Source organism: Furipterus horrens, unplaced genomic scaffold (genome assembly GCF_987537825.1).
Source record: "Furipterus horrens unplaced genomic scaffold, mFurHor1.1.pri manual_scaffold_6, whole genome shotgun sequence".
NCBI lineage: Eukaryota > Metazoa > Chordata > Mammalia > Chiroptera > Furipteridae > Furipterus > Furipterus horrens.
Genome location: NW_028327176.1, coordinates 193,702,341 through 193,818,109, shown reverse-complemented (window position 1 = coordinate 193,818,109; position 115,769 = coordinate 193,702,341). Strand labels below are relative to the sequence as shown.

General features: G+C 57.4%; 2 protein-coding genes and 1 long non-coding RNA gene across 6 annotated transcripts; 1 reads left to right on the top strand and 2 right to left on the bottom strand.

Annotated features, from left to right (window-relative positions):
• Nucleotides 1-24,647: 24,647 nt before the first annotated feature.
• FAM120B (family with sequence similarity 120 member B) lies at nucleotides 24,648-65,697 on the bottom strand. Of its 2 annotated transcripts, XM_090280108.1 has the most exons (11): nucleotides 65,514-65,697; nucleotides 56,912-58,128; nucleotides 51,772-51,952; nucleotides 45,913-46,014; nucleotides 44,613-44,785; nucleotides 39,545-39,637; nucleotides 36,224-36,430; nucleotides 35,058-35,166; nucleotides 33,175-33,267; nucleotides 31,897-31,948; nucleotides 24,648-24,720 (listed from the first exon to the last, which is right to left on the bottom strand). In XM_090280108.1, exons 2-11 carry the CDS (start codon nucleotides 58,106-58,108, stop codon nucleotides 24,708-24,710), a joined length of 2,220 nt encoding a protein of 739 aa, XP_090136234.1. In that variant the 5' UTR covers nucleotides 58,109-58,128; nucleotides 65,514-65,697; the 3' UTR covers nucleotides 24,648-24,707. The 2 variants fall into 2 exon arrangements, with proteins under 2 accessions (XP_090136234.1, XP_090136233.1); XM_090280107.1 differs by lacking the exon at nucleotides 39,545-39,637 and having other exon boundaries at nucleotides 65,514-65,573.
• LOC150008075 (uncharacterized) lies at nucleotides 62,675-64,810 on the bottom strand. The gene is made up of 2 exons (XR_016511878.1): nucleotides 64,693-64,810; nucleotides 62,675-63,099 (listed from the first exon to the last, which is right to left on the bottom strand). It is a non-coding gene; the product is annotated as an uncharacterized LOC150008075 (long non-coding RNA).
• Nucleotides 65,698-78,677: 12,980 nt separating the features above from the next.
• DLL1 (delta like canonical Notch ligand 1) lies at nucleotides 78,678-86,854 on the top strand. Of its 3 annotated transcripts, none has more exons than XM_090280105.1 (11): nucleotides 78,678-79,622; nucleotides 79,755-80,051; nucleotides 80,563-80,623; nucleotides 80,853-81,110; nucleotides 82,849-82,909; nucleotides 83,332-83,462; nucleotides 83,584-83,753; nucleotides 83,847-84,060; nucleotides 84,954-85,749; nucleotides 85,981-86,092; nucleotides 86,233-86,854. In XM_090280105.1, exons 1-11 carry the CDS (start codon nucleotides 79,569-79,571, stop codon nucleotides 86,266-86,268), a joined length of 2,190 nt encoding a protein of 729 aa, XP_090136231.1. In that variant the 5' UTR covers nucleotides 78,678-79,568; the 3' UTR covers nucleotides 86,269-86,854. The 3 variants fall into 3 exon arrangements, with proteins under 3 accessions (XP_090136231.1, XP_090136230.1, XP_090136232.1); XM_090280104.1 differs by having other exon boundaries at nucleotides 85,978-86,092; XM_090280106.1 differs by having other exon boundaries at nucleotides 85,978-86,092; nucleotides 86,181-86,854.
• The last annotated feature ends 28,915 nt before the right edge of the window (nucleotides 86,855-115,769 follow it).

Below are 115,769 nucleotides of genomic sequence, written 5' to 3'. Positions count from 1 at the left end.
GAAGAAAGTCTGGGTTCGCACACGGAACTGGGACGTTTGTCCTCAGCAGGCACCGTTTTCTCAGTCTGCTGGACAAAGGTACCACGGGGCTGCCCTGGCCCCGCCAGCCTAGGCACCTCCAGATCCCCCACTTCCGTGCAAGGACCCGAGTTGCCCAGCTGCTAGGGAGAAGCTGGTGGGTCTGCGGAGCCGGAGACACAGCCCTGCTGCCTCCCTGCCAGCCGCAGGCCACTTGGAAACGTGGGAAGGAGCTCAGAGGAGGTGGCAGCTGTGTCCTTGGACCGGTTTGGCTGTCGGGGGAGGGGGCACCTCATCCTTAGGTTGGGCTGGTTGTATGTCTTCCACCAGGAAGGTCTGATGGGTTTGTCTGTAGACACCTTGGGGTGAGTTTTCTGGGACAGATGGCTGCCGTGGTCTGTGTGCATTTCGGATGTTGTGACTGGATATATCCAGCAGACAGAGGTCCTGGCCTCCCCGGACACAATCCCCATCTGTCCTGAGGTGCTTCTCAGGCATCTGCTCATAACTTTCACCCTGGTCTTAGTGGCTCCTTGGAGCTTACCATCTTTGAAAAATGTTTTGTACGATGGGAAAACCTCCATCCAGAAAACCACGTGGCGTGTGAATTGCTGCGGCAGCACTGAGTGGAAATGCCTCCCCACGGCACCCTGCGGCAGCCCTACCTGCACCTTCTCTGCACCCAGGCGCTGCTGGGGAGCACCCTGTGGGAGTTGGTGCCTGTGGAGGGTTGGCAGCCCGGCGGGCCTGCGTGCCGCTCTCACGCAGGACACCAGGTGGCGGTGTCAGCCTGCCCAGGCCGCTGAGTGTTGGGGTGGCGGGGGAACCCCGGCCATAAGGAAGCCAGTCACTGGCCAAGTTCCCTGGTGCCTGTGTCGCCTCTGCTGAGCTAACCTGGAGGAGGGACCCCTTGCTGATGCTCCAGGTCTCGGCTGGTGCTGACGCCCAGGTGGAAAGGACAGGAGGCAAGCCCAGCAAAACCGGTCGCCACGTGTCTTGAGGGCGGAAAGCCGAGAGGGTGGTGGGTAGTAATTTATACGGAGGTCCCGGGCGTGTGAGGGGAGGGCGGGGAGGTGGAGAGAGAAGGGAGGCGGGGGGGGGGGGGCTGCTCGTGGTTTCAAAAATCAGAACAATTTGCTTGGAAACAGGGAAACAGAAGAGTTTGCCAGGGACCTGGCTGGCGGCAGACCTGAGACCGGACGCAGGCTTCTGCGGGCCTCTCGCCCCCGCCTGTCTCTGTTTCCTGCTGCCTGTGAGTCCGGGAGTGTCTTTTGTGCTTTGGTAAATTCCTTTCAAATAAACCTTGGTGTTCGGACAAGGGCCCTGGCTGAGGGTCTTGTGTGGGTACTTCTAGGAGGAGATACCCACAAGGTCATGAAGCTCAAGCCCCAAGTAGTGAGGCTCTAAGTCCTGGCAAGCAGACGGCTGGCCCAGCCCACTGTACCCCCAGAAAACGCAACCTGGAACGGAATGCCTTTGGTTTGAGAGGGCTGGGCTGGGGCCCCTGGCCACTGAGAGGCGCCCAGTGGGTTTTCCTTGTACATCAGAGGTTTTCTCTGTGCAGAAAAAAAAGTGAAGCAAGTTCAGGCAGCCCTGCGCTCTCTGGAGATCAAGGAGAATTCTGTGGTCACAGAGACCACATCTCTTAAACCAAGGGTCGAAATGTGCTATGATATGGAATTCAAGCCTGTCTGGAATCCCCATTTAATTTCTTTTTAAATATTTATTTTAAACTATTTCAAAAGCTGTTTTCTTCTGTGTCTTTGACTCTCCTATTGGATTCCTCGTTCACTTCCCGGACTGATTTTTGGGGACCAGACGCTGCTGTTTTTCTTCATTTAAGATGCTCAGAACCTCCATCTCCAGACTTCGGGGTGCTCGTTAGCATCCCTGGAAGTCACCGGGGCACTCGCTGGGCCCTCCTCCAGCTCAGGGGACACCTGCAGAAAGCTTCCGGGTCCCGGGCAGCCCCATGTGTGCTTTTACTGCCAGAGTTCTCCAAGAGAACTTGTCCTGGAAGCTGCTTGCTTCCAGTGGCTGCCAGCAGAGGAGTAGCCTGAGGGCCGGGGGCGGGCGGAGAGGAAGGCAGGAGCATGACAAGGAGGCCCAGGCGAAGAGCGCACGGGATTCTGTTTCCAAGAAAACAGAATGTGCTTATTCATGCTGTTCATTTAGAGGGGAGGGGAGGGTATTCACTCAGACGCTCACTGTGCTCCATTAACCGTCCCCTCAATGCCGGTCCCCAAGCCCCTGCTCAGAGCTGAGTCCGGGGCACAGCTGGGCAGGCGACACCCCTGCCGACCAGCCAGACAGCGTCGCGGGCGAGGTGGGAGCCCGGTGTGTGAGGGCACAGAGCGGGCAGGGGTCTGCTCGAGAGGGAGGGTTACAGAGAAGGTGACGCGTGACCCAAGACTTGATGACCAGGAACAGCCAGGTCGTGAGTCTTGGGGCGTTTCCCAGCTGGCCGGGCCATCTCTGCCAGCCTGGGGCTGCGGCGCGAGCTGAGCGCCGGCGCTTCTTTGGGAGAAGCCTGTGTGTTCGGGGGGGCGGGGAGAGGGCGCTCCCCACGCCATGCAGAGTGAGGCCGTGCCGCAGTCATTCTGGAAAGACGCCAATCAGTCGCTTCGCGATTCTTGTGCCCCAGAGTGAGGCGGAAACCCCAACACTACGATTTATTGAAGTTTTAACTTCCTGTCGCGCCGCATTCCGGGCTCCCTCTGAGAAGGGGGGGGAACAGACCAGCAGCTGCGCAGGAGCCATTGCAGGCGCGTCTGGCGGGGCCACATCCAGAGCGCAGCCTGTCACAAGAGGCAGTTTAGTTTAAAATCTGTAGGTAACCAACGGTTGGGAAGTGGTTAAACAATTGATGGACCACTACCCGGGAAGTCCTGTAGAACACGGCAGAACGCTGGGGCGCACGTGGAATGAAAATCGGCAGAAGGTGGCGCTGTGGGCGCGAGCCCAGGCAGGGTCCCCGCCGGTGGCAATGAGCCTCCTCGCACAGCTTCCTCAGATGACAGGCGCTGCAGACTGTCTGGTGCACAGACGGAGGCCTCTGCTTGCTCTTGTGAGTCCTTAAGGTTGGCCCCTGGATTCAACATTGCTTCTTATGCTCGGTTTTGATTAACACCCTTATTTACACAGAGTCTATGTATCGCATGTAATTTATGTATGTATATTTTGTATCCCTATTCCTAGGGATAACAGTAACAGTGTCACTGCTGCGTTCGCTCTTATTTCTGTGCTGAGACTATTTTGGGAAGTGCCTGGTGGCAGCTGCGGGCCACATTTAACCTGCCAGCTGGAGCGCCCCACAGGTGCCCTGCGCGTCCAGCTCTGCAGGCGGCTCCGCCTGGGCACCGATGGCCGCAGGGTGAGTGTGGCTTGTCCCTCTTCTGGAGGCTCAGGTAGCCCAGATTCCCTTTTAGAAACTCGGTGTCGAGCTACCCACAGGGATGACACCTCATGCCTGGGGCTCGGATGCCTGACAGCCTGGAAAGGAGCAGCCGCGGGGTCAGATGTGGGCTGCAGGCCGGGGTACAGCAGTGTCCTGCAGGGGCCCGGCCTCAAAAGCCTCGGGTCAGCGCTTCCTGCAACAGCCTGCCGTGAGCCCTCACCCGCAGACCATGGAGAGCACCTGCGTCTGTGCTGCGTGGGCAGCGTGGATCCTCCTCCTTCTTCCTAAGAAACACCGTTCTCTCTTATTTCCCTGCAACTGAAGCTATTTCCAAGTTTCAAGGTGTCCTCTTGCCTCTAGGACCTGGGATTGGTTGGAATGGGGCCAGTCACACCAATCTGTGACTGTACCGTGGGGAGGTGGGTTCTCTGTCACTGTCCCCTTCAGCTGGTGTATGTGGGGGACTACATGTCACCCAAGCCACATCTGTTTGTGGGCAAAACTAAGTGTCTTGCCTTTTGGAGTAGAGTTCATCTTCTCGGAGAATTGCCCAGCACAGGAAAGCAAGTGTATCCAGCTTCTCCATGACTGTCTTTCAAGCAGAGCTTCTGCCTGATGGGGTGCCAGGGCAGTGTGGCCACAGGCCTGGCTGGGCCCCCCGGTCTCCACCCTGCACACGGCCAGGAAGTGGAACCTGGAAGTCAGTAGACAAATGGAGGACCGGGTGTGACTGAACCCCTGGCTGTTCCCATGGGATCAGGCTGGAGCGGGGCCCAGGGACAGTATTTTGGAAATTCTAGTACAAATGGACATTAACATGAAATAAGACCCAAGGACGAAGGAGACTCATTTCTTCCCGTCCCGTGGGGACCCCTCACCAGGCTCCCTGTGGTTGTCCCTCGCGCTGCCAGAGCGGTGGTCATGGCGAGCCCTACTCGGGCGCCCCCGCCCCACACCCGCTTTCGGCTGCCCGCTGTTCTGAGTCATGGTTGTAGGTTTGGGGATCCAGCCCATCACTTACCAGCCCTGTGGCCTCCCCTGTGATGGGGGTGACATCAGGGTGTTCTCTCAATGAGTGGACATGGGGTGTGAGAGCATGACCCAGGCCTGGCACAGTGTGTCCTCGGTGTGGCTGAGCGGCTCCTGCTGTCCTGCTGTCCAGAGGGGCCCCAACCCACCTCACCCCCCTCTGCCTGGAAACTCTTATCCATCCTTCCAATTCTGACTCAGGCCTGCCCCTGCCTCCCGATCCCCCCTCCTGCCCCACCCCTGCCTCCTCCTCTTCCTCCGAACCCACGGTCCTCCCTGCTCTTGCACAGGTGGGTGCCCTGCAGGAAGCGATTCTTCACTGACAGTAGCCTCCGCCCGTCGCCCTCGCGGGCAGGGACCTCGCCTCCTCAGCGTTGCCTTGCTCTTTGCTTGGACTCATGTTAACAAGTTACTTCCAACAAAGTCAGCTCTTCCAGGTGCGCCTCTGCGTCTCGACAAACGCACACAGAGGTACCTGCCCTGGCAGAATCGAGATGCAGACTTGCTGCCTCACACCACAGAGGTGTGTCCCCGGCCTGGACCCCAGCCCTCAGCAGCCACGCATCTGCCTTCTGCTCCTTTAACTTCACTTCTTCCAGGACAGCGTATGAGCAGACTCATAGCGTATGTAGCCTTCTTAAAAGTTAAACCTTCTATTTTGTAGCCCTGGCTGGTGTGGTTCAGTGGATTGAGCACCTGCCTGCAAACCAAAGGGTTGCTGGTTCAATTCCCAGTCAGGACACAGGCCTGGATTGTGGGCCAGGTCTCCAGTTGGGAGAGCATGAGAAGCAACCACATATCAATGTCTCTCTCCCTCTTTCTCCCTCCCTTCCCCTCTTTCTAAAAATACATAAATAAAATCTTTAAAAAAGATAAAAAAATAGAAATAAAAATTCAACCATTCATTTTGAGATAACAGATGCCCACGTGCACTAGATGACAGAAACAACAGCACATTCCCTGGTGAGAACGTCTGGCAACCAAGATGTTGATACAGTCAAGGGACAGACCATCCTGTCACCTGGGGTCCTGCCCTCTGAAGGGCAAACACCCTAGAAACACATGCTTCTCCCCCTACAGACCACTGTTCTGTTGTGATTTCTGTAACGTGTCCCTTCCACAATGTTTTCTCCAACTTTTGTCCGGCTCACCTGCTTCTTCTGCCTTTTCCTGTCATAGCTTCTGTGGACAATTCTTTCATACGACTTTCTTTCTCTCTGTTCTCCTCTTCTTCTTCCTGTCTTCTCCATGATTAAGCTTTCTAGAAAAACAACACAAACAATGTTACAGTATTCCCTCACTTATCGTGGGTATCACGTTCTAGACCCCCCGTGATAAGTGAAAATCCACGAAGTAGGAACCTTACATTTGTTTCAGTATTTATATATATTTTAAGGCTTTATAAACCCTTCCTGCATGCTTATAAACTGTTCCCAGTCCCTTATTAACCTTTTTCCACACTTTTATAAACACTACTTATGTTCTTAAATATATTCTACACTCTTAAACCTACGTCACTTTAACAACATACGTGTATGTACTGCAAAACCCCACAGTACAGTGAAAAATCCACGATACATAATTAAATATAATATTCTTTAAAATCCCACAATACAGTGAACCGCGATATAGAGAGGGATGACTCTGTATGAATGGAATCATACAGTATGTAGACTTCTGCGGTTAGCTTTCTTTCCCTTGGCATAATTCTCTGGAGATTCATTCCAGGACAGTCCTCGGCATGGCGTTCGGGGCCAGTGTGTGCAGGAGGCCAGTCGACTCTCCTCTTCCTCCTTTTTCCGTTCCCATTTTCAGTGAGTGACTAAGGATCGATGCTGATTGATTGCCTCACCGCACGGCGGGTGGCTCCCCCAGCTGAGTGGGTGAGGGGGGCTCCAATGGGCCCCTTTGCTCAGCGACAGGCCTGCACACATCCACCTCTGTCCACAGCGAGGGATGAGGTCTCACCACGCTCTGGGGAGCGGAGGGGCCTCCTCGTCTTGAAGGGAAAGGCAGCGGGGAATCTGTGGGCAGGTGGGAGATCACTGCAGAGGGTGTGTCTAAACTCCATCTATAAAAATAATCGCGGTGTCTGGTGTCCGGTGTCCCATGTGGTTGGTAGGCTGGTCATGCAGGGTAGCTTGGCCACATGCCAGTGTGGGGCTTCGGGCTAATGACTGAGCTGCTTTGTGACTGGTCACACCAGGACACTCGGGCTGCCACCCTGCCAACCCCAGGGGACACCTGTGCCTCGTCTGGTGCCACCTCTGAGCTTGGTCCTCAGAGGCCCCCGCGGTGCCTCCCCGTCCATGTCCCCTGACGTCAGGCCTCAAGACACAAAGATGTGGGACTGGCGTCTCGTCTTCCAGACCTGCGAGTTCCGTGGGGATCGGCGGGCTCACATGCAAGCACAACGGTCCATGGAGACCCCCACGCTCAGACCTGCGTGCGTGGGGACCCCGGCCTCACAGCAGGGTGGGGCTGCCAGGTCTCCCACCGCGTTTGTTTGCTCTCCGTGAGGTCCCGCATCTGAGGGACGAAGGCCTGGGAACCGGAGTGACAACGACCCACCCTTTGTTCCTCTCTGCAGCTTTTGTCTGCCTGACAGATGTTCACCCTGGCGGGCAGCGCTCCTGGGTCCTGCCCGGCTCCCTGTCATTGTCATGGTGCCTGTGAGGCCCCAGCCCCCAGGCCTCCCCTCGACCCCCTCCCTTCCCCCTGGTGCACCCCAAAACGGGGACCCATTGGCTGGGAAGACAGTTGGGGTAGCCCTGCCCTTCTGTCAGCGCCTCTCTCGGTGACAAGCCACTGTCCGGTGCCCCGTGTTAACAAAGGTGTGGATTCCAGGCAGAGCACGTGCGTTCAGAGGCTCCCCTTGTTGGAGGATGTAGCCTAGTTTCAGAGTGGGGTGAATGTGAGGGACTCCGTGATGTGTCCTCTAGTTTGTTCCAGATGAAAATCGAGGAGGAAGTGCTGGACGGCAGGGCCGGTTTGCTCCACACTGGTCCCCGATCTTCCCAAGAGGTCCTCACGCCAGCGTCCTGTGCAGGGAAGGCCTGTGCCCCTAAGGCCGACTCGCCTGTCCGCTCGCTGGGAGGGAGACTCAGGCTGGAGCCCAGGGCTGGCGGCTACCTGGGGGCCCCGTCCTGGCCCCTCAGAGCGCACAAGCCTCGAGACGTGGTCAGCAGGGGTCAGATGTTCAGGGAGGGGTGCAGGCTGGGACAGGTCGCCCGGGAGGGTGCACGTGACCCCGCGGCCCCCAGGCGCAGCCCCATGGTGCCCGCGGCGGCTGCTCGTGCTGCTACCTGTCCCCTGTGGGCCTTTGGCTCTGTCTCTGCCGCCAGCTGCTCAGCTCTCTCTCTCTCTCTGTCTCGTGTGCCAGCTCCTGCCGGGAAGCTGGCTGTCCCCTTAGTCCCCATCAGCCCCCTGGGCCTCCCTGCCTATGGGCCAAGGGCTGCATCAAAGGCAGTCTGCCCTTGACCAGGAGCGGCTGCAGGGGCCGTGGGCACTGCAGAGTTCTGCCTGCGTCTTCTGGTCGCCCTGAGAGGGCGGCGAGCCTGTGCCTCTGCCTCCTGCTTGTAACAGAGAGAGACAGAGAGGGGGACGGTCAGACCCTGAGGCGGAGAGACAGGGGGACAGAGACAGGGAAACAAAGACAGTGAGTGACCCTCTCCAGGGCGTGGCCGCGGCAGGGACGCAGGAAGGAGAGACGCCAGGAGCACTTGCTGGAGTGAACTCAGTCCCACTGGGCTCACAGCCCTCACAGCCCCCGCAGAGGAACGCACCCCTGATTTGTGGACCAGGAAACTGGCTCAGGGAGATTCAGGAGCTTGTCTGGGTTTGCTCAGTTTGTCTGACTCAAACCTCAGAATCTCCTCCTTCCTGAAAAAGTTGTGGGGAAATTTAAAAGGCAGAGAGGGAGGCTGCACAATCCACCCCCGTCTGTGGTGAGGTCCGCGTGCCAAGGGCGGAGGGCAGGCCCTTGTCAGGCTGTGAAGGGGCTGCCGTCCTGAATCAATTAGAAGTCGACCGGCAAACGCGAATCGGCCTCGGCGGCCAAGGGAGCCTGTGGGAGGGCGGGGAGGCAGCTTGGCAGAGGGACCAGAACGCGGTGTCTGTGCTGATTAAATCTCACAGCGGGTCCTGGAGAGGGAGGCGGAGGGCGGCTCACCCACTGGCTCCTGCCCATGCGGAAGCCGGGCCCAGAGCGCGTCCACATCCACAGAGGCCTGGCTGGGAATCCAGCCCGCGTGGCCTCGGCAGCTGGGCCGTGACCGCTGAGCCAGTGGACAAGGACATGCATTCAGGGACCGATGGCTGGGAGGAGGCAGAGGTGGCAGCTCAGAGAGGGAGGTGTGGACTCAGCGTCTTCCACAGTCATCCCCCATCCAATGCCACACAGCAGGTTAGGGTCCCCTCCACGCTTGGTGTCTGCTACTCACCCACGTGTGTGGGCAGGAGAGGGGTGAGAACAGGGGCTGAGGGGGAGGTGCCAGCCAGGCACGACCTCTGTGACCAGGAGCCGCACGGGGTCCGAGCGCAGGACGGAGGAAGGCCGTCCTGGCGCACCGCCATTGGCAGAAGCCCACAGGCACAAGAGCCGCGGTCAGGGGCTGATGATGGGACGTGTGAAGCCCAGGGCCAAGGCCGCCGCACTGTCCTGGCTGTGCTCAGAGCTGGTCTGCGCAACCAGTCGCAGGGGCTGGAGGGGGTGGTGGGAAGGTGCGCACCAGGGCGAAGGCCGCGGGGTCACCACCTTCCTCGGGGTCAGCTGGAGGGTCCAGCTTCCCGCCACTGCCATTCCCCCAGGGAGGCACCAGGTCTCATTTGAAAGGGGCCCCGAGGGTCAGAGGGGTGGAGTTTGTCTGAGGTGGCACCTGCGTGCAGTCCCTCTGTGAAGGGTTGGTGTGGCTTGGGGGTGAGGGCCCAGAGGCAACCTGAGGTCTGAGTCCACAGTCGGAACCCAGGACCCTCACCTGGTCCTTTTTTCTGGCTTCCGAGCTGGGAAGTGTGGCCCTGGGCTCCTGCCCAAACCTGGGGCCTGACCCATCAAAGAGCAGCGGCGCTGGTCAGGCAGTGGAGCTGGGGCGGGGGGGACACATCTCTGCGGCTGGCTGCCCGCCTCCCCCGCCCATCAGCCCCCCAGTCTTTGTGGGAGGACCGGGGGGCAGGCGAGGTCAGCTCCTGCTGTGCGCGTCTCTGGGCCACCGGGGGAGGAGGCGCGGGAAGGAGGGAAGGACAGAGAAGCGGCTCCGCTCCAGTGTCTCCTCAGAGCACCATCCTCCCTGGAGGAGGGAAGAGGACCTGGAAACTGGATAGGGGACTTTTTAACCTGCATAGACCACCTGTTTGAATCTGGCTCACTGGGCACAGCGACCAAAGGCCCTGCCGCCTGACAGCTGCTGGGAGGCACATGGGGTGGGGGTGGGGGCTCATGTCGGCAGGAGGGACAGCTGTGTCTTGGTCACGGCCCACTCTCTCAGCAGCACCTCTGCTGACAGGGCGGCCGTCCTCACACCCGTTAACCCTTCCCTTCGCATGTCACATGAACAATTACCAAGCACCCACCGTGCGTGCCCTGATGTCGCTGCCTGGCTGGCTCGGTGGGTCCCGGGCACAGGCTGGGGCTGCAGGACGCATCTACATCCCTCCACGCGCCGGCCGGGAGGCAGTGAGGCGGCTGTCAATGGAAAACTCCTCCTAGAATAGACCGTTTTTGTTTACAGTTTGCCAACACGGGAAGTGCTGGCTTCTGCCCGTGGCTCTGACCCAGGGCTGCGGCCCCCACCTGCTGTCCCGGCTCCGCACGGGCCCTCTTGGTGGGGTTGAAGCTACACCCACAGCCACACGTGCGAGGGAATAGTTTAGCTGCTCCAGTTAAAACGGAGTCAGCTGAGCGGGAAACGCTCAGGGAACTCCGATGTGAACAGAAGTCCCGGAGCCTTCTTCCCTGCCCCACCTCCCCACTCTCTTTATTTTTCAAGTTCTGGCTCCTTCTGGCAAAGTAGTACCGTGGGCGCTCTGAACTCCCAGTCCAGCTTGCTCCGCTCTGGGCCTGGCTGGGGAGGCCACCTCAGAGGAGCAGGGGCCAGTCCTTTGGGGCAGGATCCAGGATGGAAGCCTCAACCAAAGCCCCGGAGGGAAAGGGAGGGAAGGACCCCCTGGAATGCAAATTCTGCAAAACCTCTGTAGTGCAGGGCGGGCGTGTCCCTGGGGGTGGCTGGGAGGCCACCTTCTGAAAGTTCAAACCCGGCCACCTTCACAGGTGGCGTCTCCCAACGCAGTCATCTGCACCTGGGCGCCCAGCAGCGTGTGAATTCCTGTCCTGGGATGACTGTGGGACTCCAGGGGTGGGGAGCCTGGGTCCTTTGATCTCAGGGTCATTTGTGGCTGACGGAGGAAGAAGGTGAGAAGCCCCATTTCTCAGCCAAGTGTTGATGGCTCAGCTCACAGCCCGCTCACAGGGGCAGATGGAGCGGCCGCAGGGCACCTGTGAGCCAGGACAGGACAGATGGCCTCTGGGGACCCGCTGCAGACCCTGTGGGTGAGACCGGCCGACTGGCCCAGGCAGCAGACTTGGGCCTGTAGGCAGAACTGTCAGAGGGGGTCTGCTCGCCTCGTGCAGGCTTAAAACATAAATGATTCACCGTTTAACAAGGGCCCCTCCCCCCCCAGCCCAGGAAAGGTGTCCCCAGAGCTGTCCTGGAGGGCTCCCCTGGGGCTTTGCCGAGGGCCCTCAGCAGCCCTGCCTGCTGTCACCTCCCCATTTGGCTTCCTTAACCCCTGGCGCTGGGCCTCTCCCAGCTAGGGCGGTGGATACGGGTGGAGGTGGGGGATGTCCCCACGGAGGCCATGCTAGTCGCTCGGGGCTGAGTTTATCCTTCAGCCGGAAAAACCCACGTGCAGAGTTGCTCAGTGTCCAGCCGCGAGGCAGGAAGTGCCGGCTTGTGACACTAAGCAGCCTCCTCAGGAGAAACCTGGCAGCCAGGTGCAGGTCCCACCAGCTGCCGTCCAGGCCCACTCCCTGCCCAGGCCCCACGGACAGGCCCCAGTCCTTCCTGGGTCCCAGCAGGGAGGGAGCCCGTCCACCAGCGCAGAGGCGGGCCGAGCAGGTCCCTGGCCCGCCGTGGCCCCCGTGGTGGTGAGGCCCCACCCAGCGGTCCTCTCAGACCTCATTGAGGACACCTGTCTTATCCCCGCCCCGGGCCGCGCACACCAGCAGGCCTGGCACTCAGCTGACGCTCGTAAATGCCTGCAGGGCGCCCAGCCCACTGGCTTCGTGCGTGTTGCTCCTCTGACATGTGAACACATGTCCAGAAGGTCAGACTCGCCTGCGTCACACAACTGGGGGTTGGGGAGGGCCTGTGAGGGGACAGCGGAGCGGCTGAGTGAGGTCTGCGGCCCTGGCACCGTCTGCCGGCTGCGTCCACCTGCCGCTCTGCTTCCCGCACCTGCACCAGCCTGTGCGTCACAGGCCTGCCCCCTGGGGGAAGCGGTGCATGTGTCTGTGTGTGCGTGTGCGTGCACCCGCTCACATGCCTGTCACGCCTGGGGGGTGGGGCCCTCAGGACCACAGGCCCCAGAGGTAGAGCCCTAACTGTTCCTGGTATCCACCTCCCCACCCGCCGTGGCTTCCCGTGGATTTCGCTAGTGACACTGCACACAGAGGTCATTTAAAAGTCCTCACGTTTTGGAGAGGTGGTTTCTCTGCTCATTTAGGTTCTTCTGTCTGTTTTGTAAAAAATGTGGCCAGCCCTCTGGGCTGCTGAGAATATTCCGTGTCTCAGTAACAGGGACATGGACCAACACAGATGTAAAAACACACAGAGCTACACGCTTTACTGTGTGGAAGTCACACCATAACAATGTTTTAAAAGATGCAATAAAGTATCCCAAAAAAAGCCAAAGCTCAGGCTTATTTTTAAAAGCGCTGCTCCTGTGTGACGACTGTCTTCCTGTGACTGATCCCAGATTCAGCCCAAGTCCTTTGATGACATTAAAATTCCAGGACTTGTTGCTGAATATTTTGAAAGGTGTCATCAAGATTCTCTGTGATGTCTAAAGGTGCCTTAATTTGGGTTTCTTTTCTTTGCAGGATTCCAGAACAAGCTCCTCTGGTCAGGTGCTCGCTGGCTCCACTTTCCTGTCTCAAGTGTATTTTTTAAAAAGATTTTTACTTATTTATTTTTAGAGAGAGGGAAAAGGGGAGAGAGAGAGAGAGAAACATCGATCGGTTGCCTTTCCTGCCCCCAACCAGGGACCTGGTCCGAAACCCAGGCACGTGCTCTCACTGGGAATCAAACCGGAGACCTTTTGGTTCACAGGTCGGCACACAGTCCCCTGAGCCGCACCAGCCAGGGCTCAGGTGTGTCTGCTACACGAGCAATCAGCCCCTCGGGTAGCCCCACAGTGGCAACTGTGGGCTGCTCTGTGCCTCTCAGAGCCGCTCCCACCCTCTGTTGAGGATCCCTGGCATGTCCCCCAAGAGTCCTCTCTCCTGTCAGCCCGTCCACCCCTCCCCTCCATCTGGGTGATCTCCCCATCCAGCACCGTCACCCTAGCTGCCGCAGGGGGGCCTCAGCCACACCCTCGTTGCCTTGTGGGAGCATCTCAGCGCTGCAGGGCCCGGGAGAAAGACCACTGAGCTCATTCAGGGGGCCGATGCCAGTTCAGAGGCTGGGAGGCCACGGATGTGCCTGCATCAGAGCTCCCGGCCCCACTGTGTCCCTGTGGCTGGTGCTTTGTGTCCACGTCACCGGAGCAGGCACTGCTGGCCGCAAACCGTGGCGGGAACATAGGACCAGGGAGGATCGGAGGCTCCTGCAGCTGGGCCGGTGTCACTGTGAATTCCAGATTTCTGTGATTAAGTAATGACAGAAGTTACACCAAAATGCAAATGTTCTATCACTCATCCAATGCTTCATCATATATTTATTAAGTACCTATTACATGCTGGGTAGTCAGGCCTGTTTCTCTTAGAAAATAATAGCATTTCTTAGGCTGTGTCTACAGGCAGATGCTCTCGGCCCGCCAGGCACTTCCAGACCTCTGCTCCGGTCCCAGCGCTCGGCCAGACCCTCAGCGCCGGGCCCTGCAGTCCGTGGGTCACGCAGTCGGGTGGCAGCCCCTCCCGTCTGATGACTCCGTGCACATGCACAGACTAAACTGTGCAGCGAGCTGTCAGCTCCCCATCACTGCCTGCCATTTGGTGTGAGGGCTTTGTATGTATTTAACAGCTTTATATGTTTAATAGCTATTTGGCTAAGAAGCTTAGCACAACAAACACTGCCAGCCGCGGGCCCTCGGTGCTCGGGCTGAGGAGCGGCATCACCCCTTGGATTTGCAGCCTATGGACACCCGCCTCCGCCTCTGGGTCTGGTGGTCGGGAGCCGGGGCCGTGTTTGGGATTCCTCAGTGTCTCTGTGCTAACTCGTTCACTTCTGCAGAAGCCTGAAATAAGGAAACTTCCACAGCAACTGTCACCAGTTTGCTTCGGGGCAGAGTGAGGGGTGGTCCGGGCCAGACCAGCCACAAGCAGCAGGCGCGGTGGCTCCCGGGCTCCCAGGCACATTGTGCCCGGCCGCTCAGCTCAGCCGGAGGCGGGGCAACAGGGCACGTGGGTCCCAGGGCTCCTCGGTCCCTCTTTTTCCTCGAGTCGTGTGTATGAATCAAGGGCGTTCTCCTCCCCACCTGCACCCAGAGGCTGACGTTTTTCAGAAAACCGGCCTCCAGCCCCGTCACCCCCAGGGGACACACGTCACTCAGGGCTGCTCCCCATTCCTGACCTCTCGCCTTTTCTGCCCTGGCCTCCTGCCTTGGACACAAGATATCAGGAGCCGGACGGTCCCCACTCGCAGCTCCAGCCCCGCAGCCAGGGTCCTGCTTCAGCACGAGGCCCAGAGGGACGTTCAGAAAGAGCTGCCCCCTCTCCTGGGGGAGAAGACCAACTCACGGGACGGGGGCAGGACGGGGGTTGCCCAGCTCCTTCTTTCAGTGGGTTCTGGCTGCATCCCAGCCGTAACCCTGTCCGGTGCCGAGGCTGACGCGGCTGCTTTGAGGGGCTGGTTTTGTGACCGCACAGCCACGCTCGGCACAGGTGTGTTGAGATGTGTTGCGATTGCGCTGGGCAGCACTGGCTCTGAGATTGAAGGGCAGAGACCATGGTGACTGGACTCTGGGGGCGCAGAGCCTCTGGGAATGGGAGGCCCCACACTGAGCTCCCACAATTTCCCACAGAAACAGTGTGAATGGGCCCCAAGGGCCTGGTAGCCCCAGCCTTTGTGTCACTGAAGAAACAAACTGGCCCTCTAAGCACGAAGGGGACACTGCAGCCCCCACTCCTGGTGGCCACAGCTGACCTTTCGCCCAGGACACCAGGTGCCGCCCCCTCTGCAAACATGCAGACCTGTGGCTCCTGAACGCAGACACCCTTGCCTGCTTCTCCTGCAACAACCCTGAAGGGGCGACCGCCCGCTCCCACTCCCGCTGTCCTGGGGGTGCTGCGGGTGCGGCCACTGCACAGCCCTGGGATGGCTGTCCCCAAGCCTCCCAGATCGCTCGGGGCCTCCTGGGAATCTCCCGAGGTGGCAAGTCCAGGTGTAGGCGACTCTGGCCACCAGGAAACACTGACGCCCTCGGGGGCGGCTGGCGCCTCAGCTTCCGTCGCTCTGTGCAGACGGAGGCCCGGGCACGGCCTCCCTGCTCCCACACGCCATCTGGCGAGGTTGTGACCCTGCAGAGGCGGACGGGGCAGTGTGGGGTCTCTGCAGCTGGAAACTGACTTGTGACAGTGAAGCGGTGCCAACTGCAGCTCCCAGAACCGGAACCGGAACCAGAGCTGCTGCGGGGGACGTGGCAGGGTCACAGCCTGCTGGAGATCGGGCCGGGGGGCTCCATCTCCTGCCAGTCAGTGGGAGGTCACCTCAACATGTCCCCAGACAAGAAGCAGCAGGTGGGCCCCCTTCTTTATCACCGGTGACGACCTGACCTGCCTTTGCGGGAGGCCTGGAAGCGGCCGCAGTTGCGGATGCTGAGATGTTGCCCTGGCCCTGGAAGCGGCGCCTGCTCGGGAGATGCCCCAGGCGGGGAGGGTTGGGGGGCTGGGGAGCCCTGTTGCCTGAGGCCTATGGCGCAGCATGGAAGAGAGCTGGGGGCCTCCTGTGTGGGGTGTCAGCTTATGGTGACTGTGAAGCTGGAGTGAGGCTCGGAGTCTGGAGTCCATGCAGGCGTTTGGGGTCCTGGTGCCCGAGACAGGAACTGTGTTTCATCTTGGACATGTCTGCAAAGTGCTGGCACATGAGAACATGAGGGTAGAGACACTGAGAAGCTTGTTTGCCCAGAGGCCACTGGGCCAGGAACAGGCTCCCAGGGAGGGGTGGAAACTTGGGTCAAGGGTGGGGACATGAGGACCACAGAGCAGATGCTGACGGTGGTGCCGCGTCCCCGATGGAGGAGGAAGGTGGCCTCTGAGATGTTCAGCAGTGCTGTCCGCACACGCATGCACTACATACCTGTGCACGCAGCCACACGTGTGCACGCACATGCACGTGCAGGTCGGAGCAGTTGGTCCACCCTGTGACTCGTGCCTCCTGCCCTCTGGGCAGTCACTGGGCTGAGGGGCCAGGGCCTTCCTTGAGCTCTCAGCATTGCTATGGAGCAACATCAGCAAAGTGTCCTCGGTTCTCAGAACCTGGTCCGCAGCCAGCAGCAGCAGCCACTCCTCAGAACTCGCTGGCCTGCAGGTTCTCAGGCCCACGGGCGAAGCTCTGGGTGGGGCCCGGGTCTGTGGTTCCGTGCCCAGTCTGAGACCTGCCGACATGCTGCTGGGGGTTCAAGCTCAACCCTACAAAAGGGCTCGGGGACGTGAGGCCTAAGGGCGTGAGTGAGGCCCCGACCCCAGCCTGCCCGTCCCAGACAGAAGGTGCAGACCCGACCCCACCAGGCGGCGGCCAGGCTGGTCCCCCCGGGGTGCAGGCCTGCATGGCAGCGAGTGCTGTGTGTCGGCATCGGTGCGTCTGCCGCGTCTCCCGCGGTGCCGGGCTCCAGGGCCAGAGAGACCACTTGTGATGTTCAAGTGAACATCTATTTTATTGGGAGCCTTTTGAAAACAGAACGGGTGTTCAATTGCATCCAGTGCTGTCAGACTCTACAGAGCTGATCGCGTGATTTTCTCTTTTGCTCTATTAAGTGGTAATTTATATCAATACACCTAATAGTGAGCCATTTTACCATTGCTGAAGAAAAATATTAGGCACAGTACATAATCCTGTTAACACACGGCTGGATTCTGTTTGCTAGTCATTTATTTAGGATTTGCACATTGCTGTTCTTACGTTGGACTAGTTGGTTTTCTTTTTACTGATTTCTTTGGAGTCAATGTTATTCTTACATCATGAAGAAACTGCTGTTTTGTCTGGAATGGCTCAGATACTGTTGGGACGAAACGAAACCAACATTTTCCACTCCTTCCCCCACTAACCTGGAAGTGCGCCCTTCGTGTGCCTGCCCTGGACAGTAGACGAGAAATGAGCTCCCAGGAAGGAAGTTCTGCTGAACCTCAGCTGAGATAACAAAGGCTAACGGAGTTCTGCTTTGGGTAAAAAGCCCACATTTGACTTGCTAACCCATTTGGTGCCTAGCACGTGTTTGATAGTTAGCGTGGAAGCTGTTTCAAGGCCAGACGTTACTTCCACTGAACGCTACTTATGCTCATCCGCTGCAGTAAGGAGCAACACAGCAGGATGGGACTTAGTGACAAAGTGCTCACATCACAGAGCTTAGTGTTTGCCAGACGAGGAGGTGGCCGGGGGAGGGGCTGAGGCCACAGAGTGACACCCCAGCCCCTGTGACCTGAGGAGGCCACTTTTTAATGCCACAAAAGAACCTTTCAAGTGGATGTGGTGACACTGGAGACTGCTGTCACCCACGAGCAGAGAGAGCGGGGGTGGCCCAGGCCTTCTTCCCTGGGCCCTGGAGTGAGACGGTGGGGGCATGATGAGCGCCGAGGGCTGGCGTGGGATGACTCAGGGACCCTGGCTTCCGGTGACTCTGGGATGCGTCAGATGCCCAGGCGTCCTGAGTTGCTCACTGTGCCAGGCCCAGGGGCCGGCCTCACGTAGGCCGAGTGCCCAGAGCAGACCCAGTCCCGGTGTTTCCACCACCTCGGACAGTGTGCAGTGTGGCTTGGTGCCCTTCTTCTTGGGAAGGGAACCGTCACGTCAAGTCCCTGTGCACACAGCTCACCGGCCTACGAGGACACCAGGCAGGCACAGACCCACGTGCCACCATGTGCAGGGATGAGCCTCCCCAGAGCCACAGGCAGAGCCCAGACACACACGCAACCCGTCCACAGCCGCTGCCCTCCTCCACCCTGGTTACCAGATGGACAATTAGTGGGATGAACAGAATCCAGACTTTAAGTCACTCAATTGAGGGCTCACCCCCCTCCCCAAATAACAAAGGCTCAGTTTTGCCCCAACGGCACTGAGGGTCGGCCTCTGCCACCTGTGCCCAATGGCGCAGCACACGGGAGTCACTCTGCCTCTTTTGGGACAGCTGGGGACGCCCCCTCCCCCTGCAGGTTTCTCAGTGTGAGCTGGGAACATGGGACCCTCCTGGGGGCTGCGCGGCCAGGGCGCCTCCTGGGGGGCCCTGGAATGTGGACCAAGGTCAGGGCCCAGGCAGCGCCCCAAATGGCATGGGGGTGGGGGGGTGCAGGGAGACCCAGGGCAGAGGCTCAGGCCTCAGACACCAGCCTGGAATTCTGGAAGGTTCCCCTGCAGTCATGGGCCAGGCGGACAGAAACAAGCGCCCACACAGTGCTCTGGCGTGTCTGAGGAAATCCCTACTGTGTGCACAGGACTGCAGGGCTGGGTGTGGGAAGAGGTGGAGGAACCCAGTCCCACACCAGCCCCCAGCCCCACTCCCCTCCCCCAGCCCCCCCCTCCCCCCCAGCCCCATGCCCCTCCCCCAGCCCCATTCCAGAGCACAGATAAAAGTGAAACCTGAGTAGGGAATGTTTGTGGTGCCACCGCCAATCAAGGGCTCTGTCACCACGGTAACGGGGACACTTCATCAGCTCCGAAGCAGATGGTCAGTGAGCAACAGGCAGCATATGCTCCGTGAGCCTAACGTGGGCACAGATGGAGGGTGGGCAGCACGCGGGCCTGCTCAGCGCCCGCCCGGGATGGACCCGGGGCCGCGCGGGGGTCTGCGGACAGAGGGCGCCTGTCAGGAGCACAAAGCCAGGCGGGGCTCTGGTGACGTTCCCCCAAGGACCCCAGCTACCCCAGGAGCAGTCAGACTTCCCTCAACAGGACACAGTCGGGTTCCTTAGCACCTGGGGTGGGGGTGGGGCTGGTCCTGGGCACGTGTCACCCAAGACCCACTGTCCTGGGGCCACAGCCTCCTAATCTGTGCCGCGGCCTCCGAACCTCGCCTGACCCCTTGAAATGAGGCTTAAACATCAGCACCGGCCACAGCCAACCTGGGCTTGGCCTGCGCCGGGAGAAGGGCCGGGGGTGCCAGCGGTCAGGACCAGCTGTGTCACAGCGGCCGCCCTTTGCGGAATGTTGGCTGTGCCCCAGGTCCCGCCGGCGGGTGTCGTCACAGCCTGCGGCGCCCGGGCCTCTGTCCTGAGGACAGTCCAGCACGTGGATGCGCGGCTGGCTGTGCTCTGCGGGCCACGGGCCGCCTGGTGAAAGCCGGCGGGGAGGGAGCACTCGCCCGCAGCTGCTGTGCCGACAAATCGTCCTGCCCAGGACTCATGGGCCCTGTTCTCACCCTGCGGCGACCCCACTCCTCTGAGGACCGTGACTTCGGCTGGGGCCCCTGCTGGGAGCCCAGAGGCGCCCTCCAAACTTGGCCTCCAGGTCAAACCCTCAGTGGTGACGGATCAGGCAGAGGCTCCATCACTCTTTCCCATAGAGAACGGGGCTGAGGCACTGAAGAGCAGCCTCCGGTGACCAGAGGGACAGCATGAGCCAGCTGAAGGGCCGGCAGCTCACTTGTGATCCAGCGTCCACCTCCTCGTCACTCCCGGCTGAGCCAGGAGCCAGAACCTGTCCCAGCTCCCCGACCCGCAGCAACACTAAAGGAGCAGCCACGTGTCCCCGTCCACCTTCTGGGGCCTCCTGGGAAATGGCGCGTGAACCTGAGGACACCCTACAAATGGAAACTGAAGAGAGTGGTGTTCCAGGGCCTCAGCCCCCCCCCCCCCGACTGTGTCCCCCCGTCAGTATCAGGGGCTGCCATTGGCCTGGGCCTGGGAGAGCAGGCTCCCAGGGGTGCAGGCTGAGGGATAGGGCCCGAGGGAGACCCCTCCTCTGCCTGAACCCTGGGGAGCGGTTTTTACCTGCCCGACTCCTCTGGCTCCAAGGTCATGTCAGTAATGAGCTGCGCATTGCACGGTGTCAGTGTGGACTGCACCTTGGGGACAAATGTCACTTTTCTCTGAGTGCACTTGGAAAACCACGCCCCCAGAACTGGACTGTCACGCCCAAGTGTTTAATCTGGAGTCAATGAAGCTTTCAGCCGATCGGTTTTCTAAGATGTTACAGGAGAGCTGGTGATGTCACAGCGTGTAGAGAACGCTTGATGGTCTCATTTCTCTTCACTGGACTCTGTCTCCCCGGCCAGGCAGGGTGCCTCCTGGCTCTGCACCTCCACTCTTCCAACGTGGGGCCCCCACGAAGGCCCTCAGTCATCTCACGGCTGAGCATTCCAAATGCCAAGCTACCGCTACCCTGCCAGCTGTGACACCACCACCTGGGAGACTTCTGGGAGGTGAGAGCCAGGGCTCAGTCACCCCAGGGGCTGCCTGGGGACGGAATGGCCACGTGTGCCTCTTCTTTACCCTGCCCAGCTTTGGGGTCCCGCTCATCCTGCTGGCTCTGTGGGGACACGAGACACTGGCGTCCGCTGCTCTGCGTTGGGGTGGAGAACATCTTGGGCTCGATCGTGCTTGTTAGGGGATGACCTAGTGACGGCGGGAAATGTCAGGTATTTGCCATCGATCTTCCTAAAGGGATGTATTTAAAGTCGTTTGCTGTACAGAACTCAACACCTTTGTCTGATGACCTTTTCTTCTTGGAATTTGGTCTTTTCAGTAACAATAAAACCAGACACTGTTACAGACCCAGACGTGAGATGGGCGCGCGCTAGCTGTTCAATAAACACAGACTGAACAGTGAGCCTTTGTCACGAGGGATGCCTTCACCCTGATGCTGGTGACTTGCACACGTCACTGCACAAGGCTCCGCTCCGGGGCACCGTCCTGACCTGCATGCAGGCCTCGGCCTGTGCTGGGGGCACCGGGCAGCCGTGAGCCAGGACCTCCTGCAGGCAACGCCGTCACTTCTGGTCACCTCAGCACCTGGCACACGCTAGTTGCGCAGGACATGTGAACGAGCCAGCGGAGGACTGAAGAGGTTCCAGGAATCATGTGATGGTTGAAAGCGTCTTTGTTCTAAAAACTAAGCTCCAGGCTGAGTTAAAAGACCGGGATAAGATCTGTGTGGGCACATTAATGAAGAACCATGACACTGGCATGAGGAGTCCTGACTTCGTAAGTTCAGGAGCGGCTGCTGCGGGGCTGCCCCCGGAGGCGCAGAGATGGGCCCTTCCTTCTCCTCGTAAAAGCCCTTCCTTCGCGTGTGCGGGTGGCTCCGAGGCGCCTCCAAGAGGAGGTCCCCGGGAAGGCAGACCCGCGCCCTGGCCCTGCTCTCCCGCCTGGCAGCTCAGTGGCTGGTGCCACCGAGGGGAGGCCGGGCCGGGTCCGGGCCCAGGGGCACAGCCACTCTAGAAAGGCCTGGTGACCTCGCGAAGCGGAGCCCCGGGCACCACAGACGCACTGACTGGGGCAGGGGAGGGGCTGTCCCTGCAGGACGGGGTGGGGACACGGGGAGCGGCCTTCCCACTGTCCTCCCGCCTGCCTTTGGAACGTGTTCCGTTACCTGGCACACGCTGGAGCCCCCAGTTGTGGCTTTTCTAGGCCAGCTGGCGTGAGAGGGTGTCGACCAGGAGGCTGCCACTGGGGGGCCGACCTGCAGGGGCCTGGGCGCAGGGGCCCAGCCGGAGCCTCCGGTCCGCAGCCCGACGGGCCCTGCCTGTTTCTGGCCACTGGGTGTGCCGCATGGAGGGGCCGCTGTGGCTGGGATGGTCTGTGCTGCGGTCAGACGGTCTGAGGTGGACCCTCACTGCCTTTGGTGGGCCTGGGGCCCGCACCCGAGAGGTGCACACAGACCACAGCCCTATCGCGGGTGGGAGAGGGTGCACCAGGCCCCTCTCCCACCAGGGGACGGGTCAGACAGGGAGGACACCCTGTCCCCACAGGGCCACCTCTGTGCACACACCACGGAGCGCTGGGCCGTCCTCCATCCGCTCTGCTCCAGGACGAGCTGTGGGCCGATGGGACCCAGTGGTGAACAGTCCCGAATGCCACCATCACGTCAGAGAACAGTGGACCTCATTCTCCAGCCTCCTCTGTGCGACTATGGGGTGCCGGGCGCCTCCATCCTGTCCCCCCTCTGCTCCCAGGGTGTTCCTGTGTCAGGCACTCCAGCTCCCAGGTGAACGTGGAGGGTGAGGGTGTCCTGTTTGTAGGACGGGTTTCGGGCTGCTGGCTCCCCAGATCTAGTCACTGTCGTCCAAGCTGCAGGTGAAGGAGCAGGAGGGCCATCGATACGAACACGTGCCTCATAGAGCACTAGACCGGAAGGAGTTTAGGTGATGTGTCTGATCACCTAGGAGCTGTGTGTGCACTTTGCTCAAATAGGGGGAGAAACGGAATGCCTGCTGGTTGCTGGCTGGCTGTCATCACTGAGTTCACGGTCCTGCCTTCGGCTCTGCTTCTGCCTCACAAAGAGCCCCCAGGGTATTTGGGAGACAGAAGCCAAGACAGAAAGGCACGTGTCAGGCAAGCAGCCGGCTTGTCGTTAGTCCCCAGCGTTCAACAGGCACCCAACAAGATCACACACAGCGGGGCCACCCCAACTTGCAGGGGCGAATGCAGCTGCTGAGCAGGCTGGGCCCCTTCCTATGGAGCTGCAGCTTCCCAAGGGCACGTCCTCTTTCTGCTGAGGGACAGCCACTCGGTGTCCTGACATCATCACAGTCACAAGGGCCCACATGACATGGCGGGGCAGGGGCACCCTGACTCACCACAAAGTGAGGACGAGGCCCAGCTCTTCCCAGGAAGGTGGGAGCAAGTGAGCGAACACAAGTGAGCGGCAGGTCTGACGTGTTTCACCACACACGGCATGTTCACACACACGCTCATACATGTTCACTAGGACACAGGCTCACTCCACACCTACAATGTACACATGCTCATGCACATGCTTACACTATACTCACACGCCCATACACTCGCTCTCACACATGCCCACACACAACACGATGCTCACACATGCTCACATACATATGCTCACACACATACGCTCCCATACACAGCAGGGCTCTCTTCTTTTTCTGTTTCTTCTTTTTGCAACAGTCAGGAAACATGACTGACGATTTATTTTCCCTTCTAAGTTGTGGCAGGTGCTGAAAGAACTTGATGTTTTAAACAAAGTAGCTAAAAGGATGACGAACATGAACATGTTCCATCTTGTGGGTGCTGAGACCTAAAGAAAACTGTGACTTCCTAAATCCTGGTGATCAGTGCTTTAAAAACGTGGACTTTATCTGAGATACGAAAGCCATCACCAGCTACCGGTGTTTCCTTTTTCTTTCTTTTCTGTGACAAAGACTCAAAGTCACTCCCGCTGCAAAGGTCCAGACAGCAGAGGCCTGCGAGTCCCTCCTGAGACCCAGGTCCCGCAGGAGATGATTGCGTGTGGCAGCCACGTGCGAGGAGCAGGCGCAACGGCAGGCACTCTGCTGGCTCCGGTGGGGTGCAGTGTGACCCCCAACCCCGGGGGTGACAGGGGCACGGAGGAGCCCAGGATGGGGCTACTGCCGGTGCCCCAGTGGGGACTTACCCCGCCTCATGCCTGGCGCCCCTTGAGGACACCCGGCGGGTGGCAGTGCTGTCCCATGCGGGAACCTCTCCCTGACCCCAGGACCCTGACAGACCCCGGGGCTGTGATGACAAGGGTCTGTTCTGTGATTCCCTTTCATGTCACTTATGTGATGCCTCGGGTTGAAAGCCGTGCTAAGGAAGTTCTGGGCATAAGGACTCTGATGCGTGTCTGCTCACATTTAGATTAAACATTCGAGCACCAGCAGCACCTGCACTGCAGCTGCAGCTGTTCTAAGGGGTGTGCATGGGACTGGCACTCGGGGATCCCGGCCCAAAGCAAACCCATCCACTCACGGTGACACCAAGGTAGCAGGTGGCTGGGGGGTGGGGCGGCCCGGGGCCCATGGGCAGCCTCGCCTGATCCCACCTGGTACCCAGGACCCTGGTTTTGTCCAGGTCTGGAACTTGAATTTTTAGGCCCAAATGAAAAACTGAAGCAAAAAGGTCACGTTTTCTCATTACTGATGGCAGACTGATTGGTTATATTTGGCAACACACCATGAGCGAGTACTCCAGGCCACTACCACCACACATGGGAGACGCCACACCTGGGCGGGCCGTCCGTGCAGAGCAGGGGCACCTGCCGCCTGTGCGCCACGCTGACAGCAGGGGGTTGGCTGTGTGCCCGCAAGCCCGTCCTCTCCATCACCAGCAGGAAGCCTGGGCCTCAAGACCCACCGGCATTTTTGGCAAATTTAAACGAGGAATCCAACCATCAGAAGCCGTGTCTGCTCCATAAACTTGACAAGAGACCCCATGTCACGCCTGGGCCACCACCAGGAGGAAACTGGTGCTGTGACACTGTTTTTGGCCCAGGTGTGACGGGGTCACAGGCAGCTATCAGGGGACGCGCCCATCAGTGGCTGCAGGTGTCTCTCCAAGTGCGCTGGGTAGAGCAGGAGTTATGCCGGCTGTGAGCCCCGGAGGTGCCCTCGCCTGGCACGGGAAGGTGTCTCCCTCTCCCTGAGACGCACCCCGTGGGGTCTCCACACTTACAACTTCCCTAATCAAAGACGGGCCCTCTGAGGGGGGGTCCGCTGGGACTCTGGTGCGACAGCCGTGGGGAGCAGCATACACACCACGCAGCTCCCATCATGTCTGTGCCACGCCGGTGATGGGGAAACACGGGACATCACCACGTGTCTCGACGGCACATTAGTGAGATGTGCTGACTGCACGTCCATGTCCAAGACGAAAGACTTCTCTCTCCAGAGTGAGAGGGTCTGGGAGGGCCCAGCAGTGGCGTCAGTTGGACCACCTGGAACACAAGCGACAGACTGAGCTGGCCTGACACCTCTGACCAGCCCAGCGCCGGGAGGGGCTCCTGCTTCCGCTGCCCAAGAGGACGGGAGGGACCTATCAGCCACAGCGTGTAAATGTGTATAGGGGTGTGCATGCAAGTGTGAGAGAACATGTAAAGGTCTACATGCGTGCAAATGCATGCAGGTGTGCTTGCAAGAATGCGTGTAGGCGTGTGTGCACGTGTGTAAGAACACACACGTGAACATACGTGTGAATGTGTGCAGGGGTGTATGCATGTGCGATAATGCATGTAGGGGTGTGTAGGGTGTGTGTGCTACAAATGTGTAGGGGTGCATGTGCACGTGTGAATGTGCATGCGCGTTTCAACGCATGTAGGGGTGCACGCGTGCATGCATGTGAACGTGTCAGTCACAGCCAGAGCTTCAGTCACAAAACAGCCACAGACGACAGCGTATCTGTTCTTCTTCCTTTGTCTCCCTCCAAAGTCAGCGGCACTGAAACCATACCCAACGTCAGGGGCCGTCCTGGGGCGCTTCCCTCCCCCCCACCGCCCCAGGGGGGCTGCGCCCGATTTCTCCCGGACCCTGACCCCGGGGTAAGAACAGAGCCCAGCGCCGGCCTCCCCAGGGGCTCGCGTCTCCACGCCCACCAGGCACAGGCGTGCAGCCACCTTTGCAAAGCCTGACCCTTCAACACGAGTGGACACCTGAGCATTACCAGGCATCTAAGGGAACAGAAACACGGACCAGAACACACACACACACACACAGAAGAAGGAACCTGGAAGGAAGAAACACACACAAGATGCTCCGGGCATCGCTGAGAAGGCGCTCCGGCACGCACGAGACCACCACACTGCAGAAACAAACCCTTCTGGGCGCTTGGAACTTTAAAGCAGTGAAACTAAAGAACTGATGAAAAAAATAGGAGGTAAGATTGAAGACATTTCTCACAAAGCAGAGCAACAAGACAAGAAGATGGAGTGTGCCCACCCTCTAGACAAACAGCAGAGCAGAGACAGGAGGGGACGAAAACCCCACAGAAACCACGGCAGACGCTCCCCAGGGTGGGAAGCCGTGGACGAGCTTCGAGCCGCCTTCATGGGCCAGACGGCACCCCGGAGGTGGGCATGCCATCGGCGAGCTGTGAACTGGGCTCCCAGGTCTCCCTGCAGGGCCTCTCCCAGAAGCTCTGGCTTGGGATGGCAACACCCGCCCACACAGGCTTTTCTCATTGCAGGCCAGAGACGCACTCAGTCTGCAGAGGTTGCTGAATCAACTAAAGATTTCTGAAGAGAAATCAGCGACAAGGTTGTTGAGCTCTGCGTCTGATAAGCCACCCCCTTGTGCCTCTCTGAAGACCCTCTCAGCCTTTGGGTCATGAGCATTTGGTTACAGGGGTTCAGTTATGAGTTCATCACAACTGGCATTGGCCGCGCTTCTTGGATCTGTAGTTGTCTTTCATGGAATTTGGGAAATTTTCAGCCATTATTTCTTAAAAATACTCTATTTACTTCTCTTCTTACTTTGGGACGTCTGTGTGACAGCAGCACACGGTCCCGGAAACCTGCTCGCTTTGCTTCATGCATCCTTTTTGTTTCTCTGGCTCAGTCACTTCAGCCGTCCCTTCTGCCTGGTGCGTTCTCTGCCGGCTGAAACCTGCCTTTGAACCCCTGTGGTAAACTTTCATTTCAATGACCACGTTAGTACCGCAGCCTTTCTGGTTCCTCTTTTTCATAATCCTTAACTCCTTCTATCTCTCACTTTGTTCACTATTTTCCAGGTCTCCTTTTATCTCTGAGCACCTTTAAGACAGCTACTTTAGACTTGTCCAGTAAGTGTGACACTGGGTTTCCCTGGAGACAGCTTCAGCCCATTTGTTTTGTTCCTGTGAGTGGGCTGTGCGTTCACACTTCCTTATACGTCTTGTGATTTTGTTGCTGTTGACAACGAAACACCTGAAACGTGTTCTAACTCTGGAAATCGGACCCTCCTGTCCCCTGCATCTGCCGTCTGTTGCTGCCGTGTCTCTGGGCTGGGAGCTGGCACGAGGGAAAAAATCCAGGTCTTCTCAGCCTCTTCTGAGGCTGCTTCTTTCCCTGGTAATGTGTGGTGGCTTTCTGAAGTCCCCTTGTTTCTGAATGTCCTAATCCTTAAATGTCTGGCTCCCAAAGGAGCAAAAACAGGAAAAAGTAAAAGAACTCCCAGGAGCTGTGCCTTTAAACGCGGTGGAAGCCACTTCGCCCAGTGGGCTGGAAGCCATGGTCGCTGCACGTCTGGTCATGACACACACATCTGACCTGCAGACGCCAGGGTCCCCACGCCCCTTGGGCTCTAGCTAACGGCACTAGCAGCGTGGGCACAGCTGTCCGCCGTGGGCCTGGAGGACGGGCAGCCCAAAGCGACGGGAAGGAACCACAGCGGACCCACCAAGCTACCCTCGGAAGCTTCAGGCTTCAGACAGACTCACTTCCACAACGGCTCTCCCTCCACATTCTCCCAGACTCCACGCCCCTCCCATCAAGTTCTGACTGTAGTGCCTTTATCATCATTTCTAAGAGTAATGTGGATTTTTATCTCCTCCGTAAATATTTAGAATGTTGGATAAATTTCCAAATGGAAACATTTTTGTTTTTTATCTTGTCTCTGATTTCTAAAGTTCTTTTCTTCTGAACAGAAAATGTGGCTTGTGTGATTTCTGCTTTTCACTAAAATGTTGAGATTCACTTGGACACCTAATACGCGACTACATTTTCAAACTGTCAATATATAAGTTTGAAAAAAAATACAAACAAAAGGGCATATATTGTTCTGTATGTTTCTATGAGAACAAACTTATTAACTGACTTACTCAAATGTATGTCATTATTTTCGGTCTACTTCATCTGCTCATGTCTGGGACAGATATGTGTTAAATATACTGCATGGGCAGATGCCCCCGCAAAAAAAAAAAAAAAAAATATATATATATATATATATATATATATATACTGCATTAATGGCATCTATTTCTCCTTGTATCTTGTTATTATATCTTTTAAATTATAATTTTGATTTATGACACAAAGTGCATGAAGGGCATGACAGACTTACATCCGTCTATACAATCTTCCTTCCTTCCTTCCTTCTGGTGTATACCTCTATTTTACACATATGCATTTTTCCAAAAACAACTAATTAAAAACCTATCCCCTCTCTAACAAGGTAACAAAGCCTGCCTTTACTTTTGTTTTTACTACTATTCCCCAGAAACACTCACTGCTTTCTTTGTAATAATCTGGTTTCAATCTTCAGGTTTTTTGCTTACTTGTTTTTCACAGTTAATAAGTGTCTAACGTAACTATGTATTTCACTAGTTTCCTTGTTCAACAGCGTTTCTCAGTGCTCGCGTCCCTCGGAGGTGACACCTCGCTCTGCTGGAGCACATGTGTTTCCTTTCGGAAGGCACCCACAGGTCAGAATTTGAGTCCTGGAAATGCGTTAGGTCTTCCTCTTGCACTAGAATGCTAATTTGGCTGGCTGTAGGATTCTGGCCTCAAAATTAATTTTCTTTAGTGGAAAGCAAAGAAATGTGTTTAAGAAAGACATAGGTCACTGGGGGTTTTCTAAGATAAGACAGTTGACCATCCAGAGGACGCAGCTGTTGTCTCAGAAGGGGGCTGTGCTGGAGCCATGTCACCAAGCGGGTGCCAAGGGACCTGAGGGCTGGCTGAAGAAGCTGGCCTGAGCTAGGCGCACGGTCAGTTCATCCCCATGAGCAGGCGAAAAAGGAGGAGTTTCCTCTGTTGCTGTGGACTCGGATCTTTTTCTGGTCTTTGGCTGTGCTTTTAGCTTTGCTGATGCACAGATGGGCGGAGGGTGTGGCTACAGGAGGGTCCAGGAAGCAGAGCTGTCGTAGCCGCCGTGATGGGAGCCCACGCAGGAGGACCAAGTGGTGGTGGGTGGGGAACAGCGGGTAGGGGCAGAGAACGGAGTGGCCCCAGGAAGCCCGCGGGCTCACTGAGGTCAGCGCGCACCCACCTGAGGCGCGGATGGTGAGGGCGGCTGTTTTCCTGCAGCCGCGTTCCCGATAGAGGCCGGCACTTAAGCCACACTTACGGTTTGACCACATGAATGTGGCAACACGAGAGGCAGAGCCATCCAGAGGCGTGAAAGGAAGTCACTGGTAACTGACCCTGGAGAGAAACTGGCGAGTGGGGGTGTGAGGACCACAGAAGGGTCCCCCAGATCCGTGGCTGGGGTGTCTGGGACTGAACTTGTGAAGGTGCTGAGCTATTGGTCACGAGGAGGCTGAAGGGGGAAGACATGGTCACTGAAGGGCAGGCCAAGGAATGGACACTAAGGTGTTGGGAGGGTTACCTGTGGGCTCATGAAGTCACTGCAAATCACTGCAAGAGTCCCACTGGGAGGAGGGACAGTGAGCCTGAAGAACCTGGAGGACAGCAGGAGGCTGGGTGACAGGGTCGGGGGATATGAGACTCATGCACAGAGGGAACAGTCTGTGCGAGAGACCCCACTGTCCCACGATGGCCACAGTGACATCTGTCTCCTCTGCTCTCCCAGGATGCCACCCCTATGTGAGCATGAGCAGGCCTTTCTGGCTGCCTTAACAGAGTACGGCAGAGGCCCAGAAGGGGCCTTGTGCGGCTCAGTCATCAAGCTGACGTGGCTGCTGCCTGGCTCTTTAACTCTCCGAGTGCGGGGTGACTGGTTACCACACTGGGAAGAAGCCCAAACGAGCCAGGAAGAAAGGGAGGCCCTCATCCCAGAGCCAGCGTCAGCCAGGCGTGGGAGTGAACCAGCCTTCGTACAAGGCCACACCTTCCCGCCGAGGCCCGGCCACGTGCAGGGAGGCCAGCGCTGCCCGCCTAACTCCCGACGCGGGGTCTGTGTGTACGCTGGCCGGACGCTTCACGCCACGTAGTCTGGGATGGTCTGCGAGGTAGTTCCGGTCACTACGGGACAGTGTGGAGGCAGGAGAGGAACAGGAAGGGGCAGGAGACAGCGTTCCTTTGGGGCGGGCTGAGGAGAGACGTGCAGAAGCCGCAGTGCAGGGAGGCTGGGGGCGTGACGGGGCTTGGGCGACGGGGGCCGCTGTAGGCACCGCAGTTAGGAGGAGTGTTAAGTTCAGGGTGCAGTTCCGTTGTTTGTGGTTCCAACAACGCTCTCCCGAACAGGCTGGGCATTAGGACTTGGGGGGCTGGGAACTGAGGGTGACGCCCAGGTTTCTGGAATGGTCATTTCCAGCTCGAGGAAGCCAGGAAGAAGGAACAGGACTGTGAGCTTTTCACTACAGTGTTTATTATGCGGAAGTACATGCCTTCTACACCTAACCTGGAGAGTTTGTATCATGAAAGGATGTTAAGGTTTTTAACTCTATGAAGAAAATATGAACATAACCGAAGAGAGAAAGAAACATAACAGTAGAGCTTCAATACCCCACTTGCAATAACGGGCACACCACCCAGACTGCGTGTCAGTGAAGAGACACCGGGCCTGACTCCTCCTGAGACCGTCAGGCCTACGGACGTGACAGAGGAGCGCTGACGGCGGCAGGGCGCACCTTCTCCTCGAGTGCACAGGACGCCCCAGGACAGGCCACGCATCAGGCTGCAGACAATCCTCACAGATTTCAGAGGACGGGAATCACACCCAGCCTATTTTCTGATCACAGTGGGGAACTGGGAATTTTACAAACCTGTGGCAATACAACACGCTCTTGAACAAGGGGGTGAGATCCAAAAGGAAATTAAACAGTATGTTTAGACAAACGAAAACTGAAATACAACACACAAAAACCTATGGGATCTAGTTCTAAGAGGGAAGTTTGTAGCGAGAAGTGCCTACGTAAATAAAAAAGAATGATCTCAGATAAACAACTAACTCTACACCTCAAGGAACTATGACTCAAATAAATAAAATTACAAACAAAAGAGGAGATGTTACAACTAATACCAAAAATACAAAGGATCATGAGAGACTACTATAAACAGCTCTACATCAACAACCGGACAACCCAGAAGAAATGAATATATTCCTAGAAACACACAATCTTCCAAGACTGAGTCATGAAGAAACAGAAAACCTGCATACCAGTAAGTGAGAAAGGAGCTTGGACCATTAATCAAAAACCTCCCGGGAAACAGAAGTCTGGGACCAGATGGTTTCCCTGGTGGAGTCTACCAAACACTTAAAAAAGAATTCATGCCAGACATGCTCAGCGTCTTCCAAAAACTCCAGGGCAAGGAGCCCTTCGAAACGCATTCTGTGACAAGGCCAGCGTCACCGTGATCCCACACCAGACAAGGACGCGGTAAAGAAGTTATAGGCCAAGACTCCTGACCAATGATCCTCGCACACGAAGCCCCACAGCACAGTGGAGGGTCACAGGCCACGGCCACCGCGTGCGTGCCCTGGTGTGCGGGCGGCTCAGCGCGTCCAAGTGCAGGCGATACACAAACTCGTCCCCCAGGAGCCACCCTGAGCCGTGACCCCCCCCCCCCCCTCAGCGTCCCTGAGAGCTAACTCTCCCACCAGGAAGGGGAGAAGGGGCTATTCCTTTCTCTGCACTGACGCTTCTGGGCACCCGGAGAAGGTAAAGCTGGCAGTGGGGCCTGGGTCAGGGCTGGCGATGAGCCCTGTCTGCAGACACGGTGACCTGGGCGAGTGGCAGCACAGAGCAGGAGAGCGCGACTCCAGCTCAGTGAAAAGTCAGCCTCCCTCAGGGACACGGGGGATGAGGCTGGGGTGGGGGAGGTTCACGGTGACTGTTTGCAGCCATGGAGTCAGGCGTGACCTCTGAAAATAAGTCAACAGGAGCTCTTACAATGTGACATGAGGGAGAAGTCACTGAAAGGGATGATTTCCTTTTATGGAAAGCTAGGCCGAGACCCCAAGGCCACCCTCTCCTTCCAGATGAGCCAGCAGGTGGCCCTGATGCCGACCGAGGGAGACACCAGGTCCCAAGGCCAGATTGCTTGCCTATCCCCTCCCCACGTTTTCTGGAGAAAGGAGGCTCTGCCCAAACCAAGTGAACTGTGTGCCTGTCAGCAGGACATAACGTCTGGACTGCTGCAGCCTGGCCCTCGGCACGGGGCCTCATGTCACCGTGGCGTGTTCTACTCCCAACGCCAGGGGACCTGGCCTGCTCAGCAGAGGCCGGTGCGACTCACCCAGATGCCGCCGCGTGTCTTCTCCAGGAGTCTGGCTCGTGCTGTCTGCTTCCTGCACCAGACGGGAAAACCGAAACAGAATGAAACCTGCCCAAACTCAGCGCGCCTCTGCAGGCTGGCCCAGACTCCCTGCGGAGCTGTGTGCAGAACACAGCGGCCCCGCCCCGCCCCCGTGGCCGCCTGGCACTGGGTCCTGTCCCACAACTGTCCCCCTGCAGCGGGAAGCAATTAATCGGGAGCTGCACTGGGAGTTGCAGGAGCCATGTCAGAACTGCTCCTGACTCCAGCCCCACCGTCTGCCAAGGACTCTTGGGAACAGAGCCTTGCAGGCAGATGGCCCACAGGGGACATGATGCCAAGGACGGAGAAGTAGCACGGGGCTCCGTCTGCATTGGAGCCCAGGGCTCCCGGGCGGCCCGGCGGCAGACCACCCGCTGCCCTCCCTGGACAGGGCTGCCCTTGAGTGACAAAGGCGACTGGCTTCCACATCCAGCAATACCTGTCCCTCGCCTGGGGTGCCACACACCTCACCCCTCTCGGGGGGAGGCCCCACCCCTGCTGGCACAGATGCTCAGAGGCAGTTTCACAGCCCACAGAAGGGCCCTCAGAGGTGAAAACCTGAAGACATCACAGGCAAGTTGGTAGCTGCCGCCTGTGGAATTTCGCACCTCATCCGTCATCACCAGTAAGGAGGAGGCTCAATGCTGCCCTCCCCCGCCCCGACGCCCAGAGGCCCCCGCCCCGCACTCGGGGGCCAGCCTGCGATGCTGCTGGGACACAGAAGCAGCGGCGCCTGAGGCTCACTGTGCCCTCTGGGAGGCCTTGTGGGCACTGGTTGCAAAAATAAAGCAATGGATTACATTAAATTAGAGGCACTTTGGTACTTGAAAGCTGTTAGGTCATTTACGAGCCCATACAGTGTGGCTCTCAGATGTGTAAGGGACGTGAGCTGAAGTGCTGACACCCAGCTTCCGGCACCGGAGCCAGGCGCCTGCACACACGTGTGATGAAGGCAGGGGCTGGGCCGCTTCCCGGAGGCTCTCTGCACATGCCCATGTCGCGGGAGCTCCCACACGCCCCTCCTGCTAGGACAGTGCCTCTCGGGCTGCAGTTCCCCGAGAAGGATGTGTGGGGCCTTCAGAGGTTCTCAGACAGGTGGGTGACCGACAGAACATGGGGACGAGGCGCCGAGGCAGACCCGCGTCTGCATCCTGCGCGACCGTCTCCGGAGCAGGGAGAGCCGCTGCCACAGCGCCAGTGCCGGTCGCGCCCTCTTACCTGGGCCCTGGTCTCTCCAGTGCTGTCCTTGGCTGGACCGGCTGTGCCCGGAGCTCGTCCTATGGGAGCCGGGTCTCTGTCTTCCCCATCTCTCTGTGGGGACACGTGGTCAGCACGTTAGCAAGCCACCACATACCTTACCCCAGGGAACATGTCACGTGTAAGACTGTCTCAACGGTCAGCGGTTTTCAGACTCTGTATCTTTAAAATCGAGGGGAAAGCCCACAAAAATGCAGATACAGGGGCCCTGGTGCCACTGTCAGGTGGGGGGGCGTGGAGGTCTGTGTGCGCACACGTGTCCTGGACCTGTGCTGGTGATGGGGCAGATGGGGACACAGGGTGTGCTGGGAGGTCCCTTCAAGGCAGGGCCTGCACAGTCAGTCCTGGGGGGCTCTGCCCGCCCCCCCGCCGGTGGACAGGACTTTGTACCCCACCCGGTTCCCCACATCTAACCTCACACGTGCCTGTTTCCCTCTAAAGCGCCTCCTCAGCGCCTGCACCCCCTCGCCACCCTCTGTCTCGGCCAGAACTTCTGACGGGGCCCCGCTGACCTGTGACCCAGAGAAAGAAGGTGCCTGCTGCGGCGAGCCAGGCTCCGCCCGCACGGGAGGTCGCCCCAGTGGCTCGTGCACTCCTGCTGGCTGTGCCCAGGAGACATGTCACAGGCCCAGGGGGAGGAGATGGCCAGGTCGGGCCTACTGTGTGCAGGTGTGCAAGTGTGCCCAGTGCAGGTGTGTGGGTGTGCAGTGTGCAGGTGTGATGTTCCTGGCTTTACAGCAAAGTCTGTCACATGCACAGGCCTCTGAAATGCAGATGATTTAGGACAGAATCCCAGCGACAGTCTGGACCCGCCACCTGCAAGACCCCAGCCACCCTGCCCCCGCTCTGCTACCCACTGCACTGGGGACGGAGCCTGCAGTCCTGCACCAGAACGGACTCGGGGCCTCAAGCCGGCCTCCCTGCAGCTGCTGGGACAATGTTGACACTGGAGAGGAGGACAGAGGAAGGAGGTGCCTGCGCCCATGCGGCCTGCGTCCCTTCACGTGCCCAGGTGCTGCCCTGTGGTCAGACCCCACTCGGGCACCTGGTAGGAAGTGGCACATCCCAGGGGTTATCGCAACGTAAAGGCTCTTGGGCGCTACTGGCAAGGCTGACGCCAAGCAGAACTCCAAGGAAGCCCGGTGGGGAAAAAGCTGGGGTGAGTTCTCTTACTCCACTGAGAAAGGAAACGGGGCTGCTACCATTACAGGTGTGGCTCCTGAGCAGCTGAGGCCACGGAATGAACACGAAAATAAACTGACAAGCAGCTGGCAGCGTGTATCCAAAACGTGATGCATTCTGAGCTGCAATTCTGCAAACTCGCCACTCTGTCTTAGGGACACGAGGCATGTCACAGCTCTATGTATATCAAAAAAAGGGGGAGCACCTCAGAGCTTACGATGGGGACCTGGTCGTGACAGGCCTGTGGGGCTGGGGGCCAGTGTCCCCGTTCTGCCATGTGACTCTGACGGAGCTGTAAGTCAGGTGCCCCCTGGAGCATCAGACAGAGCTGCCAGGGCAACCAGGAGGGGTCACAGCGCAGAACACGCAGCCAGATGCATTACCGTCCAGAGTTATCTTCAGGTGATAGAGGTCACCTTTCTAATTATTTCCTTTCTAATTATTTTCTCTGTCTTCTAATTTTTTGAACACACATTTATCATGAGGAAAAGCAAACCCCAATGTCTGGCAAGCAAATGTCACCTAGCAGCGCTGGGGCTTCATGGCCAGGAAGGGGTTCTACCCCCAGAGTCACTGAAGGGTGTTCTCCTAATGGAACCATAACAAATGGCCAGGCACATGTTTCGCTCCACGTCACGGCCCCCGGCCCCCCTGCTGCCCACCTGTGTGGTGCGGCCGCCAGAGCTGCCGGCTGACGATACGCCGGTCCTCCCCCAAGCAGGCCTTGCAGACGACGGATTTCAGCTGGTGGAACCTGGTGAGCCGCGACCTCTGCCAACAGAGCAGCATCAGACACAGTGGGTGCAGGGGACACACTGGGGGACAGTCCCTGTGGGCGTGGAGCGCAGGTACCATCAGCCCTGGCACCTGACAGGGTATCATCCCGAGTCCCCAGACGTCTTCTCTGCTGCACGCTGGACACCCCCACCTGAACTCCCCTACCCCATCCTGTGTAACATCTGGGTCACCCCCACAATCTTAGACAAAACACCTGCCTGGAACACACGATTGCTCACAGAAGGTGTGAGCGCCAGCACCTATCACGTGGTCAGGACACCAGCGGCAGGAAGAGAAAAGGCATCCTCGACCCGCGGCTCACAGGCCCAATCAGAGCAACACCTCCCCTCCGTACTCTGCTCTGGTGGTGTCTAAGGTCTGGACTTAAATTCCCACGATGCCCTGCTGTGTGTGAGAAATGACCGTGGCAGCCACTGCCGGTCCGCTCTGGCGCAGGACAGGCCTGAAGGCAGACACCCTCCAGGGAGCATGGCCAAGGCCTCCCTGGGAAACCTCCGGGAATCACGGAGCAACTGCACTGAGGACGCTGGGCCGCAGCCAACGTCCCCACCCAAACGCCCAGCCTTCAGGGAACAGTTTCAGCTATAAACTGCCGCTAATCCGTTGAGTTAGCCTGTCGCCTGCAGAGGCACCCGTGCAGGGAGCGTCTGCTGAATTCGCAAAGTGGGAAGAGGAGAGAACCGGAACATGGACTGGACGGGATGCTGCCGCCCCCCCCCCCCCCCCGCCCGCCCGCAGACGTTTGGGGTCCTGGGCCTGCGGAAGTATTTCGGCGGAAGCCGGAAGGTATGTTAACCCTGCAGCCTTGGGCCTCAACCACAGGCTTCCGGCCTGTGAAACACGTCTTCTTAGGACGTGAGCAGAGACCCAGTGTTGCCTGGGCCTGGCTTGTCCCTACAGTCTGGGGACCGAGAGGGGCGCAGCCCGCGGACCTTCCTGACCTCTGGCCACAGGCCCCGGGACTGCGTGACGCCCGAGCCACTGGGGCAGCCCGAGGCCTCGTCAGACAGTGGAGCAGCCGGGGACTCACGTTCTGCTCCACGAGCGCCTCCACGGCGTGCCCCCTCTCCGACTGCAGGTACTTCTCGTGGAAGAGCTTCCCGTCAAACACGTTCCAGGGCATGAGGTCGCCCGTGGCCCAGGGGAAGCCACACGCACTGTTTGCCAGCACCAGCGTGGTCAGGCCGCGGACCAGCAGGGAGCCCAGCTGCACGGCTCTGGGGTCGATGCGCTCGAGCTGCGGAGACCAACACGGAGGGTCCGAGGGGCCCGCATGCGGGGAACGGAGCCCTGCGCCTCTGCGCTGGCTGCTCTGCTCCGAGCGGATGCGTGCCAGTCACGGCTGCCCTGGGACAGAGGCGCGGGGGCAGGGGGCAGGCACCGCCACCCACTGGGCCTCGTGCTGGCCGCTCTGCTCGGACACCCTGGGAGCCGCACGCCAGAGGCCCCCCCACACCCGGTTGAGCCCTCACCAGTCTCAGGGCTGTGCTGTCCTAAGAAACTTTTTTACAAAGGAGCTGAGAGAGCTGCATTGTGGGTGCTGACGGGCCCGCTGTGCAGGGAGGAATTACACTACGTTGTTCTGGTTGTTAAAAACGCCATTTTCAACGGGCTCTTATCATTTAAGGGCAAAATGGTTTATTATCTCAGGGAGTAAATGGGCCAATAATTTTTAGCAATTAACACAGTCATTCCAACATAAACTATTTCTTCTTGTTGTCAGGTCTACCTGATGTGAGAGACTGCCGTGCTGAGATGGAGGAGCTGCCCTAACGTGCCTCGGGGGTCCCGTCTGGTGACAGCTGCCCTATTCCGGTCAGTGTCGACCCCACCGTCCACAACACCCCACGGGGCCCATTGCTCTGCCCATCAGCTGCAGCCCACTGAGGCCGTCTGCTCCTGCTGGTCTGCGGTGCTCAAACTAAACAGCAGTTCCTTCAAGTGTCACTGAATATCTTATATAGTTCATAAAACGAAAACACATCAGGAGAGGTGACATTTCACCCCCTTCACACCTTGTGGGGGGTGTAAAAGGGGACCCAGCAAGCCTGCGTCCCGGGATCATCTTTCTCACTGAGCAGGGTATGTGTGTGCGCGCACGCGTGAGCATGCTGGGGGCACACTGGGGCCCCAAAGGGCAGCAGAGGCTGTGCTGTGACGCCCCAGGTCCGTGTGGGCACAGCAGGGGGCCCCACGTGCCTCCCGCTGTAGCCAGACGAGCTTCTTTCCTGGGCTCACTGGCATCTGATGCCATTCGTATTCCCACCTTTAATCTGGGCAACGGTGAACTAAGCAGAGATGCTTCTCTAGAATTGAACGGACCGCTTGCAAAGAACAAAAGGGGCAGAGGGTAAAACGAAGTGAGTGAGAAAATGGCAAGGGCTGCAGGACTCTGTGCGCAAGACCTGGGCCACTCGGGCCCCCAACAACGTCGCCAAAGCACCCAGAGCACCCAGAGCCACAGGCACACAGGCGTTGAGCTCCCCGTGCAAACAAACACCATCTTCACACAGGTGGTCCGAGAGCTGTCTTGGGGCGGCCCGTCTGGCAGGCCTGCGGGCCTCAGCGACTCCAGCAGGCTGCCCGCGCGCTGACGACCACACGGGGCCGTGGGAAGGCACCTCAAGCACCTGTCACTTCCAAGCTTATCCTGACCTACAGCCGAGGTTCAGGATGGACGCCTGCAGACGAGACACAGGAAAGAGACTCCCACCGATTTTTCAACAGTCTATGGGAAGGCCTAGGAGCCGACAGGCAGCAGCCGGGCCACAGGGGAAACCTGGCACAAGAGGGGCGCCAGGCACGGCCGTCTCGTCTGCAGGCGAAGCCTCTGCCCACAGGCGCCACCACCCTCACCCAGACCGCTCTCAGCGTCTGCGCAACCACGCGATTGGCTGCTGCAGCATAAAGGCATCCAGACGATGCGTCGTGGGCGAGCATGGCGGGCAGGCCTTAGCCACCCTTGCTCTACGTCCACTCCGTGCATGTGGGTGCTCCTGCCTTCCTCAGTCACCCCCGTCAGCCACCCCTTCAGCGCCTGCTTGCCTGGGGAGACCGATGGCTGTGGACTGAGGGGACCAGGCAGCGGGCAGCCTACGCCCTCTCCTGACCATTTCCACAGGGGGCCGCCTGCTTGGTTGCTGCCCGAGACCAGCCCTTCCTCACCGAACAGCAGAGGACAGCGCGGCGCCGGCCCCGCTCTTGACTGCGCCGAGCCTCTCTTCTCCTTGAGGGCTTCCAGGCCCGAGACCCTGCCCCCAACAGAGAGGGAAGCAGGCGGCAGCCCGTCCCCCCACGTCCCCGCTCCCCCTCGGCCGTGTTGCTCTAGGAACCTCCGGGCTCAGCCAGGGCTCCCCGTCCCCCCCGGACGCGGCCAGGGCTGCGTGCGCCGCACGGGGGGCGGGCGCTGCGGGTGCACCCGGGCCCCTCCACCATCGCAGCCGGGCCCCCTTCCCAGGGCACGCCGCCCGCGAAAGCCTCTGAAACGCACGGGCGAGCCGCGCATGCCCCCAGCAAAGAGCCACGAGGAAGAGGTGCAGACCAGGCCCCTCCCCGTCTGCGCTGCCACCTTGTTTCCCTCCTGTCACCTGCCTGGGGACTCGTCCCTGTCCGTGCCCACGCGTAGACTGTAAAAGTCCAGCTTTGATTCCTACTGTGCACCCGCTCGTCAGCGTCCGAGTGCCCAGCCATGGAAACGCCCCTCTCAGCACCCCTGCCCTCCAGCCTGCACTTCCGGGGAGCCCGCGGGCCCGAGTCAGCGCCGTCCGGAGGGCCGGGCTTTGCCGAGCGACCGTGACCGGCATGGCCTCAAAGCACTTTGAGTTTGTCTACAGGGCTCAGTGCGTCTGATGGAGGCGAGCATTCGCCAGCAAGGGCAGCAGGACGTGGAGACGTGTGAGCGAGGGTCCCCAAGTTTGCTGTCATAGGTGCTTGCACGTCCTGCTGGAGGCTCCCGGCTGTTTGGGGGACGACACGAAGCAATGAGAACACAGGCTGATGCCTGGAGCCCCGGCTTCCTGGCATGGCTCTGACACCCGGGCACACAGCTGGGCTGTCCCCAAGTCCCCAGTGTCGTGTTCCACAGACACGTGACCATCCCTGGTAAGGCGTGCGCGGCACCTGACGTCTGTGCAAACTCAACACTCAACCTAGAGGATCTGCAGTACATCAGCCACCGCCCTGGACCTCACCCCCGAGCCTGGCTTCCGCACGGACACGGTACCCGTTCCTTCCACGGCTCGGCTGTCCGGGAGATGAAGCCCCGCTACTGCAGCATGAGGAGCAAACAGAACAGACCAAGGCCGAGTGCTGGCTCACGGTCCTCAGAACTGGGCGTGCACCGCGTCCGTACCTGTAAGTCCGCCAGCTGCCCCGCTGCCTTCCCCTGGAGGCACACGGCCTGAGCCACGAAAGCGTGCAGGTCCTCCAGGCATAGCGTGTCCACCTGCAGGGAGAGGGAGAGCCAGCGGTAGCGCCGCGGACGTGGGCCGCGGCCCCTGACGACAGGCACACACGGTGCGTTTGGCTCTCAAGCAGTGGAGGTGAAACGCAGGGGGCGCTGAGAGGGCCTCTTCTCCCACAGTGCCCAGGGCCAAGCTGGGCAGAGGAGCCTGCGTACTCTCCAGCAAGGCAGGAAGTTCCAGAATGCTGGGAGGAATCAAGAGTCTTAGCACAGGCGGTCATTTTTGGCACAAATTTCGGCAGCTGGCAATCCGGGGGTTTGCAGACAGCACCCACAGCCAGCCGACTGGGGTGACCAGGGCTGTGATCAGCACCCACCCTCAGCAGCCCCGGGTGAAGCCTGTGCCTCAAATCCCAATTTAAAGGAAACCAGAATCCCCAAATATGAGTCCCCGCAAATCCTCTGTGGCAGGAAAAGGTCTAACCACGGTGCGACAGAGGGATGCAGAGACGGCGGGGACCCGAAAGCCAGGATGACGCGGCCAGCCAAGCAGGATGGATACAGACTCCTTGGCCTCGTCCTTGCAGGACTGTGGGTGGTGATGTTGCCTCGTGCCCACCAGCTAAACCACCATCGTCAGTGGGACCTGGAGAAAAGACCCACGGCAGGGACAGGCTTGAGGGCCCTGCTGCATCTCAGCTCTGGCCACTCTGGCCGACCCTATCACCACGCTGTTGCAAGGGAGCTGTTACCTCTGTATAGGTCACAGCGGTGATCATTTCAGGGGAACAGAACACCTGCAGATGTGCGGCACTCATGAGCACCCCACAGCAGGTCAGGCAGAGGATGCACTTTCTAAATCTATAGCCCATCTCGCTGCGTTTAGACTGAGATTTGGACATGCAATTCCACTCCTTACCATTAGCCACCTGAGAGGAAGGCTGGTTTTATTATTATTTTTTAAAGTATATTTTATGTTGTTGCAGTGGCCCCAGTTTTTTCCCCCTTTGCTCCCCTCAGCCCAGTACCCCCCCTTCCCTCCAGCAACCCCACCCCCCTTAGTTCATGTCCATGGGTCATGCATGTAAGTTCTCTGGCTTCACCCTTTCCTATATTATTCTTAACGTCCCCCTGTCTGTTTTGTACCAACCGATTATGCTTTTTAGTCCCTGCGCCATTTCCCTATTTCTCCCCCTCCCCCTCCCAGCTGATAACCCTCCATGTGATCCCCACACCTATGATTCTGTTCCTATTCTGGTTTGCTTAGTGGGATTTTGCTTTTATTTTTCAGATTCAGTTGTTGATAGTTGTGAGTCTGTCGTCATTTCAGTGTTCATAGTTTTGATCTTTTTCTTAAATAAGTCCCTTTGACATTTCACATAATAATGGCTTGGTGATGATGAACTCCTTTAGCTTCACGTTGTCTGGGAAGCACTTCATCTGCTCTTCCATTCTAAATGATAGCTCTGCTGGGTAGAGGAATCCTAGTTGCAGGCTGCCTTTCAACACATTGAATATGCTCGCCAGTCCCTTCCTGCCTGCAAAGTGTCCTCTGAGAAATCAGCTGATAGTCCTATAGGCACCCCCTGTAGGCAACTTTCCGTCTCTCTCTTGCTGCCCCCAGGACTCTCTTTATCTTTCACCTTTGGCCTCTCACTCATGATGCGTCCTGGTGTGGTCCCCTCTGGGTCCAGCTCACCCGGGTCCCTCCGTGCTTCCCAGACCTGTATGTCCATCTCCTTCACAAAATTTGGAAAGTTTTTCTCATTTTTTTCAGTTCTTGCTTCCTCATTCTGCACTGGTTGACTGTTTTTTTCTTATGTTCCAAATCACTGATTTGAACCCCGGTTTCCTTCCCTTCACCATCGGTTTTGTGTGGGTTTTCCTTCATTTCACTTAGCACAGCCTTCACTTCTTCTCTTATGTGTTTGCCATACTCAAGCATATCTGTCAAGCCTGTGAGCATCTTTATCACCAGTGTTTTGAATTCTGCTTCTGTTAGTTTGGCTGTCTCCTCATCTGTGAGGCTGGCTATCTCCTCGTCGCTTAGTTCTCCCACAGGGACCTTGATCCGTTTCCCCTTTTGGGCCATACTTCTCTGTCTCCTCATTCTGACAGGCTCCTGAACATGTTTGTTTGCCTCCGCGTCCCAGGTAGAGCTGTTGCTCCTGTTACATTGTAAGAGGCGGAGCCTTAGGAATTCCTCAGTACAGGGCAACCCATTTCACCACGTTGTGGTGCTGTGTGTGGGGGAGGGGTCTGAGAGGGAACAATGCCGCCTGCCCAGCACTTGCCCCTTTTCCAGGCACCTCTCCCACTTCCCCTATGGGACTAGCGCCTCTCTAGCTGGTACCCTGGCCGTCGTTCCCAGAGTGGGTGGGTCTGCGGGTCTGCGGACGTTCTAGGACCATGGGGGCCCTTTAAACAAGCGGACTCTGCTGAGATACTGGCAGTTTCTGCCTCTGCCCCAACCCCCACTGGTCTGCACAGTCAGAAGCAATGAGGCTTCATTTTCCCTGGTGCTGGGACCGTGAGCTGCGAGGTCAGGAGCTGGAACGCTCCCCAGGTGTCCCTCCTGACTTTTTAAAACGTGTGACTGCACTTTCTGCCGGCCTGCTGCTGCTGCTGCCACCACCACACCGTGTCCTCTCCGCCCCTCCTACCTGTCTGGGTGAGTATTTCTTCTTTATATCTTTGTTTGCTGGGCTTCCAAGCAGCTCAATTTTCTGGAATTCTGGTTGTCTCTAGTTTTGAGGTAGTTGTATTCCTTCTTAGTTGTGGTGGGAGATGCAGCGTGTCTGTCTACGCCTCTTATCTTGGCCGGAAGTCTGAACTCCAGGAAGGCTGGTTTTAAACACTAACCTATGGGCACAGAGGAACGATGCTCTGCCTTGGTTTTTCAGTCCCTGGCTTCTGGCCGCTGTCTTCAGTTCACAAATCTCAAAAGCCAGATTCCTAGTAACACCCATTTTTTATAATTTCACATATGGATATTATCTTTAAAATATTTGCTCTACTGTCAATTGTTTTAAATATCCACTTTCTCTGATGGACCCTGCCCTTCCAGAGGCTTTTCTCAAATGGTGGGACTAGTTTCTGTGCAGGTTTTTCCACTGAACAGAACGTGCTTTGGTCCCAGGTGACACAAAGGCCTAACGCGGGCACAGCTGCATTGGTGGGACCCTCCCACCAGTGCACCTTCTCGGCCTTCCTCACCCCGGTGAGGAGCACTGGGAACGATGGTCAGGACCCTCCCGCTCTCAAGACACCACTGTGGCCCCTTGGTGTTCGCCAGTTTTAAAAAGTTCCAACACATGTGTCCTTTACAGTCACACCAACATCAAACGTGCCTCATGCTAACTTTCACTGAAAAGATTTTTATTTAAAAGGCAAGTATTAGAAGGAAAAAGATGGAATGGGAGCTCCCCTGGGATGCTCGCCGTGCTCGGGTCTGGCTGTGCCGCTCTGCGCCAGGGCTGCTGCTGCTGCCGGCGGACTCGGACCCCTGGGCCCTGGCACAGCTGGCGGTGTGGCCGCACAAGGCGCCAGCAACCCCCCCCCTGCAGCTGGGAGCACGACCCCGAGTGCACGTCCTGGGAGCGCTGACATGAGAGCACTTCTCGTCCTGGGTGAGGACACGCAGCCACCACCCCTCGCGCGGCCCGGCCTCCCACAGCCACCGGCAGACGAGCACGTGGCACACGGAGGACTAGCGTGTGATGAGTGTACACTTAATAAACAACATCAAAAGAAAAGTATTTTCAAGCTTAAATACTCACTACCCTGCCACCCTGCATTAATTTGTGCTTTAGCTAAGTCTGGCACAACTGAAGAAGTGCTGCACTGGAGACAGGAGCGCAGGGACTCACGTTCACGCCGGGCGGTGTGACAGCGAGGAAGCAATCCCGCCCCGGCGTGACCTCACCGCGTCCCAGCCAAACGTGCCGGGGAACTGGCTGCAGTACCCAGAGCCAAGCAGACACTGAGAAGGGAAACCGTCGGGTCCCTGAGATGTAACCTCCACCGCTCCTAAGGGGCTCAGGCCTGAGAAGAGAACCGCTCAACCTTCTCTTCCAGGCAGAAGAAAGTGAAGGTCATGCCCCACAGCCCCGGGATCGGGGCGGAGGACAGAAAGACGGCCGGGGATGGGGGCGGGGGCCGAGAAGGCTGTGCGAGTCTGCTTGAGCTACAGAGATGGGACTTTCTGTCACTGCAGCTGTGGCGACGGGGAGACGAAATCATTTTAAAACAGGACAGTGGGGGCAGGGGCTGGGAACTCAAGGGCTTTCAGCTCTGCTTTCACTGGGTGGCCACACACTGTGCGTGCGTGTGTGCGCGTGTGTGCAAACTACTAGGGAGGCAGATCTTCTCACTGGCTTCTGTACTTTTCACATGTAAACGAAGCATAAAATGAATGAAAAAGATGCTGCCAAGCCTGCCGTCAGCTGACCACAGGGGCCCAGCGCAGGAGCAGAGGGCGCTGTCGACACCGGCCGCGCCGGACCTCCTCCCTCCTGGCGCTCCTACAAACCACGTCCATGTTTCTACCTCGGGGGTGTCTGGTAACCCCAGGACGCGATTACCACCCGGCTCTCAGATGGGGGCACCGGTGAGAGGAGCGGATGCATGCGGCTCAGCCACGGTGGAGGGCTCGTCCACATGCGGCCCTGCTCAGGGAAAGCGGGGCCTACAGCCAGGTCAGCTCTAGGGCTGAGCTGGGCCATGCCCTGTACACCCCAAGCCCCAAGAGAAGGGAGCACCCCCGGCAGTGACATGACAGAGGTGGTGGGGGGTGGGGGACTTTGGAAGTAGAACCAGTGAAGGCAGGGTTCCCCGAGCCCGGCATCTCGTGTGCAGCACACGTCTGCACCCCTCACACATGTGACACCTGGCGCTGTCCTTGGGGCGGGAGCTCTGTAAGGAGCTGGTGCTCACAGGCCAGGCCCGGAGGGCACGTGGCACCGCTCGCAAGACGAGGGCAGGGAGGGCACCAAGGCTGGGCCCAGGCCGCGGTTACCTGCACGAATAGGTAGGTGAGGAGGCAGCACAGCGCTTGGAAGGGGCCCTCCAGGGCCTGCAGCTCCTCCCGCGCGGAAGAGAGGTCAAAGCAGGCGAGAAGCGTGTCCACGCGCCGCGCTTGGGTCCCGGGCTCCTGGCTCAGCCACAGCTGCCTCAGGCTAGGCGTCCCCCCTAGACACGAAAGCCCACAGGGCCCCCTCCCATTAGTCTCTGCACCAGCAAGTGGTCCCGTGCTTCCTCCCGGAGGACAGGAAGACAGTGAAGGACACACCCCTCCTCCCTTCCCCACATCTCTGGGCCTTGAAGCTCAGAGGGACCAGGAGGGAAACGCCAGCAGAGCTCCCAGTTCCAAGGTGAGCATCCCTGCCCTTCCCTGAGAACAGTCTGTGTTCTGTGTCCCGAGGGGAGCGAAAGCTTTCTTCCCACCCCCGCTGTGCCCTGTATTAAGAATGCTTTTTGGAGAACGTCCCCAAGAGCTGTCCTGGAATATGAGCGAGGTCCCTGCCACCGTGGGGAGCCGGGCTGAGAAGCCAGCCCCCCCGTCCCCCTGCTCCCACCCCTGCCTGGTGGTGGCCAGACTCTGGGAGCCACGGGACCAGCTGCCGAGCCTGTGAGGCTGCAGCCCCAGCTCTGCTGGCCGTGGTGCGAGGTGTGCGCTGGCCTCCGTGGGCCCCTGGCTCTGGAAGAGAAATCCCTGATACAGAATTTGTGTTTCATTTTTGTCGGCTGTACATGCATTTACATTATTAAAAAAAACAAAAACAGAAAACTCCGTTCTCCTTTACTGAAACCCTGAGAAACGGCACGAGCGGGGGGGAAACTCAGCACAGAAGTGCCAGCAACTCGGGAAGAAAGACCTGTGGCGGCTCGCTCGTGAGGGCGCGTCCCTCTCGTTACGTCTTAGACGCCTGTCACGAGAAGAAGACTTAGTTTCCCAGGTACATTAACTCGCCGTTCCTTAGAACACGCCTCCAGCAGTGCGAAGGAAGGGGTGATGCCAGCGGAGCATCGAGAACCCCGTCCTGCAAACTCAGTGGGTTGGGCTCTGGGGTCTGCTGGCAACGGGCCCCGGCCTCCCTCTTCCCGGATACCCCGCCTTCTGAGACTGTGAGCAGAGCCAGACGCAGGCCCCCTAGCCCGGCCCCCCATGAGAACAGAGGCCCCCGTCTGGGGCCCAGGCTGACATGAAAACGAGGGCACATGCAGTTTCGGAAAACCGTTTCCACGGCGAGCCCACGGCCGCACTCGCTGCACAGGGCACATGGGTCCGCGGCATGCTGGTCCCCGGGTTTCTGTACCTGGGATGCTCATCTGCAGAGGCCTGACGAGGTCCGGGTGTCTCAGTGGGTTCCCAGAGTACACGAACCACTCCCGGACAGGGGGACAGCTGCCGGCGCCACCTGAGCAAAGACAGGCTGTGTGAGCAGATGCCCGCAAGGGCCACACGTCCCCAGGCTGATGGTAACCGACCGCGCTCTGCCAGGACCGGACACCCCAAGCCTCCGCAAGAGGGGGAAAGGGCGCGCAGAGGCCACGACGTGCCGGTGATGCTCCCAGAGAACAGGCTGCGCGGTGTGGGCAGTGTCCTCAGCTGGACACAGTCAGTTGGTGGCACAACTCTCACTTCCATCCAGGTCACCCTCCCACAGTGACAGCTCCCCGCTCCTTCCAAGCCCAGAGAAGATGCAGAGGGTTATCTAAGCTCCCCTTAAAATAACAGTAACAATAAACCTACTTTCCTGGAAAGCCCTAGAGTCTGGCCCTTCCTCTGGGGTGCCGCTTCATCTCAGAGGTTTTAATCTGACCTCGCTTTGAAAACACAGCAGCCCCTCTCTGTATCGCGGGTCACTTATCGCGGCCTCCTACATCGCGGGATTTTAAAAATATTACATTTAATTATCGCAGATTTTTCGCTGTATCACGGGACTTTGCGGCACTGTATACGCATGTTGTTAAAGTGACGCAGGTTTAAGAGTGTAGCATAAATGTAAGGTTCCTACTTTGCAGGGGGGTCTGGAACGTAACACCCGCGATAAGCGAGGGGATACTGTATAGCAGAAACGTCTGCAATAATTTGGTTTGTCTGAATTAAGATGAAGTAATCTGAATGCCGATGTATCAAGAAAAAAAGAGGAAATACAATCGGGCAGTCACCAAAAGGAAAGGCTGGTCCTTCTCCCTGGACTTCGGACTGGCTGGGCTCTGAGTTCAGAGCGGAGCGACGGCTTGCGGAGAGCCCTCTGCCAGGCCGCCTCGCCCTCACCCTGTGCCGTCCCCCACGCAGAGGAAGAAGGGCCCAGACCTCCTCCTGCTAACTCCCTCAGGACAGACCCCCTCACGGACACCAAGGTGTATTCCTTGGCGCAAATGGGGCAACTGCCTGCACTCTGACCCCTCCCCGCAGAAACCCTGCCAGGCCCCGGGACCGACCCCTCTCACGACCTGCGCCAGCGGCACGTGCAGCGCGTGCACGGGGCGGGAAGAGAAGAGAAGCAACGTGGGCTTGAGCCTCTCAATTACTGGCAGTTTCAAGTTTGCAACAGTCCTCTAGGCTTTTTGAAAAGTAATCAGCGGTTCTGTAATATTTTATGCTGCTGTTTAATCTGTGCGTGTGTGTGGTCGTGGTGCTTTAAAAAACAGTAACTTCCCATTCTTTTCTGTGCATTTTTTAAAGGTTGCCTTCTAGGTCAGCACCCAGGACTGTAACGGGCGTGTGCCTGGCAGGCACTCCGTGTAGGTGCCACACTGACCGTTCACCTGTGGGCTGAACACCAATCTCACGGCCAGCAGCCCACCCTGCCCCCACGGGACCCCAGAACGCCCATCGGGAACTGAGGAGATGGTGACCAGGAGCGGGCGGCCACACACTGCCAGCGGCTGCCGTGTGCACGGGCTCTCCTGTAGCACCGCTGACCGCTGAGGCCTAAAGGAGGAGGCTCCCTGGCTCCTGACGCTGACCAGGCTTCATGGCGACTGAGGCCGATATGACCAGGGCAGCCTGGGGACGAGGCCTGGCGGGCTAAGGGTGCACGGTGCCAGGGTCCCCTGTGTCTGGCTACAATGCCACCCAGCTGTCCAAACGCCACACATTCAACTATAAGACACCTGTAGGGGCGACCCCAGTCAATGACGCCACACAACCAGACCTGGAGCGTCCACACTGTCCCCACACCGAGGGACTCTGAAGTATCCAGGTGCCACCGTTCAGTTCCTGGGACTCTGGCGTCTGCAGAGCGTGCAGAGCTGTGCAGGTTTAAGAACCTGCTCTTGGGCCTCGAGTCTCCACCAGGGAGCTACAGGTCCCTTGACCCCAGCCCCACTTTATAGCAGGGAGAGGGGAGATTAGACAAATAGCTGAACCCTGGCTGGGGGCTCAGCTGGTGGGGGTGTTGTTCCTATGCAACGTAAGGCTGCGGGTTCGATGCCCAGGCAGGGCACATACACAGGCTGCTAGTTTGGTCCCCAGCTGGGGCGCGTATGGGAGGCAACCTACGGGTGTTTCTCTCACATCAACGTTTCTCTCCCTCTCTCTCTAATCAATAAACACATCCTCAGGTGAGAATTAAAAAAAAGTCCGTACCTTTAAAAAACCAGCTGAAAACCACTGATCTGAGATGATAACCTCACAGGGTGGGTTAAGAGCCGACCACACGTGGCAGAAGAAGGGTGGGCGGAACGTGCCCCAGAGGGAGTCACAGAGAGACCGGGTTTCCTGAGGGGCTCCAGGGTGTCGCCCAGAGGGACAGGTGAAAGAGACGGAGACAGGAAACAATATTTGACAGAATAACACTCATTTTTCCCCAAATTTGACAGAAAATACAAACAGGCCCAAGAGGCTCAGGAATCCCAAGCACAATAAACAGAGAAAGCCACTCCAAAGCGTGATATGAACAAACTGCTGAAAACCAGTGACCAGCAGAAGAGCCCCAGGCCTGGGGAAGACACCCTCGTGACCCATGGGGACCACAGCAAGAGGACCACTGTCATCTCGTGAGAGACAACGAGCCAGGACAGCATAATGACATGTTTAAAGCGCTAAGTAAAAAATACCTAAAATTCTACATCCAGCCAAATTATCCTTCTGAAATAAATATACTTTCAGGAAAAAACCAGAGAAATAAAATGAGCACCACAAGACATGTAAAAGCGAACTTGGATTCACACAAGGAGGCTGAGGGCGACGGGAGAGGTGCACGTGCGTGACTTCTTCTCGGGTCAGTGCCTGTTGAGAGACGCGTGGCTGCCGGAAGGACGAGACGGGCCAGGAACTGCCCCGGGGCCGTCGGGCCCGGTTATTTCTGCGGTCTGAACCTCAGCAGTGCTCTGCACACAACTACAGATGATCAAAAAATTACCAAAGGAAGACTCCACGACACTGGAGATCAGATAAAATTCATGTTTTGTGACGTGGGAAAGGAAAGCTCTACCAGCATACGCCACCCGCCACCCGCCACCGGCCTGTGGCTGCTGCTGCTGGCAGCTGGGCCAGCACTGACGGTTATGACGCGTGGGGGCCTCGGAGCCTGAAGCAGTTCCCACCACGCCCTGCACAGCCTGCCAGCCCCGCGTTTAAAGCAAAAATAAGATCCTGTATTAGGGGGTTTAAAATATATGTATAATCTCAAAAAGTTTTACATACATATATGTTTCCGTTTAAGTAACACTTTCAAAATGACCAAAACACAGAGACGGAGGACAGACGGGGTCAGCACCAGGGGACGGGGACGGAAGGCAGGACTCCAGGAGGCAGCAGAGGGAGCTCCTTTGTGGTGACGGGCAGCTCTGCATCTTGATGTGGGTACAAACACACAGAGCTCACAGGGAGGATGTAAAACGCGACAGAAAATTGACGAGCGCTGCCCTGGCCAGTGGGGCTCAGCGGGCTGTGTGTTGTCCCACAAACCGCAAGGTCTCCGGTGGGATTCCTGGTTGGGGCACAGGCCTGGGGTGCAGGTTTGGTCCCCGGTCAGGGAGCCTTCAGAAGGCAACCAACTGTTTCCCTCCCTCCCTTCCCCTCTCTCTAAAAAAGTTTAAAAATAAAATAAATATTTTAAAAACCTTTAAGAAACCAAGTAAGGTCAGCAGTCCGGTGACCAGTCCTGTACCAATATCAATGTCCTGCTTCCTACTGCACTTTATGACACAGGACGTCACCTCGGGGGACACTGGGCAGAGCCTAAGTGGAAGCCCACACATTACTTTTGCAACTCCCGAGCGTGTATAATGATTTAAAAATAAAACTTTTAAAAATACACAGACGACATAAAGCAACAATAGCAAAAGTGATGGCGCCGCCGCCAGTGCACCGCTGTGGTTTTCGTGTTACGCTCACAGCACAACAGGGTGTGCAGGCAGACTGGGGTCACTGGAAGAACATTACCAGCCCGAGAGCAGCCACTACTAAAAGTAACAGGTGAATCTAACAATCCCGAAGGAAACATAAAACAGAATACTAAAAAGTATTCAGTTGATTCAAAAGAAGTCAGAGGAGACACCGAGGAGGAGAAAACACAGCAGAGAACAAAATGGAGGACTTGAGCCCGGTCATGTCAACAATCACATTAAACGGAAATGACATGAACGTTCCAATTAAAGACAGAGATTCTCAGACAACATGCTGCTTAAGAGAGCTATGCTTTCACTATTAGAAAGCATTTTACAGTTAAAGGGGTAGAAAAGGACATGCCACGCAAACCACCCTGAGAAGACCGGCGGGCATACACGAGTATCAGACGCCGCCAAGTTCAAGACAAGGCACATCAGCGAGTCTTAAACACGGGAAACCTCACCATGTTGTGGGGGCAGTTCATTGACAAACATAACAACCCTCAACATATAGGGACCTAACAATGGAACTTCAAAGCTAGCTGAAGCAGGAACTAACAAAACTGGACATGTTAAAAAAAAAATCCACAATAACATCTGAAGATTTCAACACCCTTTTCTTAAGGAGAACACGCCAACAGAACACTGGGTGCAAGCCTTGAACAGCCCTGCTCGTGCTCCCGATGCTCACGGGACACTGTACGACATGTGGGCTTTTCACGCACACCTGGAGTAACAAGCCAAGCCACGCAGGTGACACGAAGCACGCTTCATCGTCCCTGCCATCAATCAGCAACAGCATTTTAGGGTCACACTCCAATACCGTACACGAATAAGGCAGAAAGCCAAGAAGCAGAGAAAGAAAGAAGGAAAAGAAAGACCACCTATGAAGACAAGTTCCCCTGCAGTAAGTTTCCCGTGCCTGTAAATTCAGTGCGTCAATGAAGTATGAAGTCTGAGCATTTTAGTTTATGCATTTTAACCTCACGTAATAAAGTACAGCTGGTTCCTGAACAGATGAGCTTGGGCTGCAGAGTCCACGGGTACGCAGATTTCGGGAGTGGACCTGCGCAGTGCAAACCCTGGCGTCCGAGGGCAGGGCACGCAGAGGCCACGCGGATTTCTGACTGTGGGGGCGGCGCCTCTGAATCCTGAACTGTCTTGTTCAAGAGTCACCTGGACTCTAAGGACAATTCCAGGCCAATACTATTCTGTACTGTAAACTTTTTCATGATGAGAACACCATTTGTCTAATCAGTCAGTGTGCAGTCACTTATGTTCAGAAACGGGGGCAGGGCCATACATGAAAAAGCTAAGCAATATTTGGTCCCAAAGCTGCTTACGTCGGCTCTTCTGTTTGTTTTTAAACCAGCTTCTTTCTCATCACCGGTCACATCAGACCACGACAGTGCGGTCGGCCCATCTCAGGTGAGCAAGGCCCCCCAGGTCCCTGTGTGAGGGGCTCTGGCCACCGATGTCCTCTCCCTCTGCTGCTGCTGCACAGCAGACGTAGAGCGGGAAGACACGTGCACTTCATTACAAACAGCCTAAACGAAAGCTTTGTTTATATTTTAAGCATACCCGCACTCCTACAGGAGGAAGGGGTTTTCACACACTTTTTAAAAAGCACAGGTCCTTCGAGGGCACCGAACACATTTACAGAAAGTGCTTTTTCAATGACCGCTGACCACCTGCTGGCAGGTCAGACGGAAGTGTCACAGCACTGACCCCAGCTTTGCATGACGTCCATGTGCTCCGCTACAGACTCCGCAGAGGGACACCCGCGCCTGAGCCGTGGCCGGGTCCTCACCGGGCCAGGGTCCCCGACTCACCTGGACTGTCTGCCAGCAGCAGGGAGTAGACGCGCTGCCGCACTGGGCGGTAGACGAAGGCCTGGCTGGGCAGGGCCTGGTCTAGTTCGTCCTCTAAGGTGTTGCTGCACTCGAGCTCCCCGCTGGCCATGACGTTGTACACCAGGTAGCTCTCCGCCTGGACGTGATGGGCTCTGGCGACCTGCTCAAGTTCACACACAGTGGGTTTCCCCTCGAAAACCAGAACAGCCTTTACATAGAAAACGGAAGCCCCTATGTCACACACCAGGGCTCTTAGACTCAGCAATGAAATAACTGTCCCCCAAATGCAGGCTGGCACCCGTGCTTTCAGGCTACGGCTCTGTTGCTCCTTGTCCTCCAGTCCCCAAGCACCCGACAGACTCCCTGACTCCGTAGCACGGTCCTCTGTCCATCTGAGAGGAAGGTGCTGGACGGGGCTCGCCTCTCCCCGCCACCCACAAACACAGCTCCCACCATGGCGCCTAAGCCTCTGAACGGCGGCCACAGTCTTCACACAAATGGTCAGGGTCCCTCAACCCCGCCCCCGCCACGCCGTCTCTGCCTCACACAGCCTGCCATCACCAGGCACACGCACGCCTGAGCCCAACGTGCGTCCCAGCCTCCCACTCAGCCAACCCCTCCCCCTGAAGGGTCCCCACCAGCGTCCCCCTCTCTGGAAGCCCCCTGCTCCCCCCCTGCGGGGTCCGTTTTCTCGTCTGATCTCCGAACTGCCACTTCCTTGGGAGGAGAAAATGTCACACGCATTCCTGTGCTCACGCACTTGAAGCCCTCGAGCTGAGCACGTCTGCTCCCGCCCTGCGACGCCTGGGCCCGCGGCAGGCAGATGTGTGGTTTCAATGACCCCGCATTCTCAGCAGGGGTTAAAGTCAGCGGGGCCACGATAACCCCCACACAGGCTTTACTTTTGCAGGAAGGACATCCTTATTACCGCAGGAGTAGGCTAATCTACATCGCCACCCAACACGTGAGTCCAGACAGCCCACAGCAGCTGAACTGTGGCATGAGGGTCCCCCGGAATGTCAACACCTGCGACTCCGACCGTCTCCCTGCTTACACACCTTATGCTGATTCATTACTGGAGCCTTGAGTCTTAGTCTCTCTATTCCTCACCTTCTCCATATAAAACAGGTTTAATTAAAAGTGCTGACCTCACCGAGGGCCAAACATCGACAAGGACATGTGCTCAGCCTGGCGCTCTGTGTGCTCACGTGTGCGGACTCGCTGGCGGGCCAGAGAGACGACAGTGCTGTCACCGCTGACATTTCTCTCAGTCAGACGGGGGGACAGGCTGGCAGCTTGCAGGGCGGCACGGCCCGAAGCACGACTTTAAGGAGCTATTACCTGATACGCGAACCAGCTGATGGTTATCAGAAGTGACCTATTTCTCCACGTGATCCCTCAAGACACAGAACCTATCAGAAATGTTGGTTATTTATTTCATAATCCTTTCACAGCTATAGCTTCTAATTTATTCTCCTCTTCCCTCTCCCACCATTTCTGATTCTTTTTATTTCAAAAAAACTGGTATTCTGACAAATCTATCTAGGAAGTTATAAATTATATTTATCCTGCCAAGAAATCTTAAATTTTGGCAACTATGCGGATTTTGAGATGGAATATTCTTGGGCGGGTATACAGAGGGTTTTCAAATAAGCTCTCTAAATTATAATTTTAATCCATTAATCAGCGCAGTATCATCTAGGAAGTGGCTTCTCTCTCTGCCCTTCACTGCAGCCAGAGGCTTTCTGCCCTGGGAGAGCCCTCACGTACTCGCTCAGTCCGACAGGACATACATGCACGGACACACGGGGCGGGGTGACGTTCAGTTAAACACACACGTGCTCAAGTTCCGGCTGCCTGGCTGATGGGGCTGGGAGATGCCACTGAAATACATTTTCAAGGTAAAATGTAAAGGGACCTTAAGAAACTTCCATTTATTTTCAAAGACACAGTCCACCGCCCAGGAGGGCACCTTGCTCTCTTGCCTGTGGCAGCCAACCAGGATTCCCCTGGCCCGGGCCCCCCAGGCACGGCCTCGGCCAGACATCCTGCCTGCAGAAGCAGCACAGGCTCCGGTCCACTGCTCGCTAAGGCCACCCAAACCTCCCACTGCTTCTCCCAGTCCTGACCCGATCAGTCCCCCCTCTGTGCCAGCGACACCCTGGCCTTCTCTCCTGCTCCTCAAACCTGCCTCCTGGGTCTTCTGCTGTGGTCTACCCGGCCCCTGCCCCCTTGCACCTCTCGGTGCCACACTCCTCCAGGCTCCACACTGGTCTCCTGCCAGGATGGTGTCCACGCCCAGACAGGACAATGTGCAGATGCCTGTGTGCTGCCCAGAAGCAGAGGTGGAGGCCCCACCTGAGTGCCCCATGGCTGCCTGTGAATCCTCTCCTCCTGCCCCAGGGCAAGGCTTGCTTTTCATTGTTTCCTCCTGAGGCTTGTCTATTCCGCTGCCCCCACCCTCCTTCCAGCTCCTATGACGCGCGTCTGGTCTCTGCACTGGTCACTTAGTCCCTTCTCTGCACTGTCACCAGTGTGTCAAATGACAAAGTGTGACAATAGCACACTCTTGCTCAGATCTCCAATACTCACCCGAGGAGTACAAAAGCTAAGTCCTGCGTCCTTTCAGAAACACGGCTGCTCTCTGTGGTCTGACCTCCTCTGCTGGCCCTGCCCTTGCAAGAAACTGGGTGAGATGGCCAGGATGCCCACTCACAGCCAAGGCCACCAGTGGGTCCTGTCGGGGGCAGGTGCACACCCAGGCTCACAGAGCAGAGCTGAGTCCAGGGAGGACGCGTGTGTGACCACAGAGACGGGGATGAAGTGTGGTAGGAGGTGGCAGGAAGAAGCAGAGGGCCTGGGCGGCACCATGAAGGCTGGCAGGTGGCCAAACCGCAGCCTCCCTGGTTCTGCTCGGGGCTCTTGCTGCCTCTGTGCCTTTCTCCTCCCGTCCTTCTGGCTCCACAGGCCACCTGAGAGGCCACCTCCACTCTCATGCTCCTAGACTACCGACCACGACTGTCTACTCACTCTCCAGGGGCCAATGAGCTTCCAGACCAGCACGGATGGCAGGCGTGATCTTGCAGAATCAAACTTGCAGTCAAAGGCTTGGGTGCACACAGGGGTCTGCTAAGTCCTAGTCTGTGACCACACACGATGCCATGTGACCTTTCACACCTGTGTCCCCAGGTAAGAAGAGAAACAAGTGTGTCTAGCAGCAGAGCTGCATGAGAACTTAAGGAGATAATGTGAGGGATGATAATTACAACCAGCTACACAAAGATCAGCTCTGCATGGTCCCCATTAAATGCATTCCTCTAGCCAACCTGCACCATATAACGGAAAAAACTTAAGCCAAGTCCAGAGCCAGAGCTTCTCAGTGCGTTCTCCACGCTCCTTTCTGTGTCTCTGACTCTGCGGGTCGAGCCAACAACCCCACCTTCCTCCCACACAGAACCCCTCCCTTTCTACGCCCGTCGGCGCCGGCCCGTGGCGTCCCGCTGTCCCTGCTCCTCCCATTTCCAGCTGACATTCTTTGTCCCTCACAAACGGCGTAAGAAACACTTCCAGACAGAACTGTCTGAATTGCTTAATACCTTTTCACCTGTAACTCTCCTAAAGTGTGTATTATAGTCTATTTTTATTACAATTTTCTGCTAGTAAATTAGTTTATCTCCTACAGCCTACGTAACAGAGAAAAGAACCTAGAGCTGAAAGAGAAAGGGAATAAAGACTTCATTCCAGATCTAAAGAGCAGCTGCTACAACACAGTGTGACAGGCACAGGGAGTCGCGGTGAGGGGAACCAGAGAGATCCTGCTCTGCCGTCACTGCCACCGCCCAGCAGGAGGATATCAGCCAGACATGCAATTCTAGTGGGCGTGTGTGACAAATGTCAGACACAGCGTGGGCACCACTGGGGCTCGGGGTCTTCTCTGAGGTTGTGAGGAAAATGATCAGTGACTAGCAGGGAGGCAGGATGGCAGGGGTGAGGAGCTGGCGGGCCACATCCCCTCGTTCAGTGAGTTTCTATCCTGAGTGGCTGTTTGGTGCCGCCAGGCTTTGTCCTGCATGCAGCATGACAAATGACCTGGACGGGAAGCAGTCTGCCCAGGGAGTCTCAGCGATTAGTGCAGCAGTGCAGATAAGACGGCCTGGACTGAAGTAACAGGCCTTGGGGGAACCGCTTAGGTAATACGGGGAGCCAATTCCTAGGTTTGTAACTTGTGTAACAGATGGGAGACAGTGGCACTCACGGTGTCAGAACAAGGAAAGGTGTGTGCGTGATGCCATGGGTTTGGTTTTGAACTTGAGGGGCCTGTGGGTGTTCCTATGGACGTGCCCCTCATCTGTAACAGGACCTCACGTATCAGGGGTTGACAAACAGTGGTCCTCCCATCAAAAACCCTTCAGGGCTCTTACTGCTTTCAAAATTAAGTCTATTCCTGGTGTGGAATTCAGTTGTCTTCACCATCTGGCTGCGGTCCACCTCTTCTGGGTTATTCTCCCCACTTCTCCCCTTAAACCCCGCCCTCCAGCCTACTGTGCCCAGGTGACATGGTTCCAAACTCTATACCTTTCTGCCCACGACCGGCAAGTCTTTGCCTGTTCAAAGCACACATTGGCCTCACCAAGGTCTGGCTCCACTACTGCCTCTTCTGTGAGCTTCTCTCCCTTAACCCACGGTCTGTCCCCCAAATTCCCAGCGCCCCCTCTGTACCACTCACACACCAGTATCCGACGTCGTTTACCACCCTGGCCAGTGGAGCGCAGTGGGTTGGGCGTTGTCCTGCAAACCAAAAGGTCGCAGGTTCGTTTTCCGGTCGGGGCGCAGGCCTGGGCTGTGGCTTTGGTGCTGCTCTCCTGCATCAATGTTTGTTGCCCTTTCCCCCCTCCCTCCCCCTCGCTCTAGAATCAATAAAAGAAAAATTTTTAAAGGATATGGTTCATAATGAGTCGTGATTTTCACGACTCATGTCATTCTTCTGAACTAAACTCTAGGGTCCTGCTCTGTGTCCCCACAGTGCCTCAGCCACTGGAGGTGGTCAACACTCATGACCCCTCGGTGGATCTGATTGTCCATTAGGATGTATTAGATTTGGGTGGGCCTATCTACATACCTTTAAGATTTCAGTGTCTGAAACCATGGTTACTTGTTCCTTGATTTCAGGCTCCACGTTTGTGGAAACTTCTTGTTTGGATTCGGGGTCTGAACTCACGAGAGTTTCTTGCTTGGACCCAGGGTCTGAACTCATGGGAACCTCTTGCTTAGATTCAGGGTCTGCACAAATGGAAAGTTCTTGCTTGGACTCAGGGTCTGAACTCACAGGAATTTCTTGCTTGTCTAAAGTTGTTATAACTTTGGGTTTTGGGGAAATCCATGGAGATTTCTGTCCTGGCAAAAGATATGATGTCATTGCTTTATAAAAAAGAGCTTTGTTTGGTCCCAAAGGCAACATCTCTTCCAGCTTTTTCTCACCCTGATGCAAGCGAAGAACCTGAGATATGTGATCTGCCACAGCCACGATGACACTGCCTTTCCTGTCACAGTTCTCTCTGACAGACGTATAGGAAGACAAGCACTTGTTCCGGAAGGTCTCGAACGTGCCTTCCGGGACTATGTCATTGCCCAGCAGGCAGGCCAGGAGGGGAAGGTCTGGCAGGCCGAGGCCCAGACTCTCACAGAGCTTCTGCCTGCAGAACATGACGGTGGTGAGGCTGTCCAGGCAGAGCTCACTGATCGAAAGGTAGGGGCAGGTGTCGTAAATCAGGTAGTCGGTGTCCTCTCCCAGAATCCCCAGACACTTATTCTGGAGGCCGTAGGCAGCCACCTCATAGTCAGCCTCCTGCAGGGAGCACACTGTGTCCTGACCCAGAGTCTTCAGGGCGAAGCGCGTGAAAATGGCCAGGCCCGAGGGGATGAAGAACATGTTTCTGCCGGGCTGCTCCCTGTGCGCCTTGATGTAACGGAAAATCCTGGCTATCTCCCGGTTGTTCCTGAGCCTGCGTTTCACCCACACGTCTCGCTTGTCCTGCTCCACCATGCCATCAAAGAAGAACACCAGCTTGATGCCGACCGCAGCAAACGTTCTAACAAAATCTCGCAAAGCAGAGAAGTACTCCTTCCACTGGCCGCCACACACCCAGGACTCGGGAGTGTACCAGTGCCGGAGACAGCACATGGCGTCCACCACGATGGTGGGCGTGCAGCCGGGGTGCTCGCTGCGGCGCTGCTCGGCCAGCTCTCGGAGGTCCACCCTCGTGCAGACATGCGGGCAGCTGCTTCCCACAAACCCCTGCAGGCCTCGCACACCCATGACCGGACTCCTGGGGGGATCTGCAGAGGAAAGCAATCAGTTATTATGGTGCTATCAGCAGACACGTGGCTCTTTCCACAGCCCACACAGGACAGTGCTGCACGTCCACTTTCTATCAGGGGCCTAACGAGGTCCATGGAAAACACATGAGGAACTTTATCTGCGTTGGACTTTCACGAAGACAATGTCATGTAGCATCTTTTAAGATTTTAATTAAGACTATTAGTCAAGAGATTTCTCCACTGAATTGTAAAGCAGCTAAAAGTTTTCAAACAAGTAATATTTCCAATCTAGGAACCCAAAGAGAAATTAACTTCGAAAACCTAAAACATAAACTGGTATTTCTCAAAATAATTTTGCTGAGTGAAAGAAGCCAAACGCCCCCGCTAAAGTACACACTGTATGATTCCATTCATATAAAATTCTACTTCATTAGGAGCTGAGCTCATTGGTGGCAACAGAGAGCCTATCGGGGGTCACATGGGTGGGGCAGGTGGGAGGGCGGGGTTTCTGGAGGGGAGACTTGGGGAGGTGGATCCATTTGCTGCCTTGGTTGTGGTGATGGTGTCATGGGCGAACACGTTAAACTGCAAGTTCTACGCACATGCAGCTCTCGGCATGTGGACCACACCTCAGTAACGGGCTGGGCCTGAACACGGTGGGGGTGGGGCATGACCACCTGCACGGTGGGAAACCTGCGCACAGCTCAGGCTGGCCTTCCTTCCGCCCACACAGGTCCCCAACCGCAGGCCCCCCACACAGCACTTGAAGCTCACTGCCACCGTGTTGGCGCTGCCAGCATCTGAGGTGGTGAACAACTCTGAATGGAAACTGCCCTTTAGAAAATGTTGTTCAAAGAGGCAGAATTCAGAATCCGAAAGAAATCTACGCAGAGGACTTTATAAGAGGTCCTCACGTAATTAAAGGTGTAACCTAAGACATTACGGAGCAGGTAGCAACATCCATCGAAGGTCAGAAAAAATTCCAGGATCACATCTTTCATCTTAGTCCTTTCACTTGGGCTTGCAGAGCTGTCAGGGCTCTGTGTCCTCTGATAAAACAAAAACCCTCGTTATGCAAAAGGCAGCACAGAGCACACAAGCCTCTCCTCCGGTCCCTCCAACAGCTCCAGGCAAACAACTGTAAGCTCTCCTTCACAAATAAGGACGCCAAACAAATGCCCAGGTTAAGAAAAGGCACTGGCACCGGGCTGTCACGTGTGAATCACTGCCTGTCATGGACACTGGCCCTATCAGAATTTGAAGCTACCTGTTTAATAGCCACTAAGGGAAAAAGACAGACGCCGAGCGGATACAGGTCCCACACACTCAGGCTGGAGCTCAGAGAAGCCTCTCTCATTAAGGCACGAACTCATGGGCCACACGCAGCCCATGGCAGCGCTTTCGTGGGCGTGGCGTTTACTGAGGGCTTGTCATAAGGCACGCGGCTTCCGGAGCAGACGGGACTTGATGACATTATCTGTAAGGCTCCGGTGGGGGCCTCAGGCACGGGCCCTGCGCTAGGACGGGGGCCCCGTGCTTCTGAAGCAGAGGGGTTTTCTCCCATTCCAGTGGCGGTAGGCACAGGTCTGGGAAGGACAGAGAGCGGTCACCGTGCTTGGACTTCTCAAACTCCGGGCCATCGCTCCAAGCTGCGCTTTGAGAAAAGCAGGCCTGTGAGGTTCGCTGATGATGAGCAAAGCAAACCTCACAAACGGGGAGCGTGACTCAGTTTCCACTTCTTCACCAGGCTCAGGCTGGGTGCTGCCAACCCCCCCACCAACAGCCAGAGGGAATGCAGTCCAGCCTGCCTTCACCCCGAGCTCCCACAGGCCGGGTCCCCCCTTGTGCCGTGGCCAGGCCACGTGCGTGCTGGCTGCCTTCCCTCACCAAAAAAAAGGGATTTTTGTTTCGAGCATTTTCTACTGAAACGGCAATGGCAACACTGAGTTTCCAAAGACACTCTGCTCTTTATGTTACCAGGAGTCGGGCTCAGCCAGGCTTTGCTTTCATTCGAACGCTTTTCCTCCTTTCCCACCCAGCAGTGAAAAGCCCCCTATTCTAGGTGAACACGCACTGGGGTTTCCTCTTTCAGGCGGCCAATGGCTCCCATTTCGAATCACAAATCACCCCAGGAACGCCGCCTCACAGCGCTCTTCCACGGCGCCTGCGCAGAAAAACCCAGACCCACAAAGGCTTGGAAACCGGGGATATCGGGGGCCCCTCCCTGTTTCAGCTCGAGGAGTCTAACCGCCCCCGCCCCCCAGTCAAAGCCGGCAGTGAGGCGGAAACAAGGTGCTTCACAGGGTAATTCTGTGGACACTAACTTTTTAAATAATTGTTTTGTTTTTTAAGCCTTTTATTCTACCTGTAAATTATAAGGAAATTTTCACTGTTTAGAAAGGAAACAGGAGCCACGTCTCACTCAGTAGGAGTCTTACTGCCCAGAATACAGCCTGGGCATCGGTCCTCCCCCGACGAGCCTCTCCAGGGCAGACACGTCCCCCCCATCGTGCGCCCAACACCCAGCACCTCCGCCACACAGGGGCCCAGGCTTTGTGAACCAATAAACTGATGGCGACATCAGCGGGCAGGTGTACAGACAGAGGTCAGGGATCACCAAGCTGCCAGGCGCCCAACAGAGGCAAAGGAAGAGTCAGAAGCGGAGCCACCTGCAGGCACGCAGGGAGCGTGCCCCCCACCCCCCACGGCGGCCTCACTCCCTGGAATGGCTCCCTTCTCCTGACAGCCACACCAATCCCAGGTATGGGGTCACCAGTCAGTGAGGAAGTGCACAGAGGCCACACAAGTCCAGAAGCTGCTTTATTTACAATCTTTCAATGGAGAGAGAAGTGCAGAGCGGCCTGACTTGGCCACACATCACAGTAGCTGCCACCGACAGGAAGGGCGTGAACACGCGCCCAGCAGATGCAGTGCCAGGACGTGGCCACTGCCCAACGGCTTCAGAGCGTCCCCTCTGCAGGGGGTCTCTGAAGGGCTGGAGGTGACTAAAACAAGCTCCCTCAGGTGGGAGACAAGCAGGTTAATGTCCCACAGAGCAATAAAACCATCACCTTGAATTGTCTATCAAATTTGAATCTCCAGACAGAAACCTAATTAACACGAAACGTCAGTGTTTGGGCTCAGATCAGGAGTGAAGAGGAAAGTCAGAGGTGCACCTTGGTAGGGAACGGCGGTGGGGGACTGTGACCTGGGTGGCGGGGACACAGCGTGCAGTCCTCTCTGTGCTCCGGGCTGGCTGCCCGCGGTCCTCAGTGGGGCCCCTCACGGCTCATGGGGGGCATCTGAATCTGCTCTTCCTCCTCTCCTGTCTACTCCCCCCCCCACCAGAAGTCATTTATGGGGGGGGCCCTTTCAGAGAAGGGCAAGAATAGGGGCTGAGGACTCCAAGAGATTGATCCCACAGCAGCACACAGGACAGTGCTGGCTCGATGGCTATGGAGCACCCATGGGTGCACAACCAGGTAAGTCAACCACAGGTGGCTGCCACGTAGGCAGGCTCCAGAGGGCCACCCCCCAGGGCTCCTTGGACGCTGACAGACGCTCTCAGTGACCAAGCTTCAGTCAGGCTCCTCTGGGCCCTCTGCGAGGCCACGACTCTGGGCTTCCATGCTTGTCCCTTCTTGGTCCAGAGGACGCAAGAATCCTGCTGAGTTAGCGCAGAGGATGCCCTGCCCCCGACACTAGATCAAACTCTTTGCCCCCGCCCTGGCTCTTGCTGGCCCCTCGCTCTGCCTGTCGGCTGTGAACCCCCAGATGACCCTGCTGTATCTGAAATTGAGCCCATCCCTCTCCCCTACGCCAAGCCTTGAACAGCCGTCCCGTTTTACAGGTTAGAGTCAGCAGCTTATTCCAACGAGAAGTGGAAGCCAGCAGCTATCAGGATGCCCTGTGCTGTGCCTGGGTACACGTGCCCAGATGCAGGCGCCCTGGAGGGACCCCTGCAACAGTCTGGCCTTGACCCCTGGTGCCAAGAGCTGACGCACTCAGCAGCTGGTGGCAGTCCCTGTGTGTGTCCCAGCGCCAGTGGCAGATGCTGGGCGGGCCTGCTGATAAGAGGGAAGGCTCTGAGTGAAACTCCACCCCCACCCCTGGGGGGAAACTCTGAGCAAGTTACCTTGTTCTGTAAGCTGCATTTTCTTCTCTGTAAAGTGCACTTTATAAAACCTGCCTCATAGATTGTTGTGATGCAGATTCATTTAGGTTACAAATTTATTCATCAGTTGCCTAAAATTTAGTAAAATCTGCCCAGCATCAAAAGTCTTAAATTATCTCCAAATTTAAAACAAAGCCATTTAATATTAATGACGGTTTACTACACTTATAATTTTTATAATGTAGATTGCTTTTTAACATTGGAAGAATATTTTTAAAAATTTTTTGATTAAAAAAGTAGCCATATTCTTAGCAGAAAATCACAGAAGAAAAAAACTACTCATAACCTTGTCTTCCAAAGGACTATAATACTCTAGAGCATGTTTCTAGTGCTTTTCTATAACCTACTTTGTGTCTTAATTTATTATGAACATATTCCCAAATCAGCATGTTAACCTCCCACAGGGTCAGTTTTAATGGGTGCACAGTGTGGGTGGAAAACGAGTCACTCAGCCCTACTGCAGAATGTTCAGGCCATTTCCAGTGCTGCACGCCACCATGTGTGGCAGTCTGTGAGCACATCTGGATGGCTCCCTTGGGATGAATCTTAGACGTGAAACTGCCAAGGTCAAGTGACAGCACATCTGGGCCCCTCTTCTCCCACAGGCTGTCCGTCTGCAGCTGTAACTCACCAGCACTGAGCTCCCCTCCACACCTCCAGGGTGGTTTCACCTGAACATAAATCTGGTTTCCTCGGTCAGCCAGCAGCTTTGCGCAGACACAGAGCCATGACCAAGGCAGAGAGCCAGGCCTGCCCTCCAGCAGCTTACACTCCAGTAGGAAAACGTCCAAGAGGCAACAAGCACTTGGCCGTAACTGCAGGATAGAGGAGGGCAGAGACCATGGACATGAGGCATGCACAGCGGGAAGACTCAGCCTAGGACCAGGACCCACGATGGCCATCCCAAGTGGCCAGATAGAGATAGGAGACAAGGCAGAAGGCAGGCCTGAAGCAAAAGTGAAAAGGGGTAAATTTAAGTCTACAAAGGGTGTCTATTTTATTATTAAGTGGATGCTTCTTGTCTTTTCTATTAAGTAGTTTAACCTGGAACTTTATGTGTTCCTCAAACATGGAAAATGGAAAAAAATAACCCCAAATGCTAAGTATGATGAGAAAAGAAGAGGGAGCTGAGGCTGCCGTAGACGGAGCCAGACAGCAAAGGGACTTGAAAAACCACTTGTGTGTTGACACACTGAAGGGAAATCAGACGACCGTGCACTTTAGAAACACCGCCCTGCCTCTGCGTGGAGACAGGACGAAGATGGCAGGAATGGAGACCAGTGAGGGGCCACCGTGGACACCGGCATTCTGCCTGCCCAACATCCCACACCCTCACTAGAGGACTATAGAACCTTATTTCCCAGTGCAACAGCCTAAGGAGGGTACACAGACCGTATTCTGGCCACCAGGGAAACCAAAGGCATGAAAGCCACTACCCCACCTGGAATCGGTTACCACTCAGCTGGAGTTGCCGTGTCCAGGCCCTGTGCTAGCACAACAGTTAACAAGACAAAGTCCCTGCCCAAGACCTGGACCTTTAAAGAGGGAGGCCCCCTGGCTAGTGCCGTGCAGTGGACTGAGCGCCGGCTGGCCTGGGAACCAAAGGGTCGCCGGTTCGATTCCCGGTCAGGGCACAGGCCTGGGCTGTGGGCCAGGTCCCCAGTGGGGGGTGCGCGAGAGGCAACCACACATTGGTGTTTCTCTCCCTCTTCCCCCCCCCTTCCCCTCTCTCTAAAAATAAAATGAAATATTTAAAGAGGGAGGCAAAGGCTCAAGGGCCTTCAGGAAAGAAGAAACCTGGGGTTAAGTGTGTACATATGTCAAAACATAAAATTGTAAACTTCAATGTTTCTTCGTTCTAAGAATTTTCTGCGAAGAACATGGCTACATTCCGCATCTGAAAACCCCACCGCAAACGTCCCCTCTAGCCCCGCCGGCACGTGATCGGTTTGGCTCCGTCTCTGTTGGAACGGGCACCACCGTCAGCAAAGGCAGGAAGGGCCGGGCACCTGCGGGAGTCAGCGGCCCGAGGTCACAGGCAGTAACCGCAAAGCTGGGACCGGAACCCACCCGCCTCCAAAGCCTGCGGTCCTTTCCCCGGGCCACACCCCGCCGAACCCCTGCATTTCAGTCCAGAGATCTACCCTTCCTGAAGGTTCGCCCGGCCCCAGGGGCCTTAACAGAAGGATCAGGACCCACGGGGCAACCCAGGCGCAAGACCCCGCCCCCCCCGCAGCTGGTCGCGACCCGCAGAGGCCCAGGACGCCGCCGCTGTCCCCGGCCGCAGAAGAGGACAGTGTGCAGCCCTGCGAAAACCGAGGCCTCCTTTCCTCAGCACGCAGAGTGAGAACCCAATACGAACTGTTAAACCTTCCGCGTGGGCGCTAACCCGCTCAGGCCCGACTTACCGTCCACGGGCCATGTCTCTACTTAATTCTAACTCGGTCCTCCGCCCGAGCACGGAGAAGACCGGGAAGGGCACTGGAGGGAGGCCAGCGGTGGGAACGCAGGGCGCTGACCTGGGAAAGCACGAGGGCACAAAAACTAAAAAAAGAACAAGAACAGCCGAGAGGGAGAAGGGCTCCAACCAAACGACCGCTAGGCCACAGCCGCGCCGGCCTCTGCGGCCGCGCCGTCGGCGGGAAGCACCGGCGCCGCCTTCGCGCCAGGGCGCTCCCTGCCCCCCGCCCCGCCCTCCGCGACCACCGTCTTTCCCCAAACGTGTCGCGGAGCCGCAAACCTAGCCCACCTTCTCCGCAGGCGGGAGCGGCTCCGCCCCGCTCCCTCCCTACGCCACTGTCCAAACTCGGCTCCGAGCCTCCCCGGCCGGCGGAGACGCGTCGCCGTCGGTGAAGTTCCCGGCCGTCAGCGAGCCACGGTCACCCTTCTGTCCTCGAGGGCCCGGTGCTCGCGGGGCACAGGCTCGGGGTCAGGGCAGCGCAGGGCGGCAGCGCAGACCGCGACGGCTCGGCGGGACGACTGCGACCGGCTGGCCGCCGAGGACACAGGGCCGGCCCGCGTCGCCTGGGGAGAGGGAGCGGCGGCGCAGGGCTGGCGGCCCCGGGAGCGGAACGGCGGGGCCGAGGGGAGGCAGGACCGCGGGAGCTCGGACCCGGGCCCAGGGGCCGCCGCGGGCTCAAGGCGGGGGCGGGCCGCGGCGGCGCAGACCCACGAACGCGGCCAGCGGAGCCGAGGCCCGGACAGGACTGGCCCTCGGACTGGGCCCTACCTAGAGATGCGCCGGCACAGACGGAGACGCACCCGCACCGCCTTCGGCTCTGCCGCGGCCGCTCACGCACTTCCGCTTCCGCTCCGGGCGCTTCCGCTGGGGCGGGGCCGGGGCGCCGAAGGAGCGACCTGCGCAGGCGCCGGGGAGCGAGGTGCGCAGGCCCTGCGCCCGTTGCCTGGGAAACCGCGCGGTGGGGCGGAGGTTGATGTCCGCGGTCCTCGCCCTCTGCAAGTGCTGCTGAGACGCGGATCCGGCCCGCTCAGGTCGCCGTCCGTGCTGCCGCGTAGAACGGCGGGCGGGCGGGTCCCAAACCCTGAGCCCCCGGCGCGGTCCTGCGGCGCGACGCCTCGCGGGACGGAGCGTGGACTCTGAGCCAGGTCTCGGCCGCAGGGCACCCTGGGGACGAGCTCCCGTGCGCTCGGAGGTCCGGCACCCTTCGCACTGCGCGCGATCCCCCTCCGCCTGCGATGCCACCCTTCTCTCTACGGCCGAGAGAACATCCAGATAGCAAGCGTGATGGCAGAGCAATAGCCTTGAAACCAATCTCATTTATTTATAAGAAAATTATTGGCAAACCAGTTATGAATAATACTAAGTTAGGGTGCGTCTCGTACCCGCGCTGACGCACAGCGTGTCTGAGGAAAGCGAGCCCCGGGAGCAGGAGGCCGCGGTGGGACCGAAACCGTGGAAGGCGGCACCTGCAGAGGCGAAGCACTTGAAAGATCAAGCGCTCAAAAGAATTCCCAAGTGGAAGTGACACCATGTGCACGCATGAAACAATTTGGACAGGAAGCTCTCCATTTGGCACACACGGATTTCATGTCCTCTTGATTCCGCCCCCCCAAGTATAATCAGGCTGTGCTCAGCAGCCACCAGTGGTTGGGTGTCCGGAGTTACAGCGACGAGTGTGTGAGGTGGGCTCTCGTCGCAGGGGATGCAAACACATTACGCTTAGAAGACAAATGAAAGGCCCTGGCCGCTGTGGCTCAGTGGACTGAGTGTCGGCCTGCGAGCCCAGTGTCGCCGGTTCGATTCCCAGTCAGGGCACGTGACTAGGTTGCACGTCAGGTCCCTAGTTGGGGGCGCGAGTGAGAGGCAACCACACAGTGATGTTTCTCTCCCTCTCTCTCTCCTTTCCCTTCTCTCTAAAAATAAAAAATAAGTAAACAAACAAGTAAATTATTAAAAAAAAAAAAGAAGACAAGTGAAGCGTAGGTCTATGGTGGCAAGGAAGTGTGGTGTGAGCGGGGCCTGGAAGGAAGGGTGGGGACTTGAGACGGGATCGGAAGAGAAGGACTTCTGGGCAGACAGCGAACCGAGGAAAGCGGAGGAAGTAGGGCTTCACGTGGTGTCAGAGAGGAACCAAGGACGCCAGACTTCAGGAGCCGGAAGTCCGCACGCGTGGACAGTGAAGGCTGGCTGCCCAGCACCGCCACCCGCACCCATTCCTCACGCGAGTCCTACCACTGGGTAATCATCTACCCCGCAGAGCTTCCAAAAAGCTTTACAGGACTGCCTCCCGCCTAGAGACTCACATGACCAACGATCAACAGACATTTGAGGAAGACAGGAAAATATGAAAGAAAACAAAAACAAAATAGGCACTAGGAGAAGAAAATGTTCCAAAAACGTAATTATTTTCAGTCTCTGAAGATATTACATCCATAACAGGTATATAAAAGCGCATTCAGAAACTAAGAAAGAGGTCTTGAGAATTCAGAAAGTAAACTGAAATTTAAAAAGTGATAAAAGATGATAAATTTGATGATATCTCTCAGATAATAAAATGAGAAGAAAAAGACATGGAAGAACAGAAAACATACGAAAATTAGAAGATTAAGAAGTTCAACATCTGGAAATAGCAACTACAGGAAAGAGAACAGAGAAAATGAAGAGAAAGAAATTACTCAAGAAATAATTCAAGAAAACGTCCCAGATCTAAAGACATGTTGTCATATTGAAAGGGCACAACACACCTGAAAAGACCCACACCAAGGCACATCATTACAAAGTTTCAGTGGTACAGACAAGATCTTAAAAAGTTCCCATAAGAAAAAAAATAAATGGTTCTCATTTAAGGTATTGGAAATCAGAAACGCATGGTAATTCTCAATAGAATCTCAGGAAGCTGAAATTAATTTTAACATGGAATTCTCTCAATGAAAATATTTGTAAAAAATATATATATATTTGTTACATGTGGGTAAAATAAAGATATTATTATCTTTAGTATTAATATTATTAATATTATCTACCAAATACTTAATTTCAGAAACATGTTGGAGGATAGTCTCCAAAATAAAGAAGTCAAGAGAGAGGAATATTTAGGACCTAGAGAGTGGGAATCCAGCTAAGGAAGAGGAGGGAAGTCCCAGGATGAGAGCTAAGGACCATCTAGATTGGAGCAGAAGGCCCCAGAGACGTATCTCCAGGAAAAGTGTGACTCTTCTAATATCTGATGGATTTGAACATTTTAAGAGAGATGCAGAGTTTGATGATCATAAATAACAGACACATAGAAAATTCATAAGCAAATAAATAAGGCAATTGTTGATTTCAGTAAAGACAAAAATTGTACAAAAATTGTAATCATAGCAGGTGTCTCAGCTATGAATAATGATGACACAATTTTATTAAGGTAAATAGTGAGTGGCAGTTTAATCAAAAGGATGCTATTTCTGAGAAATCGGAGGTGATCTTACATGTTTTCATAAATGGGTTGTTGAGGGGGACCAATGTCGTGCCACTCCAAAATATGCTTTTTGGGCTGGTTATTAAGAAAGAAAAGACTCAGAAAGGACCTTTGACCCTCCCTTTGGCTGCCTAAAGGAATCCAGGTAGGAAAACATGCTCAAAGGACGAGAGCATCATAATATAAACAAATGTGGCCAACAGGGAGGGACCTAGCGGAGTCTGGTGGTGAAACTGCCCCCTCCGTCCCATTGTTTCTGGTGGCCCCGAAAGAATTCCTTTTCCGCATGTTTGCTCTTTCTCCTCTGCCTGTGAGGTACTTGCTTTCCCTCTGCAATTCCAGATCCCTGTCTCCTCCTTTGGCCAAACTACCCGATGTGTCCTTAGGTCTCATATCCTTATGGCACCCCTGCCCATGTCATCCATAATCAATTTTGGACTTTGTTTTCCTGTTAATCTGTCTCGTGTTCATTAGACTATTAGCCTAGTTAGAAGAACTTGGGTGGGAGAAAAGATGTTTTCCTTTGACCCTCGCAGTGTCCAGGAAAAGGGTGGGGTTAACGCCTCATCTGCTAGGTTAGGAAGGTCACGGATAGTACACACAAGTGAAAAAAAAAGGCATCACATCAGAAACAAGAGTTAAACATGAAGGAATTGGCCGTGGGAATATGTGATGTGGGAAATTGCTATTTTTTTCTTACAATCTAGAAATACTATTTGAATTTTAAGATCTGTAAGTATATCCCTCTGATAAAAGGAAAAAGTTTAAAATTTAAGTTTTAAAAACTGGTTAAGTAACTAGTACAAGTGGTTGTAAGCAGAATAACTGTTACTGAAACCTAAATCTGTCTAAATTTCAAAGGCTTAAAAAAATTTTTTTTTAATGACTACAATACACTGCAGTGAAGGGATGGAAAAGCCAAAGATTGCTTCCAGATTTCTCTCCTGGGAGACTAAAAGTTGTACATAAAAATCAGTGTAACAGGAGAAAACAATATGTGTGATTATTCACATCTTCCACACAGACACTTTCCAGTGCCCTATTATACACATCAGCTTTTCCAGCTGGCAGGAGAGTCCAAAGACAGGCGATGAAGAGTTGATGTAAAAAGGAGAATGGGGAAGGTAGGAAAGGGAAAAGAAGAAAACCTGTAGGTTGAAAGTAGGGATAAGTTGGGAACTCAGGGACGGTAAATGAAGAGACAGAAAGGATACATGGAGAATGGGATAAACTGGGGAAAGGGAGGGATTCAGGGCTGCTTCTCTAGGTGACAAATGGACCCTTTAAATAGCCTTCAAGGTTTATTTGGAAATAAAAATTAATTTTACTTGAATGCTGAAGTTCTTTGAATGCAACAACCACACGGGCCCTAGATTTTATTTAAATAATTGTTCACCATCCAAAAATTGGGGAAGAAAAAAGCCACAACCATAAAACATACTGACTTCTCTACATGGTTGGTCCGCACCAAATATGACTGAAGTGCTTTACTGTTGACACAAGATGTCCTGTAGAAAGAACATGTCCCTTTTCTTCTGTGTGTCATCCTGGTTCTGTCTGTGCTCTGGGCCCTGCAGGCATCACGGGCGGGAGTGAGCAAGGTCTGAACCCCCGAGTCCCAAGGGTAGGGCACAGACGAGGAAGCCACCCCTGGGCCCTGACGATATGGAGGAACTACAGTTAACTAAGACCACTCAGCCTCCGAATTCTGAGTTCTTGGAGATGGTGTCTTTTCATTATTTTACTTTAATGCCAAACTTAATTTCTTTTTTTAAATTTATTACCAGAGAGAGGGGAAGGAAGGGAGAAAGAGAGGGGGAGAAACATCAATGTGTGGTTGCCTCTCGCGTGCCCACAACTGGGGATTTGGCCTGCAACCCAGGCCTGTGCCCCAACTGGGAATTGAACTGGTGACCTTTTGGTTCGCAGACTGGTGCTCAATTCACTGAGCCACACCGGCCAGGGCTGAACTTAATTTCTTTATAGTTGAGAGTATCAAATTAGGGTTTTCTGTTACTTGCAGCTTCTGTCCACGAAGGCATAATTCCTACAGAACTTGTTCTTCCACTCTAAACAACTAGAACACCAGACAAAATATATGATTTTACTATTTTCAGGCGGAGGACAACAGACAGTGAAGCAGAGTCTTGAGAGAAGGGACACAGTGGATAAACCTGCAGCTTCGCTGATCATGACGACAACGCAGGTGGTGTGGGTTGCCTGCATGAACCATGGAGGTGGGAGCACAGCTTTACTTGTGGTAAAGGTGGAAAGGAGACTGTTTGAGCAACTCAAGTTGAGATGGAGAAATTCCTTGAACCCTATGAATGACCAAATCTGACCAAAGAAGAAATTTAAAAACTTCAGTAACCCTATATTTATTTATTACATTGAATTTGCAAGCAAAAACTTTCCAACAAAGAAAACTCCAGACACAGTTGGACTCACTGGTGAATTCTCGCAAGCATTTAAGGAAGACATTTGAATCCTAAGCAAACTCTTTTCAAAAATCAAGAGTGGGGAGATTCCTCTATTCATTGTGTGGTTTACATAGTGGCAGAAACTTACCCAGCGAGGCTTGCTGTGCACAGAAGCCAGAGTTGTGAAAAGCAAAGGCTCTCCTTGCGAGTGGCCTAGCAAGGAGGCAGGGGACGGGGCTCAAATCTGTCTTCTGGATCCAGGGTTCCAGGCAGGACTCAAGGGTTTTCAGCACCGGGTCTTCCTGGACAGCGGAGCTCGGCTTCGAAAGGGTCCTGGTGCTGGTCCAGGGTTCTGGTCCTACCCTGGTCCTTGGGTTCTGTGGGCGGGAGCAGCGAAGGCTTCACAGACGTCCCTTGTGAGTGGGGTAAACTTTGTTTCTGGGTTTCGTTAGACACAGGATAGGACCAGCTTGAGCTGGTTCTGCAGTTACAAAAGAGGTTCCAATTTCTTTTTGGACCTCCAGGCGCCATGACCCACGAGGGGCTGTATGAAAGGACAAGTGAGGACATGAAGTGGCCTTCTCACTCCCATGTGCTGGGGGCAGCTGGGTCGGGCTCTAGCCCCAGCTGTGACTGGTGGTTGGCGTAAGCCAGTCCTGGCTTTCCCACTTGCTGGACTGTGGCTGGTTGATCGGTAGCTTGGAACTTAGTTCTAGCCACTGAGAAGCCGTTTTACAGGGCCCCCAAGAACCCGAATTAACCTATGACTGGTAATAGGACAGTTCCAAGTACCACTGAAACAAATGATGGTTTGTGATTGTTCCTTAAAAACCCAGCCTCCCCAGCCATGCCCGTTTACCCAGCAACAGCCCAGTGAGTGCGCTTGAAAGCCCTTGCTACTGGTTATTATGGTGGTGACTGGGAAACAGCCCCCTAACCTGTTCCCATTTCCCGAGAAGAAAACAGCATTTTGAAAACACTTCTTGATGGCGAGCCAGTGCTGTCCCCTGGGGGGTGGCGGAGGGGAGGGGGCGAGACTTAAAACACCGAGAAGGGAACTGAACAGCAAGGTATGCACTGCTAGACGGTAGGTCCTGTGTTTCGGGCTGAAGAAGTTGTGTGGGTCGGAAGGCGACAAACATTTGCCTGAATGTGTCCCCTCTTTTTTCTCCAATACTTAGGCTGTTTATTGGGGTCCCTTCCTCCCCAGCCCATTTACTGGAGCCGGGCTTTGCAAAGCCGGTTTCCTAGCAGCGCATGCAGAAGGCCCATTCATATTACAATGGACGGAGAGGAAAGAAAGAGCGTGGTTTGTTTAAACGGCCTCTGTCTTCATTCACAGCCTGATGTCCGTCTGCATTGTGACGCCCACAATGGCACTAAAGGACTCATTGTGGCTGAAAACAAATCAAAACCGAATAAGGGATGAGAAGATAAAGGAGTCATGCACCAAAATTGCTGAAAAAAATCTTCGTCTTACATCTGAGATTTATGTTACCTTTTTGCTGTGTGGCCTATTGACCGGTGTTTATCAAAACCCCTAGAGTTTAATAAACAAAAAGATAAATGGGAACTTTATGTACATTTTTAAAGGCGCTTACACAGAACGGATGGGTTTGCCGGGTTGCCTGGGAAGCTGTTTAATAATTATCGTTTTTTGTTTGCACAACATTCGGGGAGCCGCGCTCGGCACTTGGTGTGTATTTTCCCGATAAACATGCCCAGGCTCTGCCCATGTGGCTCAACAGCGTCCCTCACACAGCCCTCCCCACCCCCACCCCAGCCCCGAGCAACATCAGATGTTGCGAGAACCCACGCCCAGTTCATCAGGCAACAGGTGGAAGGTTGAATAGCTTCACACGTTTTTCGGGAGAGGGGGTGGGGAGAAAGAGAAAAAGAGGAGGAGGGCGGGAGGGCCGGCTTTTGGGAGCCGATTTAAGGATTAGATCAGATGTTATTGCTAGTGAAAAATTAAACAGCCCGGTGCTCTGGGGAGTGCAGATTAATATATTTAGTGGCCGCGCACAAAGGCTGCTCATTGTGGCCACGTCTGAATGCCTGTGAATAGGACGGAGCATATGCAGCCTGTCACCGCAGGTGCCCACATCTGTTCTTCCCGGGCAGATGCTCACAGAAAAGGGGGGTGGGGGGGGAGGCCAGGGAAGGACAGCGTAGTCGAAAGCTCCGCCTCACCCAGGGCTCCTGGGGTCCAGAGGGGACACTCCGCGGGGAGGGCGGGTCCGAGCGCCCCGCGCCGGGTTAGGGCTGGGGGCGCGGCGTCTCCGGGGCGACTGCGTTTGAGTGCCTGGGGCGCCGGGCCGGGTGATTGACGGGCCGCCCGGGGACCCGGCGACAGGTGCCCGCGACCTCCCGGGTGGGGCGCGTCCCACAGAGCGAGGCCTCAGGGAAGGCCTGCCGCGCTTCGCCCTTCGACGCCCTTTCTCTCCCTCCGCCATTGTCTTACAAAGTCACAGGCCTGCGATTTCCAGGTCCCAGCATTGACGAAGGTGACCAGGCAGTGAGTCCCGAGGTCGGGGTCTGGGGCCTAGGGGCGCATCCTTGCGGAGTGCACAAAGGTCCCGACGCCCACGCGCAGACCCCACGAACAGTGCGGGCAGCCGCCCCTCAAGTCGCCAGGGGTCTGCCCCTGGCTCCCCTCGCCCGCTGCAGGGGCACGCGGGCGTGAAACCATCTCGAGGCCGACAGGGTCCGCAGGGAGGCCCCCAGCGTCAGGGGGTGGCCCGCCGCACATCCGAGTCAACCTGGCTCCTCCCCGGCCCGACATAAACGCCCCTCCGGTCGGGCCCGGCGCCGCCACCGCCTCCAGGAAGCCCTCCGGAGCGCTGAAGTCCACGGTCGTGGGGTACAGCAGCCTCTACCCAACTCCCCCCGCCGGGCCGGCGCGTTCTACTGCAGGAAGGTCCGAGGGGCCGCCGTGCGGCGGGGTGGGGAGCGCGCGGCGCAGCAGCTGCGCGGTCATCTGATCCAGGACAAAGGCGCGCCCGCCGGGGCCCGGGCCAGGTAAACACGTGCTTTGTCATGGAGATGGGCGCGCGGCCCCGAGCAGATGATCCGCGGTTTCGGGGAGAGGCGGCCGCAGCCGAGGAGACGGCGGGGGTGGGGTGGGGTGGGACGGGTGGCGCGGGGAGGGGGCGACGCGTGGAGGAGTGGGTGCGCGAGAGGCTGGGCCGGGCGCAGTGCGGGCGCGGGGAGCCGCGGAGGCGCGGGGGAGGGGCCGAGCGGTCCTCAGTCCCCGCCGCGCCGGAGCCACGCGACCGGCCCTTTCTCATGCAAATCCGCACATGCCTTTGCAAGGACCTGCAGACCGCGACCGCCACCTCCAGCCACCGCGCACCGGCTCAGGTGGCGGGGCCCCCGGTGCGCCGCATCCTAAACATCAAAACAAACCTCGTGGGCATTTCTTCCTTCGCCTCCCCGCCGCCGCTGGTCCCCTGAAAAAGGAGAAGTCATGAAGCACGGCTGACCCTGGAGGGAAGTCGGGGCAGCCGTCTCGTTCTCCGGGTCTCCAGAGGCCCGGCCTGAGGTTAGAGGGAAAAAGCCTTCGGAGGAGCTGTCAGGGCCGATTGTTTCTGCCTGGGCTTCTGTCCTGCCACCGCCCGCCCTCCCCCGGCCCCCCACAGACCTGCGGCCGGGGGGTCGCTGTCCTGGGCGTCTGTGGGGCCCTGCCTCCGTCCAGGCTGTGCCACCAGGAGGGCAGAAGAGGGTGACCCCCCGGGCGAGCGGCGCAGTTGACCCTCCAGCGAGAGGGAAGCCTCCAGTGTCCACACAGGAGCTCTACCTGCCCCTTCTCCTTCCGGCTGTGGGGGAATGAATGCCTTAGGTCAGCGGTTTTCAACCTTTTTCACCTCACGACGCCATAAACTAGTTACTAAAATTCTGCAGCACACCAACACACACACACACACACACACACACACACACACACACACACATACACATCTGCTGGCATGGCAAAAACGGGCGAACTTTTGATTCACTCACACTGGAAGGCTCTTGCTGTGTTGGCTGCTGTTATTTTTTTTTACTTGACAATCTGAGGGAAAGAGGTCAGTGTCCCTGACTCCATGGTCAGATACTGCAGGTTTTAACAATTCTGTGGCACACCAGTTGACAATCGCTGGCTTAGGTGGGAAGGGCTTTAGCCAGCAAGATCCAGACATAACTCAAGGAGAAATGTATCTGTATATACATTTGGGTCGTGCATGCGTCTCAGGGACTGGTTCCTCAGAACAGCTTAAGGAGAGGGGAGGAGGCACAGATGGAAGCTTTACCCGGGGCGATCTGGAGGCGCTTCCTGACTTCCTGTGCGCACAGCAGGCAGGTGAGCCCCGCTGCTGGAGGGGCCGCTGTGACTGGGCAGGGGTGTGCTGCTGGGGGATGTGATACTAATACTAATTAATAAACATGTTTAGGAGCTCCCTCCTCCTCCTCCGTCTCCTTTTTCAAGTAAGCTGGCATGTTTGGTCAACACCAGATTTGCTTCCTGGAAGTTTTTTATTTTGTTGTTCTGAACAAGGACCCTAATTCTTCCTCGGAATAAGAGAACCTCTCTGTTGGGTATACAGTGTTCAGTTGGTCTATGAAAACACAAACCGCACTCAAGTCCCCAGACTTGTTTACACAGAAAACTGAACCTACGGCTGGCTTAGAGTCTGAAGCTGATTCTGGGCATTGTTTATTGCAATCTGCCCAGACCCGCCCCCCCACCCCCAGCCACACAGCCACACACACAAACACACACACACACACCTCGAGAAAAGGACCTTTCTTTGGGTGAAAGGCAGTTTGACACGAGATTGGGTGAGAACGCTAGTTAGTAGGTCACACTCACTGCCCAGCATGGGCACATTTAATTCAGTAAAGTGGCCTAACAGGGTGGCTGGTGAAATGAGACAGGGGGCTCTGCTGTGGTTGTGCCCTAGTTCTGCCCTGACAGCCGTGGCCATCCAGGCTCTGCGCTCCGTGTGCCTGGCGAGAACAAGCCGGCACTGGTCGGTCAGGCCCTCTCCTCTCCCGCGTCTGATGTATGGGGTGCCTTCTCAGCCCTAATGAGCCTCACTTTGTACAGCGAATTTGCTGAGACATCAAAAAGTATTTAAAAGAAAGTTTCCTGCTTTTTCCTAATGAGCAAGGTGAGGATTTATGGTGTGTGGGGCGGGGGAATCTGGCTGCGAGGGCCAACACAGAGGAGGCCTATTGAACATCCTGTAGCCTACGCTCCTTCCTGCATTTCGGGGGTGCAGAGCGCTGAGTTGCAGGAGTATAGAGACACGCAGTTAGGGAGTGAAAAAACGCCATTTGGTTCGGAGCAGATGGCTGGCTGGGGGGCTGATGGCGTCTAAAGGCGTGTCATCCCCCTTCAGCCCGAGTCCCTGAGGGCTCCCCTTGTCCTCCCAATCAATGAAAATTAAAGTGCAAAGAAAGGGTGAATAGTTGGACCTCGAGTCTCTCCTTTGTTCCTCTCAGCTACTGGCGTGCAGGAGTTAAACTACAACAGGCTCCCACAGAAACACCGGAGTTAAACAGTCTCCCTCGGCTCGGCTTGGGAAGGGAGAGGGGGGAGCCCACGTGGAGTGGGAGAGAAGAGGAGGAGGAGGAGGAGGAGGAGAAAGGAGGAAAGAAGGACGGGGAGGAGGGAGGAGAAGAAAGACTCGTTCTGCTCGATTTCCGCGATACAGAATCGCGTGGCATAAATTAGGTTGGAAAAGAATGGGCGCTTTGGGCAAGATTCTGATGGGTTTTACGATGCCTTTCAGTTCCGCTGTAATCGAAAAATCTGGGCCATGTCAATTTAACAAATACTTGATACCGAGGGGGGTTTGTTAAAGATTTGGGGCAAGTCTCTTCCCCCCAAGGTTTAAGCCCTTGCACGTGGAAGTTTTAATCTCCAGTTTTATAAACAGGCATTCAAACGAGCCTGTTTACCACTTCCATTTTCTAATTAAAAGGTTCCTGATATTTCATTTCTTACTCAACCTGCTCCCAGGCTGAGGCACAGAGCATTTAGAGTTCGCATTCCTCTCTTCCTCTTGTCTCCCCTGCTCCTGGAAGCCTCTCACTTCCCCACCCACCCACCCACCACACACACACACCAGTTTCCATGCTGGGGGGGACAGAGTTCTCAGAAATTAGCTTTCAGAGGAAACATGGATGTAATGAAAAAAGGATGCTGACACTAGGTGGCAAGATTAAATTAGGATTGGCCAGCCCGCCAGGGTAGTGAGTCCTTGCAAGCTCCGTGGGCCGCAGCGCGGGGAGGGCCCGACGCGGGCGCAGCAGCTTTTGAAGCTTCCGTTTGTTCAGAACCAAACAGTAGGTCCAAGCCTGCCTTTCCCACCTCAGCTTTAAACGTTACTTCCGATGCAGTCTTTGCTCTCCACGAGGCAGCAGTGGGAATCCTGAAACTTTATGGGTATTTGGGAGCCACACGTTCAGGATGCGGCTGCCTAACCGGAGGGACTTCCGTGGACGACACCAGGTGATTTTTAGATTGCCGTTTTCGGCGGTTTTGATATTTATGATATGTTGTTGTGGCCTTGACGTCTGTCGCAATGCAAGCTCCATTTTGCCAGGACAGTTACCACCAAGAAGGCACCTACAGCGAGGCCGCTGTCCAAGGGACAACTTACTCTGACACTCACACCTTCCTGCCCAGGAAGCCCCGTAGGGGTGTGTGTGTGTGTGTGTGTGTGTGTGTGTGTGTATTGGCTGGGGGGTGGGGGCGGGTCGCAGGGGGTGGTGAAGGCGGAGCAGCGACTGGAGAGAGACCTCGGAGTGCGCCAGCACAAAGCTGGATGCCAGAGTAGGAGTCTACGCCCCACCTTAATCCTGCCTTGAGCCCGCGAGCCTGAGAGCAATTTATGTGATACGTGTGTTCTCGTTCCTCCCAATAAACTCATTTCCCTTTAAAAAAATGAAAAGAAAAGTTCTAGTGTCTGATGGACATGTAAAAACCTAATAAGGTGATGGCTGTGTAAAGGTGGCGGGCGGGGGGAGCGGCGAGGTCTTCGGAGCATGTGCCGGACATTGTTGCAGAGGCCGCTGCGCGCGCGGAGGGGAGCTCTTTCCCTCCGCATTGTGCGGGGAGCAGGTGCGGTCCGCATTACCATACAGCTGAGCGCACAAAGAGCCCCTGATTCAGGCTCGCACAATAACAGACTGCCTTAATGACAGCCACGCGAACGACACACACCAAACTCACTTTTTACCAAGCGGAGGGAGGTCGAGGGGGACTACCCAAGAGAGAGGGTCGGAGACCCAGGGAAGGTGGCGGTGGCCGAGAATCGCGCCGGGAAGGGTGTGCGTATGCACTGCGGGAGGAGGGGCTGTAGGTTAAGGCGTCGGGATCTCCCGGCGGGGGGGCGGAGGAACGCACTACCCGGACACCGCCCCCACCCGAGGCCGCGGGGACACCCGGGTCCCCCGGAGCGCCGCGCTGGTCTCCGGCCCCGCCCTGAGCGCGGGATCTGCGTTCCCAGAGCAGAGTCGCCATCCTCGGCCGGGAGGTGGATGGGTGTCAGTCCTTCCCAAACTTCTCGAAACTGCCGCTGCGCTCGCGCCCGCCCGGGTCCTACCGCGTCCTCGGCCCCCGCTCCCGGAGACTCCTTCTTCGGAAGAGGCCGCCCGGGAGAAGGCGGCCCACCGGGAATCGGGCCTCTAACTTCACAACCCCCCTACCCCCTCACCCCGGTTCCCGAAGCCCCGGAACGCGGCAGCGCGGGGAGACGGTGGGCGGGCGCCGCGGCCGGCGCACCAGTCCGGCTGCGCTCCGCGGGCAGGAGGCGCGGCACCGCCCCGCGTGTCCCCGTGGGCCTCCGAGAGCCTGCGGCCGAGGAGGCCGGGGGCGGAGGCACCAGCGTCGGGATCGGAGAGGATTCTTGCGGGGACGTTTTGCAGGAATGTAAATGAATGCGTTTTGTGTCGAGAGGGGGGAGGGGGGCTGGGGGCGGGCGCAGGGGAGGGCCGGAGGCGGGGAGCGGTGGGGGCGGGGAGGAGGGTTGCACATTTTACAGCTCACTGACCATTTGGCGATCCATTGAGAGGAGGGTTTGGAAAAGTGGCTCCTTTGTGACAGCTCTCGCCAGATTGGGGGGCTGCTCATTTGCATCTCATTAGCCATGCAAGCGGCCGGCAGAATATAAGGGCGCGGCGCTGGCGAGAGCCAGACCCTCGGCGCGCACCCGCGGGACCTGGCGGCCAGGGCGGATCGTCGCGGGGGACGGGTCGCTGCGCGCAGAGCCTCCTCCCACGCCCCGCCTCGTCTGCGAGCGTGTGCACTCGGATGGCACTGGCTGGGCCCCTCAGAACGACGCGAATCTCCGCGGTGGCACAGGAGCTATCAGCGGCCCAGGCTGCCTCCCGAGCGCCCGCCGCCGCCGCCGCCGCCGCCGCCGCCGCCTCCGAGTGACCCGGCTCGGCCCGGCCCGCTCACCGCCGGCCCCGGATGATCGCCGCGACCGTGGATTTCCAGACCGCGCCTCTCACCGGACTCGGAGGAGCCTCGGCAGCTCCTAGGGAACTAAGCTGACTCTCTGGACGCTTTCTCTATCCCTCCCTCTCCCTTTTTTTTCCCTGAGAAGACGCTTAAGAAAGAACCAGGAAGCAGACCAGCCGTACCCACTCGTGGATTGAAAGAAAGAGGGGGAAACCGAAAGTTGCCGCTCCGGGAGCAATCTCACCGAGTGAGCTCTGCCCCTCGCGCATCCCCGGCTGCCTCGGCCGCCGAGGGCGATCCAAGAAGCCTCGGCCTGGACCGAGCCGGGCCGGACCCCAGGAGAAGGGAGTCCTGGTCGTCCCGGCCCGGCAGAGCCGGACTCTGCCCGAGCTGCTGGGCGCGCACGCGGCCCCTCGCACCCCAGCTGCTGCTCCTCTAGAAGAGAACCGGGGGAGCGCCGAGGGGGCGAGCGCGTCGGGCGGTGCACCATGGGCCGCCGGTGCGCCCTCGCCCTCGCCTTGGTCTCGGCTCTGCTGTGCCAGGTGAGTTGTCAGGAGCCCGGTGGGGTTAGGGAGCAGGACGCGCGGGGCAGGCCGCGGAGCGAAAGGGAGCGACGCCGCGCTGCGCCCCCCGCGCCCGCGCTCCCGCGCGCTCACGCCGCGTCCTCCCCGCAGGTCTGGAGCTCGGGCGTGTTCGAGCTGAAGCTGCAGGAGTTCGTCAACAAGAAGGGGCTGCCGGGCAACAGCAACTGCTGCCGCGGGGGCGCGGGGCCGCCGCCCTGCGCCTGCAGGACCTTCTTCCGCGTCTGCCTCAAGCACTACCAGGCCAGCGTGTCCCCCGAGCCGCCCTGCACCTACGGCAGCGCCGTCACGCCGGTGCTGGGCGTGGACTCCTTCAGCCTGCCCGAGGGCGCGGGCGCCGACCCCGCCTTCAGCAACCCCATCCGCTTCCCGCTGGGCTTCACCTGGCCGGTGAGCGCCGCACCTGCGCTCCGGGCGGGGCGGGTGACAGCCGGGGCAGGGAGAGGCGGAGAGGCGGGGGCCCGGACGTTTCCGCCTCCGGACTGTGCACCCGGCCCCCAAGTCGAATGCGCCCCATTCGGGGGAAAGGTCCTGGGCCTGCTCTTAGCCGGGTGGGTCGCATGGTCAGCCTCGCAGCGCGGCCTCTGGCCCCCTCCGCGTGGGTCCATCCCCTGAAGAGTGAGCACAGACCCTCTCCAGCCCTGCCTGGCTCTTGTGCAGTCTTTTTTAAAAAACGTGATATCCTGTACTAACGGGCTGAAAAAACACGCCAGGAAACCGCTCTTTAAAAAGTTCTTCCATTTCCTTGAGGAAAGTGAAAACAGGCGACAGATGTAGAGAGAGCCTCCCCAGGACTCCCGGCAGGCGCAGATCTGCCGCCAGGCCGAACCTGATCTGTCCCCAGTGCTTGGAGGGTTTGAGCGAGGGTTCCAGTTTTTCTTGTCTCCTCCCCTTTTCCCAGGGCACCTTCTCTCTGATCATTGAAGCTCTGCACACAGATTCTCCTGATGACCTTGCCACAGGTAAACACAAACCCCCAAACTCCAACACTCAGCAGTCTGCTCCCCCAGTTAATAGGTGCTTGAGCCCATGTCTTTCCAGACACCAGCGCCTGCGTCCACATTCTGCACGTCGCCACAGCAGCTCCAGGAGAGAGGCCTCTGGCCTCCTGCCCTTGCAGAATGCACGATCCTTACCCCCCCGGCCTCGGGGTCCAGAGTCAGAACCCGCAAGAGCCTCCTCTTCCCACAGAAAACCCGGAGAGGCTCATCAGCCGCCTGGCCACGCAGAGGCACCTGACCGTGGGCGAGCAGTGGTCCCAGGACCTGCACAGCAGCGGCCGCACGGACCTCAAGTACTCCTACCGCTTCGTGTGTGACGAGCATTACTACGGGGAGGGTTGCTCCGTCTTCTGCCGCCCCAGGGACGATGCCTTCGGTCACTTCACCTGCGGGGAGAGAGGAGGAAAGACCTGCAACCCTGGCTGGAAAGGCCAGTACTGCACCGAAGGTGGGTCCCGGCGGAGAGGAAGCTGCTTCCCTCGGTGATCCCACGGGGGAGCGTGCTGTGAGCTGAGACCCAGGCTGTGAGCATCAGAGGGGCGTTCCGGTGGCAAAACCGAGGCCGGGGGTGTCTGGAGAGACTTGCCAACTGCTCAGTCAGCCAGGGGAGGAGCTGGGGTCAACTCAGACGCTCCGGCTTCCGCTATGGGAAGCTGCCCTTCTTAATCAGGGCGGATTTGGGAGACAGGGCCGGGGGGCAGGAAGTCAGGGAGGGAGCAGGAGGGAGGAAGGAAGGGAGGAACGGAGAGCAGCGTCTGTGTGTGGGGGCCGCTTGAAACCAAGTTCTCTGGGCTGGGACAGTGTCCCACGGCAGGGGCCCAGTTCTCGCTCTGCAGTTGGTGCACTGGGCCTCTTCCCAGAGCTCCTGTGCGTGCAGACAGCCCACGTGATGCGCACATGCTGCAGGACCTGGTCCCTTGTGGGGGCGGGGGGCACGGAGGCTGTACATGGAGGCTGGGCTTGTGTGGGGCTGGGACCATAGCACCTTGTCTGTGAAAGAGAGACCTTCCCAAGCGACCTAGCCCCCAGCCTCACCCCCCCCCCCCCCCGCTTGTTACTCAGTGCTCTCCGGGGAGACCAGGCAGCTGCTTGATGGTAGTAGGGATATTCAGGGCAGGGGCAGGGGGATTGGTGAGGACCCTGTTGGCTCTTGGGTATGGTCCCACTGGTTCCTACTCCCCCCTCCCTGCTAGGTTCCCACTGCTGCCTGCACACCCAGGGATCGGATATCCTGACAGTCGGGGTGGGTCCTGGAGCCCCACACACTGCGCTGCCCTTTTTCTGCTTCGGCCCTGGGGCAGCACCCTCCCTGGGTCCCTGCGGGTCTGGGCCTAAGGTGAGGGCGGCCCCTCACTGTCAACATCCCTGTCGCCCAGCTTTGCCGAGCTCGTAAGCACTTGGAGCTCCACCTTGGCTGATCAGCTCTGTTGTCTTAAAAACTTGTGGAGCGGCTTGTTAATGAATTTCATAACCAGGCACAACCAGGTGGGAAGCCAGCCAGCTCCAGCCCCAGCCGACCCCCCGGGGCCAGGCCTGCTGCCCCGTCCTCACTGCCCGCGCGCTCCTTCACCGTGGGGTAGCTGGGGAGCCAGCAAACTCAAACTTTTTTCTTCTTATTCAAACACTGGAGTCTCTCCCCGCCCCCAGCGCGCGCGTGCCGTCCATTAGATCTCCGCGGGGATAGGTGCAGGGACGCACGCCCGCTCCCATTGGCGGAAAGGGCGCGCGTGCATGTGTGTGTGTGGTGTGTACACGCTGGGGCGCGGGAGGGCGGGGGCCGGGTGAGGGGCCCGTATTGTTGCAGGGCAGCTGCCGGGAGACAGCAGACAATAGAGCAGCTGTGCCGCCCTGTGCCGTGCAGGCCAGCTGTCCGCCCTTATCTGCACACACACTTTCTGGGTATTAAGAGGTGGAGCTTTGTGCACAGAATTGGGAAGTGGGGGAGGCGGAGGGGGAAGGACTTCTGACCCTCTCTTAGAAGAAAAGGGGATGGGGTGGGGGTGGGGGCTTCCGCGGCCTTTTGTCCTTGGGCGGCTACGTTAAGAAGAATGCTGGCCCTGGCTGAGTAAAGTCCGCAGTTACTAGGCAGGACGGAGGTTGGAGATTAGCTCGGCTGGGCTGGAAGGAGCCGGGCAGGCGGGCGGCGGGAGGCCCTGGGTCTGACCTGCTCTTTCTCTCGGCTGCAGCGATCTGCTTGCCCGGATGCGACGAGCAGCATGGGGTCTGCGACAAGCCAGGGGAGTGCAAGTAAGTCTGCAGCGCCCCTTCTCCCTCCTCTCCTTACCCGTTCTTGGCCTGCATGTCTGTGAAGCACCTGTGGGGACCGCGAGCTGCTGGGGGCTGGTCTCCAGGCGTTCCCACTGAATAAGTACAAGGTCACCTCGGCTCCCTGGTGCGGGGACTTATGGATGGCAGTGGACACGTGGCAGGGTTTAGCTCCGTGGCTCTCAGACGTGGGGAGTGTCACAGTCACCGGGGGAGCCTCTGGAGCCGCGGCCTGGTGGCCCCCCGGAGTCCGACCCTTCGGGCCCCCGAGGAGATTCAGTGTCCTGCCTGTGTGAGAACCAGAGGCGTTGGTGCTACTGGGAGACAGATTCCTGTGATGGGGGACATACCGTGCTGTCACCCAGGGATGTCAGCGTGGCCCTGACCCTGCCTCTGTCCCCCAGGTGCAGAGTGGGCTGGCAGGGCCGGTACTGCGACCAGTGCATCCGGTACCCAGGCTGCCTCCATGGCACCTGCCAGCAACCCTGGCAGTGCACCTGCCAGGAAGGCTGGGGCGGCCTTTTCTGCAACCAGGGTAAGCCTCCTGTCCGCCTGCTGGGACCCCGGGCTCCTGGCTTCTCCTGGGGAAGGCGCAGTCTTCCCCAGTCTGACCTGGGGCTTCCCTCCGCTCCTCTTCCTGTCCCTCTGTCTCCCAGACCTCAACTACTGCACGCACCACAGGCCCTGCAAGAATGGGGCCACCTGCACCAACACGGGCCAGGGCAGCTACACCTGCTCCTGCCGGCCTGGGTACACGGGCCCCACCTGCGAGACGGCGGTGGATGAGTGCGGCCCCGGCCCCTGCAGGAACGGGGGCAGCTGCACGGTGAGTCCCGGCACCGGGGGCTCGGCTGGACGTGGCCTGCGCGGGTCTCCTCGGGCTGCTTCAGGGAGCCTTCTCATCTTCTCCATCACGTAGGATCTTGAGAACGGCTACTCCTGCACCTGCCCGCCCGGCTTCTACGGCAGAATCTGTGAGCTGAGCGCCATGGCGTGTGCGGATGGCCCCTGCTTCAACGGCGGACGTTGCTCCGACAATCCCGAGGGGGGCTACACCTGCCGCTGCCCTGTGGGCTTCTCCGGCTTCAACTGCGAGAAGATGGATGCCTGCAGCTCCTCGCCATGTTCTAACGGTGAGGCGTGGTCACATGCCAGTGCTGCTGAGGGTGTGTCAGGAGCACGAGTTTAATCTCAACCCAGGTCCATGGCTTTGCAAGTTGCCCTTCAATCTGAACACAGGAGCTCTTTGCAGAGGTTTTGTCTGGGAGTGCCCAGGGAGCAAGAAAGGCGGGCAGTGCGCTTGTCCTCAGGGTCTGTGGGGAGAGCTGGAGGCGAGAGGCTACTGCGTTTGCTCCAGGCCACGCAGCCCCATGGGTGCGCGGAGGTGGCCCGCCAGCCATCACCTAGCCAAACAGCAGTCCTATGTGTCTGCCTGAGAAAGTGTGGCTGGGACGTCCTGAACACACTCACAGGGAGGGACACAGGACCCCAGACAGGCCAGATCTTTCTGGAAACTTCTGGAGCTTCACCATTAGGGTAATCTAGGGAACCTTCCAGTGGAGGAGAGTCACTTCAACCTCTCTGTCCGTGTGGAACAGAAGGTGTGGCTGTCCTGTGAACACACAGAGGTGCCGATGCCGCACTTTTAGCCAGGCAGCGAGCTGGGGGCTCAGCAGGTGGGCCCCCTGAGACAGTGGCCTCTTCTTTCTCTTTCTAACCTGTTCCCGTCTCTCAGGTGTTGTAATGGGGGGCAGCTCGTCCCCTCTGTAGACTGGGCGCTTGCCTGTGCCATGACGGCACAGCTGCCAGGGAGCGGGAGCGGGGCTGCCGTTGTTCTCGACCCAGTCCGGGCACCCACGGGTGCCTGGCAGGCAGTAGGATGCGTGGCCTTGAGTTGCGATGTCCTTCAGGCCACAGGCTGTCTGGTTTGTCCTTGTCTCTCGTGTGCAATGTGGCGGTGGACACGCAGCAAACACTGCAGGACGTTTGCTGGGTGACGAGCACTGGCTCCCGTCCTGTGTTCCAGGCGCGCAGTGTGTGGACCTGGGCGATGCCTACCTGTGCCGTTGCCGCGCCGGCTTCTCTGGGCGGCGCTGCAGTGACAACGTGGATGACTGTGCCTCCTCCCCGTGTGCCAATGGGGGCACCTGCCGTGACGGCGTGAATGAGTTCTCCTGCACCTGCCCCCCCGGGTACACAGGCAAGAACTGCAGTGCTCCGGTCAGCAGGTGTGAGCATGGGCCCTGCCACAACGGGGCCACCTGCCACGAGAGGGCCCGCCGCTACCTGTGTGAGTGTGCCCGGGGCTACGGGGGCCCCAACTGCCAGTTCCTGCTCCCCGAGCCGCCCCTGGTCCCGGTGGAGAACTTCACCAGGAAGCACGTGGAGGGCCCGGCTGGGCCGCTCCCCTGGGTGGCGGTCTGCGCGGGCGCGGCCCTCGTCCTCCTGCTGATGCTGGGCGGTGCCGCCTTGGTGGTCCTTGCACGACTGAGGCTGCAGAAGGCCTGTCCCCCTGCCGACCCCTGCCGCGGGGAGACAGAGACTATGAACAACCTGGCCAACTGCCAGCGCGAGAAGGACATCTCCGTCAGTGTCATCGGGGCCACACAGATCAAGAACACCAACAAGAAGGTGGACTTCCATGGTGACCGTGGCGCCGACAAGAATGGCCACAAGGCCCGCTACCCTGGCGTGGACTATAACCTGGTGCAGGAGCTCAAGGGCAACGATGCGGCCACCAGGGACCCCCACAGCAAGGGTGACATCCAGTGCCAGCCACAGGGCCCTGCGGGAGAGGAGAAGGACATCCCAACACTCAGGGGGTGCGTGCTGTGGGCTAGGAGGGGACACAAGGGAAGCCAGCTGGGGAGGGCCCCCCGAAGCCCAGGGGTTGCTGGGGGGCCAGGCAGAGAAGGAGTGCCAGCTGCGGCAGGCCCCCCAAAGCTCAGGGGTGCTTCGAGCTGGGCCGAGCTGGGCAGGAGCTCTGGTCATGTTCTTATTCAACAGCGTCCATACTTGTTCACTGTGGTTCTGTTTCGTGTTCTTTTCAGCAGGGACAGCTCTGGAAGGAGAAGGCGAGACTCCGTGTGCTCCACGTCAAAGGACATGAAGTACCAGTCGGTGTATGTCATATCGGAGAAGGATGAGTGTGTCATAGCCACTGAGGTGGGCCCAGGGGCCGCCCCGTGGGTGGCGGTCATGGAATGCGGCCCTGCTGTGGCGCTCACTTCCCTTTCTGTCTCGGCCCCTTTAGGTGTGAAATGGAGGTGAAGTGGCAAAATTCCCGTTTCTCTTAAAATAAATAGAATTCCAAGGATCTATGCCCCCACGGATGCTGCTGAGAGGGAAAAGGAGAGCCCACGACGCGCGGCTGCACGTGGGTCCCGGGAGTCGGCCGGCGATGCGGTGAGCGCGCTGTGGGCGCGGCCGTCCCAGGATGTCCGCTGCACTCTGCCTTTTCGCGACGTCAACATTGCACTATGGACAGTTGCTTTTAAAAAAATATATATTTAAATGAATGGACTGAATTACGACATAAGACGCATGCACTGCCTGAAGTGTATATTTTGGATTCTTATGAGCCAGTCTTTCTTGAATTAGAATCACAAACACTGCCTTTATCGTCCTTTTTGATACTAAAATGTGTTTTTTTTTCTAGGTGGAAAAAGATGTGTGTTATTTTTTGGACTTGTAAAAATATTTTTCATGATATCTGTAAAGCTTGAGTATTTTGTGATGTTCATTTTTTATAATTTAAATTTTTGGTAAATATGTACAAAGGCACTTCGGGTCTATGTGACTATATTTTTTTGTATATAAATGTATTTATGGAATATTGTGCAAATGTTATTTGAGTTTTTTACTGTTTTGTTAATGAAGAAATTCCTTTTTAAAATATTTTTCCAAAATAAATATTATGAATGACAATCTGAGGCATCTGACTGGCTCCTGAGCCCCGTCCCGGCCGAGGCCTCGCGGCAGACACAGCGCAGCCTCTGACTTCCTCTTACTAATGTCTCTGCCTGGTCTCGCTGGATTGATTACAAGCGACTTCCCTGGCTCCTGAGCCGGTTCCAGGAGCCTTCTGACAGCACCCCCAGGACAGTGGGCACTAGCGGCCCGTGGGCCGCCTCCCTCCCGAGCCGTCCTTGCTTTAAGGGCGGAACGAAGAAGCCTCATGTGGATGAAATATCCACAGGGAATTTCCACATTGCCACGGCAAAAACTTGGTCTCTGAGTAATACAGATGCATTGATTGCTTTGTGGGTTTATTTCCAGTTGATTCAAAAGAGTTACCCTCTACTTCAGCTGCAGCGGCAATGCGACAGACACCCCCATGCCAGGCCCGTGGGAGCTGCCCCGTGGCCATCACATTAGCCCCGCGGGTGTCGAGAGTGTCACTCCCACGCCACCGCACAGGAAACGGACCAGGATCCTATCCTTGGTGTGGTTGATGGTCCGAAGGGTGGGTGCAGGTGTCTGTTCTCCGACGACAGGTTCATTCCTGGGGTTGGAGGGGAACAGACCTGCAGAATCGCCTACCCTGTGTCCCAGCGACTGCAAGAGGGTCGTCGCACTGGTCCTGATTGTCCAGTCGGAAGTTCTGGAATCTTCCTATGGAGGAGAGGCGTGTGTTTACTAGGACCCATGCTCACCCTTATGTGTGTGAATGATGGAGACAGATCGGCACCAACAAACCCACGTCCTGTCAGGCTCCGAGGCCACACGCTGGTGCTTCCGTGTCTGAAACGGCCCCGTCTGTCCTGACCTCGCGAGCCACCCTGGCGGTGACTTGGAATGAGTTCCTAAAGGCAAGGTCTCTGGTGGCGATTCAGCCACAGGAAGGAAGAAGTCAGTGGCAGGGCTCCCGAGGCCCCCGCCCCCCGCCAGCCCCCCACTGACTTGAACGGTGTGGCAGCATATTCCAGAACATTTCGGAATCATCCACGAGCTCTGGCGAAGGGGTGGGAATGCTTGTGCCTGTTTCCACGTGTTGACCGGGAGCAATTGTTAATCGCTTCCTTTACTTTTGGAGGTGACCCGACTTGGATAATAAATTAAATGGCTCATCCATTTTCAAGGTTGGACTATGCAGGAATCCTTGTCAAGTCCACTCCCTGGAAGAGAAAGAACCTCAAAGTTCTTATAGGTAACTCCAACTTCATCTGAAAATCAGGGAATCGATTTGTCTTTCCTCTGGGGCAAGCAAGGAGCCTGCCTGGGGAGCAGGTTGCAATCCCCGCCGGCCACCTGGGCCTCCCAGCCCCCGCTCTGCTGCCGAGGCTCCTGAGTCCTTTCCAGCAACGGCAACTACACTGGAATCTGATCAGACGTGTCAATATAGCTACTAGTTTACAGAAATACAGGGGACGAGGGACACGGTCAGGACATCAGTGGGACCTCCGCAGCTGAGTCCAGGGACCTGGTGCAGGAGAAAGGAAAGTCCCCGCGCGCGTGAATCAGGGGCAACTGGATGATGAAACAGCTGAAGAAGATGCTTTGGGCTGATTGGAGGGATGGAAGCGCTGATGCAGATGTTGATGGCATTCACGCACACTTAACTCTTTTAGATGTGAGAGATTATTACTGTTGAGTTACACACAAAGAGTCCTTAACATTTAGAGAAAATCTCTGAAACACTACTATGTCTGGGATTTGCTTCACAATAATCTGAGACCGGATGTGGCGGCCCGGGGAGCTGCTAGTGGTGGCTTTGGAGGTGGGAAGTGCGGTGCACGACGGAGCTGAAGTTGTGTGCTCTTCCTCTTTGAGGGATGCTTGAAACCTTCCCTAAGCAAGAGCATTAAGAGAATTATGCCTTGAACAGACGCACAGACATGCGGCCTCACTGACTGCCGTGTCTGTCAGGTGGCGCCTCCAGCACAGGGGTTTGGGGAGGTTTTCTGTCTGCACATCACTCGCAGATCTGAGGGCTTGTGAGACCCAAACCCAACAAATCATGTGGGTTGCAGTGCAGCGTGGTTTGTTTCAGACCCAGGTCCTGCCCGTGGCTGGTCAGCGACCATGGACTGTGCTGGGCCCAACAGAGGAAGATCACGGTGGGCTCTGGAACAGCTCTGCAAGGGTCACATTTTCCACATCGCCACCAAAGGCCTTCTGAAGCACAAACCAAGGGAGTCATCCCCTGCTCAGATCAGCTAACAGCTTCGACTGCCTTTAGCGTAAAGTTCAAAACCCTGAACTCGGTCTAGCGGGCCTTTGTGTGACCGGGCTCCTGAATGTCTCTCGGCCCCTCGCTGTCCCTTTAGCAATGAGCTGCAGCAACACGGCCTTTGGCACAAGGTCTCCCCTCCCGACTCCGAGGCTTCCCACGTGACTGTCCGTCTGCTGGATGCTCTCTCAACTGTGAGCTCCTCCGAAGCACGGCTGTCAGGGGAGCCCTGGCTGGGCCTCCCAAACCGGGGTCCCTGCCCTGCATGCCGATGGCCTTGTGGCTGGATTAGCTTGTGTCCCCAGAGATGGCAGCTGTCCAGAGGGCAGGGCCAGCCAGCTTTTGTCGCAGCTGCACCCAATCCCAGCTTTGTGCCTGAGCTGGAGAGAGGGTTCTTAACACACGACTGTGCACACACACACACACACATGGGAACGTGTGAAAGTGAGCAAGGACTCTGGGCATGACAGGTTTCTTCTGGTGCTCACGCTTATCAGTGTCATGAGGAGGTTTGGGCAGTACAGACATCGACGCTCTCTGAGTGGAAGACCATATTCCATTGCTTTTATTCTAACAGAGAACTGGTCACCTGGGCACAGTGTGTGCTGTGGGGATGTGCGTGCTCGGCATCCTGCAGACAACGTGATATGCAGCCAGTATTTCTGCAGTTTGCAAATTTTCTAGAAAAGCTGTAAGGAAGTTAGATGGCTTTTCTACAGAGCAGCTGAGTGTCTGCAGAAGGTCAAGGTGGAGGCCTGCATCTCGCGTGACCTTGAGAAGAAGGGCAGTGGCGGCTCAGGGCGCGGTTCTGCTCACGCTGCAGGTGTAGACGCCAAAATGCTATGACGGTTCCAGGCACTGGTCATCTGAAAGCAACTCAGAGATAATCTTTTTAAAGATGACATATATTGATGCACATAGTAATATCTGGACAAGCTTGAATTACATTCATCTGCTCAAATGAATGTGTATTTCCATTTCAGAGAACCCAGTCTGACCTATGTCAGAACCCTGACAGGCTGGACAGTTGCCGTCCTTGATTTCTAGGTAACAAGCCTTGAAAACACAGCCTCCTTCTCACCTTCCTTGTTCCTCAGGGAAGGTCTACGGCCCCACGCCTGGCCTTTACTGCCTCCATCTTCTGGAGGCTGCAGTCTCCACAGAAAGCAGAGTGGTCCCCGCAGGAGCCGGCAGGAGACAGTGTTGCAGAATGGACTGCAATGCTAGCGTTGGGGTCCCTGTTTTCAGAAGCATGTGAAGGGCCGGTGACGACACTCGCGTCATTCGCAGCATCTGTGAAAGAGGACCTGGGTTCAGGACAAGAGGAGACAGCAACCTCAGGGCGAGGAGTTCACGACAGACAAAGGCGCCCACTAGGCCCCAGCGGGCGGCAGGCTGTCGGTGGGCCGTCAGGGACATGGCGGGCCCTGTTCCGATGTGACCTCTAAACACTGGGTGCGGGCACTGACAGTGGGGGCCTGAGCACCCAGGCTGCTAAACCCTCCTCGGTTCAGGGTTCCCTCTCTGGCATCACAGCTGTGTCTGTGCCCACGTCCGCGCTGGTCACATCACTAGGAACAAAGTCCATGGTTTGGTTAACAGGAAGTTTAAAGTGAGCGGAACTGAAGGGAGACCGTGTCTGCCTGTAGGCCTGGGCACTTCAGAAGAACCTTCACGGGCATGGTGCACTGTAGTCTTCGGTGGCAAGGGTGGAGCCTGGACTCTTGCCGCTGGGTCTGACCTCGAACCCAGCGACACGGGGTCTAGAGCCACGGATGCGAACGGCAGTGCGAACTGCGTTGGATGGGGCTGTGAGGTGCTTTGGTGGGGTTTCGGCTACACTCGCGCCCCCTAGGGCAGGAGGAGCATGGGTGAGGGCTTGGCGAGCGCGGGAGGAGGAACCGGTCCTCAGCAGGGATGAAACATGATCCCTTCAAGACCGAGAACGGGTTTGTTTGTCCCTGGGAATCTCAGCCCTTTCTCAGAAGCGCGGAAAAACCGTGGCATAAGAAGTCAGGTTACACGCAACATTCAAAGGTGCACACACTGGAACGGAGCCGGCCGCCTGGCGTGTGCAGTGCAGAGGCCGACCTCAGTCTCGACGGGCTCCGTCTCCTGGAGGAGGTCCCCAGCTCAGACTGCCCTGTGGACGTCCCCCTACCAACGCAGGCGCTGGCCTCCCGTGGCTAAGGCTGCCGCGGACCGGACGCTGCCACCATCACGACGCTTTAAAGTGACCAACCCAGTGCCGGGCCCACCCAGACCTGGACAGGCTGCTTTTTGCCTTTATTGGTTAAGTGTCACCGGCAGCACCAGGTACAGAGGGCACGGCGCACGCCCACAGAGCACGTGTTGGGCGAGTGTTGAGAACGTGGACAGACCTGGGACCAACCCCACAGTCGAGATGGACACTCCCCATCAGCCAGGGTACCCTGGGTACCCTCTGAACAAGCCTGCCACCCAGCTGGGTGGCTGCTCAGGTCAACGGAGCCACTTCCCTGTGTCTCTGCTCTCCCACGCGTTGGGCCTGGTCTTTGCCTGGCTTAGCAATCTTGTAAGAATTGTTCTGTGCACATCAGTGGGCAGGTCAGGTAAGGGAGGGAATCCTTCCTCTGGAGGCTCAGCCTGGCTGGGCTCCGAGAGACTTGCCCCCATAGGTGCTGGCCCCAGGGTGCTGCTGGCTGTGGGCTCCCGGCCCTCCAGCCTCGCGTGCTTGGCCTTCGTTGGAGGTCAGGGCTCAGCCAGACGTGTGGGTTCTGGCCCCTTTGGGAGAACAAGGTCAGAGCCACTGAGGAGTGGCCTCCCGCCGTGGAGGGGCTCTAGGGAGTGATCTGGGGGCAGCCTGTCCCCTGCTGTCCTGCTATCCCTGGTGCCACCCTGACACCAGGGACAGGGCCCTGGGGTGGTTGGCTGGGGGGCGGGGCACCAGGGGCAGGGGGCGGGGCGGCCCGTTTGGTGGAGTAAGTGCAATTCTACAAGCGTCACCACTAGGGTGTGAAGGGTCATGTCCCCCGCCCCCAGCTCCGCCACCGCCCTCCTCGCTGCCACAGAAAAATAGGCTCTGGGCAAAGACATGAAGTTATTCATTCAGCTCAAACCAGTAGGCAGCTCTAGGTAACGATCATCTCGTTTCCTCCTCGCCACGCTGCGTGCTGCCTGGCTCCCCACACCCGTGCGGCTGGGAAGGAGCGCTGGGAGGTGTCAACAGGCAGCTGCTTAGGAAGAGCAGTCATTTTCGCTGCAATCGGTTGCCATCAGCGCTCTGTGCCCTGCGTGCCTCCAGACCACTCCCGTGGATGATGCCCTTCCTCATCGGGGGAGGTGACGCTGCTCCGCCATTCTCGCTGTGGCCTCCGCGGCAGTGCCGGGGGGTCGGGGCCAGCGGGACTGCGAGGCGGTCGCTGAGACCAGCGCAGCCCAGCGGGGCCGGGGGGGCCGAGGTGGGCATGGCATGCCCTGTGGCCCTGGGCCAGGAGACCAGGGACGCGGTGCCTTTTGTGGGTAGGGAACCCGCCACTGTTGCCACAAACCTGCTTGAGTCAGGGCAGCTGGTCCGGGTGGCCTCACGCCCAAACGAGCTCTCGCTGTCCAGCCATTTCCACCTGATTGAGGCAAGATGGAGCAGGAGCAACGACCCAGTTAATTGGAAATAACATTAAAGTACCTCAGAACCTAAAAATATTATGGCTCAGATGATTAAATTGTGCTGATTAACCTGACCTGCTATTAGAAACCACCTTTCGATGCTGTGAGGTAGACATCCAATGGCAGCAAAGACAGCATCACGCCCAAAACAGAAGATTCAGGACGGAGAAACTGAAGACGCCGACCTGCCAGGTGCAGGCTGCCAGCCGTCCGCAGGCAGAGGAAGCTGTCCAGAACCGCAGGGACTGCTGGTCCGAACCCATCGCACCTGGGGCAGCGCGAGGCAGGAGTCAGCGCACAGCTGCCTCGGGGCGGCTTCTCTCTGTCTTCCCAGCGCCTGGGGTGGCTCCGCTGTGCCCACACCTGAGGCCAGGGCCTCTCCCTGCCTCCGAGAGGCAGCCACCTCCTGCCCTGCTCTCCTCACGGGAGTGGTCACGCGTCGCCCCGTGAGGGAAGCCTCTCACCTCGGCCGCCTCGTTTAAAGCTTGTCCTCGGATGTGCGGGTTGGGCCCAAGGCCACGTCGTCGCCTGCTCTGCAGCTGTTCTGACACCCCCCCACCCCGCACAGCTGCACGTAAGCTGCTTTTCAAAGCGACGTCTAACGTGTAGCAGTAGATCCAGAGTCTCTGCCTCTGAGAACCTCGGATTCGAGGTGGAAGACCATTTCCGTTCTGTCAGCAGAGACTGAGGCTGGGACCGCAGCGGGTCTGCGTGCGGCTCCCGCGTGTCTTCTCGGCGCCATCCGGGGCGGCCGTGTCGCTTTATAATGCCCCGCAGGGCCCCTCCCAGCCCTGAGCTCCCTGCAGAGCTCCCGGTGCCTCCTCTGGGGTTCCCGACCACCAGGGAGCAGAGGAAACAGGGCCAGGGTGTGGGTTCCCGGGGGGCTGCCGGGCGCTGAGGCAGCACGTCTCCCTGGTCACCCTGGGCCATCAGTGCCGGGGACCACCGCCCTGGCCCTCTGTGTGCCCTGCAGCCAGGTGGACTAGCTCCACGCTCCCAGCTCCGAGCACGACAGGTGAATCTCCTCAGCCAGGTCTCCCTTCCAGCATGGAAGCACCTTGCATCCTGGGGCAAGGCCTCCTGGAAGCGACACAGGATTCCCTTCCCCTCCGAGACTCATGACCCCAGCCCGGAGCTCGCTGGCACCTGGTGCGGTCTGAGCGCCGATGGCCTGTCTTCTCCACAGGGGCCCAGATTTGTAAGGTCCTGGAAAGTGGGTTCCCACCGTTTTCCACTTTCCCACTTTGACCTAAATTCCAGATGCACATGTGAGTTGCGTTTGGACCCACGTGGTCCGTGTTCACGCAGGTTCCAGCTGACAGGGCTGGCAGGCAGAACGCGGGCAGCTGGTCTTCCCCAGGGTCTCCCTCCTGCACAGCTGCTTCTGGACGAAGGGGAGAGAAGATGGCAGGTCCACTGGGGCGTTCCGCTCACTCTTCGTGGCTAGACGTCAGCCTGTGTGTCACAAGCCCTGTCCTCTCTGGTGGCCACTCAGGGCTGTGGCTGGCAGCCTCTGGGGCTGGGCAGGTCCTCATGTGCTTAGCAGTTCTCTGAAGCAAATTACTGACAGAAGGGTGAAGATAAAAGGGGCCACTTATTGGCATACTTTCTGCTCCTGAACCCTAAAAGAGATGTGACCCAGGTCAATGATGGGGATCCGTGGTGTGCTAGACAGAAGGCACCCCGAAGCTGTCACCTCCCGAGGCCCCAGACCTATCACTGCCTGTGAGGTGGCCTCAGGGCTTTGCAGACAGATCGAGTCAAGGATGCCAGGGCCTTGTCCTGGGTGACTGGGTAGCCCACCACCATCAAAGGGTCCTCCTCAGGGGAAGAGGGTGGCAGGAGGGTTGGTGGGGAGGACAGGTGATGGCAGGGGACACACGAGAGGGGCTGCTTGGGCTGTGGAGTGGTGGTGGGGGTGCACCTGGCTGGGCGCCTGGAGAAGCAGGCAAAGGCAGGAAGTGGATCCTCCCGGAGCCTCCGACCCTGTGGACAGCCGGGTTTTGACCCGTGAGACCGCGTCTGACTTCGGTCCTTCCCGACTGTAAGGTGAGAAGTTTGTTCCTAGCCACCAAGTGTGTGGCCCCGTGCTGGGGCCGCCCGAGGCAGCCGTGGCTTGGCGGACGGGCAAGGGGCAGGGCGTGGCCCTGACCTCAGGGCCTGTCCCTGGGCCCCTGGGACTGAAAGTCACAGCCGGCACCTCTGTCCTGGTGGAAGCAGCATCCTGCGGGGCTGGGGGCGCAGTCCAGGGTGAGGAAGCAAGGAGTGTGATGGGGGCTGCCAGTGGGGTGGGGTGCCGGCTCTGCTCCCCGTCTCCCGGCGGTGTCGGGGGCCCAGCTCTGTTCTCCACGTACCCACAGCCCCATTGTTTCAGCCGACAGCTGGCTGCTGGCACCTGTGTGGTCCAGAACCCCGGAACTCCTCCTGGCCACAGCGACACGAGAACCTCAGTGGCGGGAATAAGGGCCAGGTGCGGAGCAGCGGCCCCTGAGTCACGGCTCTTCTTCTTTAAGTGTGTTTTTTGGGAAGAACCCAGGGCTTTCGGAGTAAAATGCTCTGAAATATTCAAAGACTGTCTCTTGCTTTGTCCTATGACAGCCACGGTCTCAGTACTTCTTACACATACTGGGTCCCGACACCTGCAGCAGAACCGGAGACGTACCAAGCTAGAGGGACAGAACCCGGGGCACTGGGCCCCAAGGCTGCATTCAAATGGCCTGTGGTTCTGAGGTGAAGTACCGACTCCTCTAGGAACTGAGGCTAAATGTCACCGGAGACAGTGTAAATCGGGGCTGGGGGGCAGGGGGCCACCTCAATGGCCTGGGCTGCGCTGGGCACGCAGAGCACACTGGGCTCTGTGCTCCAGGTCAAGCTTTTATGGTCATGAGACACATGTGACATGTGTTCTCTGCACAGGAGATAAAGTAAGGTCACAGTGTTTGCCAGGCTGGCGTCCCCGGTATCAGCAGGGCCCCGCAGGCACCACACTTAGACTTGGAGCTGCACAGATGCTAAGAATCTCTGCTTGACTTTTTAAACTTATTTATTTTTTTAATTAATTTATTTTTTCTACTTGACTTTTATTCATTTTTGTACCTCCTGAAAAGTGCGATTAAGTCCCTGAAGCTGTTTCCTGAGCTGGCTGGCACACGGCTGGGTCAGGGACAGAAGCAAACACTCCTGTTGGCAAAGGCCGGGCTGTGCAGGAGGCGTTTGCCAGGCGCTGCCTGTCGGAGGTGTGTTCTGACCTGCGGGAGGACGCCTGCTCTGCGCCGCGAGGTGAGGCACGCTTGGGGTGAGGAGCCGGAGCACGCGCACCCTGCTGGCGTGACACCTTGCCCGGGCGCCCTCCTTCCTCACCCCAGTGGGCCCTCTCCGCTGCCTGTTCTGAACCAGCTGGTGGATTGGTGTCGGCGTCGCACGGACAGGAACTGCCGGCCAACTCTCGGGCTTTGGGTGGAATCTCCAGGCTTCTAGGTACAGGAGAACGGGAGGCTGGTCTTTTGCCCCCCTTTTGGCTGGATATGAGCTCACAGTGAAATGGGAAACTCCCAGCAGTTGGAGCCTCAGGCTCCGGGGCTGTTTTGAGGACGCCTCATTTTGGGGCACGAGGTAGTCGCGTGCCTGCGCCTCCCTGAGCTGGCGGGGAGAGCGAGGTCACCCCCAGGGCCTGGGTACAGGCGCTGCCTCCCTGGGGTGGGGCCCGTGTGCACAGAGGGTGCGGCCGTGGCTGCGGGGCTGCTGAGCGGCTCTGCCCCCCAGGCCCACGGCAGGCAGCGAGGTCGCCCTCGGAGCTCAGAGCAAGCCTCCTGGCTACTGCACTGGGGGCAACCAGGGTTCCCTCTGGACGGGTGGTTTTGCAGGCTCTTATCTTGGGTGTGGCTGCTTCCTTGGAACTACCTGGGACTTTCTATGTTTGTCGGGTGCCGTGTTGCTTTCCTGGGGCTGCCGTCACCGAGGACTGCAGACCGGGCGGGTTTGGACCACGGGAATGGACTCTCACACAGTTCTAGAGGCCGGAAGTCTGATGTCAAGGTGTGGGCAGGGTGGGCTCCTCCTGCTGGCTGCGAGGGGCGTCCTGTGCCCCCCTCTCCCCCAGGTTCTGGAGGTGGCGACAAGTCCCCCATGTGCTTTGGCTTGTGGCTGCGTCACTGCCTTTGTCCCCATGTCCTCGTGTCCGTCTCCCTGTGTGTCTCCTGTTATCACAAGGACACGACTCACTGGGTTTAGGACCTGCCCACCCCAGCGCATCCCACCTCATCCCACCTCTGCTCCTCATTATCTGCAAAGACACCAGTTCCAAATAAGGTCACATGCTGAGGCTCTGGGTTTGGGGGGGTCACCATGCAACCTACTATAGATATTTTCATTACTCTCAATCAAGTGACTTTTTAAAGCATAAATATTGTACATTTTTCCTCCATGAGCATTTTCTGAGAACCTACCTGTCCACAGCACCCAGTGGGTAGAAACCAAGCATCAAACAGAACTCCTGATGGCCAAGGGGCGGCCAAGTTACAGACCAGCAGATCCACAGCCACCCCTGCTCGTGCATGTGGGATGGAACGTTCTGGAAAAGAGACACCAAGTGCTCGCAGATGCCGCAGGGAGAGTGGGGTTGGTGTGGTGCCCATAAAAACAAGACTGGAAGAATGGCAGCAAGAGTCCTGGATCCCAGACAGATGACAAGTCGAGGTCTGTGGGGACCTGCCCCTGAGCATGAGGCCTGGGGCACTGACCAGGACCCGGGCGGGGCGCCAGAGCTGTGCTGAGCCCCAGAGCTCCCCTGCCTCTCAGCAGCCTGTCCAGGCAGTAGACATGAGGGAAAGTCAACTTTCTTCTGGTCTAGAAAATCCATTCCACAGTTTTTACTACCCCTTACTGATGAATAGGATTTGAAATCCCTTTATCTGGAGACAAACAGAAAGTGTGTTGTGGTGAATAATTTGAGCTGATATTCTTGCCAGCTGTTAAGGGACACATGCAGGAAAAACAACAAAAAAAAAAAGCCAAGTGACATCTGGTCAGCATTGACATTTTGTGACAGAGGTTTTTTTTTTCCCTGGGGGGTGTTTTGCAAGCACGTATCAGAATCCCTGGTCTCTTCACCAGCAGTCCCCCAACCTTTGACCTCTCTGAAAAACAAAACACAAAGTGATATTGACCAAAGCAACTGTGACCCAAGTTGTAGCCACATAGTCGGGCAGCGTCAGTACGTTAGCTCAGATCAAACAACGGCTGAGCAGCGGCTCCGACACTCTTGACTTTCTGGAGCCGCACGGTGGAGGGGGTTGGCGTGCAGACTCTCAGGAACCCGGCGTGGCCCGTGGCCCCCGACGCTGGCCTGTGGTGTCACCCCACTCCCGATGCCCTGCACCCTCTCCCTCCTCCACGTCCTCCTAGCCATTTACATTCTGGGGGATTTAGGCTCTACTTAAAAAAAAAAATAATGTCAAGTAACTGCACTAATTTTCACTATGCACTTTTTTCTCTGAAATTGTCTTCACCTGATTTTATGCTAATGAAATGGGCCAGTTTTGCCCTGGCCAGTGTGGCTCAGTGGATTGGGGATCGTCCTGCAGATCAAAAGGTCACAGGTTTGGTTCCCCATCAGAGCACAGACCTGGGTTGCAGGTTCAGTCTCTGGTTGGAGCGCATGTGAGAGGTAAAACCAATTGATGTTTCTTTCCCTCTCTTTCTCTCTCCTTTCCCCTCTCTAAAATAAATAACTAAAATATTAGAAGGAGGAGAGGGAGGGGGAGGGGGAGAGGGAGGGAGGAGAAGGAGAAGGAGGAGAATAATAAGAAGAAAGAAAGAAAAAAAGAAAGAAGAAGAAGAAGAAACAGGCCAGTTTTAACAGCGCGGTCAGGAGGGTGCACAGCTTCCAGACTGGTGACATCCCTTCTCAGGGGAGCGGGCACTGTGGGAATGGCTCTTCTCCCCAGGGCGTCAGCTGGCCCAGGGCCTCGCAAGCACCGCTGGGCCATCCAGGCTGCAGCCTCGGGCTGTGAGCTTGTTCCGTGGCGGCAGGGCCAGCTCTCGTGCTCAGAGAGCAGCACACCCGAACTCGTGCGGACTGGTGGGTCCCTGGCGGAGGGACCACCGAGCCAAGCCTCTTATTTTGCAGACGAGAAACCAGGGCCAGTCCTGCTGTTCGCTGGAGTTCCTGATGTCCCCAGTTCACATGTTGCTCCCCGGCTCCGTCTGGCCGAGGACCACCCCTGTACACAGTAGCTGGCTGCCCTCGTTTCTCCAGACTGCAGGCCTGTGTGGAGGGCAGGCCAGCCTGGGGCCCCGGGGAGCAGCGGGCACCCAGCCCGTTACCGCCTGTTAGAGGGCACGGCTGCCTCCTCCTCCTTTCACCAGGTCTTTCCACGGAAGTGCACGCAGTGCACTCGTAGGTAATAGAGATCTCAGAATGGAAACGTGTGAAAAAAGCTCTTTTGCAGCGTCAGCGCAGGACAGGAAAAGAGTCGCCAGTGACTTCGATAGACAGCAAGGGACACAAATCTCTGCACAAACCAAGTTTCCAAGTCCTGCTTTCAAGGGAGGGAAATAGTTTTTTAAAAAAGCACCCCAACACTTGCCACCTTTGGGAAACAGCTCAGAGAACACGAGCAGCACCGCTGTTTGCTATGGTTTGGGTTGTAAGGGTGTGAAAAGCCGTGTCTGGTCACCTCCTCACCTTGAGGCCGCCGTCCACACGACTGTGGGTGAGGCCCCCCCCCCCCACTTCTGCTCTCGCGCCTGCTCAGTGCCAGCTGCGCCTGTGGACGTGAGCGCAGCTCCTTTGAAACAGCAGAGGCCTCCAGGCTGCCCCAGCTGAGCACAGAGAGGCCAGGGCTGCCCTGTGGGCCGCGTGGGCGGGGAAGAGCCTTTGTCACATGGTTTGGCTCATGTCGCTGAAAAAAGTCCCAGTTCTTCCTCACAGTTCAGTCCAGAGAACAGAGCTGGTCCTGGAGCATCGCAGCAGCAAGGAGCCTCCAAACGCGAAGTAGCCGACGACCAGAGCGCTCAGGCGCTGCGCGGGGTTCATCAGGTCCTATGGCTGCCCCCCCACTAGGTAGCTTTTGTCTTCATAGATGCCAACGAATGGTTGCAGACGACGGATCTGAATGAAAGCGTCCCCGTGCTGCCGGGTGCAGGCCCCAGTCGTCACGTGAGCGGACCCCCCCCCCCCCCGGATGAGTTAGGGTGGCTGTCACTGCCGGGGTTACCAACGGGCGCGCGGGCCAGGTGAGCCCCTGCCCTGGCAGCTGACGGCCGTGGGCACCAGGTCGAAACAGCGCTGCTGAGGGTCCGCTCTGCGCCCCCATCTCCGGGGTTTCAGCTCCACGGGAGGGGCACAACCCTCCTCGGCGGAAAGTGGCTCCTGGAGGCCGAGGGGAGCGGGCTTATATAGACAAGTCCCCGCCCTTGGTCCCCGATTGGTCCATCCTCATGCAGTGAGGACCTCAAATCCTGTTTGATTGGGCCGAAGACACTGTTCTGATTGGTGAGAACGGAGAGACTCTAATTGGTTGGAGCTGCACGGCTCTGATTGGACGGGAAAGCCCCAGTCCTATTGGCTGGAATAGGATCCCGGGGCCTCCTCTATAAGGGCTCCGCCGGCGGGACCGGGCAGGCGGGCAGCTCCGGGAAGAGCGTCCTGCACGAGGGGCCCCCGTGCAGCCATGGCTACGACGCTCTGCCTTTTAAAACATTTGAGCCCAGTGCGCCCCGGGAGCCTCCCTTAGGCGCCTTCTTTCTCCAGCCGCACGCCCTGCGCGGCAGGTCCTTGCACACGCCGGCAGGGTTTGCCGGCATTGATGCCCCAGCTCTGCAGCTGCGATGCTGCTGTAAGCTCCGTGGGGACCCGACGTCTTGCCGAGGGCTGGGGGGCCGCCGTGGGGGGCGCGAGTTCTGCTCAGGCCCGGGGTCTGGTGGTGACGGGCAGGGCCTCTGCGCCGAGACTGGGGCGGGCTCTTCTTGGCGGGACCCCCATCCCACCCTGCAGCTCCTCTTTCCTTGCACGTGCGGCGCCCACGGGAGCTTGGTGGGCGCGCAGAGAGAGGGGGCTCTGGGTTCCGCCAGCACTCTGCCCACCCGGAAGCCGAGGGCGACAGCTCCGAGCGGTCGCGGGCGGGGCTCCTGGACCACCATGCTCAGGGCAACGTGCCAGCGTGGTTTTGACTCTGAGTATCTTGCACTTGAGAGATGAGCTCTTCAAATTGACTAAATCGCTGCCTCTGAGAACTGCTTCCACTTTTCTAATGAGGACGCCACACACGTGGCATCCTGGGCTGCCCGCCTGGCCAAGCCAGACTGCGGGAGCCCTCCCATTCTAGGTCTGAGGGGTTGATGACCTGGCTGTGCAGGGGCAGCCCCTTCCCAAGCTGAGGGTCAGGTGGGCGTTTGGGCAGGGGGCACACTGCCTGCACCCCTCCACCGGGGGAGTTAAGGGGGCTTCCCTGGGACAGGACGGCATGCTTTCACGGCTTCGCTCTGATCCGTGCTCCCGTCTCCCGTTGAGATGATGGACTGACCTTGGCTGTGGAGCCCTCGCTCTGCTCAGCCTGAGGCTTCCTGGGACCCAGCTGGGCTGAGGGTCTCTCTCTGGTTCAATGGCTGTTTCTGTGGGATCCGGGATGGTCTTGTGCAGTTAGGATGCGACTCCCCAGCAATGGGGATGACGCACAGGATGATAGAGGTCATCGCTTTCTTGTGCTTTACCTTTTACGAGTCACTTATGCATATTTTATCTCATTAGTCTCAGGAAAACGAGGGTCTTCAAGTTCTCAAAGCCACATAGGCAGACGGTAGGAGATGAAAGGGTCTCCAGAAGATCGAGTTAGTGAATTTTTGGAAGAATGTACAGAAAAAGTTTTTATATATTTAATGCTTACAACTGTCACTATGAAAGAATTGCTGCTTTATGGAGTGATACAGTTTGAAAAAATGGCCATATTGAAGAAGATACGTACACCCCTGCATTGCACGGCAAATGTCGTTCAAGCTGTTGGGGGGGGGTGTGGGCAGCAAGTCTTCAAGATTAAAGCAGGTCAGGGTGAATCGAGTTTGCTTGGCATTTGGCTAGGTATTATATTTGTATTATGAAACGTTTATTTTCTGCTGTAAAGCCGTGTTTGGAAGTCTCGATTATCTTTGGTCCTCACCGGGGAGAGCTCTAAGGAGAGGAGCCCCTGGCCTCTCTGAAGCCGCACGTGGAGGGGGCCTCCCCGCCCTCCTTCCGCAGCCCTCTGCCGGGTGCACACCTGGAGCTCCCACGCTATGCCCCGTGGCCACTGTTTGGGATTGGAGCCATGTCTTAACACTCCCAAGAGGGAGAAAACGCCAAATCTTCCTTGCTGTAAAAATTAATTTTAAATTCTCTGTTGGTAAAGCCACGTTACAGACAGTGGAGAAAACAGAAGTTCTAGGTCCTGGGTTCCTTAGCCAAGCGTTTGGATCATTTGCTGTCTCCTCGTGTCTTTCCTACGTGTCCTTCCTGTGAAGGCGACGGACAGTTTTACATCCTGCTGCTTTTTACCAACATTATGTTATTAACAATTTCTGTGTTGCTGCAGTCTTCAAACGTTATTTTTAAAAGGCTGTTTAATACTTTACAGAGCATTTAATTTGCTCAGAAAATTCTCACTGCTACGATGATACTGTGGCCAAGAGTATCACCCCACCCTCTTTTCTCACGAAGAGTTATAATTTTGTTTCACCTTTATTAATGGAGTATTAATAGTTTTGTTGTCAGTTTGGTTGCTCTTGTCATGATGAGTGGTCCCCTCCAATGTTGCTGTGACTCCTTTAAGCCCTCTGGGACTATCAGACCTTAGCGAGAACAGTGACATCATCAATCTTTTCACTACCAGAGACCCTGTTTAGAGCCTGCGTCTGTTTTTACTTTGATATGTTTTACCATTTTGTCGCCTGAAGGCATTTAATTGCCAGAGAGCCGCTGTTGAGTGTTGGATGACCGGTGTACCCATCTGGTGTGATATCACTCCAGCCGGAAGTAAAGACCCTTGTTTTAGCTGCTCTGTGTAGGTTCCCATGGCAACTCGCCCTCCTCAGGTAATCTGCCTCCTGTGTTTGGGGGCAGGGGGCGGGGCGGGGAGCAGTGGGAGGGCAGTGGGGGGAGTTGCAGTTAGGAAGCAGTGGCGGCGTGGCCAAGCTTCCAGGGTGGTGGAGGGCGTGGAGGAGACCTCTGCCCTCTTCCATCCTGCCCCTGGGGGCCCCAGAGTGACAGGAAGGTGCCCAGAGCTTTGGGGAGCTCACAGAAATTCCTCAAATAACTTTTCAGACCCCAAAGCACTGAGAGAACTGGGTCCATGGCCATCGTCACTGATCACCGAGGGCCACCTGCGTGCAGGCTCCAAGCCAGGCACTTGTGTGTGCCTTCCCCAAGCTCCTGGAGGCTCAGGCTGGCCCTTCCACTCCGGGCTGGCGGACCTGAGATTCCCCAAGGGGAAACATCCTTCCAGGGGCCGCAGGCCGCGGACCCCAGTGCACCTGTCTGATCGGCAGTTTGTGCCCTGTGCCCGGGCGGGTGGTTCCAGGCTCTAGGCCAGGCTTGGACTTTGCATGGTGTAGACAAGATGCCTAGGGATTAATTTTTTCATTGTGTGTGTTTTTTTCTGTTATTAAACGACTTTCAACTATACCTGTATATCAGAAAATACAACAAATGCTTCCAGCTTATTTAGGAAGCAGGTGCCCTGTTCACAAAGGCTGCAGGGCCTGGGGCAGAAGAAGTGGTTTTTCCACTTGGGTTTTTGTGCCTTTCCACAGTGGCTAACTGAGGAAGCCGCTAATGACAAGATGGGAGGGAATTATGGGTCATCTCCCTTGGGTGGCAGCCAGCCTTCCACCGCAGGGCGAGGTGCCTGGGCAGCAAGAAACCGCTTGGGTTTGCGATGCTCACGCGGCCAGAGTGCTTTCTTTCCTCCAGGCCCTGGGTCTGGACCCATGAGGACCCAGACGGGGCCTGCACTCTGAGCAGGCTCTTCACTCGCTGCGTCACCTTCACGCGGTCTTCCGAACTCTCCGAGCCTCAGTTTCCCCATCTGAGGAAGGAGTGACAGTTCTTTGTCTACAGTGCTGCCGTGAAGGTTAAGTGACCACAGGCACATGAATTCTCAGTCACTTCATTTCTTCCAACCAGAAAAAGCTCTCTACTGAGTCAAACTTACCTGTTTTCCAGGCCCAGACCTGACCCGACATGGTGAGCGGGCTTCCTGGAGAGCGCGCCGACGCACGGCCAGGGCTGCCTTCGCCGGGGCTGCGCCCTCACGGGTCCAGGCCTTTCCAGGCAGCAGCAAGCTGGCAGCAGATGCGGCTGGCCCGTGTGTCACGCCAGGGGAGGAGCTCGCGTGGCAGGACCACGTGCCAGCCATCTCAAAATGTTTTGTAGAGTTTCGTGGAGTGGCCAGTCCTCACGCAGACACCTGTGCGGCCCCTCATCCTGGTGAGCCAGTCGTGACAACAGCAGGTGCCTTGGGGAGTGAGGGGACCGAGAGGTTGCCCTTTGAGATATTGATTTTAAGCTGGTGATTAACGAAAGACTCAGAAAGAACCTTTGACCCTCCCCCTCTCCTGCCTGAGATGCAGCTGGAGCGGACCCATTTGCGCTGAGTGTGCTCGGACCGGGGCCATTCTTCCAGGTGCCTGGTGTCCCACTGCTTCTGGGTTGCGTGAGTTCCCCTCTTCCTCAACCCCTGTGAGCCACCCATTCTCATTGTGAAGTTTAAGACCCTGTTCCTCCTGTCCTGCCTACCTTTTCCCTTTGTCCAGAATGTCACTTGTACCCAATGCTGCCTGACTGTCTTTGGAATTTTCATACTCATGTGAATTCCCCTTGTGCATGTATGAAAATTAGATATTCTCCTGCAAATTGGCCTCTGTTAATGTGATTATTAGCCCTGCTAGAAGCACCCAGAAGGTGAGAGGAAACGTATTACTTTTTAGGCCCCCAAGAAGGCGGTGTGGTCACATGTTGGCAACGTGGCCCAGACCACTGGGTGGCATTTAGTTTTCCTTAAAGTCCCCGGGGCACTGTGAGGGGGTGTGGAGTTCTGGACGTGAGTCTCAGCAGATTCTGAAGATAGGACTTCGTGTGGCAACGAAGAACCCAAAAAAGACATTCTATTTTGGTTTGGTCTCCTATTGGCATGAGGTTGTATTTTTGTCGTGTTGTGGTGAGGTAGGCCAGCCGGTCGGAGCCGGACTGCTGTCTCTGTCAGGTAACGTCGCCGCAAAGAAGCACGTCATCGTCTGTTGTTTGTCACTGACGTTGCTATGACGTTTACTGGTGACTTTAAGGAAAAGATTGTAGCAGCAGCGAGGGCCCTGGGTGAAGGGCGTGGGGACATCGTGTGCACCTGTTCACACAAAGGGCAACACCGGGGGACGAAGGAATGAGGGGTGAGCCGGAGGGACAGGGCGACGCTGCTCCTGACTGCTGTCCCCTCTGAAACCCACATCCCCGGGGCCCGTGGGCCTTGGGAGCCAGGACTGTGGTAATGAGACTAGCAATTCTAGAATATAATAGATTTCACAATGGTAACCTTCATTTTGTCTTTCAACGTGTTTAAAGTACATAGAAGTTTGTATCTCATCTGTCCTCCTAAAATCCAGGTGACAAGGCAGGTGACAGGGGCTCTTGTCCTGCTCAGTTTCTCTGAGGGTGAGTGTGAGTCCATGGACTCTCGGGCAGCCTCGGCCCGACCCGGACGCTTGTCCCACTGAGTGTGAACCGTGTCGTGACCGGGGCTGGTGGCCGAGTCAGGGCCAGACTACCTGTCACCGACGGGCTAGACACAGCTTCCTTTCTCAAGTCAGCACCCAGACGGGACCTCACTGGAGACTCAAGTGCCTCGTTCTCAAGGGTTTCTGTCTTGATGGCTCAGCGGCTGGGAAGTCCCTTCTCTCTTGGGGCAGCAGCAGCGTCCCCACCGTCTTAACCGCTTCCTCGCCCCCAAAGTGCACGCGACCGCTGAGAGCCCGTGATGCCGGCGAAGTCTGGCCCGGACACTGGGCAGCGGGCAGGCTGAGAAGCTACCCAGACGTGACCCCAGATCAGCCGTGGGCGCGGGCGCCCTCCGGGTGGGAGCCAGTGCAGGGTGGGGCTCTGTGGCTGGTCCTGAGGACTCAGGAAGTGGCAGCTCTCCTCCGTTTAAATGACCATCTTCCTCCGAGTGCCCCAGGGACAGAGAGTGAAAGTGAAAGGCTGTGATTTGGTGAATGCTGGTCAGGAAGGGACATCCGTTTAGGTTCACTGTTACTTTGAGCAAGTTTCCAGACCTCATGGAGCTCGATCTGCTGGCGGAAACAGACACACGTGTCGACTCCAGTGTTTGCCCATCAGGGTCTCATGGGCTCAGACGAAGACACGTGTTCGCAGAGCTCGGGGCCCTCGTGTGAGCACTGCGTGGCCCTCCCTGGCACATGCGTCGTCCCGGGCAGCAGGGAGGCGACCTCTGTCCCCGACATGCGTGTGGGCTCTGCAGATGCGTCTCCCACGGAAGAGCCTCCTTAGGGCGGGTGGGCTGGGGGCACTTTCTGGTGCCAGGGCCCGTTGCAGGTGGCACGTTGAGCTGTCCGAGTCTGCGCTGTGCCCGGGAGCCTGGGACGCCCTCCCTCGCTGCGCCCGGCCTGCTGCCCAGCGCCGCGGGTGGGGGGTGAGGCGAGGCGGACGTGTGCCGCCCTGGGAGCAGGGCACTGTGTGCTGGGACCACACAGCCAAGGACAAGCTGCGTTCCCTGTGCTGGGAGGGAAGCTGACGGGCAGCTGGCGCCCACAGCCCACAGGGGAAAGGGCTCGGCTCAGCACTCTGGGGGCTCCCGCACGGAGGTAGGACCTGCGTCCCCATGGCCTCGGGAGAGGCGGGGCAGGGTGACTATGTCTGGAGTGGCCTCGTCGAGCTCTGCAGACACCAGCTCTGATTTGGAAAGAGCGATGTGTGTGGCCATTGGTTGATTGGATGTTACTAAAGAAAATGGGCTTTTTAAGTGATTTCCAGTGACTGTCCCTTCAGTGGGGCCCTTGAAGGGGTGACCCCACGTCTCACTCAGCCCCTGGAATTGTCCGATTCCTGGGCTTCTGCTTTGGCCTGTGTTGTTCCAGCTTAGACAGCAAACTCCTAGCATGAGCTGTGTAGTGCGAATGTCTGTTAAGGGCGAGTGAGTGTCTTAGGGCCCCAGGGCCCTGCGACATCATCATTATACCCCAAACCACACTGGGCCCCTGTGACATCACCATCATACCCCTGAACCCCACCAGGTTGACCAGAGTCCATTTTTAGAGGCCTCCAGGGCAGGGCTGTCAGACAGAAGCAGGATGCTCAATTAACCTTGAATTTCAGATGAAGCACAAACAATTTCTTTACAAAGTTAAGATAAAAAATTCATTGTTTATCCTAAATTCAAATTTAATGAGATGCCCTGCATTTTGTTTGCTAAATCTGGCCCCACTCTGCGGGCCTCCTCTGAGGAGGTGGCCGGGACAGAGCCAGGGCGAAGGGGGGAGGATGGGTGTGGCCAAGGGTGACAGGTGACAGAAGTGACGGGCACAGCTTGGGAAAGGCGGAGGGCTCTGATTTATAGCAGCACAAGGTGAGATATTTTCGGCATCAGCCACTGACCCAGGCTTAGTTCAGCTTCAGAAGTTCCTTCTCTCTGAAACAGCTGATCTGGTTCAAGGGCGGGACGGTCCCGTTCCCCAGTCTGCCTGTTGCTTTGAAGGGACATTGTGCAGACGGAGCCCTGGCTGCAGTCAGAACTCCTTTCTGGCAAATCACTGGGAACTCTGAAACAGAGGTGCCGACGGTGCTGGGCAGACGCGTGGCCTCTGCCAGGGGCGCCGACACTCGGGGACTCGTCTCTCCTTGAGGGGACAGGGAGCTTGTTCTCAGTTCTGGGGAACTGAAGTCTTGCCTTAGCCTGTAAAGATCAGCTTTCAAAGAGGCGTAAACCATAATTATGATCATGAATGTTGCATTCACTGAGCAGAGCACTTTCAGTATGCAAATGTGTCAGTCCTCATGACAAACAGGAAGGTTTTACGGAAGAGAAAACTGGGACACAAGGTTCAGAAGTTTGCCCAGACACATGGCGGGTCAGCGATAACAACTCCAGTTTCGGTCTTGCAACGCCTTCCTGTTCTAGAACCTGAGAGGCCAGAGGTAGAGAGACAGAGACAGACATACAGAGAGACAGAAGGAGAGAGAGAACTGAAGATTGAGAGAAAGCCCCGCCCAGGACCCTGATGTGCTCGCAGCCGACCCTCCTCGGGAACAGGGCCTTCTGATGCTGGTGGGAACCGCGGCCGGGGCCACAGCAGAGCCTCTGAGTGATCAGCCCAGCCTTCAGCTGTGGGGACCCGGGTTCCAGAGCCTGGCCTGGCCAAACTCTGAGCCAGTGAAGAGCCTCCTGGCCCAGGGCCCCAGGTCGGTGGCTCCTTCCCTGCCGGGGCTCTGCGACCACCCTCAATACAACACCTGCAGGCAGCTACAGTCTTCCCCATAGGTCAGCCGCACCTCGGCTGGGGGCCTCGGTGGCCTGGCTGAGCCTGCCCCCGGCAGCTGTGAGGAGCGCGGCGAGAGCCCCCGGTGCTGTGACTCAGACTCAGCTTTTACTAAGTGCAGGGTCACATGAGATAGAACATCAACATTACATCGATACCCTACCCTTTGTAATATCACACAATTAACACAAACAATCACTGGGGGGCGGGTAACAAACCTGAGTCCCAGAGTCTCAGTCCCAGGTCCAGGAGACAATGTGGGCCAGCGGGTGTCTCCGTCCCATTGAAGGGGTGCCTCAGGCGGCGTGGGAGTTCTGGAGCTCGGTTGGGCAGAGCCTCCGGCAGCATCTCGTGGTGGGAGATTGGCTGCCTCGGTGGTGGCTCTGAAGTCCACCTCAGTTCTACACACATTCCTGGCACCCGATGGAGCTGCGCGCGGGGCCAGGAGCCCCCAGTGCTCTCTGCGAACGTGTCTGTGTGCCGGTGTCGCAGGTGTGCTGCCCTGGCAGGCACCTGGCAGGGCGCCTGGAGTGATGGAGGCAGCTTCCTTCTTGAACCAAAGTGTCACAGCTGACTGGCAGGTTGGCGTGGGTGACACCATCTTGTTTTATGTACTTTATCTTGTAGTGACTGGACCAATGACCTTTTTTTGGACCTGCTCTCCACAAGGGGACCCTCCTCTCGCGAAGCCACTTAGCTCACTGTGGCGCCAGCGCTGCAGGAGGCACAGGTAGTCTCCAGACTTCTGGCCCCCGTGCTCCCCCATCTCTCATCCCCACGCCCTCTGTGCCTTTTATTCCTAACGTGCTCTGAGGGGTCTGTGGAGAAACCCTGAGACTATTTCTCTGAGGTTCAGCATCTGCAGGAACCACGTGGTTCACACCCGCCAAGACCCTCTGTGCCTTTGCTGACCTGGCCTGTGAGGTCCCAGGTGACAGGCTGGTTCGCAGCCACGCAGGGTCCTGCAAGCGGAGTGGGCCGGTGTCTGGCACCTGCAGTCCCTCATGGGACTGCAGCCCGCCTGGAGCTGCGTCCCTGTCAGTGGCTGTGCCTCACTGGGGCTCGTTTTAGTTCTGTGTTTACAGTCACTCTGCAGCGTTTGTGTCAGTGCTGGCAGGTGTCAGGGGCTGAATGAATGTGTGACGAGGGCCCTCGGCCACCCTGTGTGGCATCACCGGTGGGGTGCGGGCTGCTTTGACTGTGGTATTTCAACATCACCGCTTTTGACGCCACTGAAGGGACAGCGGTCCTTGCCTCCTTGGGAAGCATCTCCCAGAGGTGCCTCAGTGTCTGGGGAGGAGACCCAGGGCCATTTCCCCAGGGCTGCCCCTCAGGTTCCCCGCCTCTCCTGGATGCTGGGGTGTCGTCGGCCTCCGGGCCGACCGTGTCCGGCAGCAGCTGCCACCCAGCGTCCGGGCACCTAGATGATACGGGCCGCCCCACGCTGTCCACGTGGGCCGAGGGTTCATTTTAAAGGGCAAGTCTGGCTGAATTCTGGTATTTCTGACCATTGGGGGAGGCTGCGGCAAATTAGTGAAAAGCTTGACATAAAGTATTTTCAAAGAAATGTGGCTTTACTAGTCGGGTGAAGTACAACAAGTTGGAGGAAAACTTAAGAACATGAACGTGGTTCCAGAAGTATGTACTTAAGTGGACACAGTACGTTACACCGGGAACACCTGGGATCTGCACGTTGGGACTTGGGAGGCACTTGGACCTGCCCGAGAACCGTTACACTTCGCTTTCTGCTTTTCTCCCCGTGGGAAACGTACGAGCAGGAGTCAGCCTGGCACTCTGGGCGGGTCAACGTCACCCAGATTCCCCCGCCATCCTGTTGTCTTCGGGGCAGATCCCCGACCGCCTGCTCCTGTGCAGACCCACCTGGCTGCCGTCCTGCCTCCTGCTTTGCTCTCGGTGACACTGCTCTTCTAACCAAGCTCTGGACACACCACACTGCACGAGAACTCAACTATCCTTCAAGGCCCACCTCCCAGTTACCTCCTCCAGGAAGCCCCCTGCCCTGGCCTCCTAGATGTGCCTCCTCTCATGCGGCCGCCACCACAGGGCGTGGGGACAGCTGTTGTGGGTGGCAGGTCTGTCTCCGCCTCCAGGGTCGACACGCCTCTTTGTTGGTTTCCTCTGCTTCCAGCTTTGTGCTGGTGCGAGTCGGGCTGACAGAACAAGTGTCAATGGACCGAGAAGGTGACAAGCACTGAGTCAGTGTCTGTCGAGTGGACAAGCGTCACGCCCTGTCACAGACCCCAGAGCAGGCACTGACGGTGCGATGCATGCCCTGCGCTGTCCTGAGCCCACAGCCATCTTTGAAAACAGTCCCAGGGGCTCTGCTGACATCAGTCTGGTTTCTTCCCATTCGTCTGAATCGTCCTTTGCTGCGGCTCGGACCGCTCCCTGGCTGTGCGGGCACCGGGGCCTGCACACCAGGCCTCAGAGAAGTCGGTTTAGGGCCCAGTGGTCACTTTAATGGAAATGCTGGTGCGCACACTAAAGCCGGTGGACTGAGCTGATTAATGATTAAGATGCCGGAGTTACGGTGATTCATAGGCTGGAGAAAGGTCACCTTAAAGACGTGTTTGTTCAGCTGCCTTTGTCCCCAAGGGCGGGCCCCGCTCTGCAGAGCGGGTGCAACACGGCTGTGCTGAGGTGTGCGAGCCAACACCGCGTTCCGGACCCGAAATGGGATAAAACGCCTCCTCGTAGGAGTTGTGAGGGAGGAAGAGCCTCATGGGTGCCCTGCACAGTCAGTGCACCCCAACTTCGGGAGGTGACCTTGCTTCCAAGGGCCAGGGCGGGTGTGGGAGCCTGTCCCCTGTGCCAGGCTGCCCGGCAAAGGCCCTCGTTTGGGAGGATGCTGGGGGTCTGCGCTCGGCAGCAGAGGGAGCAGGTGCCGTGGGGTCCAGGCCTCCCGCCGGGGCTCCCCCTGCCGAGTCGGTGCCCTCTCGGACCTCCATGGATCGGCCCAGCCCTTCACGCAGACACTAATGCAACCGGCACACGGCTGGCACCGGGAGGCCCCCAGGATGGTGACGCTGTGCTAGAAGAGACCACCGTTCATGGCTGGTGCTGAGCAGTGGCACGCAGACATGTCAGTGCCTCCCGGGGGGACAGTGACAAAGACTCACCTGATTCCAGGTCTTTCAGGGCCTGCACCCTGCCGGTGGCTTCCAGAAGCGCGAGTCCCCTCTAAGATGGTCTTGGTGCCCACATGCTCGCCCCTTTATTCCAAGGGTCACGCAGGCACCAGACCCCAGGAGTTCTCGGAGCCCCTTGGATGTGGCCAACCTGGAGAGCACGTGGACCCTGCAGAAGGGTTGGGGGCCCTGGGCCTGCTGTAGTGTGGCCGCTCCCTCTGAGACGCTCATCTGCACACGGGCCACCGGTACCCCAACTGGGAGAGGACTGTGGGTCAGACACGTGACGCTCTCCTGTCCTACCCAGACAAGTATTTTACATGGTCGCCCCATGTTGTAAGTGAGATGCCCTACTGCGAGGAATCAGGTGACGTGGCCCCAGGGCCACGTGCGGAGGGGAAGGTATGGAAATAGCCTGAGCCCAGGCTCCGGGCGGCTTTGTGAAAACAAGCTGCTGTCTGGTCCCCATCATAGCACAAGGCCGCCCAGTCCAGCATTGTTTCAAATTTATTGGAAACCGAACATGAATCGCTGGGGACAGACATGCAGCCAACATGTCCATCTCGCTGGGCAAGGGCCACAGACCTGAGCTCCTGCCGCGGGGCAAAGCCCTCGGTGACCATGGCTTCATGCGGGGCTCTGGAGTGGACCCCGAGCCCTGGTGTCCTCTGTCTCTTCCTTTGTCCCTGAGACTCTCAGCCCCCCGACCCCGTGCTGTGCCCCGGCAGCCAGCAGGCAGGAGCTGGAGGACTTTCGGTGGGCGGACGGCGATGCTCGGGGGGCCAGGGGGAAACTGGAGCTCCGCCCTGTCTGGTGAAGTGACGCTTCCGCAGTTGTAGGAAATCTGCTCTCGTGCGCTGGGCCGCAGCGTCTCCATTTCAGCATCAGTTTTGTGGAACGATTTTCTTTCATGCCCCTTGGAATCAGAATCAATTAGGTCATTCGTACAAAGAGGCCTGAGTTTAGCCCGAAGTCGGGCCACTGATGTGCACAACCTGTTCTCTGCAGCCCTGGTGGCCCCTCTGGTGCCACCCCCAGCCCTGGTGGCCCCGGCTCTGGGCCTCTGCAGTCACAACTCCCAACCACCTTCTAAAAGCAAAGTGTGCCCGACAGGAACTTAAAAAGTTAAATAAATAAAACTTGTTTTTCTTTGGATAAGTTCTAACATCCCTCAAGGAAAATGAAAGGGCTCCGGTGTGTCCCAGCCCGGCCTGGGGGTGGCTAGTTCTGCAGGTCAGGCAAGACCAGCGGCTGACGCTGAGCGCTCCCTGGGGGCCGCGCCCCCTCGTCCTCCATGGGGCTCCGAGGCCAGGGCTCCTCCCTGGGGGCCAAGCAGCCGGGTTGTCTGGGTGACTGGTAGAGCAGCGGGCTCACGGGCAGCCCCGTCATGCGGAGGGTTCTGGAAACGCAAAGAGGAGCAGCCTCCTTAATGGGCCTGTCCCAGGAGGACAGTGTGGCACAGAAGGAAACATGCGGTCACGAAACTAACACCGAGCTCCTTCCCCCGCAGAAGATGGGCATCTCAGAAGTGACACGCACCCCTATTCACCGACTGAGTCCTGGGACTCGGGAGGAGCTGCCCCTCACATGGGGTGGCCTGTGACCAGCACGTCCTGCCTGCCGGCTGTGACAGTGACGTCAGGGCCCCTGCCTCAGTTGCTGCTTTGAGAGCCACCTGATCACATCCATTATTAAATCCCCCCCAACTTTAATGGGAGATCCCGTCTCTCAGGCACAAAAAAAGCCCGAGTGAGAGGCCCAGCCTTGGGTCTGGGTTGGGCTTTGCCTGCACTGCCTGGGCCCCAGCATTGAAGGGGCCTCTGTGTTTCTGGGTCAGGAAGGTCCTAGTGAAGAGTGGCAAAAAGAGAGGGGCCGCCTGCCCAGAGCCCGGGGGATGGCAGGGGGCTCGCCTTGACTCCAGGAGCAGGACCAGGGGCAGCTCGGGGCATCTTTGCAACTTCCGGCTCAGAGGCCAGTGGTGCTCGGACCCCAGATTCTGCCCCCAGCCCCATGCCCTGCACTCAGATTGGTGGCTGGGGTGCAGGGACTCCCGAGAGGCTGGCGTGGCAGACCTCTGTCTCTGTACTGTGGTCCCCTGTGCTGGCTGGCTGTGGGGACTTGGGGGCTTCAGCAGGGAGTGTGGGGGAGTTAGGACCAGCAGTCCCCTGCAGACCCCTCCGCATGTCCCTGTCCTCTAGGGGTGTCAAGGGGGAAGGGGAGAAGGAGACCAAGTGGGAGAAGGAGCCTGGGGGTGTCTCTGCACCCCCCAAACACAGGAGAGAGTGTGCGTGGGGACGCCTTGAGAGGAGCAGTCTGGGGAGCTGAGGAAGCTGCCAGAGAACGGCAAGCCCTGGAGGGGCTGAGATACCCCGAATTCTCCAGGTGAGACCTTTGCTTCTAGGTGAGGTGCCAGGCTCTGGGTGAGGCTTCCGTGGGTCTTGGCGAGACCTCTGCAGGGCCAGGCGGGCTCCCTGTTGGGAAGGGCACCGGCCTCCCTGGGGGGCCTGACGCTCGCCTGCGTGCTCCTGTTCTCTCCCTTTCCGGGGTCGCGGCACGGCCGGAGCAGCCGGTGTGCACAGGTGCGGCCCGTGGCTGCTCTTCCTTGTGGGTGTGAGTTCCTGTGCCCTTGCAGACGCCCGGCGGCTGTGCTCCTCTGAGGCTGATCGGCTCTGCATCTGGGGGCTCTGTTACTGCAGAGCCTGGAGCCGGTCCAAAGCAGGGAACGCCCAGCAGGCACGGTCGCCCCAAAGGTCCCCCCACTCTACACGCCCTGCGGAGCCTGGCGGGTGCCCAGGCTGGTGCTCGGGGACCTGACCCTGGGAGGTGTGGGTCCTGCTGCCCAGCGTTGGCTGCCACGGCTCCCGCTCCAGGGGCTTCACGTCCAGGACACGCTGGGGGGCACCCTGCAGGACACATGTCGTTTGGGGTGTTTTGGGTGATGTAGGGGTCACACGGCATGAGAGGAGCGGAGTAGTTGCCACTGGCTGCCGGGATCAGTCCCTCGCCTCCCGCGGAGGGGCGCCGGTTACCTCGGCTGGGCACGCAGAGGCCTCTCTCCACGCAGGGTGTGCACCAGAGACCCTGCCGTCCCCTGTCCATGGGCTTGGAGGGGCCAGGTCCCGGGGCCCAGGGTCCAGCTGCACCCCTGGGTCTTTATCTGTTGCTGTTTCTGCTTCAGACCACAGAGTGAGTCACGGCTAACGAGGTGACTGTGTCCCCTCATGGACAGAGAGCCGGGCAGGCATCAGGGGTGGACCATGGCAGCCATCACTGCTTGGGACAGAGAGGAGTCCGAGGCCTGTGACAGCCGGTGGGCCCTCCGCTGAAGTCACCAGGGTGCCCAGCAGCCGAGCTCCTTTGGGGCATCGTTTTGCCCAGGACGATGTCGCGCCAGTCTCCCGGGAGGAGTGAGGACAGAAGGCGGCCACCGAGAATGTGGACACGGTGCCGGTGAGCCCACACCAGGCAACGGCACGGATTCCCGTAGACGGTGTGCGCAGCCGGCTCCGTGATCTGGGGGCCCTGTGCGAGGGCGGCATCAGGGCCAGGAGCAACCCCAGGCTCCGCCGTCCTGGGTTCCCGCGGGTTCGGGGAAGCCCAGTGGGTGGGTGAGCGTCCTCACCACCCAGGGGCCGCCCTGCCCCCCCGACAGTGCCGGCTCCACTGGCTCGCATGGGACCCCCGGGCCTGCCTTCTGCGCTCTTCCTGGCTCCCTGGGATCACGGGCAGAGTGGACACGCAGCTCTGCTTCCCAGGGACCGAAACCTCTGGCCAGCGCTGCATGATTGTTAAAGAGCCTGGGCCCCAATCTTGAGTTTTATGTGGCAATGAAATGCTAATTGGGAATGGACAGGTTGTAATTAGCAGGGTGATGGATAATCACGTAAGTTAGTTTGTGAGGCAAACAACCAAACTTGTAAAATTTGGTTTCCCACGCTCTCACCTGGGGAAGGGACGGACACACGCATGAAACCTCCCCCTTTTCCACCCGCTGGCCACCCAGGCCGAGGGGTGGGGTCACTCGGACCATGGAGACGCTGATGGCGCAGCCTAGGCCCAGGGAAGGGCTGAGTTGTCCCCCGAGCTGGGAGACCCCAGATGCCTGGCCGTGTCCTCTCCCTGCCACACGGGGAGCATGTGAACACACCCCAGTTCTCAACGTCCTCTGAGACCAAGCCTCACACCCCCTGCTCCGTCAGTTCTGCCATCCAGGTTCTGCGACAGCTCCCTTTGCGGCCCCTCCAGCCCCCCAGGGCCGTCTCTCATCTGCCAGGATCTGCCAGTCACACAGTAGGTGCTCAGTAAATGTCCTCCTGACTCTAAAACTGCCAATTACTTTTGAAGTCAGAATATCAGTTACTGA

Bases quoted from the DNA above. Each gene is read 5' to 3' on its own strand.
- FAM120B (XM_090280108.1), bottom strand. From the start codon at position 58,108: ATGGGTGTGCGAGGCCTGCAGGGGTTTGTGGGAAGCAGCTGCCCGCAT. The intron at 46,015-51,771 runs GTGAGTCGGGGA...GTCTTTGCTCAG, and splicing joins GCTGCTGGCAGACAGTCCAG to GTGGCGCCGGCAGCTGTCCC. The intron at 44,786-45,912 runs GTACAGAAACCC...TTTCGTGTCTAG, and splicing joins TCTGCAGATGAGCATCCCAG to GGGGGACGCCTAGCCTGAGG.
- DLL1 (XM_090280104.1), top strand. From the start codon at position 79,569: ATGGGCCGCCGGTGCGCCCTCGCCCTCGCCTTGGTCTCGGCTCTGCTG. The intron at 84,061-84,953 runs GTGAGGCGTGGT...CCTGTGTTCCAG, and splicing joins CTCCTCGCCATGTTCTAACG to GCGCGCAGTGTGTGGACCTG. The intron at 86,093-86,232 runs GTGGGCCCAGGG...TAAAATAAATAG, and splicing joins AGTGTGTCATAGCCACTGAG to AATTCCAAGGATCTATGCCC.